This window comes from Amblyomma americanum, chromosome 3 (genome assembly GCF_052857255.1).
Source record: "Amblyomma americanum isolate KBUSLIRL-KWMA chromosome 3, ASM5285725v1, whole genome shotgun sequence".
In the NCBI taxonomy this organism is placed as follows: domain Eukaryota; kingdom Metazoa; phylum Arthropoda; class Arachnida; order Ixodida; family Ixodidae; genus Amblyomma; species Amblyomma americanum.
This window is the reverse complement of record NC_135499.1, coordinates 183,300,979-183,445,157: the sequence shown is the minus strand read 5'-3', so window position 1 is coordinate 183,445,157 and position 144,179 is coordinate 183,300,979. Positions and strand designations below refer to the sequence as shown.

Genomic DNA, 144,179 nt, shown 5'->3' with positions numbered 1-144,179 from the left:
CATACAGAGGACTTTGGCACATGTGGCCGGTGCTTTAAGGCTGCCGCACGGCTTAGCCCTCTGGTCTTCTCCTTTGTCCGTGTAGCAAGTGCATGGGGCCCGTGCCTCGATTCACACCTGCTCGCATCGTTACAGTTCAGCATGGTAATATGTGGCGTAACGCGACGTACAGTTAGTTTATTTGAACCGTGGGAAAATGTAGTACGCTCGTAGCACCTGCGCGCTTAGTACCTGCTCTGTCGATCCACCACAGGCTATACGAGGTGCTTACAGCAATGTTCGGGCCCTTGCTTTCCATAGTTGCTTGGTGTAAATAACTGGTGAGGATTTTGATTGACCTGCCATTGTTTCTGTTTGTTTTCTTTTTCTAATACGCATTCTGTTTACAGTATTTTGAAAGATATGTGAAAGCAGAGGAAGAAAAGGCTTGAAGGATCCTTAAAGGGATTATGAGGACCACTCCATCGAAATACCATTGTCACTGAATAAATGAATGTCTGCCTCTTTGCGAGTATTTTGACTGTTTTCCAGCAGCAGAAATCCCAATTATATCTAAAATTGAATAGGAAAATCCCCCCCCCCCTCCCTCCTTGATTGAAATTCGTGACGGCCGCAGCAAGAAGGACTGGCTGCCGCCGTTTTGAAGCGAACGATGGTGAAGGGCCTCTGGGGTTCACGAAAAAACTCGGTTTCGGCGCATGCAGTTTGTAAAACCGGTCGGTGTTTGTGACACCTGTAATTAGTTTCTTGGCACTTTAGATCTTATGTAAAAGCTCCGTTTTTGGTAAGAGCGGTCTCTTTGTCGTTTCATTCACTCACTCTTTCACTCACCCTTTGAAAGCACCGGCTATACTGAAGGCCTGAGTGCGGTTAGTTGTACTCTGCGCGTAGTCACAACGGCGGAGGTGTGCTTTGTGTCTGTGACCTCCACTTGCTTCTGTCCGCAGCATCTGGCTTCGCGCACTGTGAGTGTACGGCTGCTTACTTTATGAAAAAAAACTAGTCTGGCGTTATCAGTAACATCCATACGCACAGGAAGCAGAATGTACTTTACGCAAGGCAATGGCGACTGAAAAAAATTGATTGGCGTTGCTGGACATGCCAGTCTGCAGTTTTAAGTGAAGCGTATTCGGAACCGTTCATCAGGAGTCCAGGACATTAAGTCGGCGACACTCCCCCTTGACAAGTCGGAAAACATATAGCGGCGAACAGTGACCGCTGTTTGACGCTAACGAGTCCGTCCTACTCCCATTTCAGGCTTGGTCTTCGAGATTTTTCCCGACAACAATTAATCACGTTTTCAGCAGTGTCACTGGCAATCTTCTGAGGAGGACAGTTGGATTTTTGTTGTAATGCGAAAGCATTAAATGTTCTACCAGCCGCGAACCCGGCGTGGGCAGGCAAAGTGGCGGCACAAAAGCTCGTGACATCATAGGGCCAGCCAACATATAGTGAAAGATGTGTTAGGGTGCTCTATAGATGCTAGACAGCTAAGAGGATAGTCAACTAGAGGTAAATGATAACTAGTTGACACGAAGTACATATTAGTAAACGCTGATTACTTGTGAGTGCTCATTAACTAATACCAAGCAAACATCAGTAGGAAATTAGTATACGTTATTTAATAGGCATTAATGCCTAATTAATAGTTAAGTGCATTAATTTGTGCGTAATTTAATTAACTCCTAATAAAAAGCGAGAGAAATTCTTTCGAATTATGCGCACGTAAGAGGCTTATGTGTATGTGCCCACTAATTTTATTTAATTTGGAAGTCAGTTTGTTTACTTCATACGAGCCGAGGTGAACTCAAGTACATAGAACTGCACTGTGTATAACATAGGGGACGTGTGCAGCAAGCTTCATTTAGTGCAAGGGATACCGCCGAATCGGCTCTTAATTGTCCCTTCCACCATTCGGGAACACTACCTTACCCAATGGTGGTGTACAGAATATTTGTCGCTGAACTCGTACCGTCTGCGAAATAGTAGAGAGACTTCAATGGCCCCTTAGACATGCCACCTTGGCCACAAGCTGGAAGCTTTCCAACTCAGATGGCTGAATTGTGACGTGACATATGCTTGCACAAGCGTGAAAAATCGAAGTCATGAGTAGACATACCTGTATTAACATACAAAGTATTTTAATGTTCATACGTCCCTGAAAGTGGCTTGAAGAATCAGAATCAGTTTAGTGACGTGTTGGACACATCTCTGGTTTGGTTTGGTATAATTATGGCGTTTAAAGTCCCAAAGTGACTCAAACTATAAGGACGTGGCTGTGGAGGGCACCGGATAATTTCGACCTCCTGGAGTTCTTTAACGTACGCTGAAATCGCACAGTACAGGGCCTGTAGCAATTCGCATCCATAGGAATGCGACCGCCGCGGTCGGAGCTGAAGCCGCGTCTTTCGAGTCAGCAGCCGTGTATTATAACCACTGAGCCACCGCGGCGGCTGTGATGCAGATATCCTAATAATTATATTGGCGGAGGCCCCATTTTCTATAGACTGTCCTGAGAAATCCTTTCACAGTATCAAAAAATTGTCGGCGGTTTAGCTCTGGTTAAACCTGGAGTGACGCGATAGCTACAGCTGGCCAAGTGGAACTTGTTGAGTTGAATTGCAAAGTCAGTCTTTCGCAGCTCTGCTTCTCTGGGCATACCTTCTTCATCTTCATCCCACTTGACACGGCGCATGCGCACAGCTGCGGCAGCTCGGTTTCGCCGGCGCACCGCGCCGCGGGCAGCTGCACCACACTACGTGACCAACCGCGTGACAGCGTGGCGGCGTCGCCTCCACCACGGCGCCGCCACGCTGAAGGCTCGAAATTCTACCGTAATGTAGCTATCGCTACAACTGTTTTTATATTGTTTTCACAGGCTTCGAATACTATCAGTAAGGAACATGAAAGAAAGGAGACTTCGTTACGCGAAACGCCAAGAAAATACTGGAAACCAAAGCACGTGTCTGAGATCATGCTCAACACAGACTACAGGGCCCTGCTTGAAGATGGAAAAGAGACTGATTACTCAAATACGTCCGCCGTGTTTCTGCCCAGGTTTGACCGTTGTCGACATTGATGGTAATATTCGACTATCCATTAGCTTTGGTGACACTGATTTCTAACGTGTGAAAACGTCCTTTGTCAGATTTAACTGCGCGGCTTGCATGTGTATGAAAGGAAAGCTGCCTCTTTGACAAAGCGGAAAGGAGGCCGCAGCAGGTCTTTTGCGATCCGTTAGGGTGGCTTTCTCCCTGTGGGCATTTAAAGATAAGCGCTTATTTTACATATCACCAAGACTTCGAGAAACGTGCCGCAATCTTCTCTCAACTTTCCCTTCTAAGCCGGGTTGTATGACAACTTTCCAAGATGTCGCAAGCAATTCCAGTTTCACGAGGCAGAGGGTGGCTATCGTGTTTTGCCACTCCGCAGCTTTGAAGTTCAGGGGCGCTACAAGAGCCCGACGACGTAGCCCTGAAACAAGCCGGGGCACACTTCGTTCATGCGGAAGTTTAGCGAAATCTTCAACAGCGCATCTGGGCAAAGCTCTCGTCTACAATTCCGAGAACTGCGTTGCACCAAAGCAAGCTTACCTTAATTAGCGCTTAATCAGCGGCGGCCAAAGACTGTCCAAAAATGAAGAACGAAATACTTGTGCTGAAGAAGATGGTGAAAGACAACTCAACGCACCAAGAAGTGGCTGCGTCTATTCGTCGACGCAAGTGTCGCTCTCCAGGCTGACGCCCGGGGTCGCAAACCAATCGTAGTTGACATGAACCGACGTCGCTGCTAGCGTCAACTCAGTTGCCACAGCCGCATAAGCCTAAAAAAAAACACTGCGCCTCCTGCGGTGACACAAGTCATCGCGATGGCTCAGTCAAATGCGGCTGTAATATCGGCCTCCCCCGATTTTGAATGGCCTGCTCTACCATCAGAATCCGTCACCGTGGTATGCCCCAGTTGGGTTGCAACTCCACCTGATAACATCGACAAGCCCGAAAATAAGCAGATTGAAGACATTCTGAAACAATTTGTTAATTCAGTGCGGGTGCTGCTTTCTGGCGTGAACACTCCAAGAGCACGGATTGCTGTTCATTTTTTGGATGCACTTGAGGCGGCGCTGCAGTAATTCACTATGACGCGACAAACAAACAACTATTCTGTGACTGTCATTGCACATGCGCCGCAGTGCATTCATGCAGTGGAATGTCCGAAGCCTCAAAGGTGGTGTGTATTCACGGACTCCAAGCCTGGACAACAAATTTTAGGGCGGTTTCTACGTTACACCGCCTACCAGTCTCAATACTGAGCTCCTTTCATCTTCGCAGGAAAAAGGTCACGGAATAGTATTTCAATATACCCCTGGACACTGCGGGCTCGATGGAAATTAGAAGGTCGGTGCTGGAAGAAAAAAACAGCGCTCTCAGCAATGGCCTCCGTACCGTTGTGCCCTTCTCTAGACCGGGCATCCTTCTCTCGAACTTTATGAAGAGTGCGACGGCGAGATACTGGGCCCATCCAGACACTCGGCACGCCTTCCTGATAAGTCTAGATCCGAGTATGAAATGTTGGGTACCGCGTGGAATTCCGTGGCCTCATGAATGCTTGATACATGGACTTCGTTTAGCCGTCGCTTTCACGCGAAAGCATTTACATTTAATTGGAAGAGCGGACGCCCGCACTGGTCCACTTGTGGAATGACCGAGACTGTGGGGCATGTGCTAGTGGTTTGTCCGGTATATGCGCGCCAGAGACTAACGTTGGCCGCTTCCTTGAAGCGTTTGCATAGCAGGCCACTATATGAGGATTTACTGCTAGGCGCTTGGCCCTAGAGTTGGCAAGCAGCCAAGGCAGGGCGAGCGTTTTCGCGTTTTCTGAGTGGCATGGGCCTCGACTCTTGGTTGTGAAGCCATCAAATGTGCGTGCCCATACTCGCATCTCTCTTCTCACCACATTGTCAACCATTACGACCCTTCTTCTTCTCCTCCTCCCATTCCCCAGCGCAGAGTAGTGGGACAGATATCAATCTTTCTGGCCGACCTCTTTGACTTCGTTTTGAATAAATTTATTTATCTATCTATATTGAAGCCTTTTGCACACAGACACACACACACAGGCGCTCACGCGCACGCAAACGCACGTGCATATGCGAGCACGTACGTACTGGAAATGTCGGCAAGAATTGCCGTCTCGCAGCTGCTAGAGCAGACAATATTGTTTTCCGGAAGGCAAATGAGTTTCGACCTGTTTCAGCTTACTACTGACCTGCAAAAGTTCGGAGTGATCAGTGCCTCTACTGGTGCAGGAATGGAATGAGAGAAGAATAGGGCACGTTTTATACTTTGTTTCTCGGTAGAAATTAAAAAAAAAAGAATTGAGAACGTTGAACCTATTGATAGCACAAGAAAAATGGAGTGTCGTGCCGCGGTGGCTCAATGGTTATGGCGCTCGACTGCTGACCCGAAAGACGCGGGTTCGATCCCGGCCGCGGCGGTCGAATTTCGATGGAGGCAAAATTCTAGAGGCCTATGTACTGTGCGATGTCAGTGCGTGTTAAGAACCCCAGGTGGTCGAAATTTATGTAGCTCTTTACTGCAGCGTCCCTCGGAGCCTGAGACGCTTTGGGACCTTAAACCCTCATAAACTAAGCCAAACCAAAAATGGAGTCATATTTAATTAGGTGATCGGCAGTAGTTCAATAAAATGTGCGTTTCTTTTTTTTGGACGCGTTGTCATACGTTCGCAGGCAGGCAATTTGTTTTTTGCGGACGGCCAAAGCCAATACTCATACTAGGCTTTTTTCTTGCGGTTATTGGGAGTCATTGGACATTTTTGTTTTGCTGTTTGCTTGTGACATTCCTATTTGGGGCGGTTAAATTGATTTTTCCAACTGGTTTGCCGGCAAAGTGTCAGTCTATTATAATGTCGTGTCAAGGACACAGACATGTGGAATAAAAATGTAAAGCACAGACGCATGGTATGGTATGGTATGGTATGGTTTGGTACGGCACGATGCGGTACGGCACGGTGCGGTACGGTAAGGTATGGTACGGTATGGTATGGTATCATCATCATCAGCCTGACCGCGCCACCTGCAGAGCAAAAGCGTCTCCTATGTCTCTCCAATTAGCCCTGTCCTATGCTATGTGGGGCTTAACATCAAAAAACTGCACATGAGCTATAAGACAGCGTGACTAATTTCGACCACCTGGGGTTTAAGGCGGTATTCACAAGGCGAACCCCAGCCCCAAGAGATGCGGACAGTTCCGAATCACGGCGGCACTCCCTCTTCCGCACCGCATTCACGCAGGCAGCCGAGAGGGACATCATTGTTGCCATACGGACCACTGGCTAAAACTAGCGACATCACCGCGGGCGCCCCCCAGAATCTCTGCGGGGCGCCCGCGATGTCAACCCCTTTGTCGAACTGAATGTGTCGAACCCTTTGTAATGCCCAAGCTTTATGCGTGTCTCACATGCATACAAATAGTAAAATCCGCACTCTACGAATTTAGAAAATGAATATCGATTTCAAGCCATTTTCGACCACTCGTTTTGTAGAAGAAGGGTGTACACATTTGAACCAATCACTACTTCAAATGACCTCAAATGTTGTGCGTATTTGCACCCGAGTCTTATCGACGTGTAAAAAAACATGGAATGTAATTGAAAACTACTGCAGTAAATCTTGCAGTAATCTTACTGCAGTAATCTTACTGAGAAAAAAGTTATAAAGCAAAACAATTCTTCAAACTCCATTTTTTCTAGCTAATATGGGCCGTGTCGAACTGCACATCCAAGCTTCTGAAAACACAGGGAACACCAAGGAGGCCTAGCAGCGAAAGAGAAAAGGATACTGAATGGTTGTCCTGTTTTATTTTTTTTTCTAGCACTGAGGACGCAAAACTATGGTGCGTATTTGAGCCGTTCTCCGTTTCCTGGCACTTGAAGCAGGTTGGACTGCACGAGTCCCGCTGTCCTACAAAGGGCTAATGTGCAGTCTTTGCCAAAAGTAACCAAGCTGCATGGTTTGCTTCTCGTTCATCTAGTATAGCCCTTACGGCTTCCCTACAGATCACAAAAGTATTGGAAGATGAGGACAAGCGTTCTCCTTACCACGTAGGGATTTAGAGCTTGAAGTGGTGGCATACGAGCTTCAATATACGACTGAGAAGCAAACCGTGCAGCACGGTTTCTTTTGGCAAAGGCTGTACATGGGTGTCACGGAGCACACAGGCGTTTTGGCATTTCGCCTTCATCGAGATGCTACAAAAACGTCAAGCCACAGCGGCACAAAATAGCATTTAATTATTGAGAACGAACTAGCTCCATTGGCAGCTTCACTCACGCTGTGTATTTCGGTTACAGCTTCGAGCGTTCTTTTTGCACATGGAGAGCTAATAACTAATAACCTCCCCCAGACATTTGAAAGGACATTGGCTTGTGCTGTCAGTGGCGATAGGTCGTAGTTCAGCTGAATATTCAATCAGGTGAACAACCAGTCTGGCAAAAAACACAAAATATCAGCTGTTGGCGTAATCATTCCTCCGATAGCGGGGCATAGCGATACATCAATCTTGGCAAAATCGCAGATTCCAGTTAACGCAGCGGGCGATGCATAACCGTCATGTCATGCATTCTGTCGGCTATTTTTCGGTTGTACAGCTTCTGAACATCACAGGCAATCTCCTACACGCCATGAACAAATAGCCCTTTTTATATTATTAGTGTTTTGCTTTGCTTTTAGGAGAAATACCTCGACAGTCCGTAATTAAGGATTGTCACTTTTCGTATTGTCGTTCATGTCAGTTCTTTTAAAGCGAAAGCTTTACTACGCCAGCCAGCGAGCCATTTCGGCTCGTCGCGCACTTCAGCCGTATGTCGTATGCCGTATGCCGTGGCCGACGAACGACCTTGAGTCGCCGTTGCCTAGCAACACCGCAGCCGCGCTCCAACAGATGGCGCCGCCGTCGACACCGCTGCGGTGCCGCTCGCTCCTCCAGATGTGCTCCGCTGGGGTAGGAGAGGAGGTGTCGCTTCACGGTGGGTATATACATATGCGCTTCGCCTCAGTGTATTGTAGTCGTTATGGAGAGCGCAAAAGGGACGCAACAACGACAGAACGAAGCGAGGAAGAGACAACGCGCTCAAGAGACGCCAGAAGAACGCGCCTCATGACTCGGCTAGAAGTCGTGCCACGTCCTGGTGTAACTCTTTAACTGCGGAAGAGACTGGTTTGAGTTCTCGAGAGCGTCGCAATGAGACGCTGCGTAGACGACGTCCCGGGGAAACGAAGCTTTCGCAATTAAACTAGGGTTAACCAGAGCTAAACCACAGCCAATTTTTTTTAAATGAATGAACGCACATTCTCGCGTGGCGTTAGCTGTATGAACATTTATCTTAAAAGTATAGTTGCTATCATTTTCTGGCTAAAAGCCTCAAGTGGTTGACATTATTACTAAGCCGTTGGCTGCGGTGTGACGCATAAACAATTGTAAAAATCCATTAATCTCAGTAAATAATTTAGCTGTGAAGACAGAACAATGTGCTGTCTCTGTTAGTGCAGTATTCAATGCCATCAACATTACTCATTCTGCAATTCTGCACTTAGTTGTGATTCACATGAAACATACTTGATATATCGCATACGCAGAAATTCTGGGCAAGCGAATTTTCCATCGTGAAGTTATGAGCGCAGCAATATTTTGTATATCGTAAGACTGCCCCATAACAATCAATATACCCGTACATTTCCCCTCGGAACACTTGTGATTTTCTGCTATTTAATGTGAAAAACTCACCCATTGTTTTTCTGCGGCAGTTTTCACTACTCTGTTCGAGCGAAAACCAGGCTTTAAAAGGGAGGTGTTGCTACACATCGCACTATTGAACCATCCCTATCAAGATGTCCATACCAGCACCTATCACGATAACAGTTCATAATGGCACTATGCGAGAAATTTTCTCTAAGAAAACCATGTGATGCTTCATTTCTTTGGCCTCGAGAGATTAATGAATGCATTGCGCCGATAGGCAAACCAACCCAAACTGCCCACTTATGCTAAAAGCCCATAAATCCGCCTCTGCTTTCAGACACATGCGGCTTCGCACGATGTCATCTGTATTAATCCAAGGATGGGGTTACGTCTGGTAAGCTATCGACCATAGTTTGATGAGGAGCTCTTGAGAAGGCCCATCAAAAAGCAATAACTCAAGGACCCTTTTCGAGGCAATGTTCTGTCAAAGTGTTAGGCAACCAACTTGCACAGTAGCGTAAATTAAAGCGAAAGTTGATACAAAATAGAATCCTTAACAGCGACCGTGCTTTGTCTCGAAATCAGATGACATAGTTTGAGTATCTAAAGACACAAAAACTCTGGCAAGCGCCCCTTCTGAGTTTTTAGTCTTTTTGCTCTGGTGATACTCTTCCTTGTCATGAGTTGGGGTGAAGAATGATTGTCTGCACGTACAGAGTCCCATGACGCCGCACTGTACGAATAACATCATGGGACTCTGTACGCGCAGACAATCATTTATCTACATTCAACCCCTCTTCAGCATTGTCTACTCTATCTGCTGTTCTCGCTACTCACACTATTACCACTACTGTAAATGAAGACGACCCAAACCCGGACATACATCTCTTGAATCTGTGGGCTCTTCGTCGCCAGGCGGATCTTTACGCTACTCGTCACCCCGATGACCCTTCGGCTCTTCCTACTCTTCACCGCGCTACCGCACGGGCGCGGCGCTATGCAAAGCGGCTAGGCAGGCAACGCTGGGCTGCATGGTGTGCCCGCCTGTCCTCTACACAGGGCAATCGACATCTTTGGAGAGTGTTTCCCGCCATGGAGCGCCCTTCTCAGGTTGCAGATTACACAGAGAGCATTCGCCTCGCGCTCAATGTGGATGAGGACACATTTGCACAACAAGCGGCCCGTCAATTTTTTCCAAACCATGACTGCACCGCTACGTCTCCACCTGACTTATCGGTAACAGAGCCCCCCCGATGGGATTACTTCTGACCTCACCATGGCAGAGCTGCTGGCCTCCATTGACCGTTTAAAAACTACTACTACTCCCGGGCACGACGGCATACCTAACTCCTTATTCCGTAACTTGGAACGGAGGGCTTTGGAAACCCTACTTGATACTTTTAACGAAGTGTGGCTTTCTGGCGTCATGCCGGGAGACTGGAAGCATTCTATTGTGGTTCCAATACCCAAGACAGGTCAGCCTCCAGTATCTCTCTCGGCTCTTCGTCCAATTTCTCTTACCCCTACCATCTGCAAGCTTTATGAAAACATTCTAGCCGCACACTTATCATGGTGGCTGTAATCCCATGATTGTTACCCAGATTCCCGAATTGGTTTCCGCCCACAAATTGGAACGGAGGACGGCCTTGCTACTTTGGTTGCTGACGTGCTTGACCACTCTCCACAGAGTCACCTTGTACGAACCGTAATCGCTACACACATAACAAAGGCATATGATAACATCCTTCACTCTGCCATTCTTGCCTCCCTTCAAACTCTTGGTCTCCCTCACCGGTTCCTCCTCTCCATTCACGCCTTTTTAGCAAATCGAACCTTCAGCGTGCGTGTCCACGGAAAGCCCTTTGGTAATTTCACTTCCAATAAAGGAGTGCCGCAGGGCTCCGTTCTCGCCCCCACATTATTTAATGTGGCTTTAATTCCTCTTGTTCGAGCCCTAGCGACCATCCCTTCTATCCGCGTGCTTGCATATGCCGATGATATCACCTTGTGGTGCTGTCATCCAGATGCGTCTATTCATCAGTCGGTCCTTCAACACGCGGTGGATGTATTGACATCTCGCCTCCCACCACTGGGTCTAACACTCTCTCCTACTAAATCATGTTTCATTCGAATTGGAAATAAAGCCGCCTTACGGAAAGCTCCCCCTTTAAATTTTACGGTACATAATTCTCTGATTCCTCAGGTAGAAACTGTTCGTATTCTTGGTCTTCTCCTCCATTTATCTGGGACTGGCACCCCGTGGCTGTCAGCCACCCGTAAATCGGCTCACGCTACTCTAGGTCTGATTCGTCGCATAGCTATGCGCTCTGGTGGCGCACGTGCTCATACGGCCCGCCAGCTTGTGCGCTCTATCCTTCAGCCACGGATAGTATATCAGGCTCAATTTCAACGTCTCACCCGCAGACAGTGGGACCCCCTTGAAGCTATCAATCGGGAGGCTATGCGCGTCATAACATATCTGCCTCGTTTAACACCCATACCTGTGCTACAGGAGTTCTTCCAACTTAATACACTCAGTGAAATCATCGACCAACGGGTGGCAAATAGAGCTCGAAAACAGTCTCTCAAACTTCATCGTGTAAAGACACTTCCACCGTGGTCCTATTGCCAGCTCACTGACAATCGCCCCACTGTTTCCCCGTCGGTATCAGCAGCGTATCTGCCTGAAGGGTGCATATTATACACGGATGCATCTCATTCTGCAGAGAGGGGAGTTACTGCTGTGTTTAGTCCATCTCATCCGCATCTCAACTCTCGCGCGACGTATACTGCGGATACGTGCACTCCCCTGGCATTGGAACTTCAAGCCATTTACAATGCCATTGCTTCCCTTCCGCTCGTTCCAACATTCAATACAGTTCACATTTACACCGACTCCCGCGTGGCCCTTAAACAGCTTAAGGCTGTTCGACGAACGTTCCAGATTTCACAATCTATTCATGTGCTCTGCGCAAAGTATCCATGTCCTGTTCGCATACACTGGATTCGCGGCCATGCCCAGGATCCACGTAACATTCAAGCGGATGCTATGACTCATCTTCATACATTAGACGATCCGCCACCTTCCCCTCTTCCCCCAGATCCGTTCCTGTCCCACGTTTCTGATTCCGAAGTTCTGCGCCAGCGAACACGCGCCCTAATTCCTCCGTGTTCGCACCCTCTCCCCAGTAGTCTTACTCGGCAGGAGGAGGTATCCGTGCGCCGGATTCAGGCAGGGGCGGCTCTGACACCATCTGTCCGTCATCGGTGGCGTGCCAAAGATCTGCCACTACCTGACAGGTGCCCTCACTGTAGCGCTGCACCGGACATATGTGATGTGCGGCACTTGTTGTGGACGTGCCCAGCGACGGCTGCTATCAGAAAACGGCTCCTCAGGGAGGTGGGCCTGCGGTGGAACCGCGAAAGTGACTTCGTGAAGTGGACAATGGACAACCGTTTCATTAACAACCTCTGCGACTACCTCAGCGCAACGGTTCTTCACTCCTTCTTTTAACTTTCAATCCCGTGTATTCCTTCCCCCCCCCCCTTTCCTTTTTCAACTTATGCCTCATGGCACACTTCTCGAATAAAAAAAAAAAGAAAAATTTCTGGCCATTTCGTGAGGCCATCCAGTGGGCTCAGCTGCCACAGTGACATTCCGTCTACTCGACGTACACTCGGGGGCAAAAGTAAGGGACCCCCCTCCCCTATGTGTTCTCAGCCTTGCCGTTATGCATGGTGGCGCCACGTGACGAAGCTCTCCAGATGCCGAGATCGGCGCACTTTTGCCAACACTCTACTTTCTCATCATCATCATCATCATCATCATCATCATCATCATCGATAGCCTGCTTCCATTCCCTGTAGAACGAAGACCTCTCCCACTGAACTCGAATTGTGGTTCTCGTGCGCCATCTGGGGCCGTTCCGTAACCAGAAACTTTTTTAATCCTATCTCCCCGCCTCAGTACCTGTCGTCATTTGCTATTTTAACGCGATATCACTTAGGCTCCCACTGTGCAGAAAATGCGGCGTCTTCGGCCGCGCTGCCGGTGTAAAAGCAGGTGTCCACCTGCAACTTAGGTCATTTGATCTTGTGACGTCACAACCTACCCACCGTGGCAGGTGGCAATCTGTCCCCCACACAATGAGCAAACTACCCAGGGTAGCAGGTGCCGACCCGAACACCGGATTGTGAAGTATCTGCTCACCGTGGCAGGTGGATGACTGGTCACGATAGGTTGTTCGAGAACAGCAACCTGGGTCTCGCCAGCACAACCGGTGGCTGTGTTCGAAAGAGCCAACTGCCGGTGCAGTGGCACATTGTTTAACCTCTGCACTACTGCGCCAGTGGTGGTGTGAGAAGTCCTCGTCATCTCTTAAGGGTGGGTTAAGCGTTACGTAATGGTTAAAGAAAGAACAATCTGCGTGTCTGTGAAGTGATACACAAAGAGGACCCCAGGCTGCTGAAGGGACGCAAAAACTACAGAGAATGTTCAGTGCATTCCAGCCAGTGCGAAAGCACTGATTTTTGCTGCGTAGAAGACGACTATGAGCGGGCAGTGTCGCGGGACGGAGCAGACAATGAAACAAAGAATTAATGATTCTGCTCGGGGACGGTACCCAACTGATTAGTGCTTACGCACTAATAACGCTATCGCGTCATACTCTTAAGGCGCAGCTTGAATGTCCCCTGAAATTTTTGTATTTGTTTTCATGGTAACCTACCCATATCCAAGAACTATTGGCTATCTGCGGCATTATATGTCCCACCCAAGTATATTTTCTCTTGATTTGAAGTGGAATATCGTTACCTGTTTTTTGCTCCCTAGCCTACAATGAACGTTGCTTTGTCATTTTCATTTATAGAGCCCGCCGACCGGGCCTAAATTTAATTACAGCGTTTTCGTTGTTTTTGAAGTGTCAGCTCCTCACATGAGTTCTTCCAAAGTGCAGCTGGCTACATAGGCACCCTGCACTCGCCAGAAGCCTCCACCGTTCACCGCCACCACTGCCCCTTTGAGCGCCCCGAGTGCAATAGCACCCCTTAAAACTACATATAAAAAGATTTCAATGTAGTTTGGATATTACACAGTGTACCTATGGCACACTGTGCACCGTTCATGAGGAAGAGCTGACTATAATATAGAAAATACTGTGAAAAAACATGTAACGTCATTTTGAAGCAATCTCTTTAAAACGTCATGGTAAATGAGCGCCGTGACGCCAGACATCTATCTCCAACCCGCGCACTATCAGCTGGTATTTCTCCATACCGCGCTAGGCTTCTATTGAAGCCCGACAAGCTGCCGCGTGCGCTACGTTTTCTCGCTATTACAGTCGTTCAAACTGGACAGCCCCGACAGCTCTGCACAAAAAGAAGTTCTGAAACGTCATGATAAGCGAACGAGCACCGCAGCGGTGGCCAACTGGTTGAGCATCCGCCTCGCATGCGGGAGGTGCGGGGTTCGATCCCCAATGCCGCCGGGTACCCACCGGTGATACAATGGGTACCAGCTTTCCCCTGGTCTGGTGCTCGGCTTATTTAGGGTGAAATGCTTGGGAAATGGGTCTTCGACCCCTCCTTGCGAATTTGAAAAATACCTTTTGCCATGGCGCTCTTTGGCCATAGATGCCCTTGCGCCATAAAAATCCATCATCATCATCATGATAAGCGAACGAAAACAAACCGCGCGCCCTATTGCAGGCGTCTGCGTAGATGATCATCGCCAGTGGACTCCGCGATCGTGTTTGCAAACGCAGCGGTGTTTCTGCCGCCCAATGGCCTGACAAGTTTCTTGGAGGTTAGAACTCTACTAAAGGCATTAGGTTCTCTGAATAACGCCACATGCACAAAGTGAGGGAAGTTATTACTGAAAATGGGAGTGAAGTAGCGGCGCCTCTGCCATGATAGGTCGATGCCAGCTGAGCCGCGGCAAAGGAAACAACAAATGCCCATTATTCTGGCTTACTATAATGATTTGCACCAAAGAGCACATAAAATAAAGCAGCCTTTTACAGATCCTTGAAGGCAACAACAAACACATATGTGATGAAAATATTCACCCAGGAAGAGTATAACAAGAGTTTGCGTCTGACAACGAACGATACGAATCCTTGCAAAATCATCGCTGTTCCTGCTCCCATTGTCACGTCGGAGGCAGCAAAGCGTGATCGGCAGGGAATTCCACAAAGTGCTGTTGCAGCTAATAACACATCAGTTAGCATGACTCTTTTTAGGGTCCATTGGTGACATAAAGAAACTCTGCGACTAACCGCAAGATGCTGCTCCACTAACTGTCGCGCACGCCGAGTAGCTTTCACCTCTTCACTCCGGCCGCTCTCGCTTCCACCAGAGGCGCGTGAGTTAAATGCGCACGGTGCCTATGCTTTAGTCTTTAGGCGTATTGGTAAGCAGCTGCTCATCACATAAGATGCCTAAAAAAACCACAGGTAATCATGCGATGTGATGCAAAAATATGCGTTAGCAGTGTTACTTTTAGACGCCACAAACACATTTTCGATTTTACAATTATCGCCATCTCGTTGCACCTTTGAATTTCATTTCTCCGCAGTGTTGTCGTTGTGCACGTGCGTGGGCGATGTTGAGGCTGATGATGGGTGGAGGCTCGTGGGTGAAAGATGAATTTTTATCGGTGAATGCTTGGATGTCCACCCACCGGAATGTGCGCTGAAGGAACACCTTCGGAGCAGGAAAGTGCGCGGAAGATGGTGGCTTCACACACAAACACAGGTAGAGCCTTTTTATCCGAAAGAGGTCTATAATGCAACGCAGCAGAAATGCATTCCAGCCAATTCTTAGCTTCCAAGCTGCTTCTTTTTCATCTGCGCTAATTGGTTGGCTTAGAATTACTCCATTATCAGTTCGAGTACCTCAACTCCTATCGTAGAATATTGTTCCCTTCTAAGATTGAGCACATTATATCAAACTTTATATTGTTTTGCACTCCTTGCCTTACGACTTGACGCAATTATGTCCTCTCTCGGAGAATGCAATTTATCTCCTGTGTAGGTTGTCATAGAGTTTCAACAAAACGAAAAATTAACTGCGTATGACAATACTTCATCCACTGTAATGTTCCAACATTCACCGCCTACACCAAACGTTGCACACTCCCTGAAGACGGTGCACTTGACTCACTCTCAATACCAGCAACGTTTGTAGAAGAGACTGGCTCAAACTCAAGCCATCCTCGATGTATCAGCCAGAGGTTGAATTGCACACCGTTAAATGTGGTGCAACGTTTCACGGTAACAATAATACCATTAAGGTAAGCATTCCAGAATTACAAGCGGGGCTAGAATGCACCTGGTTCCGTTCAGGCTTCTCCAGTTTACAAGATAAGTGGCCTTTAGCTCTGTAACCAGCGTAATTCCAGTGCAACACACCAGGAGGGCTCCGAAATGCTGGAGGCACTCACAGAACCATCGGTAGCAGTGCGTGCTGGTCCAGTCCTCCTAACGGCAAAGAAAACAGTGCGCATGCACCTTGCAACCGTACCTTCATTTATTATACAGTGCAGGAACAATACCTTTTCTTTTACCGTTAGCCCTCCCTCAGTCAGGTTGAAACGGAATTGACGGATGCACTTGCAGCTGCCGAGTCACGGTTTGCTTTTTTACTTTTGTTGTCAAAGTGTCAGCCGGGATCGAAATTTGTTCCGTCGCCCTCGTATAACGAGACGCGTCGGCATTCGGTTGACATCGACTCCAGACTGTATAGTCACCGCATAGTGGACTAACAAGCTGTTAAAATTTACATAGAAGGCAACACCCTCCGATGCAACTCGCAGCACGCCAATATCGACAACGCCCTATGACAGACTGCTACATTGAGGTTGCACCACTTCTCCACCCCGTCCTCCCCCATTATTTTCGTCCCTCTGCAGCTCTACCGCGTGGCAGGCAGAAAATAGTGCCCCATTTTCTTCCATGATCATTGATCGATTAATTCAATACGTCTGCACTGTCTACATCCACCTTGCCGCGTTGCCATCGAGTAAAATGGAAGAATTCAGCAGATAGGGAACGGTAAACTGTGCTTGGAAGCGATGGAAGCAGCCCCGTAATCTCTGGCGTCTCTGAATGCCAACCCACGTGGAAAGATGTTACCGAGCGAACAAAAATTTGCTCCGGCTTAACTACTGCGGAACCTGGTTAGAGAGCGAAAGCTGTGGTGCATCGGGCAACCAGACGCGGCGTGGCGTCTGTGACGCTGAGTGCGTTCCACACACTGGGTAGGCAGCGCGCCCACCTTGCCACCCTGGCACGTGGCAGTTAAGAGGTTGGTCACCCAATGAACGCTGCGGCCCATATATCCCCCCCCCCCCCCAGACTGACGTCACAACGGCAGTTTCCATCGCGCGAGTGTCACGTGACCATTCTACCGCCCTCTACCGGGGAATCGGAAGGTCAAAGGTCAAGTGGTGCGACACCATGGTGGACCACAAATAGTAAGGCCTATAGCCACACTTGACCTCTGGTTCACTTGAAGGTCAATTGGCAACTCACGGTGAAACCGGCTTCACCTATCGTAGTGAAGGTTTCGCTTCAAAACTAGGAATAGCGTCCGCCGCCTATCGGGCGCAGCTGGCGGTGAGTCAGATGAACGGCGGCCAAATGTAGCCGTTTGTCGTCGATACAGCGGAGCTAGATATGTTAGCCGGGTAGCCGCTGGTCGATGGAGACGGCCGATGCGGGCTGCAGCGCGGAACAAGACGTGCTACGGCTTTGGATTTACCCCCCCCCCCCCCCTTATGACTTACCTATATGAAATAATAGTAATAATCATAATAAAAATTGGTTTTGGGGGAAAGGAAGTGGCGCAGTATCTGTCCCATATATCGTTGGACACCTGAACCGCGCCGTAAGGGAAGGAATAAAGGAGGGAGTGAAAGAAGAAAGGAAGAAAAAGGAGCCGTAGTGGAGGCCTCCGGAATAATATCGACAACCTGTGGATCTTTAAGATGCACTAACATCGCACAGCACATGGGCGCCTTAGCGTTTTGCCTCCATAAAAACGCAACCGCCGCGGTCGGGTTGGAACCCGGGAACTCCGGATCAGTAGCCGAGCGCCCTAACCACTGAACCACCGCGGCGGGTACCCATATGGCCAAGAGAACATTTCGACGAAAGCGGTGCGCATCGTGAAACAATACACAAGAGGAGATAGAGCTCTTTGGGAGACACTTCGGGTGACCACATTGTAGCTCATTGTTTGCACAGCTAGCCGCGGCCTCATTCGACGCAGTGCTGCCGTAAGTCACCAACGAAGAGAAACTCGGCGTCGCTGCCTATTATAGCAGATGCCCGACAGCTCGCCTGAAAGCGCATTAAAGAACAGCAACGCGCTGATGTCCGCCCGGGTGACCTCGTGCACGTGTGAGCGCCAATTCGCCGCCGAGTACTGAGTGGGAAACAGTTCCGTCGCTATTTCGGCCAAGCAATATCCTCGGGCGGCTTCAAAGCGACGCCCCGTCAGCGACGGCGCGTACGAACGGAAGAGCCGTGTATTGTACGGCTAAAGCCGAGTTACGTCCGAAATGGGCATTGAAGTCTAATTTCGTGTTTTGTTTTCTTTGCTCAGTTATTTCTTTTAAGCATGTGGTTGATGCTTCTTTAAGCAGGGAATAATGTCGCGAAGCTTCAGCTTTCTTCCTATAAGCCTTGCGTATCGCCGCCAGCACGCGGCTTTATCACTTTGTAATTGGCTACGCAAAACGCAACCAGGGCGCTCTCGAACTCGTGTGGTCACCTGCTCTCTTTTCTGCGGTGTTCCAGATTGTTGTAGTTGCCTAATGCATACTATTTCGAAACTTTACTGGCTTATTTGAACTGAAGGAAGCCGAGCGCTGTTTTCATCGAGTTTTTCGAAGACCGCCAAGCGCACTTACTGTTTTCGAGTGACATTAGTTACTCTTCGTTTGTCAACGACACTTTGTACACCTAACAAGTGCAATAAATACTGGTTGAAACAGTTATTTTCAAAATAGGTCCAGGAGCGAGGGGAGTTTGAGAGTAATGCAACATGAATTTAAGACCACAACCAAGATGGTTCTTAGACTTTGTTGAAAAATGTCACTCTTCTTGCTTACTAGCTTCCAGTAATCATTTTGTAGTCCTGCATAACTAATTTTTATTCAATACTCACTTCTTGACGCTGATTTATGGTGCTGAATTACTGCATCAAAATAAACGTGACAATGGGTACTTCGGGAGACACAGAGCCTTATCCTCTGAAGAGGCCATCAGTTAGTGCAGAAGGGAACAGAAAAGCTGAAAATAGGAGGTCTCAAAGTAGCGCTGTCATGAACCTGCAACCTAAATTACACCCATTCATTAAAAAATGAAGACGAGTCTAAAGTTTACAAAACTGCAGAGACAACACTTTAAGAGGCATGTGACGCAGGGTGTGGGCCGAAATACAGTGAGTGTTCCGTGCGGTCGTTTACTACTGCTCCTGTAATTCACTTTCAGCCTAGACGCTGAGCAAAATAGTTGTCAGCGAACCACATCATCTTGATAGTGAAAATTGTTTAGTACTCACTGAGATGGTGAAGGAGGAAGAAGTACGGTTTTGTAACACATGAAAGTTTTTCGAAACAATTTGGATGGGGAGCAGGCTGCCGCCTGCCCTGCTTAACAAATTGGCATTGCCTAATTGGTTGTTGATTCTAGTTTCAGGAGAGATGATGTCCTGTTGAAAATCCTTATAGCTATGCAGAACAAAACGAACACAATGTTGTTTTAATTAGGTTCCAGGCCCACAAGTTTCCCACTTTCCCATGTCCCGTAGGTGTAAAGTAGCATCCCACAAATTCCAAGGATCTTCAGAGGTTAAAAGAATGGTTCTACTCAACCTTTAGAAGATTGGAGTGACAGAGGTGCTATACTACAAAGAGCACGGAAGAAAACCTAGGGGTCTGGGAATTTCTGAAAAGACGCGTACGATATGCAGTCTCGAAGAGATCGTCATATCGTCCTGTAACAAAGTACTGCGTGAGGTGAAGATTCGAATGGGAATTTTAGCTAAGATGACTCCACCCAGGGAGCCCATGTTCCGTTGTGGTACTCGGGAAAACTCGCAGGGTCGATGGGATAGCGAAGCGGGGGTTTGGCAACTGCTAGGTACGCGTCCAGGCGTTTCCGCAGAGATGAAACGACCTGTGAAAAATAAAAGACATGTTTAAGTACGCATGCTGTGTTCAACACATTGAAAAGAAGGACATTAGCAAGGTTTTCACTCGACGCAAGCTACCTTTCGGACAGATTATCATCTACTGGTGTCCATTTCAAATTCTTTCGGTGTTCAGTTCAACGCGTTTATATTTATTTAGTTTGCGGGCAGTATCACATGCCTTAGAGCACAGTTACAAAAATCTGGCTGCAATAGTTTACTGTCAAATGCTTTGTGATTCAAGAACGTGATGCCATTGCTGAGAATGCAGATGAGGTATAACAAGTTTCTTTTTGAGAACGAACCTGTGTCCAGTATTCTAACAGCTAATCTCTACATTGCGTTGTTGTGTTTCTGAACGAGGCATAAACGGCGGGGAGACTTGTGGATTACTTCAAGAAGTTAATTCTTCCCTTCCACTTCGTATTGTTGATTGCAGAATTAGCTCGTTATAACCGCCGTATCTGCGTAGCCTCAAACTTTATTTTTGCTTTTACGGAATGAACCGGATCATGTAAAGAAGACATATATCTGTAGGGCTTCGGTTTTACATGTTCCACTACCCATAGGGCATTCTGAAGTGCGGTACAACTCTAGAACAAAGCAGTGAATGCCCTTCAAAGGAGGCCTTCGAGCCAATGGCATCGACCAGTTGTGCTGACGTGCTGGTTAAGCCGTCTCCGCATTCTCAAGACAGAAGCTGCAAGGTTTTTAAGCACGGCCTCACAGCAGTCGGTCGATGCAATTGGCTGCAAGGCATACTTCGAGGAGCATTCCTCGCTTCATTTTTTACTTGTAATCGACTATAAACTGTTTACTATTTTCTATTTATATACTTCTTTCGAACCAACTGCCGCAGACGTCCAAACAAGAAAATGGCGGCTGTTTAGCAAGACGCTAACAAAAATTCAAGCATCTTGATCAGAGATCTTGTAAACAAGTCCCATAGTATATCATTTTTTGAAAACCTTGTAGCAAACGTGTTAGTTTTCTCCTCTGGACTTTTGTTCGGATGCCCAGGAACCGCACTTCCTGTTACTATTATGTTAGGATGTGAATAAATTCTAGAACTAAAATGACAGGTGTACTGCGACACCATAACACTTGCGACCCATTCACAGGAGAATGCAATGGACGGCGCTACGTTCATGCTGTAATAGTATTTGATGGTCTGCAGTGCTTCACATAAATAGCTGACAAGCAGATATGCCGTTGTTTCTACAATACGCCACAAAGAATGGGTGTTGGGGGCTTACCTCCGGAAGAGAATCGGCCAGATTGTTCAGCTCACACGGATCTTTCACGATATCGAAAAGAAACTCCGTGTCTTGCGGAGAAAAGTTATTCCTTGCCCGCTGGCCGCACGTTAGAGTGGCTCGTTGCCTCCAGCCCCAAGGAAACTCCAAGTGGTCTGTCTTGTACAGATTCCTCAAAACAGCCGCTGCTGTGGACTGAGCAAGCAGTTTGTCGAGGTCTTTCACAGGATGACGGTCTCCTGGAGTTCGGTAGCGACCATTGTTCTCGCCACTTTTGTCCAGGACCAGTTTGTAGCGCGAGTCGCGAACTGCTGCCACGATTGATTCGGGATCCAGGGGATCGATGTTGTAAAGCATATCGGTGCGAGGTGAGTGCCCTCCTGTCGACAGATGGTGCCACATGTCCACTCCGTCCAGCTCTCCCAATTTCGCCACATCGCCTCCTGAAAGCGCAGACCGGTAAAAAGACGAATAACATATAGAGAAAATGATCGGAAAGCTGCAAAGCTGCCAAATACTGCATACAACTATCTTCCAATGAATCTTTACTTCAAGGTATGCGCGAATTACATATAGGACACCGAAGGAAATGTGAAGCAAAAGCGAAGGTTGCAGCACAACACCCACACACACACAAAAAAAAACAACAACAAAGGAATGATTTTGTCGCCACTTGGACAAACGTTTTAAATTCATTTTTCTTACGGACCTAAAGACTGCTAAGTAAGCAACCCCTGCCGAGTTAATTTATGTCTAACACCACTGCAATTTCGCATCTGATCTGAGATTGCTGGCTATTCATAATCACAGAATGAGTTTCAAGAAACCGCAGCTGCAGTCGACAAAGTGTGTGCAAGGGGTCATCCATCAAATGGCGCACATTCGTATGGTGCTCATCCACTGTGTCATTCGAACATGGTTCGCTCAGACCAACATACAGTAGTAGTAACGACCGCATCGTATTTGGTATTTTGTAAACAATGGCGTCCACATAAATAACATAGTTCTTTTAATGCCTTATGCGATAACCGAAGGATTACTTTCCAGATGTAATCGTCAACTTAAAACGATTGGCTTGTTTGTAGCGTCTGGAAGAATTCAATTTTGCGTTCAGCCGCCGAGCAGTGGTTTTAAAGTTATTCAACTTTGAGGGACTGTGAAATTTTATCCATACAATTGCATATTCTGTCATCCTGCACCGATCACAGCATGAAAACCGCTGTCCCATATAATGCAGGAGCTTTTGCAGTGAACACGTTTACCTCGAAGAGAAGCTTTAGTTAGAATCGCATACTCGAGAGCCTCCATCACAATAGCTCTGTACACTGAGACTGTAGTGAACTGTGTCGCTTGGAAGCTTGTGTCCTATTGCCCACGTTTTCATTTTTAGTTTCCTGCCGCAATGAGCGTGGAGTTGGAATGATGTGCAGTAAATATGCAAGTAATTTTTCGTGTTAGAAACTCGATGAGTACTACCTGCGGAAGCAAACTTTCGGCTTAATGAGAGGGACTGTGCCTGGTGACTTCCGGGCGACAAGAAAGAGCATAGCCCGAAGAGCGAGCTGCTAGCACTGCACACAAATAAATCACCGTTTTCTTAGTTAGGATACGTGTCGTTCTAACTTCTTCAGCGACAACAGTACCAGATCAGTGGTTTGATATCTCTAGGTACCAGGCGACCAAGCATCCAATTGTCGTGTCACACAGCAATGCAATATAACCTTCACAGGGATACCAATTATATTACGTGTTGGCAGTGCTGTAATAGTATAGACTTTCTTGGTGCCTTAACATTGAGTTTTCTGTCATCTTTTGGAGTTCTTTTGCGGATCCCCTAGAGGACTGATCTGCACACAGCCAGACATCTCTTCGGGCCATCTAGCTTATTGGTTACATGTTTCCCCGAACGTGTCCGGAGATGATGGCACGGGCGCAATGAAGAGACATCGAAACATATAGTTGTCTCATCTGGTCTGGTGACGTCACTTCTTGGGCAGGTTGTAATGACACGATCAGGTCACGCGACCGGCCCATTTTTCGACCATGGTCGGTGCGCGAGTCCGAGCAGAACCTTGTGCCGCAGGTCGGCCATAGGGTGGCCACCCTGCCCTACCCCGGCCGATTTTTCGCTCGCAACGCTGACGACCACGCCGACAGCGCCGGATTTTGTGCCGAACGGGAGCCATAACGCTGTCGCGTTAATAATTTTCGGATTTTGAAATGTGTCCTACAGGTGTCAAGTGCGGCTATTCTGCTTCAGGCGCGCCTCGCACGTTGTTTTCGTTATTCGCTTGTTCTGCGCCCGTAATTCCATGTTCTATATCATCAAACACCATATCGATTTACAAACCTTAAAAACTGGGTTCACCTACGATGTTGAATGCCACCGACTGCGCCATATAATATTGTCTCCTAAAACCAACGATTAAGGGCTTTTTGACCCGATAGCAGTAGAGCCCATATTCTGCAAAAACTACGGTCTGTCACGATATTCGCTGATTGGTCGAGAGATATCACTCGAACTTCTGACGCCATCATAACCTGCGCGCTGAGGTAGGTAACAACCGGCCCACTGCAATCAGAAGTCCTGTGACTTCGTGACGTCATCACATGCTGCTCATCAGTGCAGGTGACCAGCGCTGAGGTGACAAACGGCCCACCGGAGTTTGAGTGTCCTGCCCATAGTGGCTGGCGTAAAATAAATTATTGATTGGTAGATAGATCGCGTGACCTGATGAAGCCAGCTCAACCTGCTCGCGGAAATAAACAACAGATGCAAGAAGGAGAGAAAAAGAAGAAGAAAAAAATCGCGGAAAAATCTGGTCAGAACCAGTTCTTGTCTTCAGCTACACCAGAGCAGCAACAAGTGGGATGTCTGATGCTACCGCATTCCACTTTAAATTGTGTCAAATAATGTGTTTCGAGGAAATACAAGTTACAAGGAAACAATGTGTACATTTTAAAAAGAAACACACGTTATAAACATTTCCATCGCGTACAGCGCACCAACGTAGAGCACACGTACATCTCTAGTCTTCTGCACAACGGTTCAGAGAGCTCGCGCTGCTTCTTAAACCGTGGTGCGCTACCACACGCACACGATAGTCCAGCGAGCAATATTCCGACCCGCAGGGAGCGCTTGTTGGAAACGTGTTTAGCGAACAGAACTTTATTTAGCAAACCAATCACATATGTTGAATGTGCTCTGGGTTCTAACGGGTGGTCAACAAACAGAAGCGATGAACGAAGCACTAACCGGCTATCTTGTACAGCGTGGTGAACCAATCCGTCAAGTGCATGAGTTGATGGGACACCCTCTGTCTCCTGGCAAGCAGGGGACTCCATACGAAGCCTGGCACCCTGGTGGAGCCCTCCCACACTGACATTTTCGTCCCGCGTAGTGGCCAGTTGAAGCTGCGGCTGGAGTAGTCGCCAAACGGCGTGCCACCGTTATCGCTGATGAAGACAACGACGACGTTGTCCAGCATTCCTTCTTCGCTGAGAGTCTGGAATACCTCGCCCACGGACTGGTCCATTGCGTCCACCATCCCTGCAGTAGAAAAGCATGCACGCAGAGGCCACACTGTCACTGTATGTCGAATGTTTTTTTTTTTTAGCACGTGTATACTATCGTGCCCCTTATCAGTGAGGGATCAACGCTTGGGGCCGAAGATATAGTTGTGATATTTTCGGCGACAAGCTGCAAACCCCAGTTAGATAGTTCCTTCCTTCCTTCCTTCCTTCCTTCCTTCCTTCCTTCCTTCCTTCCTTCCTTCCTTCCTTCCTTCCTTCCTTCCTTCCTTCCTTCCTTCCTTCCTTCCTTCCTTCCTTCCTTCCTTCCTTCCTTCCTTCCTTCCTTCCTTCCTTCCTTCCTTCCTTCCTTCCTTCCTTTCCCTCCCTTCCTCCCTCGGCCTTTCTTTTCTGTTTTTTCTTTCTTTTTTCTTCCTTCCTTTTCCTCTTTCTTTCTGTCCTTCTCTATTTTCCTCTTTCTGTTCTTCCTTTCTTCTTTACTTATAACTATCTCCCTCTACGGAGCAGCGACTCAAAATTATTTTGCCTTCTTCGCCGCTGGGAAGGATCGTTTTGCGCATCCACAAAAACTTCCACTTTCTCCATAGCATCCATTTTCCATCTGAGTCCCCACCAATATTTTCTAGGTTTTTCCCGCTCTTCCAAGGCGAACGAGTGCCAACGATAGCTGGAGTTTGGCCTTTCATGGGAGAGGTCCGATCCCTCATGTTGGCATCAAAGAGGCAGATCCCATATGCTTGGGAGAAAACTTCGTTCCTTGCCAGCAAAAATCTTTTTTTAATATTCCTGAACACGAAATCGCCTCTCCTCGAGTTCTCTAGTGTCCATAGATTCATATGATGTAGGCCACTTGGTTCTCATGCGCTTAATGGTGCACAGCCAGGAAATACACAAGCATCAGAACGCAGTAAAAAAAAAAAAAGTATGGGAACCATGGTGAGGGCTATACAATGAGGATCAGACATACGACGCTATATGATCTGTAACAGCGAAAGCTCTCCTTGACGACCAATGCTGCAAAAACCGAGCCATCGCTGAGGTCATGATCTTGGATAAATAAAGAAATATTGCCGCAACTGAGATTCGAACCTGGGGTGGCGCGAGCAGGCCAGCTTCGCTGGCCACTGCACAAGAGCACTGTGCTACTCCCGCAGCCCGTCACGCCTCGTGCTACAGTGCAACACACTCTCGCGCTGTGCATTGCACATCGTCGTCTTCATCCACTTCCATCTGCGGCGCGAACATATCAGATCAGCTTCGACTCGGTCACAGCTTAACTTGAGTCCAATATCATCGCCGGACGTGTTGATGACCCAGCAAAGCAAAATCATGAGCCAGTCAGGCTAAACAAGTGCTTTCTCAACACTACTTGGTTTAACTACGTGAAAACACTAACATTTTTTTGTACTCAGTGCCAGTGCTATTTTGTGACTTCATTTCCACTCCGTAGCAGTACATGATTGCAGCCGCAAAGCCAGCAGAAATTTGTTAGCAAACTAACCTGCGTAAAGCCTCCTTGCGTTTTCTTCAATGTAAGGAAACTTGTCAACATTCTTCTTTGGCGCCTGAAGAGGATCAGGACCTCCCTCTCCATGCGCTGCCTGGTAGCTCATAAGGAGGAACATCGGCTGAAGGAGGAAAGAAAAAAAGACACATTCATCCACGATATGCGTGAGAGCTATGATCCCTAGAAGAAATTCAAATGGACATACCGGCCAATGGCACACTAGCTATATATACCGATAGAGAAATGCTGTTGTGAGCCAGTTTAATTACCTTGTCCTTTTGCCTGTTGCGGATGAGGTGCTGCGCCCTCCGTGTGTACAGAGTGGTGGAGTAGACTCCAGAGTCCGCCCAGTTGGGATCCGTGCCTATCCAAAAGTCAAGTCCAGTGTGGTTGTCCTGTGCAATCACAAGGATAATAAATGCTGGTCAGATGTTTGAGTAAAGCGTAAGTTCAGGCATTTTTGTTTCGCGTTTTTTTCTTGCTCCTTGGTTTCTTTATTGGTACGAGCTACGTAGCCTTTCAGAGCTGTAATGAACGCTTTGATAAAAAAATAACAAACATCGTCGTTTATAAGGGGAGTGAGCATGATGGAGCGCGAAGTAAAAGTGAAAGCGAGCCCTTTCGTCAATACTAATTGGAGCATCGTCAATGAGTAACGGGATGTTTTTGACATTCTACGTGAAAGCAAGTAAAGTGGCACTGTTTTTATTATTGCAGTTATAAGGCAAAAGAAAAACGTGACAAAAATGTGGCGGTCTTGTTTAGAAGGATGCATTCTCATAGAGATTTGTTTTGAAGTTCTGTTTGCATATCTTTCATTGCTAGTCGTCTTACATGCGGGTGTTTTTCGTTCAAGGGCATAGAAGTTACACATGCATAGGGGTTGTTCTTGAGAGTTTTCATTTTTGAAAATTTACTGGACGTTTCTTGCTTTTTGTTCCAGAAAGCAACTTTTGTTTTCTTTTTTTTTCCGGTGAGTGGTATTTTCTAATCACGCATTTTCGTTTTCTTTCGCTTAAGCATATGTATGTCCCTGTGCGTTAAAAAAGGACGGGGAGTTGCTCTTGACATTTAGTTTTTAGCACGAGCGGCTGAAGCAGCAGGAATTTGCATATATATGGCCGTACTGAAAGTGATGCTTGCAGAAGAGATGTTTACAATCTTAACAAAAGTGTAAGCGTCGAAGGTGAATTATCGGACACCGAAAAGAAAGGTAGTGGGAGTGTGTTCCAAAAACTCGGTTGTCATTGACAGGTTCTGCTTTGCGTTGGATGAAAAGATGCTGCATCATGTGAGCCACGTTCTGACTGCAGCGATGGAACTACCACCCAACCATCAGAGCAGCCAGTAAGTGGTGGTTTCGTGCCATTTTTGAATGTTTCAGCGTTGGCGGTTGCTTGTCACGGCTACAAAAGTTGTCAGTGCGTCCAAACATGCAGTGAAAAGCACACATAACCTAAACGGCGACCCTAAGCCGGTGATGAAAGTCTAAGCCGACGGCGGTGCGCAATATCAGAGAACACATACCTAGGATGTGGAGCCTCCCAAACTGCAACGGCATGTCTGAGTTCGCGAACTAATTCCTCAAAACTCAAAAACCACGGTACTGAATTCCAATGATGCCGATGTCTCACAGCGTTCCTGGTTCTAGCACTTTCGTAATTTTCCCCTGTAGACAACTACAATTGTCATACTTTTTACATGCATGGCAGGAATACTAAACTTTCACGGTTAAAACAGGGTTTAAAAAATAAATTAACAGTAATTCTCATGGACATTTTTTGATATTCTATTTTCATCCCATCTGCAATTTTTGTCCACTTTCTTCGCACATATCAGAGCACTGTCGCATTGAAATGATCAATAAGCGCTCAAAAACACATTGAATAGGCATGAGGACACCTATAAGACACTGGTTGAAAGTATAAAGGGAGTGTTAGTGAGCGCCGTTTCACTGTGTCTGTTTGTTTCGGACGCCAGCCAGAGTGGCTGGCGTCCATTTTGTTCGAAGTCGGGAAGCGAGTTTTCCGCGATATGCTCGTTCAACAGCGCAGCCAGGTGTCCGACCTCAATGAACGGCCATTGAGCGGACCTGGGAACCTTTCGAGAGAGATGAGGAAGGTAATTTAATTAAAGGAGAGATGGAGAGGCCGGCCGGCGGTAGTGTGACCCTGAACTGCTACTCCGCACTGGGGAAGAGAGAAAGAGAAAATAAAGGAGCGCGAGGGTGGGAATGGAGGATGATGATGTCATGACACAATGAATTGCTTGGAGTGGTCTGAGTTTGAGGAGATTGGGTGGAGCACACATTGGGTCGCACTCATCTCGCGAGACCGCATGTCTTCCACAGGCAGGATATGTCTTGCGCGCGCGCGCACACACCCACTCTAAGCTGTTGTATCAGATTACAAAATTACCAGACCTGAAATGTAGTTTATTACATTACAATATACCGACGATGTGAATGAACGAGTGTAGTTTAATTGCAGCTGTATAAACTGGGGTAACGGCCCTGTGAAAATGTCAGTTTTGGACAATTCTCCCGTTTATGTAAAGAATATACTCTACTCAACAAAGGAAAGTTCTTTTTCTATTTGAAACCGCTGAAAAAAAAAGCAATAGAGCTGTAAATTGTTCAAAAACCGATTAATACAAGGCGGGACGTCTAGACAGCGCGGTCTTTGACATCGGCCGGAGTTCACCTAGAACATAAATCCTGGGGGAAAATCCAGCACACCTTTTCTATGATCGTTAATCATACAGCAACACATGAGTTTTCCCATTGCAGTGCCATAGTCAGCGACGTATATCGGCGATAGCTAGGAGCTCTCCCAAAATTTTGATAACGATTATAAGCAGTTTAACAAAGCAGAACTGCCTAAATATAAACGATTTAAGCAGCTCAACTCCGCACACTTTTTAGTTTTCACTCTTCATTAATGACCTCCTGATGCACTACACTGTTCTAAAATTTTGGTATGTGCGAATGACACTGCACTTGTTTTTACCGGCAACTCGCTTCTGGCAAAGGAAAATGCCACAAACAATGAATTCTTGAGCATCGATCTTGACTTGGTTTCATAAGAATCATATAGCCATAAATAAACACTGAAAAGCCAAATATGTAATTTTTAGTTCAAAACACAAGGTTGTGATCAAAGAGTTCTTTTTATATTTGTTGCAAACGATGTTTCGGAAGTTGTGCTTTCTTTCAAATATTTAGGGTTATATTTGATTGTCACTTAGCTTAGAAGGAAGCGGTACTTACATAGTGTATGTAAATGGGTTGTGACGGTTGCTTTACTTGGGCAAAAGCACAGCGGCACTTTCCATGCAGTGTTCTTAGATCACTATAATTTTCATTATATCACAGTCATCTGAGTTACTACAGGGAGTCATGTAGAACAACTTTTCAAAACATGTTTATCACGATTGTTAAGACGACAAAAACGCGCTTTGAAAACCATGTGGTGACCTCCTTCAGATAGTTCTTACAATAACATTTTTGACGCAGTGCAAATCAGGTTGCTTACAACCTTACACAACTACAAATATTTCGTATTGTTTGCAATAATATAAATACCGACTACCTCTTCCTTCTTTGTACGTTCAGTATGCCTGTCTGCAACACTAGACAAGCCAGTAATGGTCATTTTAATGTTTCCATTTCTTGCAACGTGTACGGAGAACGACGAAGAGAATTTACAGGTGCGAAAATTAGGAACTCGTCAGCAGTTTAAACAAAACAAGCTGCGAATTTTATACTGCTGGGCAAGCTGCGTTTTCTTGGAATCGAAGCAAGGCCGCAACGTTAGTTTTCTTGAACTGATATGTAGCTGCTGATCTACTTGTCATTTTTTTTATTGGACCGCTGACAGCTGAATAGCCTCATTGGCTATCAGTCCAAATATCTGTTCAAAATTTTCTTGTTGTCAATGGATAAAACTTCTTGAATTTGGAAGCCTCAGGGAATAAGGCATCTGCACTATTAATATTTTACTCTAAGTTCATTCGGTTATGGCTGAGCAAAGACAGGCTTCCCATGAGTTCTGCAGACCCCCTCATAAAGCGGTACAGTATGTCGACAATATCCATGACGCCCGGTATGGGGGACAAAATTTGTTTTTCGCACGCCGCAACAAGCTTTGTCCAGCGGTGAGATATGCACTTTTCTTAAGGAAACTTGGTGTGGTTAATTCAAACCGCGATTCTTATTTATATTTAGGCTTCCTACTCTTCTTGCGATATCGATCCCGCCAGTTTCCTGCTATCTCTCGATGCCTCCATTAAAAAGTTAAATGTTTTAACCTTATAGCTGTAATCTTCAAGACCAAAACCAAAACAAAAATATTGTCCTCTCTTCACTAGGATTATCTGAGGCGAGTGGCCATGGCATTCGAATTGCAGCATGTTCGAGATATCAGTATACATACGTAAGTGTAGGTGTGGCTGTAGTAATCTTCTAGTCCGTAGTAGTAACCGTAAAAGGTGTCGAAACCCCGGTATGTTGGTGTGACGGCTTTGGTGTAGCAGCCAAGATGCCACTGTAAGAAGATAGGAGCATCAGCGGATATATGTGACGGTCCAGAAAAAGGAATTTATAGCTATGTGCCACACAAAGCAACATTCAATTTGGATCGAACAGCGCACATGAATGAAATACCGAACAGAAACAAGCAGCACAGAGACGAGCGCTGGTTTTCGTGTTCCTTATTCCTTTCCTGCCTTTAGTCTGTCCGCACTGTTCCACTCAGAATGAACTATTACCAAGTATCCCAATTGTCCCTCATGCTACATCGGAAGATACGTTTTAATATGAAGAACATCTGTTGTGTTTACGCTGAACGTTTAGCCTCTCCATTTTTCATAGCTGAACTAGGGCATCCAAAATCCGAACTTTTTATCAGAACTTCCATTCTCGATAGAAGCTTTCGCATAGGACTGCGGAAAGCGTTCAGCTGAAATAGTTTTCAACATGCTCAAAACTTAAAAGCTTGGATGACGCTGAGTTTAGATTCTGGAATAAGTTTTGCACGCTGATACAATTTGGAACATGCGCGCCATCGAGTGATTCTCACGAAAGTGAACAAATATGCACGGAGACAAAAAAAAAAAAATTCGCCACACAGTTAAGCTCCGCCTTAAGAGTAAGAGACGATAGTGTTAATTTGTCCCTTCCGCGGCCTGCGCCCCTCTTTGCAAATCACATCGTAGACGCGGACACTAATGTTTATTTTATTTTTGCTATTGACTATAATCTTTAGTTTTTATTTTTATCAATATTACTTTGTTTTCTTAAGTTTATCTTTAAAACAAATTTTTATTCACCCAAAGACGGCCACCCTTTAACCAAGTCCATCGAACGTTCCTCGGTGGCCTAAGACTAGCGTGTCTGACTCGCGACCCAAATGACCTGAACTGGATTCCCATCTCACCCCAGTTTCCTTTAAATGACGGTTAATTTACTTCATAATCTTACATCTCATGATGACGTGTGAGTCATGTTGCGACCTTTTAATCACAAACTATGTCTTGCCTTAATCAATTTCAATTCCATGTGAAGGCACGACGATATATATCATCGACCAACAGGAATTTCGTTCTCACACCCCTGGGGTTGCCGCCGAAAGTGCTGTCTAACGCTATCAGGTTAAAAGCCGCATTGCATGCATGCTCCATAACAGTTCTCACCTGAACTCAATCCCTGTTGACTAACCGCAGCGGGATTGCATTTTGATTTTTAGATTCTTAAATGGGTTTCTCCTCGTCCGCGAGAAATGACCCGTATACTGATATTCCCTGGGAAGTACTCTTCCCGCCTTGGGTTCGAGTGATTCCTGTGTATAAAATTTGTAGGCTGTCTCGTTGTGGAAAGTAGAAGTAAGCATCAAATGCTTAGCAGGAAAGCCGTTGCTTATTGCGAAAAGGCTCATAGGCGGTGGTAGCCGTACTAGGGTATTGGCCATTTCCTGTGCAGCTGTGCTGTACGCGTAGTCGGCCCGGCAGCTTACGCGGCGTGAAGAACCGCCTCATTGCCAGCTGGACAACGTGGTTAGCGCTCGTGGCTGTAAATCACAAATCAAACTTCACGAATCGAACTGAGCAGATCGTTCATTTGTCGTCTCCCTTCTCTTTCTCTCTCTTTATTTACCCTCCCTATGAGTTGAGTTGAATTGGGTGGTTGTAAACTACCGGTGGGACCCTCCCTATGTGCAGGGTAGCCAAACGGGCCTTGCGTCGTTAACCTCCATGTTTTCGAATTATTTTGTCCCTCTCTTCCTCTTGCTGATAAACGCGCTTTGGCGTCACTCGCTGTTTTCGCTCTTCCACGCTTAATAGCGATCGCCCGCTCTTCAGCCTTGAAGATTCGTCCCGCGGGTTTAGCAGCCTTCTCATTAACGTGTGCCTCTACATAAAGCAGTATAAAGCCTTTCTGTCTGTTGCCTCAACGGGCTCCATTGAATGGTCACACCGTCAGCAGCAATCGGAATCGCAGGGAGAAAGAGGGAGAGATGGCTTTCAAGACCGTTTAGCCAATTTTGCAAGGAATTTTTTTTTTTTTTGACGGAGGCTTAACTTTAGGTTCTTGCAAATGTTATGCAATGACGCCACTTTAGTGAGACCGTAAAATGATGACCCGACCTCAGGCCTGAAATATTACTCAAGATGAGCGTTCATTAGTGCAGCGAGCTAGAGTGACGACGGCACTCATGGAGAGCTGGTTTGGTTTATGGGGCTTTAACGCCCCAAAGTGACTCCGGGCATGAGCGACGCCGTAGTGAAGGACTCCAGAAATTTCGACCACCTGGGGCTCTTTAACATGCAGTGATATCGCACAGTACACGGGCCTGTGCGATTTTCATAGCTTCAATGCATCGACTCGCCTTCAAGAAGTGTATCGTTTATAAGCCGTTTTTTTTTTTTTTTTTTTCACCCCGCAGGGGGGCGCCTGCAGCTTGCAGGCGTCGCGACGGTGAGTGGCGACACCGCGGGTTCCCGAGCATCCGCAGGGACATCCCCGCAAGGGGATGATGGTGAACTGTGCATCACCACGGACCCGAGCACCCGCGCCTCGCCGTGCGTGGCATCGCCGTGTCCGGGGAAAAGGGGATCCTGGTGGTTGAGCCGATGCCGAGCGTTTGGACCCTTAAGGCCCCTCGGCGGAGGCAACACACCACTTTGGCCCCAGCTTCCTGTAGACGGCACCTCCGGCCTGACCCGACCGGGGGAAATCGGCAGTCGTCTTTTCCTTATCCTCCCCTCCATCTTTTACTTTCCTATCATCTTTCTTACAACTCTCCTGTCTCCTCCTCCTTCCTTGGTTTTTCCTTTTTCCTGGCGGCTAGGGTTAACCCTGTGTGGCGAACTATCCTGGGTTTCGTCATATTCGGTTATAGCAATGGTGTACAGCTGGCGTGGGCAGGACTTGTTTTCAAGTTCCTGTCCTGTCCCCTAGTTGGGCTCCATGGTGGGCGGCTGGCACCAAGGCCGAAGAACAAAATTTTTTATGGCTTCCTCCCTGCTTAATAATGATCGCCCTCTGAAAAGGGGGCGGACCGATGTCACATCCCAGTTTTTCAACAAAAAGAAGACAACTTTCCCTAAGTACCACATCGTCCACAGTAAAGAAACAGAAAAGCCAGCCAGACAAATATCCCCGTTCCTTGTTTCAAGAGTTCTTACAGAATCCCTGGGCCCTCAGTACAAAGTCACAAAGTTGGCTTGTGGTGACCTCCTCCTCGAACTGCTCGACATAACTCAGATTTCAAAGCTTGCAAACATTGAAACTTTTGGCGATATTCCTGTCTCTGTTACACCGCACAGATCATTGAACACAGTACGTGGTGTCATCTCAGATAATGATTTCCTGCACCTAACAGAGGAAGAGATGCTTGAAGGACTGAACCCTCAGAATGTTACCAACGTCCACAGAATTACAATCCGCAAAGACAACAAAGAGATTCCGACAAAACACCTGGTCCTGACGTTTGCCTCATGCACCCTACCCGAGTCAATCGAGGTAGGCTATGCAAAAATCTCCGTTCGCCCTTATATCCCCAACCCTAGACGCTGTTTCAAATGCCAGAAGTTCGGTCACGGCTCCCAGAGCTGCCGCGGCCGCAACACTTGTGCTAAATGTGCCTCCAATGACCACCAATCAGACGGCTGCGACGCCGCGCCACGCTGTGCAAACTGCGAAGGCGAGCACGCTGCTTACTCAAGGTCTTGTCCTGCCTGGAAAAAAGAAAAGGAAATCATTACAATAAAGACAAAAGATAATATCACTTTTAAAGAGGCAAGAAAGCGTTATGCAATGTCGCAAGGCACTTTCTCCTTAACACCCCACACAAACTTCGCCGATGTGGTGCGCGGGCGCGGCGCATCACACCGGCCTCAGGCACCTGCCCAGTTCACACCTAGTGAGGCTGAGGCAGGGCCATCCGCGCCCCTGGCAGATGCAGCGAGAGCTGCTATGCCACCCCCAACAACGGGCCGGCCGTCCTCCAAGTCGGCAGCCCGCAAGGCTTCCCCCGTTCGGGAGAAGTCTACCACCCCCCTGCCCGCGGGTTCCCCGCGGAACTCCAGCGCCTCCATGGAGGCGATGGATACAAGTCAAAGCTCGCCTCGGTCGCAACGGCGACGGGGCTCTCTTGACCGAAAAAAAGAAAAAACCACGATAACAGGCCCTCAACAAGGAGGGACCTGAGGTCTCAAAACACTCCTCCTTAAAATAATCATGGCGTTCCTTATCCACTGGAACTGCCGTGGAATTTTAAATAACTACAGCGATGCAACAGATCTCCTACGCTCTATGTCTCCTGTAGCACTGTGCCTTCAGGAGACCAATTTGGGACCTTTACAAAAAAATATTTTTAAGAATTATAAAGTCTTTCGCCGTGACCGTGAGCAGGCAGATAGGCTCTCTGGAGGTGTTGCTGTCGTTGTTAAGAGCGGTGTTGCAACACGTGAAATCCAGCTGCAGACGAATTATGAAGCCATTGCAGTCACCGTAATTAGCTTTAAAACAATTACCATATGTTCAGTATACCTTCAGCCACACCTCACAGTAACACTTCATGACCTAGAATCACTTTTTAATCAGCTACCAGAGCCATATCTGGTAGTTGGGGATTTTAATGCACACTCTCCTTTCTGGGGGAGTGAACAGACAGACACTAGGGGCCGTATATTAGAAGATTTTATTCTGTGCAATAATGTTTGCCTACTCAATACAGGCAAACCCACATATTGCTCTCCAGCCTCAGGAAAAATGAGTTGCATAGATTTATCTTTTAGCTCTTCTTCCGTTTTTACCGATTTTAAGTGGGATGTTCTCGATAACCCGTACGGAAGCGATCATCTTCCGGTAGTGATTAACTTTTCATCACCACCATCAGTCATCCCTAGTAAACCACGCCGTTGGAAACTACACCTAGCCGACTGGCAACTATTTAGAGAAAAGGCTAGCCTGGAGAAATTATTTTCAAACAGTCTTAACGTTGACGAACTGAATGAAATTTTTACAAGCTGCATTATTGATGCTGCGTGCCAAGCTATTCCGCAATCGTCAGGAATAGTACGACAAAACAACAAGGTATGGTACACGCAGGAATGCCGGGAAGCAAAAAAGAAGCAAAATAAAGCTTGGGGAGTTTTTCGAAGATACCCAACTCAAGATAACCTCATCAACTTTAAAAAGACGAGAGCAAAAGCTCGGTACATCCGCCGAAATGCCGAAAGAACATCATGGAGAAGCTACGTATCATGCATAAATAGTTCAGTTACGTCCAAAAAAATGTGGGAACAAGTCCACAAGTTTAACAGAAGCTTTTCTCCTTACACAATTCCTTTCTTAACAGATCCAGGTACACAGACAAATATAGAGGAACAGGCAAACATCTTGGGAGAACATTTCTCAAACATTTCTAGTTCTTCACACTACACAGAAACATTTTTAAAGCATAAACATGCAGTGGAGAAACATAGACTTCCAACAACGGGCTGCACAAAAGAACCGTACAATGGTTTAATAACACTCCAAGAAATAAACGAAGTTCTCTCGGCCGGAAAAAAGACAGCACCTGGCCCTGACAATATACATTACGAAATGCTAGCACATCTTTCCCAGCAATCTGTGGAGGCGCTCTTGAAGTTTTTTAACCAAGTGTGGGTGCTCGGAAGATTGCCGAAAGCCTGGAAGAAAGCAGTTATTGTTCCATTCCTGAAATCTGGAAAACAACCAACATCCCCTACTAGTTACAGGCCGATAGCCCTTACCAGCTGCCTTGCCAAATCATTCGAAAGTGTGCTGAATAAAAGACTAACTTTTCTGATTGAATCTCTTGAGCTTATTGACATCCATCAGTGCGGTTTTAAGAAAGCATGCTCAACAACAGACCACTTAACTCGCCTGGAAAATACTGTCCGAGAGGCTTTTATACACAGACAGCACTGTCTTGCCGTCTTTTTTGACCTCGAGAAAGCATACGACACCACCTGGAGGTTCGGCATCCTTCGTGACTTAGCAGATCTTGGCATCCGTGGCAGGATGTTGAACTGCCTGAAGGACTTTCTTTCCGACCGCTCATTTCAAGTGCGCCTAGGATCAACCGTGTCCAGGGGCTTCGTTCAAGAGAACGGGGTTCCTCAAGGGTGTATTTTGAGCACGACATTGTTTGTTATTAAAGTAAATTCCATAGCCAAAGTAATACCGAAGGCCATTATGTATTCCGTCTATGTTGACGATCTGCAAATAGCCTGCACATCTTCAAACCTGGTAACATGCGAGAGACAAATACAGCTGACAATGGATAAACTGGTGACCTGGGCAGACGAGAACGGTTTCCGGTTTTCCACACAGAAAACCGTGGCCATTCTTTTCTCTATTAAGCGAGGCTTACAGGCTGACCCATTTATACACCTGAACAAAACACAGCTACCGGTGAAAAATGAGCACAAATTCCTAGGCGTAACCTTTGACAAAAAGCTCACTTTCCTGCCTCATATAAATGCACTGAAAAAGAAAGCCTCCCGATCCCTCAACATACTCAAAGTACTGTCACGAAAACATTGGGGTGCCGACAGGACATGCCTTCTAAAAATTTACCGCTCTGTAGTACGCTCTACCCTTGATTATGGATGTATAGTGTATGGGTCAGCGAGACCATCATACCTTAAACGACTAGATACAGTGCATAACTTGGGTTTGCGTCTCTCCACTGGTGCTTACAGGACATCACCAATTAACAGTCTTTATGTAGAAACCAATGAACCGTCACTCGAGGACCGAAGAACCATGCTCACGTGCTCGTACGTTTTAAAAATCCGTTCGCTTCCCAAACACCTATGTTACCCCATAGTCACAAAGTGCCCATCAAGAACACTTTTTAACAACAAACCACAAGCTATCAGGCCACTCCTCCTGCGTTTTGAAGAGATGTGTCAAAACCTCGGAGTACTGGACACATTACCTGCCATTGCTCGAAGACGAGCTCCACTGCCTCCATGGCACAATTTTCCGGCAATCTGTGATTTTACCCTTACGCAGTTCCAAAAAACACAAACTCCAAAACAACATATAGTACAGGAATTCCTTGCACTCGAAGAAAAATACAGTAGTTTTACGGACTTTTACACTGACGGTTCAAAAACGAATGTTTACGTAGGAAGCGCAGTGGTGCGAGGAAATTCGGAGACAGCAATGCGACTTCCACAGTGCGCATCCATCTTCAGCGCAGAATGTTACGCAGTATGTGTGGCAACAAAAAAAATACTAAACGAGAACCTCAAAAACACTATTATTTACACAGACTCTTTAAGTGTACTTACAGCCCTCCACTCTAGAAACGCAACCACTCCTATACTTGGGGACATCATACACAACATTGTAACAGCAACAGCTCGAGGACAGAACATTAAACTCTGCTGGGTCCCGAGCCACGTCGGAATAAAAGGAAATGAGAGAGCAGATTTGTGTGCCGCTCAAGCTCGGGGCAAGGAAATAAAAAAAGTAGATATACCCTTTAATGACTGTATGAAATTAGTTCAACAGAAATTAAGACAAAAATGGCAGTCGCGTTGGAACAGCGAAGTGAATAATAAACTGCACTTTGTAAAACCAGTTTTGGGTGAATTTAAGTCATGTGTGCACCAGGAACGTTTTAAAGAAGTGGTTTTATGCCGTCTGCGAATTGGCCACACGCACCTCACGCACAACTTCCTGCTAACAAAACAAGATAAACCTGGTTGTGTGGAATGCGGAGAAGAACTTACTGTTAACCACATTTTATTCTCATGTGTGAAACTAGAAAAACTAAGAAAAAAGTACTTCACTCAATTTTATCATGAATACATTCCTTTTCACCCAACATTGCTCTTAGCTGATAATGCCATTGTTAACATACCCTCCGTTTTTAGCTTTTTAAAAGCAGCGGGCGTCCTCGAAAAACTGTAATTTTTGAACCACTGGTTCCCTTTATTACATGATACACCTCAGCCACTTTCTCATTCCTGAGAAGTAGGCTGAGGCTTTTTATTTGATTGGTTGGGAGCCTCAGGATCCTTGCCTAGCCAAGGATAGCCGCTAAGGCTGCCTGACCTTCTTTAACGCTTTTACCATTAGCGATTTCCAAATTTCTTCTCTTCTTTTACTAGGCAGCACAATGTTTTTAGGTCATCTACGCCATCGGCATTTTTTGATATTCGTAAACATTCTACAGAAAGCCAATTCTACACCTTGAGTTTGGCGCATGATGGCCTTAGCTGCCTATGTGCCATAAAACCCAACACCCAACCCAACCCGTTTTTTTTTCATTTATGACTACTGATACTGCTAATCGCAACTGCGACATTAACACTTTCTGGCTCTAATAAATCGAATTTTATAGACGAGGGTAACATCTAGGCAAGTCAAGTGTTAATTGTCGTTACCTTCCCAACGAGATGAGTTGAGTAGCCCAGCTTTTTGAGGAACTCAGGTAGAATTGGCGTGTCCAGTGGCAGGCCCCGAGGCTCACCGTTTAAGATGGGAAATCCCTGCATGCCTAAACGACATAGATGCAGGGAGAGAAGACACCCTTCAATGTTTGTGATACTGGAACACGCTTTGCATTCAATTGCTTCCAGACCAGTGTGTGACTAATACTGGGGCATTTTCGTACCTTGAAACTAATTATTTCTTCTCCGTGATGCGCCTTTAAAAACAGTTGAAAGAAAACAGCTTTTCCTCTTTTTGCTCAGATTTTATGGACGCTGCACATGTGTATCCAATATGTTCAATACTCCTCAGTAGCCTAGCACGCGCTTACATTGCCTTGCATTCCGATGTCCTGGAGAAAGGATGCATCTTGTGCAGAACCAAAATACATTAATATTCGTGTGAACCAAGCATCATGTTAACGCAGCCCAGACGCTAGCCAGACTGCTGATGGTTCGTACCACGACCGGCTTTATTGAGGTCGTGGTTCCAACACTGGCCTGTAACAGCTGCCCTTGAGTCGAGGCAGGCCGACTGAACGTATCTCATGACACGTGTGGTGCGGCGTTCGCATGCAGGATGTCAGGAATAGCTCACACTCAAGGGTCAAGCTCTGACCAGAATATGCTTCAATCGAACAATGAACTTCCCTAGATGAAACCTTTAATATGTAACGCATCAAAGTTTCTATATTTTCTCGGCTGAGGCATTTCGAGCGACAGAAATCAGATCCCCTCCTCCTCTGTTGTGACAATGATAAACGCAGTGTGTATGAATCGTCCGCAGTTTAAATCAGTAGTCTCGTAATGTACTGTTTGTATTTTTATCGTTGTACCCTACTTAGGCGCAAGTAAATAATTTGTCATGTTCATACACTAAGCCTTCATTCTGTCTGCCGCGATGGGCACTTACCTCGTTAATGTATTAGCTTCAGTCTGCGTAAAAAGAAACGAAGTCATTAACTGCTACTCTTGCCTCTGCTCAGTGTAAACACTGATGAGGCTAAAGAATTCAGTCTTTCTAAGCGCTTTAGCAGTCATCAAGAGTGGTTGGACCCATACGTCTGTTAAAGCCTCACCCATTCGTATCGGGTAACGTCCGGTCATCAAAGCCACTCTTGAAGGAGTGCACATAGGCATTGCGTAGAAGGTGTTCAGTATCACGCCGTCTGCCGCTAGCGTATCCAGGTTGGGAGTGGGGATCTGAGAGGAGCCGTGGAAGCTGACATCGTCCCATCCCTGAAACAGAAAGCGACGTCCTTTGAGCGGCAGAATGTGAGGGTTGCGCGCTGGAAGGCAACAGTAGTTTTAAGGATTCCGTTACATTACGTTTCCTCAAGGAAACTGTGGCAGCACCACGTCGAAGCGAGTTTCTTGTGCTTGTTTTTTTTAGGCAGTAGGTATCGCAGCCTGCCAAGTTCCTTTGCAATACATGGTGCACTGCATGACCGCCAGATGGCATACTGTTAAAATTGGTTTTGATGAATTGAAAGGTATTTGTGAAAGTCTTTTTCTGCGCTAATCTCTAAGTTTACGTTTATAGGAAAGACAAGGCATGAAAGCGAAGCCGTCGGTTCTATTTGCTGCATCTTGGTTCGCAGTCCGCGCGATGTGCTAGCTGCCGAAGCGCACGTTTAACAACTGATGGCGTTTTTCAGAAACCTGCAGGAGCACTATATGTTCACGAGGCGGACGAAAAGCCATTGTTTCATAAATTAAGCGGGGAAAGAAGGCTCACAAAGTTAATTATTTTCTTTTTGTTAGTCTACTACTTTTTGACACTTTCCAGTGGTGCTTTAAAACTAAGGTATCTTGACGTCATGCTCTGTTGTTAACTTGTGCCGTCAGAGGGAAGTGTGGATAACCTCAAAGAACAATAAACAAGCTACAGGTTCAGGTCATCGTGATCCAAGTAGGAGGAGTGAGTCAGAATCGCTCACTTACCATGTCATCAGCGAGGAAGAAAACGATGTGAGGCGGCGATTTAGTACACAGCACCACTGGCAGCGTCGAAAGCAAAATCGCAAAATAAAACATTCTTCTTTCTATGACCCTAAGGACAGAAAGGAAAAACAATTATTGTCAGACGAGAGCCTGTCGCTTGCGAAAGTATTTCGCAGGGTATTTTTGCTGGCGGGTTTAATATTGGGGAGTTAAAGCGCAGCGCAATCCACGATCCGCTGCTGTGAACCGAAATGGCCGAGGACTCTAAAGGGCGGTAATCGACGCTGAAGTTCCCTCTATAGGCTTCACGTGGCAAAGCCTCCCATTTCAAAGCCTTGAGCTGTCTTCTTGCTGCTAGACTTCCGTTTCCGCCACCAAACGTTGCGTGGTAGTGACGGCTGTAGCGCAGCGAGAACTCAGCACGAGGCTTTCAAAGCAGACTGTTTATTGGGCGAGTCTGTGCCTTCAAATGAACGGAACTTGGCGGCGGCGGCAGCAGCAAGTATTCTCGGCAGTCGTCAATGAACAAAATCACCGCAGCTCTCGTGGGCGCTCAATTCACAGCTAAGAGCTTTCGAGTATAAGGCCAGGAGTGCTTCAGCAACAGTCTTGAACATCGCAGCAGGGGCTGAGCGCGGCCAAAATCTTCTCAGAGAAATCTGGCCGCTCCGTGCCTCACAAACTGATAAGGATGAGAGGCGGCAGCTTCGAGCACGAACAAACAAACATCACAAATTCCCACGCCAGTATAGTTGGGCTTGATTTGATGCAAGGTCCTCACGGAAACCCCACTCTATTGTCCTGTGCGCATTGTGTGCCTGCTTTCTCCCAATTCCACGCTCCGGGGCCAGCTCCGTATAACAGTGAGAACAACCAAGTTAGCAATGATTATCACTTTGCTGACTGCTGGCCTGTCTAAGCGACGCCCAAGGGACAAACGTCAGTCGGGTCTGCAAGTGCGCCTCTGCAAGTGAGACGGACGTTAACATTTCCTTGCCCTCGCCTGAGTGATCTGCCTTATTACATCCGGGCAGGAAGCACTCGCCGTGCCACGGTATGCACATTCCGTCATAGGCAATTACTTCCAGGATGGAATGATTTTAGCTCCAATTTTCGGTAGATTAAAGCAAACATCGCCCGGAAACCGCGGCAGACATGAAGCCGGACACGAGGGCGAACTTAACCAACAACTTACACATTAATAACACGCCTGCATCGGATAACCACTCCTTGGACTTTCTTAAACGGAATCTTCAACACAGTCCTGCAAACTTACGCAAACTTTCTAACAGCTCTTTGATCTGTCCTAAAATAGAGTACGCATCAGCCATCTGGGATCCCGTTTAAACTAAATTCATAAATAACATTGAAGCTTTGCACAACCGTACGCTCCGTGTCATCATTCCGACTATTAACGTCATACTAATTTCACAGCTTTAAACACCCGCTCAGCTACTGGAACTGCATTCCGGCCACACTCCAAAGAGCCCAACGAGGTTGGAACTCAAGGCGGATGCATTCACCATTCGACACAATAGCCATGTTGCGATTTGCGACAGACACTGGCTTTATACAGCATGAGATGCGTCAGGTAAGTTGAGCCGAAGATGCGTAGATTCGCTGCGGACAGGCATGCGAACTTCCTTGGAACACGTGCATAGGTACAGGACGTCGGCACAGACAGCCCAGTCTCTAGTAGGCCCACGTTTTCAGTGATGCTAGATACCACTGCAGGACTTCTATCGCTACCTCTGCTCGATCCAGAGCTATTATTACGGTTAAATACGCTGTTAAGTCCCCTACGGAAACAGTGTGTCGCTCAGGTTCAAGAAGAACGCCTAGGCCTTCAAAAAAAAAACAGCTACTTTTTTTTACCTGATCACAGAAAGCGAAAAGTTTATGCAACCACCACAAGTCGCCATTCATCCGAAAGTCGCAACGTATGACCCGCTCTTCGGCTCGGTATCTATCCGGTACACAAGGTCAGTACAGGGCGTGCCGGAAGACACACAGAGTGTGACACGCAAACATTGTAATCTGATAGAAAAAGCCGAAGGGCTATTTCTGTCGCGTCATCACTCTCTATCTTGGTGTCCTGTACAGCGACAAGGTCGAGCCGACTGCCCGAAAAGAGGCAGAGCAGTTGTACCTGTTTCTGCCGAGTACAGAGTCCACAGACATTCAGAATGGCGAAGTTCAGTTGCTCGGCGATCGCCGCAAACACGTATCACTTCTTGGCGAATAAAGGTAAACCTAGTTCTTCGTTTCTTACAACTGTATGCTCTAGAGTAGGAGTTTCATTACAAGGTAAGGAATCTTTGATGAACCTCGCAACATAGCTAACGACAAGATAGTGCTTTCGCAAATTTGAAGCACATAAGCAGTCTCAGGTGCCCTCCTTAATTTTTTAAGTATCGATCAGATTGAGTTGGGACAGCCTGTATAATGACGCTTCAGTAACGAGGCTAACTCAGTGCAGCATTTCCAATAAATTTCAAAGCAAACTAGCCCTTTTAAAGTCGTTTTAAGAATACTGATGTCCACGGCCTCTCCCAAGGGGCGTCTAGGGACAAAGATTTTTTCAAAGGATGAAGTCTCAGCTCATTCATTCGCTCTCCCACTCACCCACTGAAAGCGCAGGCCATACTAAAGGAGTGTCTAGTTGTACTCTGCGCGTAGTCGCACAGGCGCAGATGAGCTTTGTGTCGTTGACCTCCTCTTTCTGCTGCCCAAGCCACGGTTTGAGTGCACGGCTGCTTGCTTTACGAGAAAACTAGCGTGTTGCTATCTGCCAGGTCCATACCCACAGGGACGAGAATGTTTTTTTATTTTTGCGTAAGCCAATTACAGCTGGAAAATTGAGCTGCACTGCCGGACACTCTAAAACATTAGATGGAGCGTTTTCAGAACCGTCCATCAAGAACCGAGGACATTATAGAGGCCGTTTGAAAGGTTGGAAAGCACGTTCATTGCAGCGAGCAGTGATCGCTGCTTTTCGCTAACGAGGACGTCCTTCTTCCATTTCCGGTCTAGTCTTACAGAATATGCCCGACGCCAAGTTAAAACGTTTTCCATGATGTCACTGACATATGCCACACTCAAACTCTGTGTGTGTGTGTGTGTGTGGGGGGGGGGGGGCAGTTTGTTTGTAATAATCAACAAGTCGATTTGCTTATTTTATACGCGCCAGGTGTAACATAAAATAATTTCGATGCTTATAAAAGTATGAGTGTCGTGTGCAACAAGCTGCTTTTAGAGCAAGGCTACCGTCGGGTCCGCTCTTTAGGGTCTCTTGCTTGTTCCACCCTTTGGGAACGCTATTCCAAATCCGGCGTATAGATATTAGAGGACGAAGTCGGGCTGTATTAACATCAGGATACTGCAATGGACCTTGAACACGCAGCCTGCCCACAGGCTTATTGCTTACTACTGTAAATGACTAAATAATGGCCTGATACATGCAGACATTTACAGCTGATACATGCAGGCCTGATAATGGCCTGCAATAATGGCCTGATACACGCAGGCCAAGCATACGCGTGCGCAGGATCACGCCACTATTACACGCGCTATAATGCACAGTCGAAACTTTTTAATTTAAAGCAGAATTACGCTACTGGCCAAGAGGACAATTGAGACCCAACCATTTGTCAGACACAAGTTCAATATAGAGCTTCAAAGCGGCGTTTGAAGTTGGAGAGGAGCTGCTGCTACCGTGAGTTTCCATAAGTTTCTCGTGCTGGAAACACGCTTATATAGGTGGAAAGGATGAGGACGGTTCCTCTCGATGCTTTGTATTTGAGCACCCATTCGTAAATCTTTCCTGGTTTATATGAGATAACTGGCTTGGTTGGATTTATGGGGTGTTTTAACGTCCCAAAGTGACTCAGTCTATGAGGAATGCCGTAGTGAAGGCCTCCGAAAATTTCGACCACCTGGGGTTCTTTAACGTGCACTGACGTCGCACAGTACACTGCCCTCTAGAATTTCGCCTCCACCGAAATTCGAGCGCCGAGTCCGGGATCGAACCCGCTTCTTTCGGGTCAGCAGCCGAGCGCCATAACCACTGAGCCACCATGGCGGAATAAATGAGATAACTGTTTGCCAGAATGACATTACATATCTTAAAGCAACTCACGGAGATCTGTTCAAATAGAAAACCTGGTTATTGCGATGAAACTAATATGTCGGAGCTATGCTGGAATGTGCTTTTTCACCGCAATTTCGCAATTTAGAGAAACAAAAAAGCTTCCTTCGTCTGCATTGACTCGCGAAGCATTCATGGCGGCATCTGGCCGAAGTGGGACCACTTCCCTGCCTCGTCCAACTGGGCGTGCGCTTTCTTTGTTGTGGAAGCCCGGGATATTCATTCGAACGATGGACGCATTGAGATCGTATGGGACGAAAAGTTATATCCTGTTGAGACCCGGCAATGCAAAATTGATGGAATATATTTGAAAGTGGAATCACAAGCAAGACAGATATCGAAAGAGGTTTATTGCCTTAAGCATCTCTTTCTCAGGTGCCTTTCAGACATGTGCTGCTATCTAGTGAGCATGGTCAAAATCGTATTGTTTCCCACCTCTTCAGGAAAGGCGTGACACGTTTTAGAGAGGTAATAAAAAATACAACCTAATTGATGAACCTTGATTTCAATTGTGCTTAATCCCTCTTAAATAATACTTCGCCCACGTAATAGTGCACACAACATACATGACCATACATATCAGCGAATATGGGGCTCTGCTTTTTCTTTGCATTTCAAAAATGTTGTTTGAAAGTTCGAAACGCAGCAAACGTCATTTTAATCATGTTTTAGGACCCAAATTATCATATCGTAAGCGTGAAAAAACAGCAATCGGTGACAGGATTTGCACTCCGAATCTGAAAAGGAAATCATGGCCTCATCGGTCGTGTTGGTCGCGTGGCAGTTACAGGGAAACCGACTGCCATTTCCCGTGAACCTCCTAGCTGGTGCCGAGGGAACACCTAGGGCACGCCTCCATCGACAGGATATCCACAAGCGAAGGCACCCCGCCAGTCGGGATGCCCCTTTTCTTTGCAGCGTTCCCACCGGCCAGGTACTGCCTAGGTTTATCTGCTCTACCGGAGCAGACATGTTATAGGCTTCTTACCACCAGCTTCCAATTTCATAGCGACGGAGTGGCCCTGTTACATCCCACCTATTAGGGTAATAATACAGGGGCAGCTCGGATTAGCCTCCAAGTTTTTTTTATTTGTTTATCCTTCATTCCACTTTGTAAACGGGCACAGGTTGCTCTCTATTCGAACCGATTGCGGCATAACTTGAAGGTTTTTACGCGACCTAAAATTTGTATCATTTTTCGCCCACATAACTGGGGGCTTTGTTCTCGAATCAACATCGCAAATGTTAACCAGACCAACACGCGTGGAAAGCCTCAATCAAAACGATTCGTTGAATGCAAGGTCGGCGTAGCTCCTGACTGAGTAATCGGCAGCCCGAGTAGAATATTTCGCTAAGAAAAGAGAACGAATCACGTTAACCGCATGTGGTAAGTATTTAACGTGCGTTTCGTTAGTAGAAATACGGTTGTGCTGGAAAGAAGCAGTCACACTGTAGCTTGTGTACTGACGCAGGCAAAATAGGACTAAATGTATCCTTATTCGCCATTGTAGAACAATTAGTTTGTGCTTATTGGACAATTTTAATTGCAGCCATGTATTAGTATTAGGTTTGATCTGGACTACGCGCAGTGCGTGGATATGTGGTACCATGAATGTTCGCGTGTCCTTACTGAGAATAAGCCATATGTTAGAAGCAGTTTAACCTTCTGTGCTTTCTACCGTGTCGTGTTCATTGCTCTTTACTCTTTCCCAAAGAAATGAACTAATTCCGCCGGAGGTTTTGATTACCTCGCATCCGTACTTATTCAGCACAACTCATCTTAGACAACTAGGCTAACGCAAGCTCTGTCACAACAATTAAATGACAGCTGTAGGATTCACCTGTCAAATAGCCGAATCGTGCGTTCCATGGCTGCCACGACATCGACGAGTGTCAGCTACATTGACGTTTAGTATATGACATTAGCCTCAGATTCTGCCAGACTTCGCTAGTACAAGCAATTGGTAAAACTTGTTATTTCGATTGTTTCTTTTCTCTGACAAATTAATTTTCAGGCAATTCTTTTTTGCTTTTGCTGCAGGGTTCTATTTTACAGAGGTCAGAAGCCTCCATTGGCATCTATGAGAGACAACTTCAAAGGAGTAGGAATAAAGAGTTTATCGTTCGCATCTGGTTTTTCGCTCTCTACGATAAGCATGACGATAGTAATTCTGGCACACACAACAGTGTTCACCAAAGCGCAATAGGGGATTTGATATCGCGAAACATCTACGTGGTAGTTACGGTTGACTGCAGTTGCTCATGTGACTCCAAGGAAAATGTACACGTGCCCTTACGCGTTCCTGGGCCGTCTTTCGCCTCACGACAAGAGGAGTGCGCGCGAGCCTCACCTGCGGCATCACGCCGTCAGAAGGCAAATGTTAGGACCACCAAGTTGGCTACAATTTTTGTGGAGACACAAGCTGAAGGGGTGTGCTTGTGGATCCCATTTCATGTACAATGCTGATGCCGCTTACAACAGGCTCCGGAATCTGTGTTGCGCATGCTAAATATAATATTTTATCCGCATTGCTTGGCTTTGCTAATTTCCTGTACACAGTCTAGTAAGCGTATAATGCTGCTGTTTGGCTGCTGTTTTTGTGCAGTATGAACCAACTGGCTCTGATCCAAATTATCCGGCAGCAGCCTTCGTCAAGCCATTTTTTTTTAACAGAAAGCAAGCAGATTTGCATCTACTTCTCTAAGGTAGCACAGCTTCGAAGAGAAAGAAAAAAGGCGGAGTAGTGGCCTTGCGTAAGAGCTCATGTCTAGAGTCTCGGTTCGTAGATTTCTGTCCCATTGCCCAAATTTGTTCACTGCTGTGCGTTTCATTAAAACGTCGTGCAACAAGAAAACCGATCCTGGACTTTAAGCTGTGAGCGTCGAAGGTGACGAGTGAAGAAGTTCACGAGGCAATGCAAGCATTACTGATTGTAGAAAGGGCCGAGGAAGAAGTAGAGAATAGTGTAGTTTACTCGCTGAAATCCACAGCTTTTAAAACGATCCATCCTTCAGCGGGCGAACCCTGCATGAACTCTAATCATCTAAAGCATATTTTACTCGCTATCATGTGTTCAATCGAGTTCAATGGCGAAATGTGCTTTGAAAGCCAATTTCTGTATTATATCAATACTAGTATCTTACTGTTGGGGGATTTGTTTCGTTACTAAAAAGCTGCCAACTTTTGTCATGATGCCCGGCTCCGAATGGAATACCCTTCCAGCTACAAATATCAATGTCATAATCTTGGTTCCTCTTTCCAGCTGTTCAAAGATGCAGACTAATTAAAGATATGGCCAGAAAGTAGGCTGTAATAAAGGAAAACGTCTTTAACAAAAGAGATCAAGGTTAGTGGCCAGCCAAAGGCAATGAAATGAACCAGGCTGTAGACTAAAATTTGCTGTCCTACATGTAGAAAAATGTAGAATGCGTACATGTACGGAATGTAGAGCACATAAAGTGTTATCATTGAGATCATGCACACTTCTGAGAAGTTTTTTTCTGAGAAGATTTCAAACATTCAAAGAAGCGCACTTGAAGCATTCTCAGTTGCTCGCGAACTTTAATTGGCTTGAAAAAAAAATCGACATACGCTGGAGTGCGGGTGGTGGTGAAAACTTTAATAGACACAGGGGAGTTTAGGACGCGCAGGTCCTTGGGCCCCCGCACGGCCCCACCGCACTGAAACGTTCATGTCCCGGAGGCTCACGAGGCTGGCAGCCCGGCCTGTGGCGATGGCTTGCTTCGCCGGGTCCTCGGAGCGCAGTACGGTCTCCCGAGCCTCCCACGTGGTAAGGTGCTCCAGGCCCCGCGGGGGAGGATCCACCGGGCAGAGGAAAAGAATATGATTGAGAGTGACTTTGGGGTGGTGGCAGAGGGTACAGGAGGGGTTTATGTGGTCTGGGTGATAGCGCGAGCTTATATAAGGAGAGGGTAAGGTGCGTGTTTGGCGCCGCCTCCAAAGTGTCTGGTGATAATTGTCGAGGGAGGGATGGGGTGGGGGGCACAGTCGACGCTCGGCTTTGCAGGCCTGCGTCAGTTCACTGAAGGAATGTATGCGCTCCCGTGAGAACCCTAGATCGGAGGCCGCCGGTGCCCGGTTGAGAGAACCTCGGGCTGAAGCGTTGGCAGCCTCGTTTCCGGGATTCCCGGAGTGGACAGGCACCCATATGAGCTCCATGTGGCGGGGCGGGTGTCCGGTGAGGGAGTTCAGTATGCGAAATGCAGGGACGCGAACTCTCCCGCGAGCAAAATTTAGTATGGCAGTTTTAGAGTCCGAAAGTATATACCGGGCCTCCGTGCGCGTGATGGCTAGGGCAATGGCGGCCTCTTCAGCCACCTCCGAAGTGGCAGAGGGGGATATGTGAAGGGTGGCAATCGGTTGTAGGGAGGGGTTCGTGATGCCTACAACCACGTCCTCGACTGTGCATGCGGCATGCACCCACACGGCATCCGGTTCCGTGCCATGGTGTTTGTGGTGCGCCCGTGCGCGAGCTCTGCGGCGGGGTTCGCGGTAAGTGGGGTGCATGTTTTTGGGGAGAAGTTTAATAAGTAGTTCGCGGTGAAAGTGGTGGGGGACCTGGAGCTGTGTGGAATCCGTGGCTGGTATCCTGATAACGAGGGTGTGTAGGATGTGTCTACCGGTGGTGGTTCTCGCGAGTCGTATGTATTGTGTCTGTCGATGGGCCTCGATAAGCTTACCTATCGTGTTGTATATACTCCCAGCTGGAGGAGTTTTTCGGTTGAGGTATTTAGGGGTAGGTGTAGTGCTGTCTTAAATGCTATTCGGATTATGGCATCCAGGGTGGAGATTTCTCTACCCTGGAGTTTCAGGTACGGGAGCGTGAAGAGAAAGCTGCTGAGGACGAAGGCATGAATGAGACGACATAGGTCATGCTCCTTCATGCCCCAGTAATGTCCAGAAACTCGGCGGATTCGGTGGGACATCGACACCGCCGTCTGCTTGAGTTTGTGGATGGTGAGAGTGTTTTTTCCGTTGTTCTGGATGGGGAGGTCCGGTATCCCGAGAGTGTGTACCTCCTGGGTGTACCGGTTTTCCAGTGTCACGGTTATTGGGACGTGCTATTGGGGTATACGTGACACTGCAGTGAAAGTATATATATGCAGGTCTTGATCATTTGTCTTAGGTCTTGACGGCTAGTATGTGATCTTAGTGGCTGCGTGTGCTACGATGGCTCAATCCACAGCGCCCAAGTCCCATTGTATTTCTCAGGAAAGCTTGCAGGATCCAACAGCTTGTTTCTCACGGGTACAGCGACTGCTGCGTATGCGCCTATGCGCTTCTTCAAGGCAGATACAGCCTGTGAAAGGAAATCGACATACCACTGTGAAAATGCAATACGTTAAGCTAAACAATTGGAAGCCCAGTCCGCACTATAATTACACGACTGCTGATCAAACGGGTTTACAGTCTGCGTATATTCAGAGTGGAGAACCAAGTGCCTATATATCGGGAAGTGTGTGAGGAGGTCTGCCTGCCGAAACATTTGTGAAGTGCTCCAGATTTACTCTACGCAAAGGCATGGCGTTAATAAGTAGCTCTAATGATTTTAGGCTTGAAGAGAAATACTTTATGGTTAAGAAAAGAACTGATGTACAACGAAAATCTCCCCTCGAGCATGGCTTCAAACTTGACCATTTACAATCTCGAACCGACTGGTGCCCCTTGTCCGCTGTTTAGAAATAGTGTTTTATTTTGCACGTGAATATCTGTAGGGGCGAGGATCCAGGGTGTGTACTTCGCTTACAGGAGTATATAGGACCGATGGCTTGTACTGCTAAATAAAGATTGACCAATAGAAGAAGCAACGTCTAAACTGAGCCCCTCATCTTTTTAACCACCGACGCGAGCTAAACTCGCCATCGCAGATTGTGCCACAATAACCAATGACGAGTCACACTCGTCCCGCCGGATGTCGCGCTCCTCCCACTGACTGCTGAAGACAAGTTACGGTCGGCAAATGCGCTGCTTTGCAAATTTCAACACTAAAAGACGGTAGTTGTCCATGGAAAGCGTTTCGCACCTTTAGCACGTGTTTTAAGCCTGACGGCAGTCATTTTCGCCAAAATGCGCCAAAAAATGGGCTATTTTCGAACGTTTCTTGAGAAAAAAAATTGACGCTTTAAGTCTTGCTACACTGGGCCGCCAGCAACCACACTTGACTGGTGGCACGTTGCTATGTAGCGGCCACGTGTCTACGCTCCTGTTGTGCACTTATGCATGCAGTAATCGATGTTGCACATCTTTCAATATTCTTACACCCGACAGCATTTTTCAATTTCACATTTTCTTTTATTTCAAAAGAAATGTCCGCAATTTTCATTAGCGCATATGATCAGTTCATACGAGACATTTCCTATACCAGTCAGACTCACATCTTTAGAGTAAATATGCAGCATCCAAAAATGCTGTCTAAGCAAATTAATTGTTCAGTTTCGAGCTGCACAAAATCTGCCACCAACACGGTTTTCACCTTCGTCTGAAGGAAATAACAATCAGGGTGCATTCAACTTGTTCACCCTTTACTCTCTTGAGCATTTGTGAAAGTATCTATAGTCAGATACAACTTAAGTCTGCAGTGAAGCTCCGCCCCCATTCAGGACCGCCGCAAAGAATTCCTCTACGACAACAAAGTAGTACGTTGTTAAAATTTTTCTTGTATACCTAAAGAAGAAGCTAGTCCAAAGAAGAAAAGTATAACCTCTAGAATTTTCTTCCTTGGCTTGTTTAATATAGTGAAACACTAAAAAGCTTATTTCGTTTACTATTGTGATTGGCCAGCGGAGTAATATATTACGCCGCGGACCGTGGCCCAGTGTTAGGAACTGCTGTTTTCTTAAGTTGTATCGTACAATAAATAGTGATGGAAAGAAAATCTGCCTCTAGTAATGCTTTAAAACTCACCTCAAGTAAACGATACGATTGAACGCAAAATTAAGCCGGTAGAATCAATATTCATCTCATATTAAGCAATTTTTGATATTTTATATCGAGACAAAATAAGCTGAAATGCATGCAGCGCATCACCGTCATGACAGTCATAACTATCCTCTGGAAGCGGGTCGGCCAGATTGTTCAGCTCACGTGGGTCTTTGATGATATCGAAGAGGAAAACAATATCGCTCGGAGAAAAGTTTTTCCTTGTCCCACGGCCGCACTTTAGCGCGGTTCGTTGCCTCCAACCTCTTGGAAACCTCAGTTTTCCCGCCTTGTGCACGTCCCTCGGCGCAGCTGCTGCTGTCGACTGGGCAAGCAACTGGTGGAGGTCGTCCTAAGGGCGACGGCCCCCAGCGGTCGGGTAGCGGCCACTATCTTCTTCTGTCGTGTCCAACATTAACTTGTACCGCGAGTTACGAATCGCTGCCAGTGAGGAGCCAAATGTTGTGCAGCATCTCCGTGCGTGGTGACGGCGCGCCTGTCGATAGGTGGGGCCACATGTCGAGACCGTCCATATTTCCTAGGCTGTCTGCGTCGCCCCCTGAAAGCACAGGTCCCTGACAAAGGAGGGAAGACAAGAAAATCTGCAGCGAGTTTCTAGACTGCGTTGAATATGGCAGTGCCTTTATACCTGAAAGCGCGTACGCACGCACGCAAGCACGCACGCATGCATGCACGCACGCACGCACGCACGCACGCGGACACACGGATGGGGGAATTGACGTATGATGGACGGAATAGCGGGAGGATTGATGGAGCGTTTCGTTTGAAACGGGGTGGTGGCAGTTGCCACCATGCTGGGTATTCTTTGTATTTCTTTAACTGTGCAATAAATCGGGCTATAAATTCGCCATTTTCTTTAAGTACATTTTTTAATCTTACATGCCTGAAATATAGAGAACGCACGATGGGGAAGGCGAAAGGCAGAAAGAAAGGGAGCAAACGTTTTTCTTTTGGTGAAACCTGCTTTTTTTTTATATTGCGCCAGTACTCAGTGTTTACTTCTTTCTGGACTAGCTTTAGTGCGGCGGTCTGGTCTTGCTGAAATAGCACAAAGTGAGACTACCTGTAGCTTTCTGTACACCTCTCACGGGCTTTGTCACGTATGGCATTCCACACAAGCGATACGATGCCACGAAAACGCAGAGAGATATGCCAAGAAACTCCTTCGTATTTTTTATCAGCCTAACCTCGTCCTTTGTAGCGCAAAGGCACATCCAAATGACCTCCATTTAACCCTGTGCTGCTGCACCTGCGACTCATTTATCCCTGAAGGCCTCCTAACCTTATACGCCCACCTGTCTTCCTGCCGCCCTCTGCTACACTTGCCTTCTCTTGCATCGCACTCACTCTGAGGAGCAACCGGCTATCTTGCCTTCGCCCCCTCCCCCCCTCCCATGATGATGCCCATTGCTTCTCGACTTCAAGCAGGGCATCATGAAATCACGTTTGCTTCCTGACCAGCATTATTCTTTTCCTGTCTTAAATTCACGCCTATTATTTCCTTCTCCATAGCTTGCATTACCAATGAGTGAACCTTACAGCACCAGCCGGCTATCTTGTAGAGTGTGGGGAGCAAGTCCGTGAAGTGCATGTGCTGGTGGGACACCTTTCGCTGCCAAGCAAGCAGGGGACTCCAAATGAAAGCGGGCACTCTGGTTGAACCTTCCCAAACAGACGATCTCTTTTCTCGCAGTGGCCAGTTAAAGCTGCGGCTGGAGTTGCTGCCAAACGGTGTGCCGCCGTTGTCACTCATGAAGATGACGTCGTCTAGCATTCCGGTCTCGCTATAAGCGTCCGGAACGCCTCGCCTACAGATTGGTCCAGCGCGTCTACCATGCCTGCAGTAAAGACAGTGCGCACGGATAGAATTGGGCCCTCGCTGGAAGGAGTGCAGCCTCGGCGTTTTGCGAAGATAGGGTAAAGCTTGCGCTAGAGTTCTATACTTAGTATTCCTAGCTTCTTTGGTTGACTGTAAAGACCAAAACGCAAAATAAAAAGAAAATGAGTGACGATTTAGCTTGGTTAGGTGAAATGTGGATGAGCTGCGCTAGCACTTCGGTCAAGGGGAGGAAAGCGCAAGCAACTTCTGTCCCGGCAAATTGGAGAAACCTCCTGCCTGTGAAACCCTAACTGGTCCGCCATCCGCTGTGAACGCGACAGAAGGAGAAATTTGCGCTAGCGTCTGTATTAAAGAGCGAGGTCTAAGAGCAAGAAATTTCAGAAAGGAGAAGAGATCTCTCTCTCTCTCTCTTTATATATATATATATATATATATCCCTTTTGAATTGCGCATCTTTTGCGTTTCGCGAACTGCGTCAGTCGCGTTATCTCGGGCGCTGGTGTTCCTTCATGTGTTAGTGACGTCGGTGCTGCGACAGCTACGCTGATTTTTGTTTTCGTACTCGTGACCTTCGAAATTGCGAAAAGCGCAGCTAGACCCGCATGTATACGACGGCAACTGCTACCTGCGCTATGGTTTTAGTGTATATATATCCGTTTTGAATTCCTGACCCGCGCGGTCGTTATAACCGCCGCGCATCTTTTGCGAACTACGCGTTTCGCATCTTTTGCGCATCGTTTGCGTTTCGCGAACTACGTCAGTCGCGTTATCTCGGGCGCTGGTGTTCCTTCATGTGTTAGTAACGTCGGTGCTGCGACAGCTACGCTGATTTTTGTTTTCGTACTCGTGATCTCCTAAATTGCGAAAAGTGCAGGTAGACCCGCATGTGTACGATGTGAACTGCTACAATGTTGTGGGCAGGTGGTGACGATGTCACAAGATCACTTAACCTAGCTGGTCCACCTACATCCTAGGTTGCTTTTCTAGGGATTTTTCGGGGAATTTTTGCTCATGGTCGACACCAACGCCTCCTGATTTTCTTCGACATGAGCTCCCTAACGCTATCACATTAATGTGACTGTGAGTGTTGTTCAGCCATTTCCGCATACGGATCACATCATGGATGATAATAGTGCGAAAGCACTTATAACCTCAGCAACACTGAGCAAGAACCTTATAATCTTTGGATGAGTCCGTGAATCATAGAAACACATGTAAGCAAAACTTTCCAAATTATATTTCTCGTTTTGCAGACCACCCATGGAAGCGGCCGTTCGTTAAAAGCTGACGAGTGCTTTGAAAGAAAGTGTAACGAAGTACGCTTCATCATTTCAGAGATTTTAAATGGTAAAAGGCGCTCTATCTGCTGGGTGTCTCCCCAAATCGTTCATGTTTCTCGTGTTATCTGACATTTCTGCAGCGCATGTTACACAACTTCGCAAAAACTGCCGTTCAGAAGATAGCAAGAGTTACATTAAAAGACAGTCTTCAGACAGCACGCTAAACGAACTGCGCACTGCAGCAGATTTACGATTTACCCCGTGGTTACACATATGGTGGCGATGGCGGGAACCGGAACCCTAGGGGATCAGGCACCCCCCATGCGCACTTAACGCGGTGTTTTAAACAGACATCGCTTTTTAAATGTCCCTTCATACGTTGAAAACTGCTCTATGATGAACTTGGTTGTTCTTCACGAAGGGCATCATGGGTGCCCCGTGATGTCGGAAAACTGCTTTGAAAACTTTGGTTCCATGTATTCTTTGAGTGCTGAACCTACCTTTGACCCCCACTTTTACCCCAGTCGTCCCAGCCGGCCACAGCAGCGCCACCGCATCTTGCTTACGTCACAGCTCGGTGTTGGTCTATACTCATTTCACGTCGAAACGAAGGAGGTCAGCCAAACCTAACGCAAGCTGGAAGAACATGCTGTCGGAAAGAATGATAACCTCTACAAAACAAGTATGATACGAAACATAGCGTACTGAGTTTGTTTATTCAGGATTCTCTTTACGTTCACTGTAAAAAAAATAAACGTAAACAGGAATGGATGGACACAGTGACTCAGCCCCCCACCTTGTGTCCCTGAACAGCAGACGCATGTGAGGGCGGATTCGGCACTTTTTTCCTGACAGCATGTAACGAACTACGAGGTCTCTGCACTATTCGGTGTCATTCATCAGTTCGCGAAATCGTGCACAATCTAAGTATCTTTCACGGTGACTCCATCCACGGCGCCCAGGTGCCATTCAGTTTTTCCGGAAAGCCTGCAGGGTCTTTTGGTGCCCACTGCAATGGTAATGCCTCGGCTCGGAAGGCATCGATACGCATCTTCAGGAACGCCACAACCTGTTGAAATGGCGAGGCAATAGGAGAGTGAGTAGAAAATGGTTGCATATTTATACCAGCATACATGACCAGCACGTTGTATATGTGTAGGTAGGCCACGTTTTTTGACTCCGGCTGTGCGTGGTTAACTTTTAAAATTATTAGAATACACTAGCATGCTGTCAAGAAAGGTTACCACCTGCTCTTTAAGTGCGGGCCGCCTCAGCTGCACACAAGGGAAGCGACCTCCGAAAGTTACTTCTGAAGTTTTCTGTTACACACGCGCAGGCCTTTCACAAATATTTTGCAGCAACTGGCGCTGCCAAAACAGTTCTTTTTTTTACTTTTTGGCGAGTACGCATCATTCTATATGAGTAACATTCTCCGGGTTCGTAAACTTGTCCCATCCGCGTGCTTGACTTTTTTTGAGTAATTAAAGCTGACATTTGTCTGGGGGGCAGTCTTTTCACGCTGCTCGTGAATCGTGGTCGTGTTTACGAATGCCTTTTCGTATTTGATGAAAAGGGCGACTCCATTATTTTAATTTTCGTCCTACTGCACGCTCCTCGCCTATGAATCTGCTACACCGGTTCCAGAAGTTCCTGACCACGGGGGTTGCGAAACTCCAAGTATGAGTCATTGAATAAAACTGTGCTTCTTGCTTGCTTCAAAAATCGGAGGATAGCTGATCATCACTCTACATGTGGCATTCCATCGGTTCGAATCCTTGTCGCAAGCGAACCTACAACTTGACTAGCACACGTAAGCAATATGCAACGAGATATCGAATGACACCACCCGGAACGCTGTACGGCTAACGGTTGCTCGAAATTTTGGCACGAATGTAGTCGGGGAAATTGGCGTCACATTGAGCCACGCCCGTGGCGGTATATATGGGTGAATAAAATTTATAGCATTGTCTGAAATGTTGCCGGTGAGTTGGTGCCGTCACTCTATTTTTCTTGCCATAGCTGGGATTTTCTGTACCATCTGCGAATACACACACGCACCAACATACTAACACAGGAATCCGGCTTTTATCGTAATGGGGCTAGTAAGGCTTTCGCCTTAAAAACTTCATGGTACTAGTCTCTATACTAAGGCAGCTCACTCTGCCGTATGTATTGTCATAATATATAAACGTCACCGAATGCATCAACAGGAGCAGTTGTCAACACCGCTAAGCAGGCGATTTGTTGGTATATTCTAGATCACAAAATGACGTCCACAGCTGCTCACTTCTGGCACTGCGAGAAGCGATTCACGACATCTGTGGAGAGTGAACTCAAGTGAGCTGTCATTTTCTCACTAACCCTGCACTCCAAATTCTGGAACTCTTTTTAGGACAAAAGCTTCGCGGAAACTGGAACTTCTCGAATTCTTACTTCTGGAATTCTTCTGAAACTTTTTTTTCACTCGTGAAGCACCTTCCTTTAACATCCCAGGCATACCGCACGTTTATCGAAAGCCACATTCTGAACCCCCTAAAAGAAATTTGTCCCAACGTCCTCTATCAATGCAGCATTGTGTTCTCCTAAATAATGTCGACATGCGATGGTTTCAATCTAGCAGAAATGGTTTGGTTTTGGTTTGTGGGGGGTGTAACGTCCCAAAGCGACTCAGGCTATGAGAGATACCGTAGTGAATGGCGCCGGAAATTTCGACAAACTGAGGTTCTTTAACGTGCATTGGCATCGCACAGCACACGAGCCTCTAGAATTTCGCCTCTATCGAAATTCAACCGCCGCGGCCGGGATCGAACCCGCGTCTTTCGGGTCAGCAGCCGAGCGTTGTAACCACTCAGCCACTGCGGCGGGCAATCTAGCAGAAATGGCTGTCGCGAATAGTGCGCAGTAATTAGTTTCTGATACGACGGAAAATTTAATCATGAGTGCGAGTGATTGTGAGGTGACTGTCGCGGTCGCGAATACTGTGCAGTAGTTTGTTCTGAACCCGCCGGAAAGCTAAATCATTAGAGCCAGTGGCTGCTGGATGACTGTGTGCGGGATTAATTTGTGCGGCATAATAGGCCTACGTGCGCGACACAAAAATGTGGAAAGTTCATGACGCATCTGTCATCTGTCACATGCATTTCAAGGCAAAAAGCTCCCTTGACGTGAGTGGGCATGAAGCTGCACAGCGACCTATACTCGTCGCTAGCACTTTTTAGCGTAGAGAAAAAAACTGTACCGAAGGAGTTCTGTTCTATCTTTACAGTTTTTCCACGAAACAGGTGCGACCCAACGCTAGTCATGGACGCGTTGGACTCCGAAACGTGGCTGCAGGCTGTGCAGGTATAGCGCCGCTGATATTGTTGCATGACGGCCAGCCGGAGAACGAGGCGAGATGACTGATGACAATGAGATGATTTAATGGCCGCTGGCCTAGCACGAGCGCTCCGTCCCGCGCCACTGTCAGCTTCGTCTTCGTCACCATATAACTCACAACACGCAAGCGTTGGCTATTTAAACGGAATGAATACTCTGTCATAAACAGCACCAACCTCTCATTGGCACTGCAGTCATTTGCACCGCTTTTGACAGCAGCTGTGCAACCTTTTAGCGCGACAACGTTAAGGAGCTCGTGTCGCAGAAAAACCAGTGTCGTCGGCGTCGGCCGTGGGCGAAAAATCCTGGCCGTGACCAAAAAATCTCCCTCCTCCTCCTCGCAATGTATTTTCCTTCCCTTACGGTGCGTTCCGGGTGTACAGAGAAATGTGAGACAGGCATCATTTCCTTTCCTTAAAAGCAATTTTCATTTAATTTTTTTTCCTTTCGACCCGCTTCGGGTGTGCACCGAGGCAGGCGCCCTTACGCGATTCCGTGACGCTCCCGTCGTTCCCTGGGCCACACACAGCCAATGCGCGCGCGGAGGATCATTGCATGTTGCGACCGCGTAAGTGCGCGACAGCCGTTTATGCTGTCGATGCGCTCACCTCCTGCGATGCGTGAGCGGGGGCGCTTTTTTCGGAGATGGTCGCGGATGACCGCACGCACGTCCTCCGACGCAAGGGGCAGATCACTGGGAGGTAGTTGATGTGCGGCGGTCGCGAGCTAGAAATGTGTTCAGGTTGTGCGCGTGATTAGTTCATGATGGAGCAATAAAAACACACGCGCACAGCACAATGTTGACTACAACTGGAGTGGGGCGTCCAGTTGTTAATCGTTCAAGGTAGAACTCGCGGAGCGTCCGGTCACTGCGTGTAACTACCAGGCGGAGAACAGATGGGGCGTCAAGCCCGTCTGTTAGAGGAACGCAGAGAGGCTCACCATAGTTCGCGAAGCTTAAGCGTCCTCCAATTTTTTTTATTCAGAGCTGTATGTTATGTTTTGTTATCTTATGGTATGGTACGGTACAAGGAGTTTATCGTCCCTAACGGACATGGACTATGAGGGCGACAATGTGAAGGACCCCGGATGAATTTTGACCCCCTGGAATTCATTGCGTACACTGACATCGCACAGTGCATGCACGGGTGCCTTGCCTTTCGCCTCCTTCTAAACGCGGCCGCCACTGCCAGGACCGAACCCGAGTCATCGGGTTCAACAGTCAAGCGCCCTCAACAGTGAGCCACTGCGGTGGGCACTTCCCATGTTAGGACAGCGATGCAACACAGTGGCAGTACAACAGCGGGGGAAAAGCTGTTCTCCTGCAATGGTCCAGCTCGTTCGCGTTTGCCATGTTTCGACGCTGAAAGAACGCGACAGTCGGCCTGAGCAATATTCTTGTTGAAGTGGATTTCAAGCACTGCAGGGCCTATAGTGCTCCGTCAAGAGAGCTGTGACTAAAGATTCTGCGTCGCATATTATAGTGTGCTTTATAGTAGGACACCAACATTTAACGACGCGTTTTCGTCAATGCGTTAGTTTGAAAGGCTTGAAAAAATGAACCAACTTGTATAAGAGGGTGGTTATTAAATTATGCCTTGCACGTTAGTCACAGCCTAATGTACACTTGCGGAGGCAACGCTGTTATACATCGTCCGAAGAAACTATACACGCTATCTGCCTAGGAGAATGCTATCATGTCGCATGCTAAGTAAACAATTTGAAAAATTAGTTCAACTTAAGTCTTCCACAAGTCAGCTTGCTGACAGAAAAGAACTGCGCAGCTGCATTACGTTCTCGGCACCCAAAACAACGGACCTCTGAATACCTACCTGCGGAAGTATTCTGGCTAAATTATCCAGCTCGCAGGGATCTCTGACGATGTCGAAGAGGTAGACCGAGTCGGTTGGGCGAAAGTTCCTTCTCTGCCACCATCCACACGTCAGCGTGGCTCTTTCCCTCCAGTGCCTTGGAAATACCAGTCGGGTCTTCTTGTATAGGTTCTTGAGGACGTCGGCGACCACTGACCGAGAGAGGAGTTTGTTCAGATCTTTGTGCGGGCGAAATCCGCCAGGTGTGCGGTACCGCCCGTTGAAGAAGCCAGTGCCGTCTAGCACCAACTTAAATCGGGAGAAGCGCAACGCCGCGGCGTTCATAAAGCTGTCGTCGAAGTTGTAAAGCATCTCGATTCTAGGAGAGGGGAATCCATTGGACAAATGATGCCACATATTGTGTCCGTCCAGTTTGGCCAGCTTCGCTGCGTTACCACCTGAAAGCGAAGATCTGTGTTAGCATTTCTGGCGTGTCCATTGCATTATTCGTCTAGTGGATTGTGTGTGCTGTAGATTTGCTTTGTTGAGCGTTGTATCGCCAGTTCAAGTATTTCTCTTCCGTTATGTGCAAAGGAGTAGCCGGCGCCGTAATCAGGCATCAATATCTCTCTTTATATACATGTCAATAAAAAAATGTAACAAAGGTGTGGGAAGCAAAGCTAGAATTCACCTCATCATGACAGCGCAACCTGACAAGCTACATAGTATCACATTGGTTAACGATCGCTGCTTTCAAATTGCAAGTGGGGACTTGAACCTAGAGTTCACTTGATCAGTGTCTTACTTTCAGTGCATGCATCGGTGCAATCTCATCTGCACAAGTTTTGAATTGCCAAAAAAGAAAGCTGGAAAGATTCGAAGCTACTGCCCTTTATCAATGATAATGCTCTTGTTCACTACCGAGTCAGCAGAAAATTTCAATTCTCACATCCAAATCGAGCTGAAACCAGCCAATAATGTTTGCCTACTTTCAGATAGCTACACAAATAGCCGGACTGGTGAATTGGATAAAAAAAATGCTTGGTTTGGGTTTTTTCCCCAAAATCTTGCATTTTAATAGAACAGACCAAATTTAAAATCTCACTGAAAAATTCAGCTGTAAGAATTGTTTCCCTGTCTTCGGGCATGGATGGCTGATTGCAGCGATTTTAGCTCACCGTATAATTTTAGTTAAGCACATGCAACAATAAGCGTTGCACCTGCAGTGCCGCAAGAAAACTATAGAGTATACGAGACTGAAGCCCTGTAAATCGGTCTCCCACTACATGTTTGTTGTTTTAATGTTGCTTTTTTTCTGCTTCCGCAATATTAAACGGTGATATTTATTTACTCACGCAATGCCCTACAGCGTCGTCAAGCATCGTAACAGTAGGATAAATAACAAATTGAAATTACAAAAAGAACGTAATAAATCATACACGATGAACGGAGGAAAGAAACGACTAAAAACACTGCATGAGATGAAATTTAAAATAAAATGTACTCAGCAGACTCACAGTTCACAAATTTTCAGCATAAATCAATTATAATTATTAACCCCATATCGGATTCCTAATTATGGCACCTGAATAGCAGGACACACAACCTAATAAAACGAAGGAAAATGAAAGGCAGTGGAAGCCCGAGGAGTTCACCGCTAAAAAGAAAGCGTCATGGGACACGAAAGTGGCCACGGAGCCTAGCAAATCATTCCTGTCTTCACATTGTTTTCGGAAAGAAGGAATTCGTAAAGGACTTAGTTTTGCAACAAAGCAGTTGAACCTCATGGCATTCTTTTGGTTGCTAAATATAATTTGGCTTTTGTTGCCTCTTTGGCTTTTGATACCAGTAATACCATGGAATATACTGCGCAACAACTCAAGTTGGACACCTTTTCTTCTGCAACATCAACTCTCGCCGCTCTTCCTAGCATGCATTATAGTAGAGGGGCCGATTATAGTTACTTGAAGCAAAATGGGCAGTATGGTAACAACCTACTGTCACGATATAACACAGTGCATTCATATTTCAAACCGAGGCCAGAATTTCATACGTAATTCATTTGAAATTGTGATACAAACATTCAAGCATTTCTGTAGGTTTCGGTATGTTACTGGCAAAGTTTTCTTCTTTTTTTTTGGGGGGGGGGGGAGGGAGGGGGAGGTTAAATTTGAAGAAAACATTACGTAGAGATAATTGCACTCATCAAAGTTTTCATTGACACACCGTCAATACTCTAAGCAGGGTCATGCGGCTCGACACATCTTGAAAAGGGGAGATGTGTTTTTTTATCCATCTGCTAACATGATTTGCAGTCATAAACTTCCCGATCGAGCTCCGATTCCTATTGTCTGTACTAAATGTACCGCCACAAGCTAGATTTCAGCTGTAAAACTCGTTCTGGTAATCTGTAATGTAATGAATTTTCCGACTTGGGAAGCTGTCAACTTTATTTGTACCAAACGCAAGACACAACGCTCCATGAGGCGTACCAACCTGCGACTGAGTACAATGTGGGCAGCCAATCCGTGATGTGCATCAGCTGATGGGACACCGTCCTATTTCGTCTCAAGCGCGGACTCCAGATGAAAGCAGCGACTCTTGTGCCACCTTCCCACAACGTGCCCTTCACTCCGCGGAGTGGCCAGTTGAAACTACGGCTGGCGTGAAGACCCCAGGGCGCACCACCGTTGTCGCTGCTGAACACGACCACAGTGTTGTCCAGCATGCCGGCTTCGCTGAGCGCCTGGAACACGCTGCCAATAGACTGGTCCATTGCATCCACCATGCCTTTGTATGGCAAAAAGGAAACGGTGAAATCAGCTGGTCAGTCTAGACGCCAGCTAAGGCTGCGCCATCATAGAATTTAGGACGGTTTGGGTTCCATCCCACCTCCAACAGCCCGAGGTCAGGGTGCCCACCACAGTGATTCGTTTGCCTACGACGCGGTGCACCACTTAGAGAAATTACAGCGCGCAGTGACGGGCAACATTTAACTAGCTTTCCGACTAAAGCTGGCCGCGGTATGGAATGCAAGTATGTAACTTTTGTAAAGACAAAGTATAACAGAACAACGCGCAGTGATGGCCACGTTTTATTAGCTTTCCGACTAAAGCTGGCTGGGGATATGGAATTGGAGTATCTAACTTTTGTAAACAGAAAGTATAAACACAACAGCGCGCAGTTATGGGCCACATTTAATTAGCTTTCCGACAAAAGCTGGCAGGGGTATGGAATGCAGGTACCTAACTTTTGTAAAAAGAAAGTACAAACACAACAGCGCGCAGTGACGGGCAACATTTATTTAGCTTTCCGAATAAAGCTGGCCGCGGTATGGAATGCAAGTATGTAACTTTTGTAAAGACAAAATATAACAGAACAGCGCGCAGTGATGGCCACGTTTAATTAGCTTTCCGACTAAAGCTGGCCGGGGATATGGAATGCGTGTCTAACTTTTGTAAACAGAAAGTATCAACACAACAGCGCGTAGTGATGGGCCACATTTAATTAGCTTTCCGACTAAAGCTGGCCAGGGTATGGAAACCAAGTATCTAACTTTTGTAAAGAGAAAGTATCAACACAACAGCGCGCAGTGATGGGCCACATTTAACTAGCTTTCCGACTAAAGCTGGCCGGGGTATGGAAAGCAAGTATCTAACCTTTTTAAAGAGAAAGTATAAACACAACAGCGCGCAGTGATGGGCCACATTTAATTAGCTTTCCGACTAAAGCTGGCTGGGGTATGGAGAGCAAGTATCTAAGTTTTGTAAAGAGAAAGTGTGAACGCAACAGCGCGCAGTGATGGGCCACATTTAATTAGCTTTCCTACTAAAGCTGGCCAGGGTATGGAAACCAAGTATCTAACTTTTGTAAAGAGAAAGTATGAACACAACACCGCGCAGTGGTGGGCCACATTTAATTAGCTTTCCGACTAAAGCTGGCCAGGGTATGGAAAGCAAGTATCTAACCTTTTTAAAGAGAAAGTATAAACACAACAGCGCGCAGTGATGGGCCACATTTAATTAGCTTTCCGACTAAAGCTGGCTGGGGTATGGAGAGCAAGTATCTAAGTTTTGTAAAGAGAAAGTGTGAACGCAACAGCGCGCAGTGATGGGCCACATTTAATTAGCTTTCCGACTAAAGCTGGCCGGGGTATGGAAAGCAAGTATCTAACCTTTTTAAAGAGAAAGTATAAACACAACAGCGCGCAGTGATGGGCCACATTTAACTAGCTTTCCGACTAAAGCTGGCCGGGGTATGGAAAGCAAGTATCTAACCTTTTTAAAGAGAAAGTATAAACACAACAGCGCGCAGTGATGGGCCACATTTAACTAGCTTTCCGACTAAAGCTGGCCGGGGTATGGAAAGCAAGTATCTAACCTTTTTAAAGAGAAAGTATAAACACAACAGCGCGCAGTGATGGGCCACATTTAATTAGCTTTCCGACTAAAGCTGGCTGGGGTATGGAGAGCAAGTATCTAAGTTTTGTAAAGAGAAAGTGTGAACGCAACAGCGCGCAGTGATGGGCCACATTTAATTAGCTTTCCTACTAAAGCTGGCCAGGGTATGGAAACCAAGTATCTAACTTTTGTAAAGAGAAAGTATGAACACAACACCGCGCAGTGGTGGGCCACATTTAATTAGCTTTCCGACTAAAGCTGGCCAGGGTATGGAAACCAAGTATCTAACTTTTGTAAAGAGAAAGTATGAACACAACACCGCGCAGTGGTGGGCCACATTTAATTAGCTTTCCGACTAAAGCTGGCCAGGGTATGGAAACCAAGTATCTAACTTTTGTAAAGAGAAAGTATGAACGCAACACCGCGCAGTGGTGGGCCACATTTAATTAGCTTTCCGACTAAAGCTGGCCAGGGTATGGAAACCAAGTATCTAACTTTTGTAAAGAGAAAGTATGAATGCAACAGCGCGCAGTGATGGGCCACATTTAATTAGCTTTCCGACTAAAGCTGGCTGGGGTATGGAGAGCAAGTATCTAAGTTTTGTAAAGAGAAAGTATGAACGCAACAGCGCGCAGTGATGGGCCACATTTAATTAGCTTTCCTATTAAAGCTGGCCAGGGTATGGAAACCAAGTATCTAACTTTTGTAAAGAGAAAGTATGAACACAACACCGCGCAGTGGTGGGCCACATTTAATTAGCTTTCCGACTAAAGCTGGCTAGGGTATGGAAACCAAGTATCTAACTTTTGTAAAGAGAAAGTATGAACGCAACACCGCGCAGTGGTGGGCCACATTTAATTAGCTTTCCGACTAAAGCTGGCCAGGGTATGGAAACCAAGTATCTAACTTTTGTAAAGAGAAAGTATGAACACAACACCGCGCAGTGGTGGGCCACATTTAATTAGCTTTCCGACTAAAGCTGGCCAGGGTATGGAAACCAAGTATCTAACTTTTGTAAAGAGAAAGTATGAATGCAACAGCGCGCAGTGATGGGCCACATTTAATTAGCTTTCCGACTAAAGCTGGCTGGGGTATGGAGAGCAAGTATCTAAGTTTTGTAAAGAGAAAGTATGAACGCAACAGCGCGCAGTGATGGGCCACATTTAATTAGCTTTCCTATTAAAGCTGGCCAGGGTATGGAAACCAAGTATCTAACTTTTGTAAAGAGAAAGTATGAACACAACACCGCGCAGTGGTGGGCCACATTTAATTAGCTTTCCGACTAAAGCTGGCTAGGGTATGGAAACCAAGTATCTAACTTTTGTAAAGAGAAAGTATGAACGCAACACCGCGCAGTGGTGGGCCACATTTAATTAGCTTTCCGACTAAAGCTGGCCAGGGTATGGAAACCAAGTATCTAACTTTTGTAAAGAGAAAGTATGAATGCAACAGCGCGCAGTGATGGGCCACATTTAATTAGCTTTCCGACTAAAGCTGGCTGGGCTATGGAGAGCAAGTATCTAAGTTTTGTAAAGAGAAAGTATGAACGCAACAGCGCGCAGTGATGGGCCACATTTAATTAGCTTTCCGACTAAAGCCGGCCAGGGTATGGAAACCAAGTATCTAACTTTTGTAAAGAGAAAGTATGAACACAACACCGCGCAGTGGTGGGCCACATTTAATTACCTTTCCGACTAAAGCTGGCTGGGGTATGGAGAGCAAGTATCTAAGTTTTGTAAAGAGAAAGTATGAACGCAACACCGCGCAGTGGTGGGCCACATTTAATTAGCTTTCCGACTAAAGCTGGCCAGGGTATGGAAACCAAGTATCTAACTTTTGTAAAGAGTAAGTATGAATGCAACAGCGCGCAGTGATGGGCCACATTTAATTAGCTTTCCGACTAAAGCTGGCTGGGGTATGGAGAGCAAGTATCTAAGTTTTGTAAAGAGAAAGTATGAACGCAACACCGCGCAGTGGTGGGCCACATTTAATTAGCTTTCCGACTAAAGCTGGCCAGGGTATGGAAACCAAGTATCTAACTTTTGTAAAGAGAAAGTATGAACGCAACAGCGCGCAGTGATGGGCCACATTTAATTAGCTTTCCGCCTAAAGCTGGCCAGGGTATGGAAACCAAGTATCTAACTTTTGTAAAGAGAAAGTATAAACCCAACAGCACGCAGTGATGGGCAACATTGAACTAGTTTTCCGACTAAAGCTGGCCGGGGTATGGAAAGCAAGTATCTAACCTTTTTAAAGAGGAAGTATAAACACAACAGCGCGCAGTGATGGGCCACATTTAATTAGCTTTCCGACTAAAGCTGGCCGGGGTATGGAAAGCAAGTATCTAACTTTTGTAAAGAGCAAGTATGAATGCAACAGCGCGCAGTGATGGGCCACATTTAATTAGCTTTCCGACTAAAGCTGGATGGGGTATGGAGAGCAAGTATCTAAGTATTGTAAAGAGAAAGTATGAACGCAACAGCGCGCAGTAATGGGCCACATTTAATTAGCTTTGCGACTAAAGCTGGCCGGGGTATGGAAAGCAAGTATATAACTTTTGTAAAGAGAAAGTATAAACACAACAGCGCGCAGTGATCGGCCACACTTAATTAGCTTTGCGACTAAAGCTGGCCGGGGTATGGAAAGCAAGTATATAACTTTTGTAAAGAGAAAGTATAGCACAACACCGCGCAGTGATGGGCCACATTTAATTAGCTTTCCGACTAAAGCTGGCCGAATATGGAAAGCAAGTATCTAAGGAGGAGGAGGACGAAGATTAAAGGTAGGGAGGTGAAAGTATCTAAGTATTGTAAAGAAACAAAGGTTCTCATGAACTATAAGGACGAAATGTATTCGACCGGTGAAATGTTTCCTGACAGCTGCGTTTTTTCGACTTTTATTCTAATCAACATTCTGTAGTCTTCCATGTAGAGAACTCCCGTTATTTTGTAACGCGCAAGTGTAAGGCTCACTCTCGGGTATACGATGGCAGAGGCGTCATGAGAGACACGATATCTGGGCGTAACTGTGATGGTACAAAACATATCAATGTACCTGTATACAGTTTTTAATCCCTGGGCTATGACCTGTATTCACGGCTACACTATTTTAACCGAGTTAAAGAACTGCAAGGTCATTAAAAAGGCACACCTTCAGAAGCCTAAAGAAAGCAATATCACTTTCCGTAAGCGCAACCGTAAGCGTCCGTTGCTCGACTAGATGTTTCTTCAATGTGAGGATAAAGTTCAAGGCAATAAAAGTATTATCAAAGATTTTCATTATAGTAATTCTGAAGCCTCAGATATTAAATATTTTCTCATGATTACCCATGAGGGCTTGGTTTCATCATTATGGCAGAATACTAGAAAACTATACTTACCCCACCATTCAGTACAGTACACAAAGTTTAAATAAAGGAGTTATTATTTATTAGCATCCAACCGAGCGTAACCACACAGCTATGAAATAAAAAGAACTTCCAACCTGAATAAAAATTTCTCCTGGTTTGGCGGTTTAAGCCGACACCAATGCTCTTCCAAGGCAGTGCTTGGGTGGACGCTAATATCCAATTACTTGCTCCTTTCAAAGCTTATTCCACTTTCTCGGATTCCCCCAAGTACACTGAACAGAGTATATAGAGTATTCGATAAACAGAAAATAATAACCGAACTATTCAGAGCCATTCTCGAGCCCTGGGAAGCCGGTACAGTTAACCGCCAAGGTTACGCCACGCCTACTTTTTCATTTGAAGCCAACCCCTCGCAGTGCCGTACACTATACCCGCCATGTACAACCACCACTAAGCCATCAACAAGTAATCCTTAAAAGGTTGCTTCAAACTTCTCACAGTGTAATCGTGAGCTTTAAACCTGTTTCAAAACATGTGCGAATCTCAGCAGGATTTTTCTGCTCCGAAAAGAATAAATTTCCAAGTGGATTTTTTCTCACCTGCGTAGACTGTTCTGTTCCGCTCTTCTATATAAGGAAATTTATCAACATTTTCCTGTGGCGCCTGAAACGGATCTGGATCGCCTGCACCGTGAGGTGCTTGGTGGCTCATCAGAAGAAAGAGTGGCTGCAAAAGGAAGAATGAAATTATTATGCGATACACCATGTTGCAGTCTGAGGTCTTTTTCAATGCATATCAATGCGAGAGTGCTAGACGGGCCAACTTTCTCACTGTTCAATTACTTTAAAGTATAATTAACATCGCAGCTAAACATTCCCCCTCGTGTCACCTTCGATTTCTGCCGGTTTCGTATGATGTACTTGGCTCTCTCTGTGTACAGGGTGGTAGAATATGTTCCATTCAGCGACCACAAAGGCTCCATATTGAACCAGAAGTCGAGGCCGGTGCTATTTTCCTGAAAAATACATGCAATACAGGATGGTGTCTTTAAGCATATTTATAAAAACCGCGCCTATTAATTGGACATGGTGTCATTATGTCGCGAATAAAAATAGCCCGTACGTAAACATCACACATTAAGGCTACCACTCCTAGTGCAGGCTACATAAGTCGCCAGGGCTAAATATATTCGTCGCTTAGAAACAGGAATGCGAACTAAGGTGCCGCATAGCCCCATCCATTTATTAGGAACCGAACCAGCTATCAGAGAGAAATATTGAAGGAGCTCTAAAAGGGGTTCTCATTAAAGTTGCGATATTTTTTTCATGCGCTTGTGCACGTTGAGTTCTTTGTAGTCAAAAATTTGAAGTTCAGCCTCTTCACGCCTTTCTCTTTCTTTTCGTCACTTTTTGCGATCTGCCTTCCGCCGACCCCACCGGCGACGCGCGCGGAAATTCTCCTGACCCGCCAGAGTGTCGTGGTCTCAAAGAATCAAACTTATAACCGGCATTCGGAGGAGTGTGAAACGGAGGAGGGCGCGAGCATGATAAAAAAAAAAGTGGTGATGGCCTAGCTCTGTTAGGCCAGGATATACGTAGCGAAAGCGCGGCGAGAGTGGTCGGTCGCGTGGTGCGGAGCAGCTGCCGGCGTCGCGGCGCCGTGGCTGGTCACGTGGTTCGTCACGCGGTTGGTCACGTGGTGCGGTGCAACCACGGTGGGAATGCGAGCACGGCGAAACTGCGAGTTCGTGGCCAGTGTAGCTTTCGCTACAAAAAGGCGGCGGAAAAGACTCGCTCGCCGACTTCCACTCGTGACAATGCCGCGAATGAGCGAGTTCCTCTAGTTTCCCCAGAAGGCGCTCTTAAGCGCTTTTAAGTATGATCTAGTTCTTGACGCTCACTTCGTAGGGTAACGAGCAGACAAGCGAAAGGAAAAGAGGGGCTCGTTACGACATACATGACGGAAACCAAGAGTTACCAAAACAAAAGAGCATAGAGGATGTTTTTTAATTTTTGTCGTTCATCAATAGAAGATTAATACGGTATTTGTTCTTAAACAAAAATGATTAGAAATCAGCAGAAAAACAGCCACATGCCGCTGGTGGGATCAGAACCCACCACCTCTGAAGTTTGCGTCTGTTGCTCTACCAACTGAGCTACGGCGACCGCTGCCAATCTTCTGCATTTGGGGTGCTTGAGTGCAGTGTAGTCGAACCTTCAAAATGTTCACCTGAGCCAACCGCGTCTGTAGCGGCGGTCTTTGTACGTCTTTTTTCACCGTGAATGCCCCAAAAGGAATATGATCGAGCGTTAAGGGCGGAAGCTGTGCGCGAACCATTTTGTGCGCCCTATGACACCGAGATTGCCAGGACCGAGGCGTTCGTTAGCTATTGAGCAGACAAACGAAGCGAATAGAGGGGCTCTTCATGGCATACACGACGTAAGCCAACAGTCACCGAAACCAAGGAGCATATGGCTTTTTCTTTTAATTTGTGGTATTCATCAATGGGAGAATATAGAGCAATTATATTGAAAGAAGGCAGACGGAAAAACAACCGCATACCGTCGGTGGGATCCGAGCCCACGGCCTCCGAATCTCGCTTCTGGTGCTCTACCTACTGAGCTACAGCGACGGTTGTTCAATGTTTGGGTTCGATGGCACTGCACATCAATACCCCAGAAAGCAGAAAAAGGCTGTGTGGATGCTGGTTCGGCAGCAAAGACGCATATATTGTTGAGAAGATTGGATTAAGAAATGAAAACCTCGATTAAATCTATGACGTCAAGACGCAAAAAGACTCCGTGATCTATGCCTGGAAATGGGTGATGGTGTAGCCTAGCCTCAGATATCCGTGCGACAATTACTCTCAGTGTCCTCTCAGTTTTCTTGCTGGCGGTGCGTGCATTTTGTGTTTTGGCCTTTTTCAGCCAACAAAATCTGCGTCCTCAGTGAATGTAATTTTTTTGTCATTGGAACGTGGCAACCTATTGATGCAGTATAACATCACTTCGCCCTCAGAGTCCTTTCCAATACTTTTCCTAACTGATACTCTGAGATCTTAACAATAGTGCACCAAGACAAGGTACCGGAGAACGATAGCGCAACGAGGCACGGGACACACACTTCGCTGTGTATGTCCCTTGTCTTGTTGCACTATCGTTCAGAAGTATGAACCACCAAGCCCAAATTTCAACGTTAGTCAAGATAATGTGACGAGCATTGGCATGTTGTCATGACATAAAATATGATGTTAGGAGGCCTGAATTTGAATGGGCACCATAGTGAATATATCTATGCTTACGTACATATGCGATGCTGTGGGTGTAGTAATCCTCTTCGGAGTTGTAGTAGCCGTAAAAACTGTCGAAACCGCGAAATGTTGGTGTGTGCTTCTTCGTGCAGTAGCCAAGAGCCCACTGTATGCATTCGCAAAAAGAGAATACAGACGTTTACAAGGATTCAGTGAGCCATGAACATCGAAATGACCGTTTCGTATGCCGTTGCGGCTGGTCAGCGGAGTAACGAAGGACACCGTGCACCATGGCCCATTGTTCCCAACTGCTGTGTTTTCAAAGCTCGAGCCTAATATAATAAGCATGCGAATAAATTTGTTTCCTTATCATTCGCGCCCTCACATAATATCACATAATTCAAGTTTCAGACTTGGCCTCAGGCTCTGCATCATTTCTCATTCTTTATTCAAAAAGTACCCACAACTGGAAAGGCAATATTGACCCAGACGAAGAACTTTGTTAAAAACTATACACAGAGTTGCGGAGGACCAATTTCGCTGATAAGATATTCAAATTTTTAATGGCCTAAACGAATAAAGAATTTTTTTTAAAGTTAGTCCTGCGGGCATAAGCTCAGTTTACTGCTCTCATCTTTTCGAGAAGACAGATAACCCAGGTAATGAAAATATCAAGACGCAATGGTTTCCATTTGATTGTCTTAAATAAAATAAAAATGTTTCAGACGTACATTTTTCCGACCACTACAAAAGGAACCCAGCCAAGTTCTTTCTTTAACAGAGTGGAAGTCAACGAACGTACTTTCTCAGCATGAACATTGCAACAAAGGACTGGATTTTTCAAGTGCATCAGTAAGAACGCGGTGAACCTGATTCCATACAAGGCTGGCGCAGTCAAGATTAGATTGGACATGAGCATGATATCCGGCCTCTTGGTCGTTTTGCCTATATTTTTAACATTACATTGTTAAAAGCAGAGGGATCATTGAACTTTACTGTAACATTAATACCGTTAGCCGGTTATGAACCATTTTCTGTAAAGAGCACTCCCAAATATTTATGTGTAGATTCTCTTTTTATCACCTCTCCGCGCAGTGAATAGTGATCAGTTAGTTTGTGTTGTTCTCGCGTGTAGAATATGAGTACTCATTTTTTCTCGTTGAGAGACATCGGAGCAGCTATCATATGCGCCGAATGTGCACAATTATTTCACTCTGAATGTTGTCTCGTCGTACGCTTCCTAAATCCAGTGAACAAAAACCTGCACAAAATTTCATACGATAAAAGATAGGTTTGGTTTATGAGGATTTACCGTCCCACAGCAACTCAGGCTATAAGGGACGCCGTGCTGAAGGGCTCCGCAAATTTCGGCCGCCTAGGGTAGTTTAACGTGCAATGACATCGCACAGTACACGGGCTTCTAGCATTTCGCCGAAATGTCACCGCCCCGGCCGGGATTGAACTCGCGTCTTTTGGGTCAGCAGCCGAGCCTTATAACCACTGAGCCACCGCGGCGGCAAACGATAAAAGATAAGCATTTTCTTAATAAAACAAAGGTGCAAAAAACCTGCTATGCTACTTGAAGGCGTTGAAACTAGAGGCAGCAAATAAAGGATGCACACCTTTCCAACAAGGTGAGTTTCATATCCAAGCTCTTTAAGGTATTCGGGTAGAATCGTGATGTTCGTGGGCAGACCCCATGGATCAGCTACGTCAACCGCCATGCCGTGCAGTCCTAGATTGCATGTGGAGAAAATTATAGAAACTCTACTCAGTGAAAATCAGTCAGCACTTTGTTACATGGGTATAAAATATGTTGGCCTCCATAAACAGAACTATCTACTTGTTTCGTTGAGCCTAAAGCATATAAGCAGGACTGGTAGTTGTCAAGGCAAGGCACACAGAAAAAACAAAATGCCACCGGATTAATGCACACAGTTGTTCACAGGCGTGTAGATGTGATTATAGATATATATTAAGACATACTTCTAAAAATATGAGATTGTCCTAAGCACTCAGTATATTTCTCTAAAAACTTTCGTATAAGTCCTTTTTCCCACTTTCGTACAATATAACAAATAACATCGGTATTCGCGGATTTGTATTATAATGTTGTGAAATTAAAGTCTTGGCTTATGCGGAAAAGGAGTGTCGAGAGCCTTACATACATGCTGATAACCATAGCCAGATGACAGTAGGCGTCATGGCTTGAAGAAGGTACTGTGCTCCAATATTTGTAACTAATGCTCTACTTACGTCTTTTATAGAGCATTTGCTTGCAGATGACGAGTTAACTGAGAGCCGACGCATTTATGATGCAACAATTTCAACTTTGCGTCAAAAGTAGCCTCAGTATAATCTCGCATCAGGTTGTGCACGTCCGAGAAGTACTAATAGTCTGAGGGTTTCACGGGGCTGCACGCGTAACCTGCGCGCTTCAACTAGCTTCATTTCAGTGCAGCCAATCATAGGATAGCCAGTACGTTACCTTAAATCATAATCTTGTTAGAAACACCACGCCGGAGCTAACCTATTTCTCTCTACATTCCAATGGCTACCGTTTCCGAGTAGTTCACTCCCAAAGCTACACTGCCTTCTTAGATCCAGAGATAGCTCTATATTAACTGGCTTATTAAAATTCCTCATTCGAAAAATATATTTAAAAAGGCCTGTTATTGCATTTCGTTCTTGCGTCCTATGAATACCCATTCTTCACGCATGCAGCTGACTTTTTGAACCTGCTGAACCACTTTTAAAATTGTGGATCTACAATTTGTGGGGGAAAAATAGAAACATTCCCTTGTGCTCGTTGGTTTTGGTGACTTCTGGCTTCAATTGTATGTATGCAGTAACGGACCCTTGATTTCCGTTCTCTTATCAGCTCAGTGAGCCATTAAAGTGACACGAAATATCTTCAATATACCTAAACTTCCGTGCTATGGGAATTCAGCAATGGCGCCACGGTCAATCATACGATAGTTAAAGCGAAGTAAGCAGGTTTGTTTTTAAAATTCCTCATTTTGCTGGTAATTCCTGTGGTTGGAAATTTTTGCTTGTTCGTTCTCTAATTTCATTTGATGGTAATTGTTTACGATATGATCGCATCACTAGAGAGTTCTAGCATAGAGTGTGCAGAAATACTGAAACAGAAAGTGTACCCGAGAAAATATGCTTCACGGCGTACATGCGCTAAAGGATATTTGATGATGATGGTGATTATTATTATGATGATGACTATCGTAGATTTTTAATGCTCAAGGGCATCTGTGGCCAAAGAGCGCCATGCTACAAGATGTTCTGGACTACTCAAGCTGGGGTCAAAGACCCATTTTCCAAGCATATTTCACCCCACATAAGCCGAGCACCAAGCTAGGGGAAAGCTTTTACCCATTGTACCACCGGTGGGTATACCCGATGGCACTGGGTATCGAACCCCGCACCTTACGCATTCAGATCGAGCTGTGGTGTACGTTAGCGTCGCTTATGTTATTTCACATGTGTTAATTGTCCGGCTCTTCAATAAGCAATCAGACAGGGTTGCCATCATGGCGATGCGCTTAAAAGTAGACTGCTTGCTTCGGAGTCAATACGTCTTTGTTACGGCCTGCGTTTTTCTGTACCATGAATGTAAATGCAGCGTAGCGGGCTTTCACTTCCTCTCATATCGCCTATATAAACAGAGAGTTGGTTGAACGCACTTCGAAACAGCTGCGTACATATAAACATGGACGAAAAAACTGAAAGGTAGGCAACCTCAAGTGCTGACTAACAACTGAAGTTTACTTCCACGAACTGTGCGTTTTATCCCCATGATAGTGACAAAAAACAATGAACGAAAACAGCCTTGGCAATCCCTGGAACGATTCTCTACCACGCAGTCACACGCGTGGACTGCAGTGCGCTCAAATAACACTATATTTTGCTTATATGAATGAAAGGCACACTCATTATTGTCGCGAACAACTCGAACAATCTCGATCATCTCAAATAAGTGTGCCTGTGCAAAAAAAAAGTGATATTTTGGCGCGCTGCAGACCAGGCGTAAGATCGCGGGGAGCCCCATGCGGAAACGAAGTGCTAAGATTGTTTTCTTCCTTCCATTCTTTTCTGACACTGTCATGGTACATAAAAAGCACAGTTATATTGGCAGAAAAAGGTCAGCTTTTGTGGTTGAGTCCCATTCTGTATTATTGGACATGTGTATATAAATAATAATAATAATAATAATAATAATAATAATAATAATAATAATAATAATAATAATAATAATAATAATAATTGTTTTGGGGAAACTAAAAGGCGCAGTATCTGTCTCATATATCGCTGGACGCCTGAACCGCGCTGGCGCAGTAAGGGAAGGGGGGAAGGAGGGAGTGAAAGAAGAAAGGAAGAAAGAGGTGCCGTAGTGGAGGGCTCCGAAATAATTTCGGCCACCTGGGGATCTTTAACATGCACTGACATCGCACAGCACACGGGCGCCTTAGCGTTTTTCCTCCATAAAAGCGCAGCCGCCGCGGTCGGTTTCGAACCCGGAAACTCCGGATCAGTAGTCGAGCGCCCTAACCACTGAGCCACCGCGACGGGTCCATGTGTATATGTGAGCTGCTGTTTTCAAGAAAAATTTGTTCTATTTTTTATTTCTACTGACGATTCTGCTGCTACTAGGCTTAGCGAGAAGCGTTGAGCTTTTGTGACAAAAAGGGTTAAAAAAAAAAAGAAGCTCAACGCTTCTCGCTAAGCCTAGTAGCAGCAGAATCGTCAGTCGAAATAAAAAAATAGAACAAATTTTTCTTGGAAACAGCAGCTCACATATACACATGGAGCCGCCGCGGTGACTCAGTGGTTAGGGCGCTCGACTACTGATCCGGAGTTCCCGGGTTCGAACCGGACCGCGGCGGCTGCGTTTTTATGGAGGACATACGCTAAGGCGCCCGTGTGCTGTGCGATGTCAGTGCACGTTAAAGATCCCCAGGTGGTCGAAATTATTCCGGAGCCCTCAACTACGGCACCTCTTTCTTCCTTTCTTCTTTCACTCCCTCCTTATCCCTTTCCTTACGGCGCGGTTCAGGTGTCCAACGATATATGAGACAGATACTGCGCCATTTCCTTTCCCCCCAAAAAAACAATTATTATTATTATTAAAAAGGGTTGGCGTTGCAAAAACCAGGTGGCGACACTTTGGATGAGTTATCGTTTCGTCGGCTTTTCAGTTTGCCGAGGCACAAAATGCTTGCGTTCAGCGTATGAGCACGTCCGTCGGCTAATGGGCACTACACCCCTCAACGAGTGCCACCAAATCACCTGGACCCCAGGCCACGAGGGACTGCAGGGAAATGATAGGGCCCATGCTCTAGCTCGAGGCATCATCAACCGAACGGGGCCACAAACCGTGCCCGCTTTTACCCCTCTACCTTCGAGGTATGACGAACGCCTCGAAATTCAGCGTCTTCACAGGAGACACTTCCCTCCACCTCATAGGAAATTAGACACTCCAGACGCCGGCTCTTGGCGGCAGATACAGGCGAACACATTTCCAAACCTCCATAGACTACATCTCATGCTCTCAACATTATACTCCGACACCTGTCCCTGGTACCGGGCCTGCCCTACACTCTTCCACATTTCGTGAGGATGTGGGGCCAAGCCAAACACTCTACAGACAGAAAACACGTCTTTTGAGCGGTGGGAGGCGCTGCTGACCAGCGATAACCTGGAGGACCAACGGGCCCTAATACAACAGGCCCTCGGGGCAGCTCAAGCCAGTGGAGCCCTGGAATGAGGGCCCCACCCATAAGCTCGCCCAACTCCCCTTCACTTTAATAAAGTTTTTGTTCCTCCTCCACCTCAGCGTATGTGAACCTGTGTACCGCGTTTTAAAGTTATCTATATCAGGGTTTTAGCACAGTGGAGGCGTGATAGCGTTGACGTATATCTGATTACTGGATGCTTCTGGGCACATGCAGTGGCAGTTGCGCACCCCACCTGTCTATACTCCCACCACTGTGCCTGCGCATTGCACATACGTTAGTCTGGTCTACGTTACAACATGTCTGCCATGCAAAAACTCCTTATTGCATCGCAATTGATGCGCGTTGCGCTATGCGAGTCGGGTGTTTGCCAGTTTTTCAGTGCTTTCGTAGTTTGGCCTTTCTCTACAGAAACATCACCTGTCCGTATCGGATAAAGCCCGGTCATCAAAGCTGCTCTGGAAGGAGTGCAGGATGGCTGTGCGTAATAGTTGTTGAGTATAATGCCATCTGCCGCCAAGGCGTCGATATTTGGCGTCGGTATCTGGGAGGACCCGTGAAAGCTCACGTCGTCCCATCCCTGCAATGGAGAATGAGGTATCGTTAACGTGTGACTGGAGTCTCTGCAGCGGCCTCCTTTAGCTTATCCAAAATGTTTCATCACAGAGCAGTACTTGCCACGGTGGAATAACAGGCAGGGAAAAAGCTGGTGAATCACATCACAAGGTAATACGTCGTTTCTAAATTGAAGGTTAGGCTAAAGGCGTTTGTCGACAGTGTAACTGCAGGAACCGTTTCATCTGATTTTATCCTATTCGTGTTGATTGAAAGCAGCGCTTTTGGTAGATATTTTCTGTAGAAATGTACATGACTAGGTAAAACCCAAAAGAGACGAAATCGATGCTAGTCAACCTGTTCAGGAAAGAGAGTCGCGGCGTTTAAAGGCCGGTTTGTTATCTCTTCAGGTGTGGCGCAAACCGGCTGCAGCAGCGTTTAAAGGGAGATTGAGGAAGACCAAGTTGCCCTGTATCGACAGATTACAGTTTTAATAGCAAACAGACTTCTTACACTGAAAATGAAGCTTTTGCTAACTATAAAATAATAAAAATATAAATAATTGATTTTTGGCGAAAGGAAATGGCGCAGTATCTGTCTCATATATCGTTGGACACATGAACCGCGCCCTAAGGGAAGGAATAAAGGAGGGAGTGAAAGAAGAAAGGAAGAAAGAGGTGCCGTAGTGTAGGGCTCCGGAATAATTTCGACCACCTGGGAATCTTTAGCGTGCACTGACATCGCACAGCACACGGGCGCCTTAGCGGTTTGCCTCCATAAAAATGCAGCCGCCGCGCTAGAAAAGCCCAGAACACTAATTGCAGAGATCCCCTGCACCAGTTCTTTCCGCAACGACACTGCGGTGTCAGGACAGCTACCGCATGAATCTCTGAGGCCAGGCATCACGCCATTCACTTACAAATCGTGGTCACGAACTTCTCATCTTTTATGTCAGGTGTCTAAACCGTGTGATCGTGATGAGGTTTCTGTTTTTAGAATGCAAATTTTTCGGCAAGGACTGTCTTTTGCGGCCAGAAAGCATCAACGTAGCCAAAAGAAAAAGCCACGAAATCGATTTTTTTTTCAGAAACGAAGCAAAACCGGATAATGTTATACGCAGTGTACCCATAAACGTATTGCGGCGGCCCCAATTAAGCGCGGCAATTCACTGGGTAGGCCGAGGACATTTCATAGGCCACGGATGCACGTAGCTGATAAGGCCTGCGACAATCTTTAGGTAATTCCAGGAATAGTCCTTACGTGCCGCATTTGCCCGTACTTCAAGGAACGTTGCGCATTGTGAAACCGCTTATGAATCTGCTGCAGCCTGTGTGCTTGTAACGTGAATTGTACGGGGATGAAAAAAAATTGTCATCATCATCATCATCATCATCCGCCTGACTACGCTCGCTGCAGGGCAAAGGCCTCTTCCATGTCTATCCAATTAACCCTGTCTTTTGCCAGCCGCGTACACCGGATGTCCGCAAACTTCCTAACCTCAATTGCCCAGCTAACTTTCTGCCGCCCCCTGCTAGGCTTGCCTTCTCTTGGAATGCTCTCTGTTACCCTTAAGGACCAGCGGTTATACTGCCAGCGGTTACTAGTCTTGCATGACGGATGGAGCGAGAGAGTCTTTGGTGTATACTGAAAAGGCCGCATTCTCTCCTCATAAGTCTTGCTGCAATTTATCTGTGGGAGCTGCACAATTGTTTATCCCGAACGGGAATTTGAGGATAAGTCTATTCAGATGGCGTTGGGGATTTTGTCTCACTACACTTTGCCACGAGCTTTCGTCTATGAGTATATGCCTTAACGGCACTGATAGCTTGCACGTCTTCGACTATGCGCTCTGTTATTGAGAAAAAGCTTGGCGATCTGGTGACGCGCAAAGGGAAAGGGAAAGTGTTGTGAACGCCCAAAGGATGACCCTTTATCTACCGTTGGCATGCTTTTGTGTTCGCATCATGCTTCATTCGCACATTCTCCGCAATAAAACTCAAGCGCACCTCACCGCTTCTTTTTGCTTGTCTGTTATGTCCTTGCGTTTATTTCTGCGCGCGATTAATCACGAGAAAATGGCAGACCAACTAGCCAAACTTGGACACAACATTATAATACAGGCGAGAACCCCATCCAAGTATACTACGTGAAGGATTTCATCTCGTGAATGTCCTCATGACGACGTTCAGAACGGCTTTTACGCTTTTTAATGACGTTCAGTATCTTTGTGGCTTTCTCAGTGCCTCTAATTAGTTTAAGCAGGAGAATCGAGAACAAAGCTGACGGCACCGAGACAACAGCGCAGCTGTGGACGGAGCTGGTCAATTCAGACACTACGTGAAGAGCGCGGCCGTAGGAAAAAAAGCGCAAAGTCACTCCCCCCTTTGTTTTTTATAAGAGAAAACTGCACTACAAAGAGAAATATGGAAATATGATAGTGATACTGATATTGTCGTACTTATACTGATAGTGATACTGATACTGGTAGTGATACTGTCGTGAAAAAATATTTCCGCAACCCATCCACGGCGGCGAAGATTGCTCAAGGAAAAAACCTCGCAGTAGAGGGAAAAAATGCGTAAAAAGGGCACTTGCTCGTTCGTGAAGTTCTCTTAGAAACAACAACGTCAGCTGCCTACAATTAACGAGCCGCATTAACACCCTATCGCTTTATCTGCATTCACCCGAGTGTGGCAACAGTATGAGAGAGTCAAAAAAGTAATCTTTGCTAAGCATAAAATCCAAGGTTTGACAACGTCTCATCTGCTGGAGTAGTAGGTTCAAGTCTGAAGGGAACGTATACAGGAATACACTTTGACGCTTGTCACAAATTCTGCTCAACTGCTAAAAATCCTAGACCTGCAGCGCGCGCTGTCAGCTTTCAACTCACCAGGTCATCTACTAGGATGAACACAATGTGAGGCGGGGGTTTGACGAAGTGGGCTCGTGGTAGAAAGAAAAGCAGAAATGCCATGCATCGCATGCCTGCTTTTGCGGCGCTGGAAAAAGCAAGTACAGTAAACACAGCAGACAGTCACAAAAAATTATTAAAACATCTCTTGTGGGCTTTTAGCACATTTATTTCAACATCGCAAAAACTTTTGTGACATTGTTCTTGTAGATGTGAACGTTTAAAACAACTTACAGTGTTACAGACGCGCTTCTAGGGTGTTTTAGCAAAAAAACGTTACTCGATCTTATAAAAAGAATGGGTTTGACTGAGGCTCCAGACTTTCGCTGCATGTCGGCAGCTGCGCAAGGTTTTCCGCTGAACCCGCTAACATGAACCCCAAAAAGCAAACAGCACACCCTCAGGCCAAGGACAATCCCTCCAGTGTACGAAAGAATATCCTACAGCTGGGGACTGAGTTGCAGCGGCCGTTTCGCTGTCTGCATGTAGCGTGGAAGCCGCTACAGCTGCTCGCTCTTCTTTGGTATTATTCGAGGTGAACCAGTAGTAGGAGAAAAACAGCATTTAGTCACTGGTTATTTCGACTCCATTGGGTGTAGTTGCTAGTTCAGGCTGCCAATTGCTGCTGCAATATTGCTTGCCCGGTCTGTCAGTGTTCGCTCTCGCACAGGTCTATTCTGGATGGAACGACTTCTCAATGGCCGGGAGCCGCGTTTTGTATGGTAGCCTGGGTGGAGCGTTTGGGGCGCTGCCACGTGAAATGGCTAAGGTTTGGGTGCCTTCCGTATACGGGGGGGGGGGGGGGGGGGAGGCATCGGTCTGGGTACCTGCTTGAATCAAAGGGGTGCCTCAGTGCGAGGCTAGGGATGGTGCTAGTTCAGAGCAGGTGCCGTTAAGGGGCTTTCTCGCGAGCTAGTTTTGCATCTGGTGGAGAGAGTGTTCTATGGTATAGCTGTGATGTAATATGAGTGAGTATATGGGTGGAATCAGTTGTGTGCTTCCATGTCTCTGCATGAGCCTTTTTTCGTGTGATAATGGAGGTTGCCTCTCCTGCCGAATGTCACCTCGCCTAGACGCGGCCCGCCTCATAAATGAAAAGCAAGTATGAAACAAACAAAAAAAAAACGACTAGACACTGCTCGGAAATGCACGTCACTCTGCAGTGGTCCGAAATCCCAGTTTTTAGCGACACACCTTTGAACTGATGGATCATTGAAGCGTTAAAGTCGTTCCTTCTGGATACGGCGCTCACAAGTTTCAAAAGTGTTGGCATTGGCAAGATAATGGCTGGGTCTGAAGACGAGGAGATTTTCGACAGCGCAAATGACTTTTCAGAGGACATCGATGATGGAATGTGGTTGGGGTTAAAGCGCCACAAAGAGAGTTTATAAATAAATTTGTTCAGACATTAAACATTCTCCCTGTTCGATAGTGCAGTCATAATTCCGGCACTTAAGTGTGGTGGCAATAGGAGGCGATCTTCTTTTTTTTTCTTGGCGTGAGAGTCGAAATATTTGAGAAAATACCACGCCTCTTCCCCCCAAAATACGGCTAGAAGTGATGAGAAGGCGCACGGCTACATGATGCACGGTTTCGGACGAAGATTGTTCAAGCCCATTTCAGGTGCAGTTTTTATCGCATTTGGTATATACAATAAAAACTTAAGACACTTATGCTCCGCCTTAAGGGTTTGACGCAGTAGCGTAACTTTCAGCGAATTCGCAAATGGAGCTTTTTTTTTTTTTTAAACGGCGTCACAGTGCTTGCAAATAACTTTTCCTGGTAAAGCGTCTTCGTGAACATCAAATGTGCAACGAAATTAGCGGCGTGTGCTACTCGAATGCTCTAGTGGAGAAACAGGATTGTTATATTAATACAGAGGGAGAAATTTTACGACAAGCACTCGGCCTATTTAAAGGGCCCACCAAAAATGTACATGCAATGAGATCATTACGTTAATACCACTCTCAAGAATGAATCAGAATTGACAGGCCATTGCATTTCTTCGATCTTATCATTCGCTCATCACGAGCCACGGTGTCGTAGCAGAGACATCTGCCGAAATGAAGAAACTGAGTGCGCGCTGATCAAAGGATGCAGGCAAGTTTCTGTGCAACAATATTGGCAAGAAAGCAATAATATTCTGGACAGCCGTGGCAATAGCTTTCGCAGGCTGGACATCAGGCGTACAAAATAATAAGCAAGCACACTCAGGCGCGAATAGAAACTGCTCTACCTACTACTGAGAACCGTGCTGCATAAACTGGTTGCGCCACGTCGCTGTCCAAGTCCGTGTCTCTGTCGCCGCTGTTCTGTGCAGGCACGCTCGGCATTTGCGACGCCCGCGGCGCGAACCAAGGGAAGCTTCACGAAGGTTAACTAGACAGGGGGAAGAGGCTAGGGGGAGAGGTAAAGAGAAAGTGAGGAAAATCAACAGCGGAAGTGGCGTATTTATTCACTTTTAAGCGCGGAGCGCGCTCAACGTGTGGCTCATCGCTGCGATGCGGCTCGGGCGAGGGTAAGCGCTCGGAACGCCTGCGGGGGAGGGAAAGCGGCGCACCACCTGCTGCCCGGCGCGTGCAGTGCGGCGAAGCAGGGGAAACGTCCGCCGCTGCTTTAGATGGCGTAACCTCACACAGTAAAACAAGCGCTACATGTGCCGCGTTCACCACTTTATGCAGCAACACGGGGGGAGAAAGATTGCAGGCGCTTCGGAGTTCATTATGAAGTCAATTACAATACAAAAGTTCCGGCTATGGAGGAAGAAAGGCTCGAACTTCCCTACCCCAACCAGCATCTTAAGGCAAGCATTAACATAATCTCTGATACGAAGCGTTTTTCCAAGTATTCTATCAGGTTCGTAACAAACTCCTCCTCGCGGTTATTGCTGTTTGGCTGACTTTCCTCCGAAAATATAGCCGGTCTGAAACGACATTCTTGAAGAACGTCTTGAAGAACTTCTCTTTCTTATAGAGTCAGACTTTGATTGTGTCATTAAATGGAACTGAACCATTGGGAGTATCGTCACTTGGGCAGTACGAAAGGGTATTCAGCGCATGGTCTTCTTTCCCAAAACGTCTTCGGTTGCTTGCCGCTTGTCAAACTGCTCCAGACCTAGGCGATTTGCTCTAATAATTGTCATGCTTACAGCTGAAAGTAGATTAGAAAGCTAGTGCCTGAAAGGCGCTTTCACAAACAAATTCTATAGGTGTTGCGGCAAGTACACAGGATTGCGAGTCTCCGCTAAAGTCGTTGCGTTCATGTTGCGTCGTTGATCGAAATGAACAGACAGCGCGCCGCTTCGGCGTCTGTTCTTGGGCAAGCCTCTTCGTCTCTTGCACTGGTATCGAGCAAAATAGCTACAGCAGCATGGTACACGGTGATGCGGGTAAAGGACGAAAGGGGAAAAAATATGTGCAGCTGCAGTGAACGTAACCGTCGTGCCTTTTGTCTTCGGCAGTTGCAAAGCAGAACAAAAAACAATGTGCACGTCTGTATTACGATGGTGCAGTTGCAACATGCCAAGGGAACAGGTGGTCGAATAAGCCGCAGGAAGGAGTATGCAGGTACGGGTAGGTTCTTCATAGCGTCAAAACATCCCGAACAGCATTAGGACGAGAAAATAATGAGGCAACTGTTATGCCGTTTTGCTGCGTTCTATTTGGTCATGCTGTAGTTATCTATGAAACTGTCAATCCCATGTTTTAACGTCGCGTGGCCCTGCAATGTCAGGGCAACGACTTATCCGTTTGGCACAGGCCGAATGAGGTGCGAGTCCATTCAGCTTTGCTGTATATTTGCAACGCATGCAATTTATATATTTGTTGGGCCAACACTATTGTGTGTCGAAGTTCCTATTCCACAGCTAGCTACACGTCACGTGGTTTTTCCCTCCAGCCCCTGGTGCGCACAATTTGGCTTTTCTTGTTGAAGGGCTTAAGCAGCGCTATGTGGGAACGAACTTCGCTCCTGTAACGAATTCACAAAGTTTGCAGTTTCGCCAGCCTTGCAAACACTGCATTCGCCTGCCTTGTGTGTCATTGTGTTGTTTGAGAATATTCTGAGCCGAGACGAGAAGTTTCTAGCGCAATGTAATGCGGATCATTCCATCCCATATGACTGACATTTGGTGCTCGACCATCTTCGATTTTTTAAATCATACTAAATGGTGTTACTGTGCTAAAAATTAGCCTCCTCAGCAAACGATAAAAAAGAAAACCTAATCAAAAGCTTATGTTTAGAGTATACTCTTTTTGCCTGATTTACATTCCTTGTGCTCCGAAGCATTTTTATTAGCTTCTTTGAGTTCTGTATAATAAGATCATACAGTTGTAATTATTTCTGTGAGAACAAAGTATTAATGAAGACTTGTAAATATCATGATTTTGTAAATTTCCCACTGTTTCATATTTGGGAAAAAATTTAGGATATTCATATTAAGACTTTCTACATAAAACCACAATTTCTTTTATTCAAATGAAAGTCATCTCACGGTCATGCGTAAAAATTATTTTTTACAATTTTTTTTTAATAGACAGCTTTTTATCATTTGCGAACTTAAGGTGGTGACCATGGCTCGAAGAAATTTTTTTTCTACGTGACACGTACACATGTCGTAAGGCAAAATAAAAAGTTATCGAGTAAAGCACTAATTCGTACTAAGGTGGCGCATAGATTGACCTCATTTAATGTATCGTGAGCGTCGTGAAAGGAGCGGCAGCCACATATTGTGTGTTCCAGGTTGCACAAAGAGTGATAGTACGCATATTTAACGTCATGTTGTTGTCGATAGTGTCACGTTCTAATGCCTTAAAAAAGGAAAATATCATTTATAACAAGGTGGTTATTAAGTTAATCCTCGCGCGTTAGTCACAATGTTTTGTTGAGTTCCGTAGGCGATGGTAAGCAAAGTAAAAAAAAACACTCGCCACACGCAGAGGGGTGGTGTCATGATGCGTGCTAGTAAGCAACAGTCGAAGTCTGTTCAGTTCAGCTCTTCGCCTATAAAGCTTGCTGACATGAGAAATAGCGCTGCTGTGCCTTCCTTTCACCACCAGAGACAACGGAACCTTGAATACCGACCTGCGGGAGCATGCTGACACAATCCTTCGGTCCACAGTGATATTTAACGCTGTCGAATAGGCAGAGCTAGTCGGTTAGATCAAAGTTCCTCTCCCACCACCAGATACACGTCACGTGGCTTTTTTCTTCTAGCCCCTGGTGAGCACAAGTTGGCTCTTCTTGTTGAAGGGCTTAAGCAGCACTTTGGAGAGCGTTGATATGCCAGCAGTCTGCCGAAATCTTTGTACAGGCGAGAGGCAGCAGATGTGCGGTACCGCCCATTGAAGAAGGGGGCACCGTCCAGCACCAGCTTATATCAAGAGATACGCAGAGCTGTGCCGTTGATAAACTTTTCTATGTTGTCCGGCACTTCTATGCGAGGAGAGCTGAGTCCATGGGAAAAAGGCACCACATATTAGGTCCGACCAGTTCGCCCATGAAGCTTCGCTACATTGCCTCCTGAAAGCGGATGTAGCGAGAGTGCTAACAAATGCCTGGGTGGCTCAGTTACATTGCGACACATGATGCAGCGCAAGTGTGGCTGCTGCGTAGCATCAGCTGTGTTAGTGATCCGTGCTTTCAGATTACAGGTGCGGACTGAAACCCGGAGTTCACATGATCTGCCTCTTGCGTTCAGTGTATGTACCAGCGCGATTTCCACACGCATAAAAAGTCGGCAAGAATCAGGGGCTTCTGTCTGTTTCATCAAGCATTATGCTTTAGCCCGCCAAAAGTGTCGCAGGGGCCAGAAGTAATATTTTTTGCTCAGGGCCAAATGCAAGGAGAAACCAGCAACTAATTTTCCTGCATCCTTTCAGATGGCGATACGAATAGCAGAAATTCAAATATGCTTCGTTTCTTCTTTTAGATCGTCATATCATTTCAATGGCACTGTCTATTCTGAAAATGCCCATTGTACAAATCAGCAACAGAAAATGGCCTTCGGGCCTATGTGACCTACTCTAATCGCAAATTTATCTCACATGCCGATTTTATTCAAGTACATTAAACAGGGGCTGCATTTGCAGTACGTCACCGTGCAGAATAATGCCTACGGGATTCTCGAAATGATGTCTCCAGCAAAGCCTGTGTTTGATAAGTTTTCGAATTTTTTTGAAACACTAAGGGATGCATTAATGCGTGACACCCATTGAAGATCTTTAACTTTTGGACTACAGTGAAGACATAATGCACATTTTTTTTTTATGGAAGAACAATAAAGGTAGTGTCAAAGAGCTTGATACAAGTATCCACGGAAGACCTTCCCCTTTTGTCTTCAGCCCCGGCGTTTCTCCGTCGTCTCTGTTCGTGGCCTTCGTACATGACGTTTGCGGCCTGTTTCTTTACAACACCATTATCAGTCGTAAACTACGAGATCACACTCTGAGTCCCGTAGTCTCTTCAAGCTTTACTCTAACCAGCCTACTCGATGCTGCTAAAGCACATGCTGACGATCTAGGATGTCATGATTATTGGCGTCTGCGAAGCCATCTGTCATATTGAAGATGGCTCATTAGCACCAGATAAAAGGTGCACTCCCCCAACTGACCTGCCAACCTCCGACTTTGTGTAAAATGGACACCACTTCAGCGATGTGCATCACTCGACGGGAGACCGTCCGAATGCGGCTGACTAGCGGGAGCCAGATGAAACCGGCAACGCTTATGTCGGCTTGTGCCCTTCACAAAATGAAGTGGCCAGTTTCCAAGCTAATTTTTTTCCAGTAAGTAGGTTTCGCTGTTCACTTTGAGCATGCTGCCGAGAGTCTTATTGAGTAAAACTGAGATTTTGTGGAGTTGATAAGCATGGTGGGTGAACAGCGCAAAAAAGGCGGGACAAAGGGAAGACAAGAGCTGAGTAGCAACTGAGGCTTGTCTTTGTCCCGCCTTTGTTGCGCTGTTCACCCACCACGAATGCCGACAGTCTTGTCTATTGCGTCCACCACCATCGAATATGAAGTGCGCCGTGGGCGCGGGATTTTAGGTGCAAATGGTCACATCGACGGCGGCAAAAGAACTTTCCAAGTCCCGAAAAACTACTAAAGAAGTTACTTTGCAGTTTCAAGCATGTCTGTGTGGGCATACATAATGCTGGCCTGTCGGTATACCGCAGTTTATTAAAAAAGATTGATGGCTGCTCGACCGCACAGCAAGCGAATCGAAAGTTATATACCCAATTAATGCCGGGCATGTAACTTGTTGGTTCTAAGTTTGAAAATTTCGATCACTTCTCAATTCCCTCAGCAGTCACCGGCGCATCCTAGCCTGCGGAAATCTTCAGTGCCACTATTGTTTGGGGGACGTTGGTAATTCAGTAGGACACGCCATGCATTAGCAACACGCACACATAGTTTCTTTTGTCTTAACGTGTGTTACGAAAAAAAAAAACGAATGACATCCAATGTAAGAATAGCAGCAATTTCACTCAGCTCCATGTAGGTGAGCTGCCCATGTTTTCTTTAATTTTCCACAAGTTTCGCTGCCCGTTTCGGCCACTCTTTGTTGTCGCTGAAAGTAGCCCGGATTCCGCGACTGACATTAACCTCACAGCGGATACAACTCGGCACACCACCTCAACCCGCCATCTAAATTGCAAATAATTGCAGCTTGGCCAGCTGTCGGTTGCTGCTTACCGACGCAGAGCTGAGTAGAATTTCAGGCTTTACTCAGTGCCGGGACTAGCAATGTCGTTTTCCTAGCTTAAAAGTGGGGAGCCGAGAAAATTTGTTCTCAGGTATGCATATGGCGAATTCTTCGTAGAAATGCCATTATTTTTAAGGTGTGCTGAAATGATATCATAAAACCGCTATTTCCATTATATTCCAGGCCATGACCTTTAATATACTTGTATTAGTTAAAACTAACTGAGCAGCGGGCTGATTGAAGAACAGATGTAAAATTTTGATATAAATCTTTGTATTACGACATTTTTATACAGTTAGGGTAATTTGCAGCGTGCGTGCTCCATCTTAGAGTATACATGAAATGTCACTGCTTAACTGAAGGTGTTTCTTACGTCGGCTTGTCATTCTTGCGGAACAGAAAGGGATTGCATGTGAAAGCCAGCCATCGCTGTCGCCTCTGAGGCGGTGGATATAACAATAATACAATTGTCACAAGCCTGCCATAATTCACATGATGCATCAAACGTTGAAGAAGATTGCTGGGCCAGTTGGTTCAAGAATAAAAGGAGGAAAACAGCGCTGCACACCAAACGACTAAGATAAAAAGTAATAAATCGGCCCCTTTATTTGCCGTTGCTATTTTTTTCTTCGTGAGCTTCGCGCTGTTTTTCAGCGTGAAATGATTTTGGCTCCGGTTGTCGGCGCTCCGAGCGAGTCCTTGGCGCCAGAACAGAGGAGGAAACGGAGCTGAACATACGCGAACATGGGCGAAACGTTCAGTTCACTCGCCCTACCCTACGTGCTGCCCTGCCGCCGTTGCAGCGCATGTGCCAACCACAGCGTCCTCTGGTGGTAAAGGGAGGTAAGCGGCGCGAAGGAACCTATAAGCTCTAACCTGCAGCCCGAACATGATGACAAAGGCGACAGCGCATGGAGCCACAGCGCCGCGGCACCGCAGCGCCATCCAGCTGCACGGCCAGTAATCAGCTCTGGTTGCGCGGGTCGCCATGAATGAATGAATGAATGAATGAATGAATGAATGAATGAATGAATGAATGAATGAATGAAACCATTATTAGGAGGAAGGGATGGCCATCAGCAGAGGCTGAGGCATTAGGGTGTGAGTGCCGAAGGAACTTCTAGTCGGTCGTTTCTATAGCCTTCAGAGCTACGCTTCGTGAGCCAGTCGACCTCTCCTACACTGCTCAAAGCAGGCCGCTCTCTCTACAGTATGCCGCGATGGTATGCTGTGCGGCGGTGCTTGATCGTGTCTGGTGTGCTAGACAGCTAGGCTGGCCATGTCGTCATGTGGTATGAGCTGAACTTTTACTTTGGTTTTCCTTTAGCTATTGCAGAATGAGCTCTTTTGATGAAGCAAGGGAGGCTTGATGTAGCAGTTTTTCCTGAAACCATATTGAGATGCAAAATTATTGCTGTATTTATCTGTTGGTGAATGTAGACGTGGATGGATGGCGTTTCCGAGAATTTTTGAGTAACGATGGCATAGAAATAGATCTGTAACTTGCTAAACTACTTTGTCCATCTTTCTTGTGCAGAACAGAAGCATTGGCGCTTTCAAACTGTGCTGGAAATGTCCAGATTGCTAGACAAAGATTGAAAATGTAGGTACGGAGGTCAGAAGTAATGCCAGCAAAGAATTTGATCCGGTGGACACAGTATTCTTAGCCCCACCATTTACTGGGTATTTCTTTAATCGCAGCAACCTTCCCGTGGCGTCTTCGCCATCACCAGAATATGTTCTGCTCGCGTAATAGCCGGCAGAAGTAGCCAAAGCTGCCTATAAGTGAGTAGTCACCAACGTCAATTACTTCCTGAAGAACCGATAGTGGCCTATTAAAGCTGACAGCACCAATTTTTTTTAAATCCAGCCCTGCTTCGTCCTTGAGCGTACGTTACTGAGCATGTGGCAGGCGGTGGCTTATCCTGCTCTTACATACATACATACATACATACACACATACATACATACATACATACATACATACATACATACATACATACATACATACATACATACATACATACATACATACATACATACATACATACATACATACATACATACATACATAGATACATAGATACATGCATACATACATACATAGATACATGCATACATACATACATACATACATACATACATACATACATACATACATACATACATACATACATACATACATACATACATACATACATGTATGCATGTATGCATGCATGTATACGTACGTACGTACATACATACATACATACATACATACATACATACATACATACATACATACATACATGTATGCATGTATGCATGCATGTATACGTACGTACATACATACATACATACATACATACATACATACATACATACATACATACATACATACATACATACATACATACATACATACATACATACATACATACATACATACATACATACATACATACATACATACATACATACATACATACATACATACATACATACATACATACATACATACATACATACATTCTTTATTCCTCTAAAATAGAAAAAGCCCCCTGGGCAAAAAGCTACTTCACAGTATCTTGACTAGGCACGGGGCCCATTACAAGGCAACAGAGAGCATACGGAATTCATCAACATAATAGAGCACAGGGTGTATTTGGATAAGCCATGCAATTTCGAAAGAGGCACAGTGAGGATGTACAAGCATCTACAGCAAACAATAAGCGAAAAAAACTGTCATTATCCTCTATACGACTGAGAAAATTTCTCATAAAAACATTTCTTTTACAGTCGACATTTTCACACCACCATTCATTTGAATTATGTTAGTAACTAAGAATTGCATAATTTGCATCCCATAGTTTGTGCGAATCTGAGGTACCATCCATTTCTTTCTTTGACGTGTATGTCTGGGTGGGTCCGTTTTATGTAAGGATTCAAGTTTGAGGAGGAATTTACTACGGTGGGAGGTCATGGATTTCATGGATGGCTTGGTGTAGTTCGTAGAAGAGATTTTAGTGGTCGAATATTTGAACACCAATTGCTAATTCGTAAGCACAACACTATAAAGTCTGCCGCACGTGGGACTTACCTGGTGCGTAGGACTTAAATACTTGCAAATTTCCAATTTATATGACTTTTCTCCATCTATAACACAATTTCAGCAACAAATCTTAATGCCATTATTTTCAAAGTGTTTCCGCGGCTTGAAACGTTCGAACTGTGTTTAAGACGCGACAGTAAGCAGGTTGTGATAACGCTAAGTAAATCTTTTAACACAGAGCAATTTGGAACGTTAACGAAAGGCAGTGAAATTAGCAATTGCGAAAGTTGTGGCTGGTTGGCTGGTCATAATGAAATACAGCGCACCTGAAAACAATAAGCCACGATAGCGAAAGATGCAGACAAGGCATTACAATGAGCTTAACTCCGAATTTCTGTTCTGTCTTGTTGGTGCAGTTTGCTTGTATGAATTTCTGACAAATTTAATCATTCAGAAAACACAGCACTATTTTTTATAGCGCAATATGCACGTGCAATTCCAATATATTGTTTCTGACGCTGCCTTGCAGGTGCACTTTTTATCCTGCTCCTAAAAACAGTATGAGCTGATCGTCAAAGTGGCTATGTTCGCTACGATGGCGTCACCCACGGCGCCCAGGTCCCGTTGTGGAGCTCAGGAAAGGCTGCAGGATCACTCGGCTTGTTTCCCATGGGTACAGCTTCAGCTCGGTATGCGTCTATGCGCCTCATCAGGTCAGATACAACCTGTGAAAGGAAAACAACATACCGCTATGAGCACGCAATTCACTGAACTTAATAATTAGAAGCATAAGTGGCGCTCCAGTGAGGCGATTGCTGCGGAAATGTGTTTACGGTCAGGGTACAGTGGAATCAGAAATACGACTACTGATATATTGGAAATTGGGAGAGAAAGTGGTGCGCTTACAAATTTCGGAGGTGCGCCAAAGATGCTAGCGATTGGACGCTTCAGGGACTTTACTTTTCCATTTAGAAGGAACCTGGTACGCAACCAAATTTTTACCTGAAGCAACTGTTTTCTAACTGGGGCTAGTTGGTCACGCCTCAAATCAGACGCTCCACCCCTCCCCTGTTCATTATTCTGAAACATTTTTTTTTAATCTATACTTCGATATCTTCGGATGTGCGCGCCATGTCAGACCGGTTGTTTGCACGCAGAAAGGGACCGATGTTAGTAAGACAGTCTAAACTGCCTTCTTATTCCACCGTGCTTATCCAAAGCATATTGCATTCTTGATATGTAGTTGCACAGCAGACGTCCTTCTGTAGCACACGCACACGAATAATATGCGAAATTCTACGTTTCCTAATAATGTACGAGATTCAACATCTTCGCTTACACTTATACCACGCAACGTTATATATTTTTCGCATTTTGTTTTATACGGCCTCAATTGAGACTGAATTTTTTATTATTACATTTTTATTCATGCGCGTGAATTTCAGAGTCAAACTCTTGGCTTTGCCATGAAAGGTTCGACGAAAAATCTTTACGAAGCAAATTTATTGACAACTTTCGAGTGTCACAGAATCTGCTACCTACATGGCTGGGCCTTCGTATTAAGACAGCAGCACCCCAGTTGTTTAATGGCGCTTTCACGTTGTAGGAGTGGCCGTCTGAAAACTACTTGGACACTAGGAAAGGAGTATTTCTGCACCATTATGAAAAAAAAATTGCCGATTCTTTTCTTGTGCCTTCCAGTGCGGCCCACCGCTACACAACTTCTCCGCTTATCGCGAATGTTGCCCAAAACTGTGCCAGCGTGGTATACCAAAAGCGGACGCTCGCCACTTTGCTTGCACAACGAAAGTGATGGTGATGATAAATTTTACTGGTGCAAGGGCAGGTTTGCAAAAATAGCTCTAGGCACGAGGCATTTTTCTCTACGCAAGGTAGGGCCTAAGAATCATTTCCTAAGATTTGTACTCCAGAGAATCCGAACACCAGCCCATGGGAAAGTCTGTATGCGTTGCGCCACCGCTTGGTAGCCGGCGCCACTATAGCGATCGAACCCCGTACCTCCCGCATGAAAAGGTGGATGCTCAAACGATTAGACCACCGATGCAGTACAACGAATGTGACTGGTGACGTCAGCGCCACCGTACCTCTGGGCCGTCACGCCCTGATGTTTGTCTAAATTACGTTTTCTCTAAATTGTAGAGAAACAAATTCCAATACGGGCCATCACGATGACAGGCGTTAGACACTTACCTCCGGAAGAGATTCGGCCAGGTTGTTGAGTTCACAGGGATCTTTGATGATATCGAACAGGAATACAGCATCATCAGGAGAAAAGTTTTTGCCAATACTGCGGCCGCACGTAAGCGTGGCTCGTCGTCTCCAGCTTCTTGGAAACCTCAAGCGGTCAGTCTTGTACAGGTCCCTGAGCACCGCCGCTGCGGTCGACTGGACAAGCAACCGGTCGAGATCGTTATGAGGCCGACGGCCGCCGGCAGTAGGGTAGCGACCATTGTCTTCTTCGGTCCTGTCTAGCACAAGTTTGTACCGCGAGTTACGAATTGCTGTCACCGTGGACTTCGGGTCAAGTGTGTCAGTGTTGTAAAGCATCTCAGTGCGAGGAGAAGGCGCGCCAGTGGACAGATGTTCCCACATGTCCAGTCCGTCCACATCTCCAAGGCTTGCCACATCGCCTCCTGAAAGCGTAGGCTGGGTATAAAAAGTAACGTCTAGGTGACGCCGACTGATGTTTCTTGAGCTCCCGATCTATATGACAACTTATATGTGGCTCAACGCTACCGCGCGAAATAAAACGCAAAACTAATAGGGTAGGCATAAGAAGAAAAATAGGAGCCTAGCTTTGTCTTTACTTTAGAAGGCTTTATATTCACACACCTGATTTTCAACAGTAAGAGAAGATGCTGCGCACCTTAGTGAATGATGAGCAATGAGCCTTTGGTTAAGCGTCATAAAAGTTAATCGTTAACACAAACACGTGCAAGCACGCACAGAAGAACTCGTGACAATAGTTCGTCCTGCATGTGTGTTCCTCCCTTCGTGCTTTCTTTCAGCAAGAAACGAAAGTTATCCTTATACAAATACCATATAGCAGTGAGAGCGCATAGCACTGATGGCTTAACTTCAAATGCAAATCTAGCTACTAATTGCTCGCCTTCGACACCACAACAATCCCGCATAGAACACGTGGAGCTTTTTAAGGGCCATGAGGAAGGGGGGGGGGGGGGGGGATTGCAGTGACCTCCGCAAAAAAAATTGCAGATTTGCAGGAGCAGAGTTTCTTTCAGGGCAAAAGTACTCAAAAGACTTCAAAAGCAGCATCCAAGACCCGTTGTAAGGGTAGCTGCGACTGCAGCAACTTCCAGTGCGAGAGCAAACCCACTAGCTTCCGCCGTTCGAAACACAACGAAGCCCGCGCTCCCGATGAAAAAGTGTAAAGTTTTAGGGACTGAACATTAGGTTTATCTTAGCAAGTCGACTACGTGCCTTGGACTGCTGCTTATCCAGTATTCGTTCTTTTTTGGACTGCAGTTTCACTCGGACTGGCAGGTGGTGTTTAAAGAGCTGGTACCAAGAGTATATGTAGCCAAAGTCTCTTGCCTATGGCAATTGTTTCACGCATTACAATCCACTCAAGCACAACGCAAACATGCCAAGAATATGCGGATGCGGGGGGGGGGGGGAGATCTCAACGAATGATTTGGGATCTAAACATTTAGAGTGAAGCACCAACCGGCTATCTTGTAGAGTGTGGGCAACCAGTCCGTGAAGTGCATAAGCTGGTGGGACACCCTCCGTCTTCTGGTGAGCAGAGGACTCCATACAAAGGCTGGCACCCTGGTGGATCCTTCCCACACAGACATTTTCGTCCCCCTCAACGGCCAGTTGAAGCTGCGGCTGGAGTGGCTGCCAAACGGCGTGCCGCCGTTGTCGCTGCTGAAGATGACGACGGTGCTGTTTAGCATTCCAGCTTCTCCGAGTGTCTGGAACACTTCACCTATCGATTGGTCCATCGCGTCTAGCATGCCTGCCGATAAAGAGAGTGGGCGCAGAGCATTCAACGTCCAGGTGCATTAAATGGGCTCCCGTAGGAACGAGTGTTGTCATGTTATCTTGCAAAGATATCTTTTTTTTGCAACATAGTACATTCCTCTTATTCCTGGTACCGCTTAATATAGGACCTATATTGAAGTCCTATTCAGGTAAAAGCTTACCTGGATAAAAAATAACATAAGAAGATATCACGCAGTGATCTTGCGTAAAAAGTGATTTTTCCTTGATGCTCTTCCGATTAAATCTCGTGTTGGGATTGTAAGCGGTCCTGTATTCTGTGACTGCAGCGTTATCTAATATTTCCGCTTTTCGTACTTCGCTCGCAGAGCACTGGTGCTATCTTTATCTCCTCTCGAGGGTGGCCGTGGGTGGGTAGGCCACCCCTATAAGCATGCAGTAGTGTCCCTTACGTAGTAAAATAAAAATGATCATGCATTTAGAAGCGTACATTGCGTATACACAGCCATGCATAGCGCACACTGCGTACTAGGTTATTCATATAATCCACATGATATAAGAGGACGAGCAAGATCAAAAGGAATAACATAATGACGAAGTCCGGAATATTTTCTATAGGTTACACAGGCTTCCACACCAGGTCCAGTGAAAAAATGAAGAGATGAAAGCCGTGCTAATCTGCTCTCCCTGAGAATGCATTTGGGCAGCAGTGGCACTTGTGGGGAATCAGCCCCCGCAGTTTCTCCTAGTGGTTTGCTCTCCCGCGATGCACAGTCTGCAGCAGCCTCGCCTCGAAGAGGGGCACTTTCCTGGTTAGTTACCCTAACTAACAAGAGAGGGCGCCAGCGTCGCAGCGCGAGAGACGACTTGCAGCTCGCGCGCGGGAGAGAGGATGAGGAACTTCGGCTGGGATCGTCGGCGCGAGCGGACGTTTCGCACGCGGCTCCGCTCTTCGTCAGCGGGGCGAGGAAGCGAAGTGAAGAGTGGCTCCCGTATCTCGTCCCGTCCGGCCTTCGGAGTATCCCTTGCACTAGCGTAGGCGAACATTAGCTCGTAACCTTGCTGGTGCGCCGGACGACCTTGATTCATTTGCGTATTTTGTTGCTAGCTGGCGTTATTGTTGCTATAGCAATTAATGCCTGCTTGTGTCAGCCAATGTGTCGTTCCTTTGTTCCTCAGAGCAAGGCCCGCCGTGGTTGGCGTGCGCTCGGTAGCGTCTGGCGTCTTGGGGTCTGGTGGTTTTGAACTGCGTGAGCCGCGATTAAGCGGGGAGAAACTCTTTATCTCCCCCAATTCAACCCCACATCTGGCGCCGAACGTGGGGCCTGCTCTTGGAACAATGGACGGCTGTCTGTTCGGTTCGAGGGACGCTCTCTGTCCGGACTTGCTAACTGCTAAGCCTGGACTGAATTTTTATCGCTAGGCCCTGCGGCATGCTTTCTTGAGTTCGAGGTGCATTATGCTGCAGCATGTTTGAACTTTTCGACATGCTCAGCGTGGTTTTCGTCAAGTTTCCCTGGAATTTCTTCACGAGAACCACTTGGTCCACATCGAGGGAGCGCGAGGCCTAGCGCCCGCGGAGTTGCCGAGCCCGAGGCGAGTGAGCACGGAAGTCGCGTGGGTGGTCCGAGTTTTGTGTATATATAATTCTCTGCTGTCTCTTTTTCGACTCTGGGAGTCGCGGCTCCGGGAGCCGGGTGGCCTGGGGCCACGGGTGCCACTACGAGCTCGATGGTATTGCAGCTCGGCCCCGGGCGCTCCGACACCGTCCGATACGGTGGGCGCCGACCGCTCAGAAGCTTCTACGTGCAGTGAGCGGGGCAGGACCACCCCACAAAGCTGACGTCTCCTCGCGGCTGCGCGCACGTAACCCGTCTCGGGTGTTTGTTTTGCTCACGGCCGTTGTCAGTGGTAGTCAGGCCTAATGCTTTTCGGAGCTGCCTGCACCACGTCAGAATTAAGAGGCACGACCACCGGACCGTAGTGTCCGGAGGTGCTCACTTTATCGCGCACTCTTTTTTGTAACCTCGCACGAACTGAGCAGTCTTGTTCAACTCAAGAAAGGGCTTTGTTCACTCGAACTTTGCGTCTGCACAGCCGCCTGAAACGTTTTGCAAGCGATTTAAGCATTGTGCCATGAGGCCCTTGCGGATGCCGTTTCCCCTCCCGTGACCTACGTTAAAAGCACGCCGAGAGCGTTTCGGCAATTTTGCAGATCCGGTGCAGACACCCAGGCTTCCTGTCCGGCGCACATCGTCGCGCTGTCACCTGCTGCGACAGAGCGGTTTGTATCCTGTTTGCCGCATCCATCCGGGGCAGCTGTGGCGAGACCAGTCAGCAGTCACCTCCGGCTGTTGTTGCCCTGGCGACTACTGCAGACCTGGCCTGCAGTTTTCAACTGGCCTTCTATTCGAGGGCCTGCGGACACGGAGTCCGCGGGCCATGCGAGTCGTCCCAGCGGAGACCTTCACGCCGCCTTCGAAAAACCGCGGAAGTTTGCGTGGATGCTGTCGGCGTGACCTCCGCTGCAAGACCTGCCTCAAGTTCATGAAGACCAGGAGACTCCTCCATAGCGTGTGCTTTCAGGCGGCAGGGTCTATTTAAGGTTGGGAGGATGTGGGGCCCCCCAGTTTCCCCTTGTGGTTTGCTTTCCCGCGAGGCACCATGCAGCAGCAGCCTCGCCTCGAGGAGGGGCACATTTCCTTGTTAGTTACCTTAACTAACAAGGGAGGGCGCCAGCGTCGCAGCGCGAGAGACTGCTTGCAGCTTGCGCGCGGGACAGGGCCGGAGGCTCTTCGGCTGGGATCGTCGGCGCGAGCGGACGTTTCGCACGCGGCTTTGCTCTTCTTCAGCGGGGCGAGGAAGCGGCGGGAAGACTGGCTTCAGTATCTTGTCCCATCCCGCCTTCGGAGTATCCCTTACCCTAGCGTGGGCGAACATTCGCTCTTAACCTTGCTGGTGAGTCGGACGACCTTGATTCATTAGAGTATTTTGTTGCTAGCTGGCGTTGTTGTTGCTGCAGCAATAAATGCCTGTTTGTGTCAGCCAATTTGTCGTCCCTTTCTTCCGCCAGAGCCAGGTCCGCCGTCGTTGGCGAGCGCTCGGTAGCGTACGCGATCACGGGGTGGGGTCTGGAGGCTTCGAACAGTGACAGCCGCGGTTAAAACGGGAAGAACGTATTTATTCCCCCCAAATAAAGCCCCACACACTCAGTATCCACTGCAGTATTTCCGAATTAACCTTTTTCTCTTTTTATTCTTCAAGGCCCAAACATACGAATTGCGTCTGGTGGTCCAACTATTTTCAGTTATAGACACGCTTTCCGCCTTTGTTTTCAAGCATGTATATTTGCTACTTTATATGCAGCAATTGGAGGTGCTGAAAAGCAGCAGCGTAAAATTTCGAACTTGGGTACCAATAAATATTACAACTAAGCTTATCGGCTTAGTGCATTATTCAGCGACAGCTGATTGGAATTAACGGCCGAGAGCGTGGCAGGCCATTTTGATGTTTCAGAGGCGGCTGCCCCATTGGGCGTCTCACAGTCCCACCTTTGGCCCGTCTTTAGGCTAACGTGTATCCTTGAGCATCTTCAGCTTGAGATCTTCGATTCGGTCGCGTTCCTGGCACACTTCACGGACTCCAGGGCGCGTTTTCCGTGTCCTACCCCCGCCCAAATCTCTAACTCGAACAGATGACCTGGCGCCAGCTCTAATCCTGCGCCTTTATATCCCCAGCTCGGCTTGTCCTTATCGGCCCGTCTTTTCTCCTCTAAACGCACCCTCTCCGAGGCACCCATAGTGGACTTTCACCATATCAACTACATTGGTTCTGAGTTCCAGCCACCCTCCGAAAGGCGACTCACCGACGTAGAGCGATGGGAGGTCGCAGTGTCCAGCTCGGACCCGGCTGCACAAAAGCAGCTGGTGGACTGGGATCTAAGAGTCGCTGAGAGCCACAAGCTCTCAAGAGACCACCCTACCCGATATCGAGCCGACCCATCAGTAGGCTGCAATGATAAGGCTCAAGAAACAATAAATGTTTTCACCACCACCACCACCTTGCACGGAACAAATAGTCTAGTTCCCAGTGTTGTGTTATTCGCAGTCTGAACCATCCGTTGGTTCTGAGGACAAGAAAGGCGCATAACTGGCTCATTGGGTCACTGATCACCTCAATCGTACAGTGAGGTGGCGGTGGTGTCCACTTAGAAAGTGACGCAGTTATGTGCCTTTCCTTTTCTCAAAGAGAGGTTTTATTAAAGTTAGTGATTTTTTAGGAAAGAAAATGTGCAGTAACTATCTCACTTCTCGGTGGACACCTCAACCGCGCCGTGAACAACTACGTTCGTTCTGAGGAAATTAAAGGCGCCTAACTGACTCCCTGGATGAGCAGGAAACCTCAATCGCACTTTGCCGCACAGTCTTGTCTTTGTCAAAGGTATGCAGCCCAAGGGGTCTGCTTCTGAGCTCTGCAGCGGGGCTCTTTTCACATACTCAGGGGCCCTAACCGTGCGAAGGCGGGAGGAGCTTAAGTCCTCCCAAGGTTAGGAGTATGAAATCTGCTTAAGAGTTCCGCTACACGGTTTCGAAGCAAACCCCGTGGGGCTGTATATTTTTGACAAAGCAGTACGCGGCGATGCTGTCCACCTAACGTGTTACGCAAACGCGTTACACGGCTGCCGTTGTAACCCCTAAATTGCTTCTGCTAAACGGCTTGTACAAAGCTATTGTAGCTTTCGCTGTAAAACTGAAGTATGTTTCACTTTACGCAAGTACACAGCGGCAAGTGACGGGAGAAAAGCCGGGATTGGCCTACCCAGTAGGGTTCACCCGAGTGTATTACCAAGCCCACTGACCTGCAAAAATGGTCCTGCTTTCTTCTCCTATGTAAGGAAACTTGTCAATATTCTCCTGCGGAGCCTCAAGAGGTATAGGGCCTTCGGTTCCGTGGGGTGCCTGGTAGCTCAGGAAAAGAAAGAGTGGCTGCGGGACAAGCGACAAACGCATGAGCCTGCATGTATGAAAAATATTCAGGGGACGCTCAAGCTTCGCCTTGAATGGTATGAATTAAATGGTATCGTTAATGGCTTCCTTCAGCGGTTTCTCCTTACATACAGTCGCTGTTCTTGGTTCACATTCCCACATTTATCCCAACACAGTGTCGATATTCTTCTCTTTAAACTCTTCCGCCCAGCAATTTACCAGCATAATGTTATTTCTGTATACACAGATATTGATTAGTAGTCACTGCACTACACAATCGCATGGATAAAAAGAAGCGTTCCACCCGGATGCAAGTTCCGCACTGAAAAAAACTTTATGCTGCCCGCGTGCCATCTGTTGTAGCAGCGGCGTACGTCAAACCGGCAGGTTTTCTGGTGGCCACCGCATGCAGGCGCCATTGTGCGCTTCAAGCAAATTGCACATGAAACGCCAACATACGCTTTGCTACCGGCTTATTTCCTATTTCCACCTCGAATGACACACTTACTCATTAGCATATACCCACAAGGTGTCACATTTCGTGAAAACCACATCACATACGTATAAACCCAGCTTATACCAAAACTGCATATGCGAGCGTGAGTGCCGTCCAGTGTTATGTTGATCTGTCTTTTTCAGATGTCTTTTCTGGCGCTTCCTAAAGCCATTGTAAATAGTTCATGTAAATAGAACGTATTTTCAGCGTAAAAAATAAAAAGTTTAAAAAAGGCTTACTTGGTCTAGTCGGTGGCGCCCCTGCCAAGCGACCGAAGGGTGTGGGTTCGAATCGGGGCTAAAGTTTATGAATTTTTTCTGAAGTTATGTCGTCGGATACATATACCAACCTATATTTCGCGTAGCAAATACTTTTCTCGAATATTTTGATTCGAGACCTCCACGCGTCACGTGGGTTTCTAGCCTCATCGCCGAGGCCACATTTACCGCTGAAGAGCAGCCTTAGAGCTATCGGTTTAAGAATACACACTCCCTAGCTATCACGCAGATTAAGCCCAGGTCACAGAGCACGCCACAAAAATTAGCAGCTCCACGGTAAGGAGAAAAAAAAACGCCTGCTGCAAAACTGTCATACTGCTGGCTCACCTTCTCCTTTTGCCTGTGGCGAATGAGATATTGAGCCCTCTGTGTGTAAAGCGTTGTAGAATAAATCCCTTTGTCCTCCCAGCGAGGTTCCGTGTTTAACCAGAAATCAAGGCCGGTGTGGTTTGCCTGCGAAGTAGCAAGATGCAATGAAAAAAATGCCGCACCGAAAGATACGCCAGTTCATACACAGTGAAGTGTTCACTCTTTCAAGTGTAGCCGCCAAGTGAGGCACATGCGCCGGCAAAGGAATTTTTTCTTCATTATGGAATGAGAGCTAGCACCTATGATAATCTAAAGACTAGCATAATTATAAAATTTCAATACACAACGGTCAACCTATAGAAAACATATACCTTTAGAAGGTTACATACTTTAACTATGTATGCAGATTTGCTTGTACCTGCCGTTGAGGAAATCAGAGCCTTCGTCAAAAGTACAGAGTCCAGAGGGTTTGCTTCTAAGCCGCACAGTGAGGCTCTTGTAGCATTTGTGGAAGTCTTTACTTTCAGAGAGATAAAGGCAAGAGTTCCTCGTAGTTTTGAACACTGGCAAAGCATAAAGTGCCACAAAGTGTGAACTGCAATAAAGCCACTAGGGCTCTGTATTATTTTCTTTGGATGAAAATAAAATAATTTGCGGCCACTGCTTCTGTCGGCAACTCTTACTCAACTGCGGCAGCACCTTAGCCGCAGCCTCTACGCATCGAAATGGCCAAGGTGTTCTTCCAAAGTTATTGTGAGAGCAAGCTTGTAGTATACTATAGATTTCTCATAGTTGGATGACACACAGATAGCAATAGGGCTTTCATGTCCAGCGCGTGTCGCTCCTTTTACGGATAGCCGAACGCATGCTGTCGGAAGTGTGAGCCAGAACCGTTTCCTGTGCACTGGCGAATCAGTGCGCACTGTGGGCGATGCAGTATCTACTCCTAAGAAATGGACCCAAAGTAAAGACCCAGGCCTGTTTCAGCCTTCTGCATACGCACAAAAGTCGCGCTGTGGGTGTAGTAGTCCTCTTCCCCGTTGTAGAAACCGTAGAAACTGTTGAAGCCTCGAAATGTCGGGGTTAGAGTTTCCATGAACGCTCCAAGATGCCACTGTGATAAAAAGAGCAACGGTCGCCAAACTTAACCACAGGAAAGAGGTACCAAGTTTAATTATTCCAATTAGTTCAAAAGCGTTCGCATTAATCATGTAAGGGATACAAGAAAGGCGTGCGAGTTATTACGACTGAAACGCAAGTAATAAAAGACAAGTGATCATATAAGGCTAATAAGAACAATCGTAACGCTATCTAGGTTAAAATCCAGGCAAAAAAAATATCGGAGCGCGCACGAGGCCTCTAAGGGCGCAATCGCACCGGCTAAATTTAGGGTCGGAACTCTGACACAGCTGCACTATAGTGCACTATAGCTGTACGGGTTGCCATACCAGTGGCACCAGCGCAAGCATTAGGGCGGAGATGAACTTAGTGAGCTGGGGAGCTCCTTAAGCCATCACTAGAGGGCGCCACTGTGCCAGCTGAAGTTAACCGACGGAACTCTGGCGCAGCTGTACGCGTTTGCTGCCACATCAAGCCTTACGGCGCACTACAATCTGTCGAGTCGGCGATCTCCATAAGCTATCGCTTAAAAATCAAGTAATATAAATGTGCAGCAAATAAGGCGACTACGCAAAAGGAAGTAGAAAGCTAAAATATACCTATATATTGCAACGGTACGACGCTCCCCCACAAAGGAAACCACACCAGGTCGGAGAGAGCCGAAAGAACACGCCCGGCGGCCGCCAATCTTCATCTTCGTCTGCGCGCGCTCGCTCCTCCGCGCCTCCCCTTCTTCCGCCCAGGGCACTTGGTCGGCTTACGCCGTGGCATGGGCGTTTATTCTCGTAACACCTTTCAACTGGGGGGGGGGGGGGGGGGGGGGGGACGGCCCAGGTTGTTCGAGTCCAGGGAAGCCAGCCGGAAAGTACGGCAGCCTCAAGTGATGCCGCCACGGCAATGGCCGCAGACTCCAGTGCAGCAGGGCGTCGACGCTTATATATATATATATATATATATATATATATATATATATATATATATATATATATATATATATATATATATATATATATATATATATATATATATATATATATATATATATATATATATATATATATATATATATATATATATATATATATATATTGCTACCTTCTCGGTACACACGCCTCTGTGAGCACGTGCGCCAAGAATGTAAACAGCAAGAGCAAAGAAGACATTACGTCAAGAGCTGCTAAGATGTAAACAAGAACGAGTAGAGGACTCACATGAACACCTCGGTAAAGTTCCATGCTCATTTAAAATGTTATCAAGTGATCACCTTTCCAACCAGATGAGTTTCGTAGCCAAGCTCCTGGAGATACTGGGGTAGAATCCGTACGTCTAGCGGCAGCCCCCAAGGCTCACTTGCTTGAATGGGCAGACCATGGAGTCCTAAAGGTAACATGCAAGGATATAATGTGTAGTTTATGACGTGGAAACAGCTTGTTTGTATGGTGTTCAGCGATGTGCGCATTTATTTTAGAAATTCCCAATGTTTATTCGCTAATTGCTTTTATTACTCGCAACATTAACTTAGTTTGGCCGCTAAGGAAAAGATCGTAGTTCTGTTGTGTTTCACTAAAAACAACCTGTATATGCGGCAGCTGTTACGTTTTCCAAATGACTTCCTTCCTTGTTGTATTAAGAAATTCACATAGACGGTGGCGCCACCTTTCTCTCTAAGTAATACTGAGAAACTGTATGATCGCTTGCACCCTGCAGCATCATTGGCAATGTATATTTTATTTTGTTTCAGGACCAACCAAATCAAATATACGATACCAATGATGGTGCAGGGTGTAATCAGCAGAAGCACGAACAACTAGTGGCACTTCGCAAGTTCCTGTACTTATGCCTTCATTAATTCCGGTGAACCACAAGAATTACGGAAGGAAATATAAAGTAACGCAGGGAAAAACAAATAGATTGTCGAAACTTCTGAAGGTAAATGTGCTTAAGACATGAATTTTTGGGGCCAACATAAGCAAAGTTTTGGCCACGGATTGAGCATCACTGAGAAAAAACGAAACCTCTTTCAGTCTATCAGCCGCGCCGCGAATCATACCTCTAGGACCTGGCCGACCATTCTCAATGCCATTCAGGTGAGACGTTATCCTACGCGCAAACGTTTCCTAATACAGTACGCTATCCCCGGGGGCAGATTTATGAGGCTTCCGCGGCTGAATGTGGTGAAAAATGATGAAAACGTGACGCCTTCCATAAATCTCCCCACCGCCGCCGCAAGCACTGGGCGAGATGACACTGCCCCGCCTGACTACACGTGGCCAACGCAATGCAGGGGTAGATCGAGAAAAGCAAGTCGACTTTCGCGGTGAATCGGAACTGGTTTGGAGGCGCCCCTGATCCTCCTTGCGGTGCTATACAAACCCCTTTCATAGCTGCGTAGGTCAGCTTCTTCCTCGCGTGCACTGGGCGAGGGCCACCGTCCCGACAGCCCTGATGTGGTGCATGTACACAGTGGGGGTCGGCTCCGCGAGATGTGCTCTGTAGTATTCATGTAAACACGGCTTATGGAGTCTTAATCATTCGAAGTCGAATCGCTCGCGTCTACATCAGGCTAGACAGCAAAGTTTGGTTGGAGGCGGCAGTTCACTGCCGATTAAGTGCAAGGCAGTCGCAACACAGCGAAAGCGAACTGCTTCAGCGGAACGACATTCACACCCCAATTCCCGACAACAAATCAGCGACACACTCAGCGACAGGTAATGCATAATCTCGCATTTACACATCGTAAGAATTGTTTACGTGTCCCCGTAATTTTTTATAAGTTATGCGAAGTTAAGCTCCAAGTGTGCCTCAGACCCCTCACCTCTTCGCATTCTCACGAGGCAAGAAAATGAAATCCGTGTGCTATAGTGTGCCGGTCCCTAATGGCCAGAAAAAAAGTTATCTCGTCAGATGTAAGCGTGAAGTGCACTGCTGGAAATGCGTAGCGTATTCTAATGCGTCCCTACCCAACCCTTTGGAGACGTCTCACATCAGCCGCTTTTCTTTCCTAAGCTTTCCTCCGAAAACGACAGCGCATTCGGCTTTATTTGCCGCGTTTTACGTATAGCGGTATGCTCTAGCAGAGCTGCTTACTGGCCGTGCTGATAGATGCCGCCACATGACCTGTGTCGCTAGGGTGCCTCAGAGGGCCAGCGGAGGCGAGCGGGCATCCAGGCACCCTATGCGTCGCCGGCGCACTCATTAATAATTGCGGCAACTCACGCGGCGCTGTCGCCTCGCTCGTGAAGTCCCACCAAGACTACGCGTGCGCCTCTGGGGCCGCAGGGCAGAACTTGGGCTCCTTCGGGGCGTGCGGTAGCTTTTACCACCACGCTACAATTGAAGGCGCTGTTGAATCATGCACTGCTCCGGCGGCAGCGCAGGACGTACGCACCAGGGGCGGATGAACTGAAAGTTTCGCCAATGTTCCTTTAGGTTCGGCTCCGTGTTCTCCTCAGTTCTGGCGCCAAGGTTGCCGGCGCGAGAGCTAATAGCATTTCATGCTTAAACAAAGAAAATAAACGCTGGAATATTCGTCCTCATATTGCTGCTAATGAAAGCGTCCGTTCAAACGCTGCAGCCTGCATAAGCGCTATGATACAACGGCGACCGAGTCAGGCGTGATTCTAGAGGAAATTGGAGGGGACACTTGAGCTTCGCTTTTAGGGTATGACGCGATAGAGCAAGTGGGCCCATATATAGGGCATTGGTCGTTCTTCACTTAGCATTCATTGATCCCTTGGGGTCCTCATACCACTCCTGGCACACTGGTTCAGCGGTTAAGTGATGCGCCACTGCTGCCAGCGGTGGGCTTGTGCGACCCAGGCTGCTCTTCCCGAAAAACCTCTCGCGAGCGATCATTAATTTAACTGCCACCTGCCACAGTGGGCAGTTTGCTCACAATCCGGTGGGCATGTTGTGATGACGCCACAAGGCCACGTGACGCAGGCGGCCTACCTGCCCCCTAAGTTGCTTGTCTTCGGATTTTTTGAGGAATTTTTGCTCACGGCAAAAGAAGCCGTAGGCGACGCCGGGTTTCCTGCGACACGAGCTCCTTAGCGCTGTGGCGCTAAAATGCGCCTGGCGCCATGCACAGGTCGGGTGCTTGATTATCAGGCAGTATAAAATTCCTTCCCTGGAATGAGTAAGATGCCTACCTTTCGCGCTTTGATTAGGTTAGCCCTATAAACATAAGCCCTCCAGCATTTTCGCTAGTCCGATGCGTAAGAAAAAAAAATAAATTTCTCTTCTTTAGTGACGACCGAGATTTCCACTTTATATGGCTCACGCCTGTAAGGTTCTTGTCATTCGCTATTTAGTTTCTTTGGGCCAGGCTCTTGACACTAAGGTTGTGAATGCTATCAATGCCCATCACGTTCTTTGTGTTTCTCTGTTTAGGTTCACCTGTGCGTATCGGGTAGCGGCCGCTCATGAGAGCTTCTCTCGAAGGAGAGCAGGAGGGTTGGGCGTATAAGCTGTTCAGGATGACACCGTCCGCAGCCAGGGCGTCCAAGTTGGGTGTGGGGATCTGAGAAGACCCGTGGAAGCTCACGTCGTCCCATCCCTGAAAGAGAAAATAAGCAACTTCATCAAACGCTTGTAATTGTGGTAATGCGAATTTCAGCGACAGCTGAGCTGGCGCCAAATGCGCTGGTAGGAGTGTTCCATGGCTGTGGGCACGGTTCAGGGATGTTTGTTGCGTTTATGCCGCTACGCTTGCATTAGCTGCACATGTAAGTTATGGCGAACGCAGTATGCTGGAGTTTTGTAATAGCAGGATGCAGTTAGCACTCATGTGGTGCGGGAAGTGGGGATAATTAGGCTAAGTAGCGTGCCATATGCAGCTTGCCATATACGTGCGTGCCATATACAGCGATCAAATTAAAAAAAAACATTTTTTGCGCTGATCGCGTTTTGCACAAGCCACATATTGCCCTAGTATCCACAAAACTTCTAAATGCATCAAAGTTCAGGGATGTTTGTTGCGTTTATGCCGCTACGCTTGCATTAGCTGCACATGTAAGTTATGGCGAACGCAGTTTGCTGGAGTGTTGTAATAGCAGGATGCAGTTAGCACTCATGTGGTGCGGGAAGTGGGGATAATTAGGCTAAGTGGCGTGCCATATGCAGCTTGCCATATACGTGCGTGCCATATACAGCGATCAAATTAAAAAAAAAACATTTTTGCGCTGATCGCGTTTTGCACAAACCACATATTGCCCTAGTATCCACAAAACTTCTAAATGCATCACTTCCTAGCACGAAACGTTAGCAGAGTTGTTCAGTTGTGGCCGGAGAAATCTTTCATGGCTCAACCAATGTGCTCGAGAGATGTTACCTTCCGAGTGTAATGGATGAATGGAGTAATCATCCCGACAACTTTGCCAGTCAGACGAATTCTTTCAGATTCAGGCAGGCGCTAAACGGCCCCCCGCACAACCACCAAAACCAGTTTTTACCTGCGCATGCTTCCTGTATTACCATGTACTGCAATCGCGTAGCCTACCTCTCTGCCCTACAGCCTATTTAGTCTGTATTCCTGCTACTCACTAACATGTGTCGTTCCTGAGTAATTATTTTGCTTTGTTGCCTCTTTTGTCACACTTGGTTACAATAATTTCTGTGTTCTTATAACTTGCTTTTTGTTTGTGTGTGTGTAGAACCACCGGACAGCTATCGCTGCTTACCTCTCCGTATTTAACGTCCCTCACAAGTTTCTACGGGTGAATAAATTACGCTAATGAGGTCAGATTAGTACCTGCAAAGAGCTCCCTTCTTGACTTCCTCGTACACACTTACAAGCCCGCCAGCTGCAGATGATTTACACTTTTTTTTAGCTCAACATTATGATTACATATATTTAACGCGACCTCGTTTTTTTTTTTTGCAGTCAGCTTGATATATGAGATTTGATGGCCTTTTGTGGCAGTTTTTGTAACGGATTTGATTCGAAGATGGAAAAAGCGTAGCAGGGGCTGGTTGATAGTTAGGTGGGCGGGTGATATTAAACGTTTACGGGGATAAGGTCGTCGCCGCTGGCAAAGGAAGGGGTTAATTGGAGAGATGCGGTAGAGGTCTTTGTCCTGCAGTGGGCATAGTCGGACTGATGATGATGATGATGCGCTGTGAACATATATGACTCCTATTCATATCTTGATATGTATGACTCCTTGATATATATGACTCCTTGATAGATGACTCCTACTGTGTTCCTTCGCGCATCAGTTTTATTCAGTTGCCTTTTTAATATATCATATTCGGCATTTGTTGTATTTTTGTTCTTCTTTTTTTGCTATTCACTTTCAATGTTTAGATGTAAGATTACTCTTCATTTTTTTCTTTTGGCTCACTATTATACAGTTTAAACTGAACGTGCTGATTTCTTATTTGCTGTATTCGTTCTGCTGTGTAGTAAATAATTCATTCTTTTCTTCTTTTTATCCATTGCAATATAGAGTTCAGTTGAGGCTTCTTTTCTGGGATGAGTTTTGTTTCACTTTGCAGGCCCTAATCGAGGGTCCCATTTCAGCCTGCGACTCTGGAATTCTCGTCTGTTCTACTGTTGCTGGTTTTATTATGTATTACCTCTCATAATAATAACATGAAACTGAATTTAACAAACGGCTGATTCAGCGCTTGTCGCTAAGAATGGGATACTGCGGAAAAGCGAGTCACTTACCATGTCATCTGCCAGCAGGTAGACGATGTGCGGATGCGCACTAGAGCACAGTACCACGGGTAGGACCAAAACGAGAAGTGTCGGGCAAACCATCGTGCCTCCTACTGCTCCGCTGCTGAAATTGTTACAAAATAACCCCACAAGTCAATGTTAATATTTCCAGCATGCCGTGGCTTGTGCAGCTAGGAACATACAATCAAGTAGACTGCGCCAAGACTGCGCCAACGACAAGGTTGTCCACTTGCCGTTTATCGTTCCATCGCAAAAGGCCCCAGTGCTTCCTAACGTAGTATAATTAATGCATGGAGCTTGCCTCTTACGTCAGACTATTGGCGCGGTTCAGGTGTCCAACGATATATGAGACGGATACTGCGCCATTTCCTTTCCCCAAAAACCAATTATTATTACATCAGACTATCCCACCTGCTGGGCGGAATCAGGCTATTGCGGTGTGCTACAGAGAAGTTGCTCGCGTATGTTGTCCTTAGCATTAGCTGCCGCATTTCGACCGAGGAGAAATACGAAAATGTCCCTTCATTGAGATTTTGAAGCAAAACTTGAAACATAGCAGGTGGTCGAATTCGTTAATTTCACCGCGAGTTTCCCTTGTATCTGTCAGCCCTAAACACATCAAATCCATGTCCTGTTTCTTCTCTGTGCAGCAAATGCTACCCTAATTTGTCTTCTGTCGCATGCATTGCACAGAATGTACAGTGTGCGTCAAAAATTTTCAGGCCACAGAGTCTGAAGCTGTGTAGCGGGGTGTATAGGGTACTCTTGGACCTCCAAATCTCTGTACGGGGTACGAGAATTACCATTTTCATCTCCGAGATCCTTAGCAGCTTCATAGGAGTCTTAAATGTCGGAACATACTGACGAAAAGTACACACTGGGAACTTTTGACTCTGTTTGTACATGTCCCATCACCCGTCTTTCTACTATCCCCGGGTCTCTAAACTATAACTTCAAAGTCCGCAAAAAAGTTTTCAGTGCACGGATTTCTAGTGAGTGGTCACAACGTTGTCCTGACCACTCACACACGCACCAAATCGTTCATGGCGTGTACTACATGCCCCTATTACTTTCTGCCCTCTCACCCCCTTCGTTCCAGATGGCGTGTCACAGCATTCACGGCAGAGTGTCCGCTCAGAGCGAGTTACCGCGCCTTTCCTTTCTTCGCATTCTAACCTAATAACCTATCACCTTGAAATCTCTCGACGATCTCCCCGAGGCAAAGTTCGTATAGGTGTTTGAGCCTGCTCGACGTATGGTATGAAGTCGACTCAATAGCACCGTCTACATTGCTTGAAAGGTCGGAATGCGGCCTGTCTTATCCTTGTTCCCTGAATTGTTGGTGTGGTAAGCAAATTCGTTTCAGCCTGCGCACATATGCATGCCAATTCGTTCTCTGAGTTTACTGTTTTCGCACAAAGCTGATGCTCAAACGTGAAATATCGTCATAGCCAGCAAGGCCACCTGTGGCTCAGTCTCTTCCACGCACCGAACGCGGACATAGCTGACTGAAGCGAAGAGTAGCGAAGTTAGTTATATTCGAGTCACATTTAAACGGCTGCAAAGTTAGCGATAGCACTGATTCCAAATTTACGACGTAACTGGCAGATAAAAAAAATGGAATGTCTTCGATCAACTCACAGTTGGTAAGCGCCGTGAAGACTGGACCCTGAATAATAGAAGCTGAAGTTACCGAGGATCGAAACCAGCCTCGTATGGCAAGCGTGCTCTTCTTTCTGCCAACGGCATCCGGCAGTACACACGTGGCGAACACACGATGGACCATTGCTTGCTGGTTGGAGATGTCAGCCTATTTTTTCGCTACACCAAGCACCCATTATAGTATCCTTCATACTTTGGGATGAAACACATCCCAATTAGAAACTAAAGCCACGCTGCTCAAAAAGGTCGCACCTAGAAGCTTAAATGAATTTCTGTCCATTAAATTGAACCAGGCTTTCACTTTAAAGGTCGCGAATGCTATACCGGCAATACCTGTGTGAGGCAGGTCGGAAACATCCCTGGCACGAGAAAATGTCACTGTTAATTCGCCCGCTTTCCCGCAATGGCGAAGTCAGTTCGGTCCCTCAGCAATCGTTCGTGACTCTTGCAGCCCTTTATGATGCGATTTTAAACGGCGCAGTTTCCATTGATTAGAGAGAAATAAGCAAACCCTGTCGCAATGTGTTTTCGCGCTGATTTTAGTACACTAGCATCAGGGACGCAACTTAGCAATTTCGCCTACGCTTGTGTGTCCGGTCCCACCTTGGCAGGTGCCCACTGTGCACACCGTGGCAGGTGGCAGTTAAGCTCATAAGTGGTTCTCGAGGAGAGCAAACTGGATCTCACAAGCCTCACCAGTGGCAGCGCCTGCCATAGCAGAGCAGTGGTGCATCGTTTAACAGCTGAACCATTGCGCCATGATTGGTATGAGGGCTCATAGCTATCTATGAATGTAAAGTTGAGAATGACCCATTCCGCATATATGGGCATTAACTCATTAACGCTATGGCGTTATGCACTTAAGGCGGAACTTCAGTCCGATTTCGCCGGTCTTTGTCAGGAGCCTGCTTGACCTTTTTGACTTTGAAAACCGAGCCTCGAGCCGAAATCGAAGGGAAAACCGAAGTGTTAGCGCACCTAATTTGCATTTGGCCCAACCACGCTAAATCGTCTACCATTTTTTTTTCTTTTTACTGGGACCACTTGAGTTTCGTGAGATGCACTGGCGTTGCAGTGGCAAGAAACTGGTCGCACTGGCATCATGCTGAATAAAGTTGGACTGTGCTTGACCGCACTAAATGAAATATTGGTATCGCTGGAGCAAGCACTGTGCGCGCTGGGACCACTCTTGTCCTAATAAATGTTCGATAGGGCTGGCAGAAGAAATGTAAGCCTGTGAGGAATGGCTGAGCAGACAAAGAAGCAAGGCTTCGGAATGCATTATGCCGCATACTGCTGGGCAAAATGACGGAAGCGGCCGCTTCGTCTTTGAATTTGCAAAAAGAAGACGAGAAAGACGAAGTAGCGTGATGAGTGCGACCGCAGCCATTGACCAATACACAGGCAGCATCTGTCAGTCGCCCCTTGTGTCTTGGCCAATCCCCCACAATGGTATGCGGTGTTTTTTTTTTCCATTAGGACAACTTCTTGACGGAACGCAGCCATATTCTGTGCTGCTGAAATTGTCTAATTAGCACAGAGGTGCTGGTGGAGGCTATCGATTGCAGTACCTCTAAATGGTCATGGTCGCAATGAACGAGACTACGTAGGATTTTAAAATTTCTTAACCATTTAAGTAATTAGGTTAATTTCTTGAAGCAAAAGAACACGCACTTTTCGCCGCCTTTTGTGTCTTCATTATTTTGTAAGCAGGCGTCGGATGACGGACCTTGACACATCGTCGTTATGCATGCATGCTGGTGGATTTCAACGTTGTCTTTCTACTCTTTTTGCCGGCAGAATTTTGCCATTGATTTCTCTCGAGTGCCACAGTTAACCCAGTCGTCTACGAAAACAAATATATTTGCTTCTTACGTCCTGTTCAGAGGTGACAAATTTCAGTTTTCATCCATAGTATGTGAATGTTTTGAAGGGAGTTAGAGACACTCAGATCTCGTTCTGACGGTACTCTTTCCAGCATCCTCTCACAGCGGTGGGTTTGCACAAAACATTTGCAGCTGCGGAAAATCCACACTTCTCGTTCTTTTCTTTAGCTGTGAAGGCGTCAAATGTGAGATTTATATCGTCGTCCTCACAATATGAGACGACGTCGGCATTCGAAGGACGTCACCCTTGAACGCTCTCCGCAGCTCGCGAACTAAACAAAATGTCCTATCACAGTACGTCTACCACTATATCTGGGCAAGTTTGAACGTTTTTCTTTCTAGGTGTTTTCGTTAGGTGATAATCAATGTCAAGACGCCCTGGTAGCGGGCAACGGAGATCTGGGGAAAGGAGGTTTTGCGCCTTGCGACTGACTCCTCCTTGCCTGGGCGAGAACAGCAACACTTCCAGACTTTCATCCAATAGTATCGCACTGAAAGAAGGACTTTCGCGTTCCTATTGGTGCTTGGAAATTTCTGTAATTATACCAGAGTCGATCAATTCTTTTTAGTGATCATGGAGCATCGCCTAAATGATATGGGATTGGTTTTTACGCTTGCAGGTGCTGCTGCGCCGCGGAGCTGTTTGTCGTGCGGGGGTGTCGAGCCAGCTGCGGTTAGTGAGTAATATTTTGACTGTTTGGGACCGAGTGTTTGGCGCATAGAGCAGACACATTGACGGAAGCGAATTTTGTGACAGAGTGAACGTCTGTGCTTCATAAAAAAAAGGTCGAGTGGATTCCTCTGCATACGACTCGCACAAGCAGCGCACACCAGTGACTCCAACATCGCTAAGAATCAAGTGAACGAAGTTGACAATAAAACGATAGACGTGCGACAACGTTGGGCAGTAAGCAGTGTCTTATTGCCGCTTTAGAACAGTGATTATATGGTAATGTAAAAATTCGGATATAATGAACGAGAACGCAGGGTCCGAACCCTAATGGAATGCCACCAAGTGGTCGCTTTCAAGTAAAGTAATTACGATGCAGTGGTCCGATCGTTTCACCATGACGACGGGAAACAGCAGGAACGCTGGGTCCATATTTATGTTGTATAGCTTGTGTGAATTAAATTTATAAATATTCCTTTACATTGAGAATACCTCAGGGTTACTGCCGTAAACAAAGACATGTCATATAGGCCTGCAGCTTGCATATATGTCGTGGACAACCGCACAAAGTGAAAATAAATCGCTTGCGGGAATTTTTAAATTACTGTTGCATTATTGCATACCCACGTGCACAACTAAACAGCGCAAACAACTGCACAAAAGCTAGGTCATTGGCAAATGTATTTTATTTGCGACTGAAACTACAACTTCGCCCATGAAACACCGCGCACGCGGTGGACAGAACCCAAAAGTATGATCACAAGGCCTCGTTTTTACTCGAGACGAATCGTACAACAATCAGTGGTATTCAGCCACACATATCCCTTCAGAAATTCCAGCATTTACAGAAGACCATCGAGACATGCGCGTTCTCGAGTGGCGACCACACTGGACTTTCTGACGACATAGAGTTGTGTCAGGCCTTTACATACTGGCTGCGTGCGTATTTTTTCGTTGCATTGCTAGGCTGGAGCGAGATCTTCACCAGCGGCTTTTTTTTCGAGCAGCTTTGCGTTTACACTATTTCTCAAAAACGCTTTCATTGTACGAAGAGAGCGCAAATTGAAGAGCTGCCGTAAAGCGCAGTACTCAGTACTTGGCCGTAACCGCTATGGCATTGAATTTAACAAGGATGTACTAGAGAACCAGTTCACAAAATCTTGACATTGTGCTGTTTAAAGCCGAAAGAGCCACCTTTTCATGCCGCCACAACATCACATGCCACCAACAGCATCCGCTTGTTGTCGCCTGAAGTTTATCTGCAAATTAAGATTTTGCCGCTAAGTTGCACGAAATACCTGCTTTGTACAAATGAATTGCACGTAATACGAGTCGGAAAACGTCAAAAGCAGTCCCACGTGCGAAGTGCACGTAAAGCCCTAGTGCCTGCCCGGGTCAATGCACTTATACGGTCAGTGGCGCCCCTAGCGACAGCTTCCGGCCTCAAGTCACACATCCGGCGAAGCTTCATTGCCTGCAAAAATATTGAACTAATCCTATTATACTTTGCTCAACATCTGCGCCAAGGAAGCGACGAATAGAAGTTTGCATTGTGAAATTCCGTGTCCCGACTTCTAAGTGAGCCACCAAATCAAGAAATTTCTTTCGCCTCTATTTGCTGATGAACGGGCAGCAACTAAAAGTCCGTCGCAAGGTGAGGAAAGAAAAGTGTCAGGTTGTGCAACATCCTCATATGCATCATGAGTAGCGTCTTCAACAGCGAATACTGCTCACTTCACGAATTCTTTTGCGACTATTGGGCAAAGATCACATACATGTACCTGTCATACAAGTTACGCAGTAGTGGGCGACCTCAGGATATACTTTCTTTTTGTTACAAAGTGTCACATGTCGCACATTTCTGGCCGGAGTTCATTACCAGTCTGGTATTCACCTCATTTACACTCCCCCGCACTCAAATCTGTCTGGGCGATGTGAACCTTGTTTAAAAACGCGTCAAAATTACCGCGAATAGAGGGAAAAGCTTGTAAAGCTGTTTTTCCAGGGGTCACTGTGAAGTTTACTCATTGCACCTCGACAGAGGTTCTTTGTTTTTGCTTTTATTTTCGTTGGGTTTTAATCTCGAACCGACACACGGACTATGAGGGGCATCAGGGTGGAGGACTGGGAATTAATTTATTTGAACACTCGGGGTTCTTTACGTGCGCGGACATCTCATAAAACAGGCACGCTTTTCCATTTCGCCTCCATCTAAAAATAGGCTGCCGTGGTCGCACTGAGCGACCGTGACAGCTTCATTTGTTTCTTGTGTCGGGCGGACGGAATGGGTACCATATTTCTCTCTCTGCTGTCCAAGATCTTAATTGTTTTCGGGTTCAGATTGGATGAATGCTTGCCAGAGTTACATTACGTGTTTATACAAAGCGAATACATGTATTTAAGTTCAAAAATACACCAAGGTCTCCGAAAAAAATTTCTTTGTCTGAGGTAGTGGTTTAAATAGCCATCGACAATGCCTTGTCTAAACAGACGGAATCTCCGTCCCCCCTTTCCCTCTCCCGTTATGCTTGCGCGCTGTCGGCTCTACAGGCCAGGATGCCACATGGAAAGATAGGCACTGATGTCATACGCGTCATGTCGTTCTCACTGCAAATTCACAATGAACGACCGCCTCCCTTGTCCACATCCTTGCCTATGGGCCGAGCAAAGCCAATATGCGCGTCTAGATAGGATTACCACAGGTCAAGGTACTCCGCTAGGCGCCCTTTTCCCTTACTTAATTCCCAGTGTTCAACGGCGACCAGTAGTTGCCTATTGAACCGGAGCGGAAATGTTAGGGGTCTATGGTTACCAGCATCCGCGGTGGTCGTAGTAAAGCGGGGTAATAAAGGCGCACCACGGATATGCCTGCTCGGTTTCTCGCTTCCTTATCCTTAATTTTCTTTTGAAAGCGGGCATAAGTTGTACCCTGTTCGAACGTATTGATGCAAAACTAGACGTACGTTTCCCCGACGCATAAATTCGTATCATCTTTCCTGTGCTTTGCCAACTTGAGAGCTTTATCTCGAAGCAACCACGAAGGGAACACAACAGCAGGTGTGAAATGATTCGTGCAAAACGACTAGTTTAACGTGAGCTTGTTCTTCGTTGTAAAGCTCTGCGAGTACGTTGGAAGGCATAATACAATGGTCAACCAGGACGTTGTCTGCATAGGCGTTTCCGTGAGCAGGATCTTTCGATAAGAGATGGGTCAGGACCGCATCAAACGCATCAGTGAGCCTTTCACTTGAGCGCCGTTATTGTAAATGACGATTGTGGTGGAATGAAGACGTGAAGCGTTTGCTCGTGAACTGACAAGGACACAGGATATTAGATAAGAAAAAAATGGCTCCTACTGTAGCCAGTTTTGGAGCTTCACTGCAGTCAGTTAAGATTCTCGAACGTTCTTCAATCCCGTCATGCATCCGGTTTGATCCCGAATGTGTCCTGTGCTTGCATGTGTGGTGACTTATACCGTAAATTTGCATGCCTTTTCTAAGAACAAACCAGACGTTAGAAGCATTTTATCCCATCAACTTTCTTACGTGTCTTCTCTTGTTGCAGTCACTTCTTTTTCAAACCAATAAGTCTGCTATATATTGTTGATATTCCTATACCTATAAGTCTATGCTATATATATTCTTATATAGGCTGTGTTCCTTTCCTAAAGAAAGATTTATTAGTCAATTGCACTTATTGCAGAAATGGCATTTCCAACGTCAGCAGTCTTAAACGCACTTGTTGCATATTCATTTTCCGGAAAGTACCAGGGAAATCATATCAGAATATCAGCCCCATTCATTTCCTGACCGGCTGCAACTCGGCATTCTTTGCACCGCTAGTAGGATTACTAGCCTTCCTCTAAACTTTCGCAATGTCCTTGTCGTAAACAGTTTACATGGGCTTGCATGGAGCTCCAGCATCCTAAGCCTCATAAAAGCCAAAGCTTACTTCCGGTTTGATGTAATCAACCTCAGTAATGAATTGCCAAAGAAGTTATAACGGAGTGCTCTTTTTGATATCAACAATTTTCTGAAATCTAGCCCTGCTCCTGTCTTCAACTTTGGAACCCAGCATGTCATCGGGCTGTCACAGGTCGGTATAGCTTGGAATACTTCGAATATCAATGCAATGAACTCAGCCATTGCCTCCGTGGTTTCAAAGGTTGACACTAATTTAAAACTAAACATAATAGTTGAAGAAACGCAAAACAATACTACTTTAATTAGAGCAACATGGAAGGACAGTCAAAGGTAGTGAAATTAACCTCGACAATTTTCTGTTGGCCGCTCTACAGAAAGAAAAATCTACAATACATAACGGGAAAGAAAATTAAATAATGTGCACACGAATACTATAGTTCATCGTGCAGCTCTCGTTACTGCTTTTGCAAACTACTAACGCTGCAGTCGCCTAGTGCAACTCCCACACATAAATTTAATCGTCCGGAAAGCAGACCGCCGTTCATTGCAGCGTAATATACACGTGCAGGTCTATTGTGGTGCACCGCACGCGTTCATCGAAATAAATTGCTTTCTCCGATTCTTTACACTAGTACGGGTTGACTGTCGAAATGTCTTTTTCTGCTACGATGGCTTCACCCAAGGCGCCCATGTGCCATTGTGCTTGTCAGGAAAACTTGCAGGATCACTTGGCTTGTTCCGCACGGGTACGGCGATAACTCGGTATGCGTATATCCGCTTCTTCAACGCAGACACAACCTGTGAATTTAAAACACAATACATACTACAGGAGAATTATAAGCACATGGTTCTTGTAACTTTTTTTTTTTTTTACTCTGATTAGGCAGTCGCTACTTGACAGGTTTAGGGTTTGCGCATAGTAAATTCGCAGAACCTATTCTTTATATAATAAAAAGAAGGTATGATCGTTGAAGTTGTTCAAATTCTTCACATTAAGAGCTATAATACTTATGCTCAAGGACTCTAGAATAGGACTGTGCACAGGTATGGAATGAAACCGCCGATGACGCCAACATCAACATAATTTTGTAGTGTCATTAAACAGGTTTTTTTTCTTTTTTGCTCCGCGAAAATGTGGGAGTGGACCCTTTTATGCGATACAACTTTTGGATGTGTTCACTCATTTGTGTTTTTTGTTGTAATTAGCATGTCACATATTTTCACTCCTATAACTGAAGCGTTTCAGTTTGTTTGTAGCCTATTGTAAGGTATGCCCTTTGAATAGTTGGAAGAGTCGCTAGCCATATAGGTTATGGGTACAAGCACCTTTGTGTGTTTGCCAGCGGCTCAAACGCTATTTCAGGGTGCTTTAGAGTCCTCGATAACTTATCTCTACACTGCTTCAGCATTTGTACAGGTAGCATATGTGAACCAGCACAGAAAAAGATCTCTCTTGTGCCATTACGAGACTTCCCTTAAGCGAAAGGCACGAAGGACCCAGAATATAAGTGGTCCAGAGAGTAACTATTGACGTAATAATTACCGACATTTGATACTGGTAAGAAGAAAACTGAAATGCAGCATTTCATATGAGAGATGTTGAACACTAACCTCCGGCAGCGAGTCAGCCAGATTGTTCAGTTCGCACGGATCTTTGATGATATCGAACAGGAATACACCATCACCCGGAGCAAAGTTTTCCCTGATGTTCTGGCCGCACGTGAGCGTGGCCCGTTGTCTCCAGCCTCTTGGAAACCTCAGGCTGTCAGTCTTGTACAGGTCTCTCAGCACAGTAGCTGTGGTCGACTGGGCAAGCAGCTGATCGAGGTCGTCGTGAGGGCGACGGCCTCCAGCAGTCGCGTAGCGGCCACTATTTGCTGCAGTCTTCTCTAGCACCAACTTGTACTGAGAGGTACGAACTGCTGCCACCGACGATTCCGGGCCAACAGAGTGAATGTTGTAGAGCATCTCAGTGCGAGGTGACGGCGCGCCAGTCGACAGGTGCCGCCACATGTCGAGTCCGTCCATGTCTTCCAGGCTCGCTACATCGCCTCCTGAATCCGCAAGCGGAAAAAAAACGCAACGTATACAAGTAACATTCGTTCAAGTTTGTAAAACTTCACACCTGTTTGAGAGTACATTTATGCCTTCAAGTCATCTATTTCCGAAATTAAACACACCACAGACACTGGAAATATGAATGACAAAAAGAGCAATTAAGCTGTTCCTTTTTCTTGGCTAAATGAAACAAGGAGTAGTTCATTTTTGGTAACAAAGAGTAATCATTACAAGGGCACCGCTACGAGAGTGTTTGTTTGGCATGACGTAAAGGAACGGCGCGGACACAAGACGGTGAATATGGACGGGCCAGGTGCTGAGTAGCGACCGAAATTTATTTGAAGGTGCACACATAGTATGTAGTCCTGGAGAAATTTATCAGCTGATTCGACACCAAGGACGATGTCAAGGCCTGATAAATGTGATAAAATTAATAAAAGCGATAAAATGGATGAAGGTGCGAGGATTTAAAATTGTGGGATCTGTAACACGCTTAAAAGGTATCGGCAAAGTGCAAGGCGAAGGATGGGCTGTGAATTTTAAGCCTTGAAAAAGCGGTAAAAAGCATAATGAAAGATAGAAACAGGCTAAAAGACTAGGTGAAGGTACTCGAAAATATCTTGATAGAAGACGAATAGTCATAAAATACGTTCTTGGTAACTGTTATCGAGGTAAACTCTAAAAAAAATGCTTGTGGGTTAGCGATAGTTAACCCTGGTCGAAAGCGAAAGCTGCATCTCCCTGGCTATGTTTGTGGTCGAGCGAGTGACGGTTTCTATAGATAGCCATACTGGCACACACGCAATAGAAGGCATATTCTTATTTGTTAAACATCTTGCCTTGTTCGAAATGACATTAAAGGCGCTTACACAAGACAGTATATATTTAATATAGCTTCGGTGATATTTACAACTGTATTATTTATTGCTCGTTGTATGCGCAGATATGGAACCAAATCCGGTTCTAAACGACGCGCAAACTCTGCATATAAATTCAGAAAGCCAAATTGAAGAAGACCCGCTGCGGTGGCTCAGTAGTTACGGCGCTCGGCTGCTAACCCTAAAGACGCGGGTTCGATCCCTGCCGCGGCGGCGGAATTTCTATGAAGGCGAAATTCTAGAGGCCCGTGTGCTGTGCGTTGTCAGTGCACGTTAAAGGACCCCAGGTGGTCGAAATTTCCGGAGCCCTTCACTACGGCGTCCCTCATAGCCTGAGTCTCTTTGGGACTCGAGACCAAACCAAATTGAAAAAGAAATTGGTTTTTTGGGGAAAGGAAATAGCGCAGTGTGAAACAGTCATCATTTGCATTTCTTAAAACCAACTTTCATTTTCCTTCGTTTACGGCGCGGTTCAGGTGTCCACCGAGATATGTGATACAGGCGTAATATCATTTCCTTAAAACCAACTTTCATTTCACTTTCCTTCCCTTTCCTTACGGCGCGGTTCGGGTGTCGGTCTCCACGGCAGGCGTAGCATCGATCACACCTAGCGTTCCGCTGAACGCATCAAAGTGCGCCAGCGTTTTATGATATAATTGGTTTTTTTGGGGGAAAGGAAATGGCGCAGTATCTGTCTCATATATCGTTGCACACCTGAACCGCGCCGTAAGGGAAGGGTAAAGGAGGGAGTGAAAGAAGAAAGGGAGGTGGCGTAGTGGAGGGCTCCGGAATAATTTCGACCACCTGGGGATCTTTAACGTGCACTGACATCGCACAGCACACGGGCGCCTTAGCCTTTTTCCTCCATAAAAACGCAGCCACCGCGGTCGGGTTCGAACCCGGGAACTCCGGATCAGTAGTCGAGCGCCCTAACCACTGAGCCACCGCGGCGGGGCCAGCGTTTTATGCAGAACCCACTTTCATGACCTCCGCATGCGATGCCTGCAGACGCTCTCCCGCTTTACCGGCGGTCAAAGTCAAATTCAAGGCCAAAGGTCAAGGCCAAAGGTCAAAGTCGAGATAGCTGGTGTAACAGCCGCTAGTGTCGCTGCTGTAGCCGACGTCATGTGTCGAACCTGACTACCACCAGTTATGCTCATGTTTTGACCTCTACCTACATTCAAGGTTAAACTTGAGGCCACCGTGACCTCTAGATACATTCAAGGTCAAACTTGCGGCCTCACTGACGGCTCGAAAAGCTGCGTAGTGAAGCTTTTCGCTTCAAAATCACCTGCGCGCATGCGCAGGAAAAGCGTTCGTCCTGCGCGTGTGTACCTCACTCTGTGCTGTGTTCTACGAACGAGCAAGGTTATTTGTCCCTGTCGTGGACTGTATCGCGCTCAAAGCAAGGTAACACTAAGAGCGGAGCTCTGGCGCGAAGAAACGGGCACGCGAGGGCCTGGGCGAAGAAGGTTCATTCTGTTTGGGTCGCACTGTGCCGGCCGTCCAAGCCAGATTAAACACAGTTCTCAAGCAATGCAGACCAACTGCGATCCCTTGAGAAGGAACCCAAGGCTACAGCACTGTAACTCAGCTACGGCATTCCGTGCACCGGCGTACTGAGCTCGAAATGGCGAATAAGCTAAAACGTCATTATAACCTGCATCTGGATTGAATGATTTCAAAATTTCCCTCCGGTTCATTCTTAATTGCGCAGGCTATTCCTTTGCACTCTGCGCAACATTATTCGTTATCGCTCTCTGCCAAGTTGTCAGATAGTACGGCAGTGTACTGCTGGAGGATGCGTCAACTTCTTGTGAACCGCCTATAGTAGCCTGTGTTTCGTGTGCGCTGTCGCCTTTGCCATGAGCACAATTCCGGCTTCATTCCGGACTGCAGCGCACTGTAGCGTTTCTGGCTTTTACAAATGGCCCCTGGAGCAGCTTGACTGCTTCGTTTGCATTTACCGTCCTTCATCCGCTTCACACGAATCATTTAATTAGTAAGTATTCTATATTCTGGTTGATTAGAAGCCCAGATATTTACTATCAGCCCAAATGAAACGGGAGCACGACATCTCAAACACGGAGAGCAAAGGGAGAATATCTCAGCTGGAGGAAGCTCAATATTAGCGCAAATTAATTTCACCTCGAAGGCATGAAGGCTGTGCTTTAGAAATGTTTCTCAACCTCGCTTGTATTTCCTTTCCAGAAGCTAATACGTTCATGTTTTTGTGTCGGTATTTTAGTCCGTGCGCTGACGCTTCATTTGTTTCTGATATTACATCATGCACTCCCTCGGCTCGAAGACTAACATCTAAATGGCTCCAAAATAATTTCTACATTGTTGTGCTTAGGAGGCAGTCGGTCCCACAGAGGTGAGGGTGAGGTTGATACTGAAGAGGACAATGCGGTAAAGGAATGCAAAATATTGCTTAATCCTTATCACAATCAATTTTTCTGCTCACATCGCATCTCCGAACATTATCCTGAATTCAGGCGTGGTAACTAATCGTGCGGGAGTTCTGGCGGATTTTTTTTTTTTTCAGTCAAGAGCACTTGCTCGAACTGCGCCTTAGTATCGTGGTATGTTTTGTCCATGTTGTCTGAAATAGAAATTAAACGTATCCATTGTAGTTAATTTCATCGCATCTAATGACGCGACAGCAGCTATTACGAAACCGGTCCTGGGGCTACATAAGGTGAGGGCGACATGATGGCATGAACGCAGTCTAACCCGCAAAACGCTTTCAGACCAAACGGTCTGTGGGACCTTGCGTGATGCTTGAAAGCATCACGCAGGACTAATTTTTTTTTTGACAAACGTAACTTGGCGTCGCGTACATAAGTGTGCAATATGCAGCTTTCCCTAACAAAATTTCTTAAAATGAGCTCTAAAAATGCGTAAAACAGTCTCATTTATGTTCCTGGAGTGCTGTGTCCTTATATTGCTCACACAGTCTCACACTTAAAATAAAAAATTGCGAAGTACATCTAGATTAACTTCAGGTACGTATCGGGAAAACTTAGCAAAGCTACTAATTTCGCACATTCGACACGACATTTCCGCTTGATAAGTGCTATGGTAGGGGTACAGTCATGCCCGCAACCAAATCGCAAACCAGCACAACAAGCGAATCTCCTCGCATGGCAAACTGCCGAACAGACCCGAAAAGCAGCGTCGAAGAGGTGTTGGAGGGCTGGCGCCGATTACAGCAACTTCCTAGGCGTGGAAAGGCACACTCGCCCTCACCGCCTGGAACAGAAAACACACTGGGGGAGAACTTTAAAGAGGGAATGCAAGAACGGTTTATTTACGAAAAAGTTGGTATTAAGTTAGCAATAAACTGTGCGCCTTAAAAATGGAAACGTACTGTTGCATGCCCTGGTATTAACTTGTAGGCCCTAGCTTTCTTCCGACGGCCAGATGTGCTTGGATTTTTCAGTTTTTACGCATATAACCACTATCACCACTACTGCAAGAGAGCGGGTACCAAAGTTATCCGAAGTTTGTTGTCTATTACGACCTCAGTCACGCATTACGCTTCGAACCAGCGCGTTGCCAATATGCCTAGAAGATGAGGTGACGCCCCAAAAAAATGCTGTCGCATATCAAATAACATTGACATGCCACATTACTAACCGGCTATCTTGTAGAGTGTGGGCAACCAGTCCGTAAAGTGCATAAGCTGGTGGGACACCCTCCGTCTTCTGGCAAGCAGAGGACTCCATACAAAGGCTGGCACCCTGGTGGATCCTTCCCACACAGACATTTTCGTCCCCCTCAATGGCCAGTTGAAGCTGCGGCTGGAGTGGCTGCCGAATGGTGTGCCTCCGTTGTCGCTGCTGAAGATGACGACGGTGTTTTCGAGCATTCCGGCTTCGTTGAGTGTCTGGAAAACTTCGCCTACAGATTGGTCCAGCGCGTCCATCATGCCTGCAAAACACGGCGCGTACGGAAATTAAACACCCAGGTTCGCTCAACCGGCTCTCATAGTCGCGAGTGGTGACCTATTATTTTACAAAGAGGAGGAACCACTTTCTGCCAATAATGTGTTGCTGGTATCTCGGGCATATTTTAATGCAGAAATGTATCTAGGGTGCGCCCCCCCTCCTACACACCATCGGCAATAATACTACGTCTGTTCAGCAGAGTTCGCTAATCCTGTTCACCTGGGTGATAATTATTAACGCAGAAAGACTCTAATGTCTCGCTACTAACCTTAAAGTATCCTAATCCCGTATCGACAGCATCAACTCAAACATATTAACAAACACTGAAGATACCTCCAGTCTAATTTTATGTCGCTTCTTTTGCCTATCCTTATCTGTTGCTTAGCTAGCTTTGTACAGAAAAATATCGGGGGTAATCCTGGTATTTAAGTCTGGTAATAGACATTCACCCGGTAACTTCCGACCGATCTCACCTACACGCATTTGCTGCAACTTACTTGGACATTAAATTGCATCCCATGCTTTCTGTAGCCTCGAATAAAACAATTTTTTTTTGCTTATCAGCATGAGTTTACAAGAGAACATTCATGTATTAACGTTTATTGGAATTCACTACTCATTTACACTTTACTGTAAATAGTAACCAGCAAGTGAATTGTTCTTTCCTTGATATTTTGAAATACTTTATTTATGCACTACACTGCCAATTATTGAAACATTATCCGGTCTACAACTCGAAATTCTTAATCTATCATGGCCCTGCGGCTCATTAACGTTGTTTCAGCAGTTAATCATTGTTAATTGCTTTTCCTTGCCTCTGTCTGATTTAACATTCGGTGTCGCCAGGACAGTCCACCGGGCTCTGTTTTTTTTTTAATATAGAATAATGATTTGCTAGCTGAAGCTTTTTTCTGATTACTGCATTATATATTGCAAAATTAACATCGCCGACGACCATGGAGCACTTCAGGTGCACCTTAAGCAAATTCTTAACACGTGACAAAGTAGGCAGATGACTGTTCAGACAGAAGTGAAATGTCACGACAATCACCATAACAAAACTGTTTATAACTTTAATTACTCATTGAAAAACTGTTGTATTAAGACCTTAATCTTATAAATATTTAGGCATTCATTTTACACCAAACACCTAGTGGTCCTAGCACATTGCCACCATTTGGGACTAAAGGATCAAAATGACTAGGGTATCTTCGCCGTAATTTAATCAAGCGTACGCCTGGAGTTTGTATTCTGTGCTGTCTATCCAGAATTTGCCAGAATTTGCTTTATCCGATCGAAGCTATTAAGAATGCCAACTAGAATCTCTTCAATATAGGGCCTCTCACTTTATGTCAGCTAATTAAAAGCGCAGCTAAAGCCCAACACTAACTAAAAAGAGTTCACTTTGTCATTAAATGTTCATAGGCTAAACGCTATTTTCTGACTCTCTAAACAATACTTATATACCTAATACCATACACCTTTTAACTTGAATTTCCATCGCTCAGATGATCGCGGTGCCCAAATAATCTCAGATTTACATGCATCTCTTGAAAGACACTGGCATTCAGTCCATGTGCACTCACACGTGCCATTTCACTGTCCAGTCTTCACGACACTGTCGCTTCTATTGTTGACCACGCGTTGCTGTCGCTTCTATTGTTGGCCGCACGCTGTTCCAAAAAAAAAAAACGAATGCACACTGAATGCACTGCGTCGTGTTGGAGTTTTGTTTTTCATTTCGTGTTTGATTTCTGTGTTGGTCTTGGAAGTTTTTATCTATATTTTTTGTTTCTTGGCCTTTTTGTATTTTTTCCTTTATGATGCTGTATTTTGTCATAGCGTGTATTTGTTTTCGTTGCTTCTCTGGGAATGTGCAAGTTTACTCAATAGACCGTACTGCAGCCTGTAAGGTAAAGTGAATAAATAAATCAATGAGTCGCGTAGTCGCACAACCCCGTACATTACAGCTCACTGACCTGCAAAAATAATCCTGCTTTGCTCTCCTATATATGAAAACTTGTCAGTATTCTCCTGTGGGGCCTGAAGAGGTAGCATATCGCCTCCGGTTCCATGCGGTGCCTGGTAGCTCATAAGAAGAAAGAGTGGCTGCAGGATGAAAAAGAAAAGGAATCGCCTGCAATACTCATACACATATGGAAACAAATCACAGATATGTGGCTGTAAACTCGTTACAGTTGGCAACTGCTCCGCAGGCAAGAACAGACCGCCCGCTGAAAAACTGTCATTCGATTGTCTCACCTTCTCTTTTTGCCTGTTAAGGATGAGATACTGAGCTCTTTGAGTGTAAAGCGTTGTAGAGTAAGTCCCATTGTCCACCCAGCGAGGTTCCGTGTTTAGCCAGAAATCTAGGCCTGTGTAGTTCGCCTGCACACCGAGAAGCAGCGGTCAAAATATTTCGCCCATTCATTCATTCATTCATTCATTCATTCATTCATTCATTCATTCATTCATTCATTCATTCATTCATTCATTCATTCATTTATTCATTTCCATTGCTAACACAGGGAATGGTTCATGTGTTCAAATAGACTCGGCTGCTCGAACTTTTGCGCCAACAAAGCAAAGAAATTTTTTTGATTACCGAATAAGGACAACTTTTGTAAATTGTTTAAGGAGCAGTCAGAACCAAATTAACAACACAAATAGCTCCAAGTATACAAAATTACCCTCTGAAAACTGTACGCTATATACATTTAAGCACAACTGTACAATTCAGCTGGCGAGGCAAATGCATACAGTAATTCTAAATATTAGAGTACAAAGTACCATGCCTTCTGTCGCATGATAAGTTCACCTTTCTTGGACATTGCTTTTAATTGTGAGGCAAGTGCTGAACATTGGAAGATGATATTATGAGCATATTGATGGCAATGGTCTAACCTTCTGAACTGTAGCAAAACTTAGTAGTGGATAATGTGTCATCTTAGTAAACAACAGCCAAACGAAGTCGGCATCAGGTCGGAGCGTCAAGCACACACTCTTGCTTCGATCCCTGCGGGATCTTTTCTTGGGCACTTGTCGCCCGAAGCAAGAGTAGCGGTTGAGTCGAGCATTCTACGTTCGTTCCCCTTCACAGTAAAAAGCACAGAGCGCGCTCAGATTGCATAAGTCACTTTTTTTTTAACTCTGCAACACACGTAAAGAATAACACTGCTTTGACAAGCTTGTACAGGGAGTAATTCATTAATTCTTCCAAACGTGACGTGGCTCAGATAAATTGTAAATTGCTGTGACTTTGGCCTACAGTCTAGGAAGCTCATAAAGCGAGCAATATGACATTAGTGTCCAGCTTGCATCGCTCCCTTGATGTCTGTCCAATCAACGCTTCATACCGCAACTGGACAGTGTAACTGCTTTAGCTGCTTGGACTCTTATTCGTGCTCATCGTAGACAGGGAATCCTCGCGAAGGCTGAAGTCAGAACATGCGCCAACGTTTCTTGGGGTGTTCTACATACGCACGTAAGTCGCTTTGTGAGAGTAGTAGTCCTCTTCCCCGCTGTAGAAACCGTAGAAACTGTCGAAGCCTCGAAATGTTGGCGTAAGGGTTTCCATGTAAGCACCAAGATGCCACTGTAAGGACACCAACGCTCATTAAGCAAGAAATATGAGAGAGAGGTACCAAGTATATTTGTTCAATATACCGTCAAGGCTTTCGCTTACACCGGGTAGGGAGCAAGGAAAAGATGCTTGTGAGGCATTAGGAAGTAAATAAATGAATTCAATGACGGTAGCGATAAAAGGTTATCCAATAAAAATCAATAGCTGTGTCCAGATTCTAAAAACAGCCAAAGCAATTAATCAAAGGTAGTAAATAAAATGGGAACGCCAACACAACTAAATGCAGTGCCAAATATGCGAATATGTGCGTGCGTGCGTGCGTGCGTGCGTATGCGTGTGTGTGTGTGTGTGTGTGTGTGTGTGTGTGTGTGTGTGTGTGTGTGTGTGTGTGTGTGTGTGTGTGTGTGTGTGTGTGTGTGTGTGTGTGTGTGTGTGTGTGTGTGTGTGCGCGTGCGTGTGTGCGTGTGCGTGTGCGTGTGCGTGTGCGTGTGCGTGTGTGTGTGTGTGTGTGTGTGTGTGTGTGTGTGTGTGTGTGTGTGTGTGTGTGTGTGTGTGTGTGTGTGTGTGTGTGTGTGTGTGCGCGCGCGCGCGCGTGAGTGAGTGAGTGAGTGAGTGAGTGAGTGAGTGAGTGAGTGAGTGAGTGCGCGCGTGCGCGTGCGCGCGCATGTTCGCGGGCAGTTTCTTCGGCTGGCCACGCCCTTACCACTGTGCGTGCGCAGCCGGCGCTCCGTAAACCGGTATAGGTCTAGAATAGCACGTCTCTGCTATCCTATCTCTAATATAGCAATTTTTTCACGCCTCACGTCACGTATACTGACCTTTGACGTCAGAGCCATCGTTCGGATGTTGAAACCAAAACCGAAGGACAATGACAGAAAAAAAATGAAATATAAATTATTGCGTGGTCGTAAGTGAATACCACATACTCATCCAATCATAGTAATGTCTTTCGGCTTAATAGAAAGAAGTAAACATGCCACTAAAATTTGGTGTCTATATATCCTAAGAAAAACAGGTGATGAGTGTATATTACTTATCTAACAGTTAGAATTAAGTAAACAAAAACACAGCTTATTTGAGCAAATGGCAATGCCGGAACTCCAGCAAGAGCGAATTCATAGTATTTGCGACACAGCGACAAGTACACACGATAATTTTCTACGAATTGACGGCGTAAAGTATTAACACAAGTGATATTGCGGCGTTTTATTAGTGGTCAATAGTGGGAGACGACTGCACTCATCACACGTCCCGGGGAGGAATTACTTTAAATAAAGGTATTACTATGCAGACTGTGAGTCTTTTGCAAATGTCCACGAAAAGATTCTTGAAGGCAGGTAATTTTACCAAAACATATCGATGTGGTCATTAAGGTGACATGCTTCATGAAATGACCTTGGCTCAGAAATACTGCGTGTGGTTCGAACTAAGAGTAATGCTTATTATTACTCGGGGAATACTGGTGGTGAGACACCATAGGGCACAGAGTGCCCGAGAATTTCACAATACAGCAGATACGTTCAGATTGACGTTGTGTGTCATTGACGCTCCTGTCGCGGTATTGGCAACTTTGGTAAAACCCAATATTGTTGATAATATTGCCAAGTGTCATCTGCCAAGTAATACAAGCAACAAAGCGCCGTGACTACAACACTAATGTAACAGATGAGCATGACTGTGATCAACGGAGTCATGAGATACTTAGGCGACATGGTTAGCGCATCGAAATAAACAGGATCAGAACATTCCTGAGCAGAAAAGCAACTGAAAAATTTCATGTAGCGTCCCTAGTTAAGAACCTTATGTAGTATTATAAACAAACACTTCCACTGCTTTTGTGGTAAGATACAACTCAGGTCTGCAGCGAAACTCCGCCGACATTGAGGATCGCCGAACAGAATTGCTCCGTGACAAAAAGTAGAACACTATTAAAGCTTTTCTTTTTACCGATAAATAACAAGCTAATTGCGAGTGAAAACTTTAAGCTGAATAATTTAGATTCATCTGGCTTATATTATGCACTCAGTCATTAAAAATAAGATTTTGTTCACTGTTGTTACTGCTCAGCGGAGTAATACGGGACGCTGCTGGGGCAGCGAGTGTTACCAACTGCTATATTTTGGAAGTTGTATCCTACTATAGACCACGCATGACAAACGCTACTGCTTAGAGAAATTACATCTTCACGTTGATTATTGACAAGACCTGATGGATAAGTTTGTTGATGTGCATGATAAGGACATCATAAAAAGTAAGAATAAAAACAGATGCATGATATTAAAAACAAAAATGTTAACCAGCTCAAAGTCTCAGTGTAAGTTTAGGTGAGACAGAAGGAAATTGAAAGAAGACATGCCTGATTAACGTTGTTGGTAACTCTAAAAAATCTAAACATCTTAAGTTGTACTGTGTAGTGAGTAGGTGTAATAGTTTAAGGTGCATCTAAGTTGTTCGATGTTGCTGCTATATTTTTATTAATTAAATGATTTCAATTTGAAAAACAAAAAATTAAGGTTACGGAAATGTTCCGTGCATATTTTGAAAAATATATATATCCATTACCTTTCCCACCAAATGAGTTTCGTAACCAAGATCCTTAAGATACTGAGGCAGGATCCGCACGTCCAACGGCAATCCCCATGGTTCACTTAATTGAAGAGGGATGCCCTGCATGCCTGAACACAATATGCAAAGAGACAATATTTAGTTTCCGGCACTGAACCAAATTTCAAAGATGCTCTTCAGAAACAAGCAGATTGCTTTATGCCGCGGCGCCTGATTTTGATTACGAAACTATATTAGTAAGTCTCATCTTCGTTGTGTGCTTGAGATTTTTTATCTTTCACTTTTTCACCAAAATATGTTGATGGATGGTTTCCTCAAGGCACAATTTCACATGACGAAAAAAAAAATTGGCACTGAAACGTATCAGAGCCCGCGACGGTTATAATGTGACTAAGGCAAACCTTCGGTTGAGAGTCTACCTCTCACATAAGCACTAGGATGCCGCGGCAAAGAAATGAGAAAATCATTGTGATCCTAGCAGAAAATATAAGTGCGGTTTATTAGTGCTGTCCTACTGAGCCTGGTCTATTACTTTACTAATAAAGTGCATTTATAAAATGTAAATACAGCTGACCGCAGAGTGCGTTCCACTTTCACAGTTACTGTGGACTTACGATTGTTTTATTTATTTTTAGAAGTGTCCCACACCTGATATTATCCAAGCGATAAGAATTAAGCAAGCGCTTTATTAGGATGCAGTGAACGTTTATTTCTCTAGATCGAGGTTCGAACGTTCCTTCTGTTTTTTTTTTTCTAGTTTTGCTCCAGCCTCCTAATTCTCCATTATTTTCGCGAGTTCGATGCACAGCCAAAATTGGATATAGTGTTGTGCGTGAGCTAATGTCTCGTTCACATTACTCATTTCTGTACCTTTCTTCTCATTCTAAGAAATGAAGAGAGGGCTCTTTAATACTAAAGTTTTGAACCTTTTCAGCGCCTTCAAGCTTTCGTTCTGTTCCTTCCTTCACAGATCACCTGTGCGTATCGGGTAACGGCCGGTCATGAGGGCGGCTCTTGATGGGGTGCAGGATGACTGGGCGTATAAGCCGTTAAGGATAACTCCATCAGCAGCCAGGGTGTCCAGGTTTGGCGTGGGGATCTGAGAGGACCCGTGGAAGCTCACGTCGTCCCACCCCTGCAAGAAATATATATATATATATATATATATATATATATATATATATATATATATATATATATATATATATATATATATATATATATATAGATGTCCGACGAACGCAAACGTAAAACAGTCTTCGTTCCAGACGCTTTCGCATTCGATATCCATACAGTTATATTCAGTTTGGTCGGACGAACAGAGCCATTTTCGGCTGTTAAGGCGCATTTCGCGATTTTGCGACCTGATGTGTGTTGCCTAGAAGGTTTTCTTACTTTCAACGAACGTGTCCAAAGCCATGTGCGCTAGCTAGAATTATTTTGAGTTAAGAGTTTAGCATTTTAAAGTTGCTTCCACCTACTCACAGAAGATGATGTCGTATACACCACCTTGGTAGAAACTTTGGCAACTGATGCTGTTGTGAGCGTACGATGGGATTCCGTATTTATATGCACGCGAATGCTTCAGCATCTGTTGGGTGTCAACACGCGCGATATTAATCGTAGACCATTTTTTTATCGTTGATAGATCTTGAAATGTGGCTTTATATACTGTTTCTGTCGAATGCCTCAACTGCAGGGAGTAGTGCTAGTCTGTCCGCAGGCGCCCATGGATGGGTCGCGTTGTGTACGAGCGGTCAAAATACCAATCTCATAAGTACAACGTTTTCTTAAACTGCGGGGAGGCCAACGGATCTCCGGGCGAAGCGCCATTGCGTCACATCAGAGATGAGGTTCATGTTGACTACCGTGGTCTCGCGTGCGTAATTACACGATTAGGGCTCAAATTTTAGGTGTGCATAGCTCCGAGCACAGGCGCGTTACTAAATTTATACAAAATAGTATAATCCTTGAACGCTACTGCCTCTAAGTTTTCAATATAAACATGCACACTAACTGCAGTGCATAAAAGGTTATGATAGATAGATAGATAAAGAGAAGGAGGGAAAGGCAAGGATGTTAATCAGAAAGGGGTTCCGGTTGGCTACCCTGCACTGGGCAAGAGGGATTAGGGGACTAAAAGGAGGAAGAGAGAAGGGGAAAAACGGCATAACACGCACACACACACGCACAACGCTGTCACAATTTGTCACTCAATCCAGTCGCTCTCAAGTAGGCAAAGAGTGCCTTGCATGCCTTGAGGGCAGTCGACTGCTGTGGCCACGGACTGAGGATCTTTTGCTCTGTTAATGGGCGAGGATAGAGGCGGTCCAGGGCACAACACAGTGTATGTCTTGCACTCGCAAATGCAGGGCACTCACAGAGAAGATGAGCGATGATCTCCTCACAACCGCAGCTTTCACAGGCAGGACTGTCGGCCATCCCCATCCGGAAAGCATAGTGGTTGGTAAAAGCAACACCGATCCATAAACGGCATAACAATGTTGCTTCGCGACGCGCTAAGTTACGCAGAAGACGAAGGCGCAGTCCAGTGCCTTGAGGCGGAGGTTGCCAAACTTTCCCGTGTTCCACGCTAAAAGTGTGAGCTCCAGCGCCAAAGGGCGAAGCCCACACGCTGCGTCAGGTCTTGATAAAAGGTTATGGAATTTCATTTAATTGCGCAGGTTACGATGACACTGTTTGTGTCCGCCTCGGCGCATAACCCAATTAGAGTAATGACTCTTGTGCACTGGTCTTTGTACTTTTTTAAGCCCGTAAAGCCTAATTTTGAACCCACTGTAAAACACTGCTGCGTCAGTGTATGCACTGATCGTCTGTAACTTTTTCTTTTTGAGAACCATTAATTGTTTGATAATGACTTTTCAACATAAGACGTGCCAAGCCCTGATTAAAAATGAATTCACATTCAAGAACATCTTTTTCTATTCTTATGTAATGCAATGGCACTCATGTGCATGGACGCTGTCCGACTCTTTTCTTGATAACTGCAACCGCAATTAAGGCAGTGAAAGATGTAGTCATTTAAACTGCCACAAATATCGCATTAGTCGTACTCTTCAGTACAACAAACCTTAGCCCGTCATGCCATGGCGTTAATTTTTTCTTTCGATAGAATACGGACGTGCCATTGGTTTAAATAACCGAGCGGTTCGCCAGGGAGTTATTATAGTTCGATATTTTCATCCGCTTGTACCTTAAGGGTCTCTATTTTGTTATTTTGTAATATGGTACGGTGCTTTACTATTTCACGCGACAGCGTAAGATTCCCATCCTCCTGAAAATATGACGTCAGCGTCGGCATGAGCGAAAGATGCGGTTTCGTCGAAAGATCGCCACGTCACACGTGGAGCGGTGGATTTGAAAAGTGAACATAGGAAAACTAGTGATCAGAAGGTCGCAACATGACTTCGACATCATTAAGACATGCAAGTATATCAAGTAAATTAATTTCGTCGGAAATAAAATTGTGGTTATTGGTCGGGAATTGAACCCTGACCCTTCGGTTGCGAATCAGACACGCTACATTTAGGCCACGCAGGCACTTTGTTGCGTCTTGGTTAAAGCATAGCTTTATATTGTAACGTCCCTAACGTTACAACCAGACAGGCGCGCACAGACAGGCAGCAGTGAGCTGTAAGATGAAGCTTAAGTGTCTCCCAATTTTCTGCATTGCGGTGGTGCATGTACCGACGTTTGGCTGCTTCCGAGGTAACGTGAGCGGCACAAAAAGTACGCTCAGCAGTATTTGCCTCTTCCGCAGTGCGAGAAACGACACAATCGATTTCGGACCACGTTAAAAAGTAGGCTTGCGCCCGAGGCTATTGTGAACACTTGGCGTAACTTGATCGCTTGATGATCACTTAGCCTAACTTTTTGTGCATGTTGAAAGAAATAATTTGAAACGTCCATTGAAGTTCTTCGGTTTTGAGCTCGGTTAGATGCACCGACTGCAATTGCATATTAGCGCGTAATCTAGACTTGCGGCAGCCACGGCAACCGGATCCAAGAAAACTTGCGGTCTTCACCACGAAATGACGACAAACGTTGCCAAAGTTGTTGTTTCGTGGGCGGAAAGCTGTTGCATACCATACAACTGAGAGCAGAGGCTATCCGTTCTTCACATCCTCCGTGCACACTCGCGAGTGATGGAACTGCTGAGAGCTCTCTGTTTCACAAAACGTTCATTCGCAGCTGCTGGTTACAGACGCCGCGCTGCATGAAAATTAGGCACTTACCATGTCGTCTGCCAGCAGAAACACGATGTGAGGCTGAGCCGGAGAGCACAGATCCACCGGGAGAACCGAAAGCAGGAGCAGCAGACAAAGCATCCTGCCTACTGCAGCTCTGGGGGTAGAATGAACAGATCAGCTAAACTAACCAGTCTTCCCATTACCAACATGTCGTGACTTGTGCTGCGCTGCTAACGACATAAAACAAGCAGAGCAATGCTACGAGTCACGATTTATTTTGCCACAACATGTCGGTCATCGTTAAGCGCAACAGGCCCTAACCTTTCTTAACACAGAGAAACAAAGCTGCAGCTAGCCTCTCGTTTTACTCGGTGTGATCCTCTGTGGTAAATCAGTGGCTACCGCGACTCCCGAGAATCTACTCGCGGACGCGGAACCCTGCGTCAGCGGGCGCATTTCGACACTTGCTAAGTGTAAATATGACTGTCCTTTGACATCCGGGATCAGTATGAAGAGCCTTATGCGGTTAAAATCTGCGGCCCTCCTTATGAGTTCCTCATATCGTGTGTAGCGTCAGCACGCAAAGTTTATATATCCTTTGCTGCTCGCTGTGTGGCCGCTGCTTTTTACTGTGGCTTCGGTCGCGTGTATTCAGCAGAGAGTGGATATGCCGTCAGCGCTCTGACGCTTCCACTGTTCAAGCTTTTGGTATTTTCTGACACCCTTGTACTAAATACAGCTGGGCTCCCACCCCAAACCGCGCGTAGAATGTATTACTTGCAACCGTTTCTCCTGCCCTTCCTCGCATCCTTCATTCCTCCTTCACGGCATGGTTAAGGTGTCCACACTATGGCAGGCAGTTGCAGTGCCTGTTCTTGTTCATAACCTAAGCTAAACAATAATCTAAACCGCTCACTCTTATCCTTGCTCTAAGTGGCTTAGAGGTGGTTACGTCTCCTAGACAAAAAGACCTTCACTAATCAGTGAGAATACAGCCTATCTTATACTCTTCTTCCTGCAGGTCGATGAGGTAAGCTCGCTAGCTACTACCCAGTTTAACAAATGGGCACGCAAGCGTTAAAGATGAGCATTGCACTGGCCCCGCCCCCCCGAAGCAAGAGTAAAAATGAAATCAAACGCTCTCCTTCTTCCAAGCAGCGCCTTAATATACATGTGGCGTCATGCAAATGAGAAAGCATGCGAGCCTTCATTGCCCTACCTCGCAGACCTCTGGGCGGTGATAATAAAATTAATATTAATAATAATAATAATAATAATAATAATAATAATAATAATAATAATAATAATAATAATAATAATAATAATAATAATAATAATAATAATAATAATAATCATTGGTTTTGGGGACAGGAAACGCCGCAGTATCTGTCTCATATATCGTTGGACACCTGAACCGCGCCGTAAGGGAAGGGATAAAAGAAGGAGTGAAAGAAGATTGGAAGAAAGAGGGGCCGTAGTGGAGGGCTCCGGATTAATTTCGACCACCCGGGGATCTTTAACGTGCACTGACATCGCACAGCACACGAGCGCCTTAGCGTTTTGCCGCCATAAAAACGCAGCCGCCGCGGTCGGGTTCGAACCTGGGAACTCGGGAACAGTAGCCGAGCGCCCTAACCACTGAGCCACCGCGACGGGTCGATGCGGTCGCATATGCTGAAAGCGTTGCATCTGAGCTCGGTGGAAGTCCCATGCAAGGTTTCATAGCTCAGTGATGCACGTGGTAACTGGCAACGCGGCCACGATGACCGCGGTAACAACGGCGAGGTACCTGTTGTGTGTCCATCAACCGACGTGTCGCTATTCCCAAGGCTGCCTCCTTGAGCGCTGCCCGTGGATACGGCAGACTCAAACCTAAGGCTCGTACGTGAAATGTCGGCATATTTGACCACATTGAATATAAATTTGTTGTTTCGGCAGTGTGCACAGGTCATCAACATCCGCAGGTTCTAGTTCACGTGATCCGAAGGCCCCCATTAGCCGTTACCACACGCATACTGCAGCACCGCGGCGGCACACTCAACATCTCAAGCGACAGGAGTGGCTCGCCGCAATGAAACCGGTCTGCAAGTTAACATAAGAGACGTTTAATCACGCCATCCTCCAGCGACACACATGCACACACTCTAACAGTCACCCCATCCCAGGGACACTCAGTAGCAAGGCTCCGATGCGCGCACGAAGCAGCAGGAGCAATAGCTGCCGCTAGTACGTCCCTGTAGGTGCAAAGACTCTCGCGGCCGTGTTGTTACCTCGCTCGCGGTAATCATTGGACCTGTTCGCGAGATGTAGTGGGCAAGCTAGACAAAGAAAGTGGGCAAGCTTGTTGGAGGCCACTGCACCCTGCTAGACAGGCTGGAACGGCTTTATGCCACAGGACCATGTGTTGGGGAGCATGGCTATGCACTGGTCCAAAGCATAGGGACAGGCAGACAAGATAGTAGCGTACGCACCTTTCGCTGCGTTCGTAAGGGCCTCCAGGAGCCTTCCTAGACGCCGCGCAGACGGTCGCGCGGTGCTCAGCTGCCATAAACGGGTTCCGAGATCCCTCCAAAATGCTCCAATGGCCAAAGCCCATTGGGCGCCCGGGGCGGAGCAGTACCCGAATGACAGTTATTACTCACCCAGCCACGTATCCATCACCTGAGGTGGGAGAAAGAAAAAATGGAGACGTCGCACGATGCTGGCAGTGGCCCCGCAGAAGAAAGAGCAGCATGTCCAGCAGCAAACCCGGACACAGCAGACTCATTAAAAGTGTTGTAAAGCGTGTCATAAGCGCGGCGGATGGAGGTGTATCGATAGGGCTCATTGGTAATTCGCTACGTAATAAGGCAAATAAAGAATGAAATTAGATTTGATCGACTCACTCTTTGGAGATGTTATCAGGCGTAAACGCTTATTAAGAGACTCTGGATTCTTTGAAGCCACACGGGAAAAAAATGGGCTTCGAAAGGTACTTCAGCTTTTGATGAAAACGACTGGACACGTCTAACAGAGAGGACAGAAGAGAACGCCGGAACGTACTCTGACTAGCACCCAGATGATTTATTGCGAGAGGGAAATCAGTGATATAAAGGAAACATTGCAAGCAGAACACGAAGCAAATCCTTCGTGTCCGGCAGAACACGCGTGGCAGACTCATGATCTATCATTGTCTTCCGATAAACAGCAAAGTCGGGGTATTTTATGGCCACGCAAAGGACCTATTGTGGTAGGCCTGACCCTGCGGGATGAAGCACGTCACAAATAGGAAACATAACCGTGATGTTCAAAATGTCTCACCGAATAGCTTAAATGTGTTCGCCTTCATTTTATGCACTGCTTCGTTCCATCGAAGTCCGTCTAATTGTGGCGGTAACGCTTTCGTGGGTCAGGTCGGAAAACGTACCGCCCTCATGTTACTATACTACTTGCTCTTGATGACGGTGTCATGTACAGGCCTTCAGAAGCTTCAGTGCCTATTGTAGGTGGCATGCTAAACTTCCCGGCTTGAGTTGATTGGGGAGAAATAATTAAGGCTTCTGAAACTGCCACTGGTAAGCAGGTTTGTCCTGAACTACCGAAGTAGACTTACCACCGCCTTTCCCGCGGTGTGTCCAGCAGGGCATGCCGCTGCTGTCTCATTAAAGGTGATAATGGTCAAAGCGAGTAAGTTAACCAAAGTATGGGCCATATCACGACTCTTTGGCGGTTCTTTCTTCTGCCTTGTCACTATTAGTCAGCACTACTTTTACCCCCGGAGTGAGCTGCCTACATCACAAGCGTCATCCTTGACACCATTAACTAGCGGCAACTAGTGGTAGAAATAAGAATATATCGCGAATTGAAAAAAAAACCTGAAATACGTGTTCACAGGCTTGCATTGTAAAGAATATTTTCCCAATTTAATATTTTCTGAATTACTATTGGCATGAACAGTCACATGCTTCGTGATCACTGCTAATTAGTGAGTAATCACTCGCCGCTTCTTGTGTCAATGGTAGGAAACCGAATGACACAAGGCAAAAGAATGGGTTCACAAAATAATTGTTCAAAAATAGGACCCTAAGCTCCGCTTAACAGTGCTGTAGCGAATAGCCACCGCGGTGACTCAGTGATTATGGTGATCCGCTGCTCACCCGAAAGACCCGGGTTCCATCCTGGCCACGGCGGTCGCATTTCCATGGAGGCGGAATGCTAGATGCCTGCGCACTGTGCGATATCCGTGCACGGTAAAAAAAATACCAGGTGGCCGAAATTTTCCGGGTTCCTCCACTACGGCTTCCCTCACAGGCTAGGTCGCTCTAGGACGTTAAACCCCATAAAACCGTAAAGCAGTCAGATATTTTATAAGTTTGTAAGTTTGAAGTTTATTTTCATTTTAACACAGAAAGAGAGAACAGGGACAAGAGGCCGATTGGCCTGACAATGTCCCGACACCCTTAACATTGGCAGCGGTGTACAACAGATAGAAAAATTATGAAGAGGATGATGATATTACTCACACAAAAGCAAGAGAAGAAGCACTGTAATATAAACATTCAGAACAAAACACGAAACACGCGAAACTAGAATGAAGTCGCGGCAGCATTTAAAAAATGCTAATGGGCAAGTATATCACTCGAAACACAAAAAAAATATATATCGAATAATCAGCTAGCGTCCAGAGTAGGAGCACATGAAGAATGTAAAATGAAAATAAAGAATAATGAAAAATGTACTCCAAAGGACAAAACAACTTTGAGAAATGGTCATGCTAGATGAGTGTCAGCATCAAATACCTCTTGATTTTTTTCTTGAAACACTTCAGAGAGGCTATATTCAGTTTCAAAACTAAATAGATTCAACACATAATACACCTGATATTTCAAACTGTGTTTACTGTACTTTGAAGGAATTTTGTAACTTTTTTTTCTTTTCGTTTTGCGGAAGGACGATCTCATTGTGGGGGCATCTTCTGGGGTGTCATAAAATCGATTTTTGTGTATATACTCCAGTAACCGAAAGTTATAAATCTGCTTAGCTTTTAGCAAACTATGTGTTCTGAAAAATGGGTAGGTTCTCAAATTTAACCTAATTGCATAATATCCTTCAATTGCCCGCAGTTTTTTTTTTTTTAAGCAAGTGAAGTTTTCAATCTTTCCACTCGTCGTGGCTCCCAAGACAATAATGCAGTAGGAAAGCATTATATAGAAACGAGCTGTAGGAAGTGTACGCAAGAAACGTATAAACGATGCATTCTTATAGATGCACCAAAGAGATTTACTCAAATCTGCAGTTAGCTTTGGAGATATCACCGTTTCAAGAAAGGTTTTCGATGGACCAGATGCCAAGACATTTTTATTACTAACCCGACTTATTCTTCAATTTGCATACTGTATATTGACAGATTGAAGTATAGGTCTGAAGATATTATAGTTAGTTTTTGCCTGGTTTAATGTTAATTTGAAATCACTTATGAAGTTTCCTGAGGTAAGAGTTTTGCTCTTTTTCCTAACTCCAACACAAAGAAGGCACCGAAGAAAACATTTTGTATCTAGCACGTACAGAATTAAATGCGGAGGTCCTGGTATTTTGCAGATGTAATTATTATAAGACAAAAAATTGTGGCCCTAATATTGACTCATGAGGCACTCCTTCTCTGATAGTACAATGTGTCGCAGAAATATTATTAATATGCGCAAACCGAGTTCTGCTAAATAAATAACTATATATCTAAATAAATGCATAGCAAATCTAACGCAATACCGCGCATTCCATAGGTTTCTAGTTTTTGCAACACAACTTGTTGAACACAGCCGAAGTATTTACGGAAGTCTATAAAAAGACCAAGCGCATATCTTCGATGTTTTATATTTTCAGTAATTTTTCTCAATAACAGAGCTTGTTCTGCAAACTAGTGTTTCATAAATCCGTTTTGGGAATTATCGATAATGTGATATTTTTAATGTGACTTACCAATCTGTTATGGGTGGCATGTTCAAAAACATTAAAGAATAATGTTAAAAGAGATATAGGTCAATATTAGACGTATACCGGAATGACGCGAGCTTTTTAACGCATCTGGAAATACGCCAGTCGCCAACATGATATCAATGATATAACTCAGTACTTCACAAACATATATTGACACATACTTGACTGGTAGTACACTTATGTCGTAGAAAGTTCTGGAGGCCTAATTGATTAAGCATCCTGTATCGAACAGCGCGAAAACAGACAAGCACAAGAGACGAGGGAAGAGACGGGCAGAGCGCTATCAAGTGAAGGCTTATTTCCGTGCCGCTAAGTGTAAACACATACATGACACAGGTATGGAGAGACACACAACGCGCAAAAAAGAAAGAAAACGCTGCAATACCAACAGAAATATTCGGGAAATCAAAAGAGATTATCAGTTCCCCAAAAGTGACAGCTCTTTTTGCAGCAGTGCATGTTCTTTATGCGTTTTGTGGGAGGGGGCCTATGCTTCATAGTAGGTTACTACGTAGAAAATAGGTTTTTCTCATTTTGTTTGTTTATTTGCTTTGTTATTTTCTTTTTCAGGCAGTTAATGCTTATGGAGCTTCGGTTTTTTTTTTTGAATGAATCAATGTTTTTTTTCGAAAGATAGAGATATGTTCTGTACTATGCATTTGCGCCTTGCATATACATATGGACTGCCCCGTCTGCATAAAAGCTGCGTGCTTAAAAGCTCAGGTAAAAAATCATGAGCTATTTGATAAAATATTTATAAAGAAACAGAGTCCCGGCATCCAAGGTCTCTCTTATAGAGAAATGAATGCTGTTTATACAGGCTTAAGAAGAAATAATGGCGTTATATTGAGTTGAGCAATCATTTTTTGCAAAATATTAATGTTAATGTCGCCCATAAGTGCAAATGGGAGCTCGGTGGAGATTAGGTGCTCAAGAAAATTTACGAGGAACTTAATACAGTGTGCTTCGCTGCCTGTGGGAGGTCTATATTACAGCCACAACAATATTTGTTAGCTATATAGCTAAGCATTTTACTCTGGGATCAATATAAATTGAGGTCAATGTGAAGAAAAAGTTCCACCACAGGTATCACTTCAAAAGTTCACGCTTCCCTTTACACTAGGAAGTTCCGCACTGATCTCGCTCTTGAAATTCGCCGTAACCTTGGCAAATTCATTTGACATGTTTATTTATTTATTTACAGTATTCTGCAGGCCCTAAAGGGGTCCTTGTAGGAGGGGCAAAAAGGCATAAAAGAAATACAGCAAATAACATCGCAGAACAAATATGGCACAGAACAAGAAACAAGCACTTAGCAACTGTCAACAACTAATTTTGTCAAAGGCATTGATGTTGTTTAGTAGATCAGGCGGGAGTTCATTCCATTGTGTTATTGTGCGCGTAAAGAATGAGTATTTAAAAACATCGACCCTAGCGTTGTACGGCGTCAGTGATTCCAAGTGATGATTTCTGCAATTTAGGAACAAACAAAGATCATGCGAGCTTGGCGTGGCTGCGCAGAAAAAGGAAAAGAAAAAAGTATTACAAATTAACAATTTTGCTTACCTGCAAAACATCGGTATATTAGTGACGTGCGTATGGCCTGCGTACCGCTGCCCAAGTGATACGGAAGACGGGACGGCATCCGCTTTTAAAGGCAGTCCAAGCCAGCGATCCCACGCTGACCGATAGCCGCAGACACCAGTCAGCAGAGGCGTTGGCTTATCGATAGTCGAAGATTACTATGATACTCCACGGCCTGCCGAATTCCACTGCAATGCGCAAGGAGATCTTGTGGTGTACGCAGCCTCAAGCGTCTGCAGGACACATTCAGTCTTGTAGTTGAAGTAGCGGTGAAGCGTCTTGCAAATAACAGTTTATAGTAATGTGTGTACGGTCTGCGCACCACTTCCAAACTAGTAGAGAAGACGGGATGGCGCCTCTTTTAAAGTCACTCCGAGGCGGCGGTCCCATGTTGACCGATAGCCGCTGACATCGGTCAGCAGAGGTGCTCGCTTATCCAGATTCGAAGATTACTGCGATGTGTCAGGGCCTGCCACATTCCACAGCAAGGCGCAATGCGATCCTGTGGTGTACGTAGCTTCCAGCGTCGATAAGGCACAGTCGGTGCCGTATTTGAAGTAGCGATGCAGCGTCTGCAATAGCATTATATTAGTGACATGCGTATTGCCTGCGCACCGCTCCCAAACTGCTATGAACTCAACGCGAGGGCTGCAAGCTATCTCTTATTAATTTGATAACGTCCGAAATGTTTTGCCATTTTAAGCGGAACACACTGAGATTCTTACCTGTTGAGAAGTTGCCGAAGGTGAGTAGACTTCAAGTACTAGTGCTTTCAGGGATTATTTTCCTTATAGAGTCAAGACCCAGGAACCGATCACTATCGATAGCAAGGTCTGTCAGAGAGCAACATTAAAGGCCGACGTTATTGGACCTCGATAAGATTATGCCGTATCGAGCACTCACAACGTGTACAGTTTCAGCGAGGCAGGCGTGTTCGGCGTGTACACCCTTAGAACAACCTGAGTGCAAGTAAGAACAGTTTAAGGCTTCTTTCATTCCTGTACTTTCAATTATCTCCCACCATTATCGAAGGTTGTCCTGTACACTCTAGCTGTCCTGCAGTCGTACTTCAGCAAGCATGTACTTGTGTACTTCTTCGCACTTCAACCATAGTCCTGCTCGCATAGCAAGCCGTCGAAGGAATATCCCCATAGCTTTAAATTAAGCAGATATCCGGCTGGAAGACACCGCTTCGCTTCCAGGCTGAGGAGAGATATAGAGAACTCTTTGGAATAAAACATGGAAATGGTTGTAATGAGAGATACTCAATAACAGTGGCGGCAGCGTTGTGTTTATTAAGTAACTGAAGGTCAGATTTGATGTTTCGATTTCTGATTTGATGTTTCGAATTGGCCTGGTATGATTAAGGAACAATGATCTAATTTCACTTACCTTTAGAGCGTTGTGCTCACGTCATTGATGGGGACATGGAATTAATTCAAGCATCAAAAAAGGCGGTCACGAACATTGCAGCAAATTATTTTTTAATCAACCCGGAAAGTTCATACACGAATGCCAATGACGGCGAGAGGACTGTCTTCGGGACAAATTTGCTTCAGCCAAATTTTCCCGTCGAAAAGTAACGGAACGCCGTGAAGTTTCTGTCACCTGTCACATAACTTCCAAAAGCAAAAAAAAAAAAAACTCATTTCACAGGAGCCTGCGCGAGACTGCGCGGTGATGCAGTTTCAAGCTTTCAAGTTTTATTGGGAGCATAAGGAGCAATATTAAGCTACGGTATGGGTACCTCTTGGACTAATTAAATTGAGAGGTTAGACGTCTGCCGTGGTAACATAGTATATTTTACATTGTATTGGTTAGAATATAATATAATAAAAGAACTGGA

At 46.0% G+C, this 144,179-nt stretch overlaps 3 protein-coding genes across 5 annotated transcripts; all 3 read right to left on the bottom strand.

The window, feature by feature from the left end:
- Positions 1–18,857: 18,857 nt before the first annotated feature.
- LOC144125603 (arylsulfatase B-like) lies at positions 18,858–41,258 on the bottom strand. Its single transcript, XM_077659127.1, has 9 exons — positions 41,166–41,258; positions 40,301–40,460; positions 39,177–39,289; positions 30,680–30,790; positions 26,516–26,641; positions 26,241–26,367; positions 24,465–24,758; positions 21,209–21,651; positions 18,858–19,939 (listed from the first exon to the last, which is right to left on the bottom strand). Exons 1-9 carry the CDS (start codon positions 41,256–41,258, stop codon positions 19,805–19,807), a joined length of 1,602 nt encoding a protein of 533 aa, XP_077515253.1. The 3' UTR covers positions 18,858–19,804.
- Positions 41,259–56,089: 14,831 nt separating this feature from the next.
- Positions 56,090–83,191, bottom strand: LOC144123527 (arylsulfatase B-like). 3 transcript variants are annotated; one of them, XM_077656344.1, is made up of 10 exons: positions 83,032–83,187; positions 80,771–80,879; positions 77,746–77,905; positions 73,201–73,313; positions 71,634–71,744; positions 69,218–69,343; positions 68,928–69,054; positions 63,076–63,369; positions 60,601–61,037; positions 56,090–56,462 (listed from the first exon to the last, which is right to left on the bottom strand). In XM_077656344.1, the coding sequence occupies exons 1-10, from the start codon at positions 83,049–83,051 to the stop codon at positions 56,328–56,330; spliced, it is 1,632 nt and encodes a 543-aa protein (XP_077512470.1). In that variant the 5' UTR covers positions 83,052–83,187; the 3' UTR covers positions 56,090–56,327. The 3 variants fall into 3 exon arrangements, with proteins under 3 accessions (XP_077512470.1, XP_077512471.1, XP_077512472.1); XM_077656345.1 differs by having other exon boundaries at positions 83,028–83,179; XM_077656346.1 differs by lacking the exon at positions 63,076–63,369 and having other exon boundaries at positions 83,032–83,191.
- Positions 83,192–91,996: 8,805 nt separating this feature from the next.
- LOC144124306 (uncharacterized) lies at positions 91,997–142,627 on the bottom strand. The gene is made up of 21 exons (XM_077656941.1): positions 142,316–142,627; positions 138,913–138,985; positions 137,248–137,437; positions 134,822–134,930; positions 131,541–131,700; positions 130,563–130,675; positions 127,902–128,012; positions 126,680–126,805; positions 126,397–126,526; positions 124,107–124,400; positions 119,140–119,582; positions 118,193–118,326; positions 109,376–109,490; positions 107,101–107,260; positions 103,967–104,079; positions 102,587–102,697; positions 101,602–101,727; positions 100,374–100,500; positions 95,238–95,531; positions 93,740–94,182; positions 91,997–92,253 (listed from the first exon to the last, which is right to left on the bottom strand). The coding sequence occupies exons 3-21, from the start codon at positions 137,370–137,372 to the stop codon at positions 92,119–92,121; spliced, it is 3,369 nt and encodes a 1,122-aa protein (XP_077513067.1). The 5' UTR covers positions 137,373–137,437; positions 138,913–138,985; positions 142,316–142,627; the 3' UTR covers positions 91,997–92,118.
- Positions 142,628–144,179: the final 1,552 nt, after the last annotated feature.

Excerpts from the sequence above, each read along its gene's own strand:
- LOC144125603 (XM_077659127.1), bottom strand. The coding sequence starts at position 41,258 with ATGTTTTATTTTGCGATTTTGCTTTCGACGCTGCCAGTGGTGCTGTGT. Across the intron at positions 26,642-30,679 it reads ACAGCCACACCTACACTTAC|GACAACCACACTGGACTTGA; the intron begins GTATGTATACTG and ends GTGATTGCACAG. Across the intron at positions 21,652-24,464 it reads CACGCTGTACAAGATAGCCG|GAGGCGATGTGGCGAAATTG; the intron begins GTTAGTGCTTCG and ends CTGCGCTTTCAG.
- LOC144123527 (XM_077656344.1), bottom strand. The coding sequence starts at position 83,051 with ATGCAGCACGGTTCTCAGTA. Across the intron at positions 80,880-83,031 it reads ATGCAGCACGGTTCTCAGTA|CGCCGCAAAAGCAGGCATGC; the intron begins GTAGGTAGAGCA and ends TGCTTTTTCCAG. Across the intron at positions 69,055-69,217 it reads GAAACCGGCAGAAATCGAAG|CCACTCTTTCTTCTGATGAG; the intron begins GTGACACGAGGG and ends TTCCTTTTGCAG.
- LOC144124306 (XM_077656941.1), bottom strand. The coding sequence starts at position 137,372 with ATGGGCTTTGGCCATTGGAGCATTTTGGAGGGATCTCGGAACCCGTTT. Across the intron at positions 131,701-134,821 it reads TTCTGCTGGCAGACGACATG|GGGTGGGACGACGTGAGCTT; the intron begins GTAAGTGCCTAA and ends TATTTCTTGCAG. Across the intron at positions 130,676-131,540 it reads CCGTTACCCGATACGCACAG|GCATGCAGGGCATCCCTCTT; the intron begins GTGATCTGTGAA and ends TATTGTGTTCAG.